Here is a 144,179-nt window from a genome sequence, read left to right on the forward strand (position 1 = left end):
CCCAGTAACCCCTACCAACTAGAAAGTTCTTCATTCTGAATTTCCATAATGCAAAGTTCTTGTTGTCTAACTTCTCTCCAACTATCTGAGTGATATTATCAGTCCCATGTGCATTAGCCATGATGAAATAGACTGTCTATCAGATGTTTAAGTACCTGCAAACCAATAAGTATGACTGACCAAGTTCAGTCCACAACGGTTTATAACAGTTTTCTACAACTAATTGCAGTAAAAAACCAGGGTATTTCAGCCCATTGATAACCCAAAAGAGTCCCAAAAAAAATGGTCTAACCCGTAGGTAAAACAATCAATACATATGCTATGTATTTGCTTCAGTTTAAACTCCTGCAATCTCACTGCCAGGTACCAAAGATCCAGTCTGAAAACTGTAGACTGTGAGTAACCAACAGCAATTTCAAGGCCAAAATCAATGTGTATACATGTCATACATGTCCCAAAAACTCCAGAGTATCTTCTAGTACATGTGGCAGTTCAAACATAACCATTGGAGCACAAAGTAGTGCATATCCTGCTGAGATATCGAGCTCCACTCGTGATACGCCAGGGTGACCGTTGTGTATTTATGTCACGGACTTGTCAGTTGCAGACGCGGTTGGTACACTGCCCATGAATAATAGCTACATGATAGCTATCCTTATCTACTCTAGTTTGTGGCTCAGTTAGTATGCCACCTTAGTTAGTTGAGTTTGGTTTGAGACCCATATAGAGGGTTCTTCTATTTCTTTGTACTTGAGTTCTTTTGGCTTACACAACTAAGAAGAGGAAAATTGTTTTCAGCCTCCACCCTTGTGTGTCTTCCCCCATTGTGCAAGCAAGAAAGCTTCAAGCGAGACTCCTTCCTTCTCTCCCACAATCTTGACATGGTATCAGAGCCTTGTTCGTGGTAAGGAGCTCAAGAAAGCAAGCCAAGCTCGCAGTGTTCTGGTAAGAGGAGAAGTGTTGCTTTCATTTTTTGTTTTGGGAGCAGATCTCTGCAGATAGCACAGCCGAAAAGTGCAAGAGTGCGTTGTCTCAGGTTGAGACGCCCTTCGCGGTGAAGCAAAAGGGCAGTATATGCTGCGGGATAGGGCTTTAGCCCTTGGCGACCTTGTTTTTTTTATTTGAGGCCATTTCGGGGCCTGTTTTGGAGGCGGAAGTTTTCTGCATGCACTCAGAAAAAAGCCCAGTTTTATGCTGTGCAGCCACTGTTCTACAGGTCGGTGAAAAGTTACTGTAGAAATTGCATCGTATGCTTATGCGCAGAGACATTGGGAGTTACAGAATCATCCCTGTTGCTTGTTGATGCAAAATCGTCACTAGGAAGTGACTGTGTGGTCAAATACCACTTTCGCTAGTTTTGCAGATTTTCCCTTGTGAGGGTGAAGCTGTGGTTTTTGCAGTGACAGAATTTTTTGCAATCTTCTGTAATGGCATCTGATTCTCTTTCACAGATTGTCACTGAAAAGCTTGACAAGAACAACTTCCAAGCATGGAAGTTTAGAATGACGAATTTCCTTATGGGAAAAGGATATTGGGAATTTGTTGCAGGAAATGAAGAAGAACCAGTTCTTCCTGATGTTCCCAATCAACAGCAAATGCAGGCATTTAAAGCATGGCATGAGAGAGCCAGGAAAGTTATGTATTGGCTGTCTATCAGCATTTCAGACTCTATGATTGTGCATATTCAGGATGCAAGTACGCCAAAGGAGGCATGGGATACTTTGTCAAAAATGTATAGCACAAATACGCAAGCCAGCGCCCATCAAAATATTGACGATAAATTTGAATACAGGCTATCCTCCAATGCTTTCCACTGCCACCGTTGCTATCTCTACACATCAACTGAAGCATTCACAATGCAGCTCAAGCAAGAGTTGCACAATGTGCAAAGAGAAAATATGAGCATCAACGACTACCACATGAAGGTGAAGAAGATTGCAGATGCACTTGCTTCCATTGGGTCACCAGTGGAAGATGATGATTTAGTTTCTGTGACCTTGAATGGTCTACGAAAGGATTATGCACAGTTTCGGACATCCATTTCAGTTCGGAAAGATTTCCTGATTTTGAGGAGCTGATTGCTCTTCTAATTTCTGAGGAGCAAAGAAATGGTGGTGCATCTTCTTCAGGAGGAACTTCAAAAGAAGCTGTCTTCTACTCAAATGCTGGAAGAGGTAGAGGAGGCCGATATGGAGGCCGTGGTAGAAATCAGAATATGCAGCAAACTCAAGAAAACCAGTCCTATGGAGGAGGACGTAGTAACTCTAGAGGCAAGGGGAGTCAAAGAGGTCGTGGTGGATGGCAAAGAGGCCAAAATACAAACAGTAATGTTGAATGCTACTATTGTGGTAAAATGGGTCATATGGCTAAAGACTGCTATAAAAAGCAGAATGACATCATGAATGGAAAACTGCAACAAGGGAATTATGCATCTTCTAGTAGACAGGATGATGACAGAAATGAGCACTTGTTTATGGTGCAGCACATGAACAATTCTGTGACAAGTGCAGAAGAAAGAAATGATGTATGGTATGTTGACTCAGGTGCATCAAACCACATGACAGGTCATGCAGAATGGATGGAGGATGCAAGAAAAATGGAAAAACCAGGATTTGTGGAAACTGGTGATGATACTGCACATCCTATTGTGCAGATTGGAAAATATCCTTTCTCTATGCAGGATGGGAAAAAGAAATACTTGTCCGATGTATTTCATGTCCCGAATATCACCAAGAATCTGGTTTCAGTTGGTCAAATGGTTGAGCAGGGCTTGCAGGTCTGATTTAATCCTCATGGATGCTTTGTTGAGGATATGAAAAATAAAGGTCGCTTGATAGCAAAAGGAAAGAAGAAGGGCAAAATGTTTACATTGGATGCAGACATGTCTGAATTGAGTGCAGCAATGTTTGCACATGGGACCGGTGTAGTTGCAGATATTGATATCTGGCATAAACGCATTGGTCATGTTAATGTACAGCGACTTAAATCAATGCAGGCCCAAAATATTGTTGCAGGTTTATCGAAATTCAAGGTTGCAGAAATGCATAAGGTATGTGAAGCCTGTCAATTTGGAAAACAGGCAAGGAAACCATTTCCTAGACATGTTCAAGAGAGTAAGAAGCCATTGGAATTAATCCACTCTGATGTGTGGACAACTAAAGCTGCATCTCTTGGAGGCTGTCATTATTTTGTCAGTTTTATTGATGACTATAGCAGAAAAGTTTGGGTGTATTTTATGAAAAAGAAAAGTGAAGTTTTTGGGCATTTCAAAACTCTTAAACCGATGGTTGAGAAAGAAACAGGCCTGCAGATAAAATGCCTAAGGTCAGATGGAGGGGGAGAGTACCTCTCAAATGAGTTTGCAAGGTTCCTGCAGGAGCATGGCATAAAGCAGCAATATTCATGCAGTCATACCCCACAACAAAATGGAATTGCAGAAAGATAAAATAGGCATATTGGAGAGGTATCTCGTGCCATGCTCAATGAAAAAGACTTGCCAGATTTTTATTGGGCTGAAGCAGTTGCTACAGCAGTCTACATAATGAACAGGACTCCCACTGCAGCAATACATGGAATCACTCTAGAGGAGAGGTATACTGGTAGGCAACCAAATATTTCTCATTTGAAAATTTTTGGTTGCATTGCCTATGTACATGTGCCAGATGAGTTGAGATCCAAGTTGGATCCAAAAGCTGAGAAGTGCATCTTTATTGGTTACTCTCTGCAAAAAAGGGTATAGATGCTATAACCCTTCTACTCGTAAATTTACAGTGAGCAGAGATGTTGTTTTTTATGAGATGAGTAGCTTGTATAAACCAGTAAATGTGATTGATGATGTAGATGCACAAAATGGTAATGCTGCACAGAATTCACAGCAGCAGTCACAAAATATTAGTGGACCTGGAGCGTCCTCTAGCAGTGGTTCACATTCTTCGCCATGGAAAGGCAGATTGAGATCAGGAGAATCTTCTCAAAGCAATGCAGATAGTGGTATGCAGGTATCACGAAAAGGAAAAGAGAAGGTTGATCAGCCCATGTTTGATGTGAATGCAGGTCACTCTTATGTGGATGGTGAATCCAGTGGCTCAGAACAAAGCATTGATGATGAGTTGGGTATTCCTTCTATTGTTACACCTGGAGTAAGGAAGACCAGGGATGTTTTGAGAGCACCTGGGAGTGAACCTACTTTGCGCAGGTCTACGAGAGCTAGGTATCCTGTGGATAGGCTGAAATATGATGGATTTACAGCCATTCACTATGCATATATGGTTAAAGTGATACAGGAACCAGAACCCACTTCTTTTGAGGAAGCCATGGGAAAAGAAAAATGGGAGAAAGCCATGGATGAAGAAATGGATGCCTTGGAAGCAAATGCTACATGGGAATTGGTACCTTTGCCTAAAGGTAAAAATGCAATTGGCTGTAAGTGGGTTTATAAGGTGAAGCACAATGCAGATGGTTCTGTGAATAGATCCAAGGCAAGATTAGTAGTCAAGGGGTATGCACAAACATATGGCATTGACTATGAAGAAACATTCAGTCCGGTTGCAAGGATGGCAACCGTAAGAGCAGTCATTGCTATGGCTGCATCAAAGGGATGGTCTTTACATCAGATGGATGTAAAGAATGCCTTCTTGCATGGTGATTTGCAAGAAGAGGTCTATATGGAGCAGCCACCAGGTTATGTGCATGCTGTTCATCCTGAGTTTGTTTGCAAGTTGAAGAAAGCCTTGTATGGCTTGAAGCAAGCACCTAGAGCATGGTCTGACAAGATAGGACAGTATCTTGTCACTATTGGCTTTCAAATTTCCAAGGCAGATTTCTCACTTTATGTGAGAGAAACAGAGAAATGTATTATGCTACTTGTCATTTATGTTGATGATTTGATTATGACAGGTGATAGTGATGAAGATATCCTTCATGTGAGAATGCTATCGAAGCAGAAGTTTGAAATGAAGGATTTGGGAGAGCTGCGTTATTTCTTGGGTATTGAGGTGATTAGATCACCAAGTGGGATACAGCTCTTGCAGAGGCAGTATGGATTGGACATGCTGTCCAAATATGGGATGACAGGCTGTAAGCCTATTTCAGTTCCTTTGGAGCAAAATGTGAAGCTGAGCACAGATGCAGGTGAGCTTCTAGAAGACCCTACTATGTACATACGCATAGTAGGAAGTTTGATTTATATGACTATTACCAGGCCAGATTTGAGCTATGCTGTTGGATTGGTAAGTCAGTTTATGCAAGCTCCAAGGAAACCACATTTGGGTCCGGCTAGACGCATACTCAGGTATGTGAAGTCCACATTGCAGTATGGACTATTTTATGAGACTGGGGTTCAGATACAGTTGCATGGATACACTGATGCTGATTGGGCTGGTAGTATTTCTGATAGACGATCTACCAGTGGATATGTGTTCTCTTTTGGGAGTGCTGCAGTCACTTGGAGCAGCAAGAAACAGCCTACAGCTGCCTTGTCGAGCACAGAAGCTGAGTACAGGGGTGCAGCAATGGCTGCATGTGAGGTAGCTTGGTTGCATAAGCTACTTTATGATATGCATCAGTCTACAGATGGGCCAGTTGTCATTTATTGTGACAACATGAGTAGTATACACTTGGCAAATAACCTAGTCTATCATGCTAGAACAAAGCACATTGAGGTGCATTATCACTATGTGCGAGAGAGGGTTTTACTAGGTCTTATTGATCTAGTTTATGTCAGCACAGAGGATCAGGTAGCTGACATATTCACGAAGGCATTGGGCGCAGAGAAGCTGCACAAGTTCAGAGACCTGCTTGGTGTGCAGGAATTGGGATTGAGCTCGAGGGGGAGTGTTGAGATATCGAGCTCCACTCGTGATACGCTAGGGTGACCATTGTGTATTTATGTCACCGACTTGTCAGTTGCAGATGCGGTTGGTACACTGCCCATGAATAATAGCTACATGATAGCTATCCTTATCTACTCTAGTTTGTGGCTCAGTTAGTATGCCACCTTAGTTAGTTGAGTTTGGTTTGAGACCCATATAGAGGGTTCTTCTATTTCTTTGTACTTGAGTTCTTTTGGCTTACACAACTAAGAAGAGGAAAACTATTTTCAGCCTCCACCCTTGTGTGTCTTCCCCCATTGTGCAAGCAAGAAAGCTTCAAGCGAGACTCCTTCCTTCTCTCCCACAATCTTGACATATCCAGCAAGTACAAGTAACATAAATCTACTCACAAATTACAAACAACCAATACTCTGGTAACAAGATGTATTTCAGCTCCAAAAATCTTCAAGACATGTCATACATTCACTTTGAAGTGATAGGTTCAATACATGAGCATTTGGGTAGGCATAGACAACCTGTCTTCATTAATCACTGTAAAGGAATACATGACTGTTCATAACCATGACTGTTCATAACCAGTCCAAGCACTGTCAAGGCAATTATTTCAGGTCCAGATTTGAGTATTCAACGGCATCCAATGCTTTCCACAATCCTCCATACATTCAGCATGCATATGTCAGTTCATATAGGTGATAGAAGCTCCAAAGTGACATGTATTGCTTCAACAAGATACAATGCTTGCTATTCACTGTGTATGAAAATTTCCAGCCATTAAAATATTTCCAGGCCTGAATATTTAGTCATAAAAAACCAGCTCCAACACATGAGAACATATACATACGGCCTCCAAGCAAATGTCTATGCGTTGTTGATGCTTTTGGGCATAACCAAGAGCTTCCGTAGCTCAATGATAATCAAATGCAAGCTGTCCTTTCACTTTCCCAATAGTTCAAGACTCTTTCACAGATCTGTGTACTCTGTTCCCAACTCATAACAGAGCTTCAGCACAAGCAATGGCTTCCTGTAGTCTTCAAGTACCTTCAAAAGGTGTAGACAAGCTCCATATCACTTAGTAAATGATGTAGTTGATAGTTTGCAGAGATCTGTGATCAACAATCCAGCAGGCGCAGTCACGCTAATTTCTAGATCTGGTTTGACAGCTGGTCCTCCTCATCATGAGGCTCAATGAGCACTTACATATGCTCAAAGATGCCCGCCAAGGCTCCCAGAAAGGCCTCAACCACTGTGATAAAGCACAGAGTCCAAATGAGCGAATGCATACCTTGACAGAGTAATGGCAGCCTGTTTTTTTTTTCAAAAAACCTTGTTCTGCAGCTTCTTCAAGTCTTCTTGACTCCCTCCTGCTCCAAGAAGTCCACTAAGTCCTACTCTGATACCATGTTCAAAGATGGGAGAGAGAGACAGGGAATACTCCATATCCATGAGCCTTCAGGCTCTCATTGTGTTTTCTTCATTATTCAAGAACTAACTGAGAAGCACACAATACAATGTAAAAGTAAACTAGACTAGGTGTAGACCTAACTGACTAACTCTAGTCAGGTCACTGACTAACACACACCCAACTTATTCAATGTAGTCACATGGAGACAGCTCTACACACACACTAGCTGTCACAGATGTCGGTCACTCATAAAGACGAACTAAAGTGAGCTTGACTTCTAACAAAGGTGGGGGCTGCAGGCGAAGGCGATGGGCCAGGCGATGGCGAGGGGAGGAAGAAGACAGAAGGCGAGGGCACCGTAGGAGGGAGGAGGTCGGGAAGCAGTAAGGAGGAGGAAGAAGACGGGGGGTGTGAGGGCCAGAGGGCGAAGAGGAAGAAGACGGGGGGATGTGAGGGCCAGCAAGGGTGAAGAGGCGTGGGATAGGGGTAGCGAGGAGGACCGTCGAGGAGCGCGAGGAGAAAGAGGAGGCCGTGGAGAAGGAGGCACACGAGGGGAGGAACGAACAGGTATGGTTTTTTTTTCGCTATCTTTTTTTTCTTCTTTTTTTCTTTTTTATGCTTTTGTTTTTGTTTTTGTGGGTGGGTGGGTTTTTTTTTGTTTAAATTTTTTGTTGTATTAGGATTGTTTTTCTTTTATTGTTTGTATTTTTGTTGTTTTTGTGTGTTGTGTTTGTTGGTTTTTTTCTTTTCTTTTCTTTTTTCTTGGTTAATTTTTTTGTTTGTGTGTTTTTTTTTGAGATTTTGGTATGGGTGTTAAAAATGAGCGCACCCCCGCACGTGCGCATGTGCGGGGTGAGAGTAAAAAAATTTGTATCGGCGGGAATCAGACGGGGCGGGGACGGCAACACGCAAGTCACAAACGCCACGAGGCGTCCCAAGGCACGTAAAACCAAAAACAGGCGCGTTCACGCGCGACACGAGAAACGCGGCCACACGGCAAAAAGGAAGAAAATTTAATAAATCCCATATGTCGGATCGAAAAACCGTAAAAAGAAAAAATGTGCCATGAGACGAGGGAAAAATGAAGGAAAAATGAGACACTAGTTTTGTGGAAAAATCAGGGTGTTCACATGGAAAAAATGCAAGAAACGGACTCAAAAACACATATGTGTTTTAATATCAGAAAATTCGTGCATCGAAACGAAGTGCAGAAAGAAGGAAGAATGTGCATAATAATATGTCCAACAACTTTATCAAGGCAAAACACAGTTTTGATCGAGATAGGATGCCTTCACATGGGAAAAACCCCCAAAAAAAAACGCAAGAATGAAGTCGAAAATTAATATGGGAAGAACTAATTGCCAGAACGAAGTGCGATAAATAGGAAAAATGTTTGGGGAAAGGGATTCACATGGCTGGCACATCAAACTTAGTTTAGGGGGGAATTAGGAGAGGTTCACATGGGAAAAACACAAAAAAGACACCCGAAAACACTCTGGAAAATTTAGTAACTAAAAATCCAACAGTTAAAAGAGGGGGGAGGAAAAATAAAAAAAGTGGAGGAAAGGCTGACGAGACACAGCTGTCAAATTAAACTGGAATTCCGATGAAAATAGGGCATGTTCACATGGAAAAATATGAAGAATAGGTACAAAAAGAGCCTGAAAACCCGCAAAAATTAATAACGGATGAACCGTGCATCGGAATGACAAGGAATAAAAAGGAAAAATGTCAAGGAAATGGGCAAGGCATGGCTGATACATCAGATCAGTGTTCACATAGAAAATCGTCCAATTTACGAGAAATTGCTTCAAAAATTAATAACGTTAGAATGGTCTATCGGAACATGGGTTGGTAAAAAGGAAAAATGGATAGTTTGAAGAAACGAATAGGGTTGTAAGGTTGGATGTGAGTCTCAGTGAACGTAGGGTACGTTCACATGGAAAAATTGCAAAACAAAGGATAAAGGCAAATGAACAGGGAACAGCCCTGAGGACCAGGTGAAACAGATCAGAGGAGTGCGAAAGGGACCCCATTAGGGTAAAATGAAGTCATGGCATAGATGCATGATCAGAACAGGGTATATGCATGGGGGTATGCAACATAGACGCGTAGGGATGCGTCCCCACAGTTAAAACCTTAACAGGAAGGGTAAACTGAACAACAAGGACCTAGTACCATACACCAAACCAACCACGAATGTACCCACACTTAATACATAATCGTCACTGAGAAACAGAAGGTGTAGGGTTAGAAAAACTTGGCCCATATTGCCGAGGAGTAATGTCGACTATCAAGGTTGCGTCTTGTATCGTTGTCAACTGCTACAGGAGGTACCAAGATGCCTTCACAGCACACGTCCTTCGTGGTAGGGACCATGCGACAGCACCCAAGGAGGTAGCTAGTTGAAGGAATCGCAGAAAATTTGTCAATGACAAGGGATATTACACTCAACTCACGATCACTCAAATGGAATGAAAGAGCAATCACTTGCCCCATTACTAACATCATTCGAGGTAATATTAATGGAAACCCAGATCTCACATCCGGTTTAGGAATCGACAAGGGGATAGTGCAAAGGGAGTATGCCAGGGTGCACAATTAATGGTGCATTAGTGTGTCCAACCCAGTCTAGCGCATAGGTGCAAGGAGGAAGGCCAAGGAGCCTTGCAGTGCAATGTACAAAATAGAGTGACGTGTCCTGTGCTGATGGCAGAGACCCATCCCGTGGGTGTATAGGAAAACAAAAACGTACCTGACTCTAATGGTCATAATGCTTGAAAGATACAGAGGGCAGTCCATTCTTGAAACCCATTGATGTAATCCTCACTGTCACTTGTGTAGAGGTTGTATGCCTTGTGCGCTTTTGATGGTGCAACTGTGCATCCCGCCCTGTGCCAGCATACAGTGCAAGAAGGAAGGACAGGGAGCCTTATGGTGCAATGCACAGTAACAAATCATGCATTGTGCATTGAGAGGCCCAACCCGTGTGAGCAACACTCCGTTCACACATCTCACCTCTCATTTGATTTGAAGGGAAAGACTGGTCACTCAGCCCACCCTCTATCTTACTCTCTAATAAATATAGAGGGCAACCCATACTCACGTCCCCATCCTGTTAGGATGAAAGCTCACATCACTCAAGGGGTTGGTGATGAAGATCATGTCGGCTGTGGTTGTCATCAGGATCTTGAAGATGAGGCATACCCAGGGAGGTAGCCAACAAGTCTTGTACTTTGATGATTTGTAAGAAAAATTGTTTGTTAAGAAGGACAGACTGACTAATATTGCAGAGACAGCGCACCAAGGGAGGTGGCTTCAAATTACTTGCTGGAAAGGTTTTACTAGTGAGTCAGCTATCCTAAACTACGGGGTGTTACCACCTTTTCCACAGTCAGCTTCCCGCCCAAGGGTGTTTCCACCTTTTCTTGAAACGAGGCCTGTTATGACAGAGAATTTCTTCCTTTTCTCCCATAACAGTTTTGTCTGTTTTGTTTTTCTTTTTCTTTTTCTTTTCTTTTTTTTTCGTTAATAAAGAGAATGGTAGAAATACCATGTGTCAGGACCAACCTCGCCACCATTGTTGGATCAGACAAGAAGAGAACAAGGTCGAATTGAGAAGTATCAGTGAGGAGCCAAAAGAATGAGACCGCCTCATAAGGAGAATCATAAGGGCTATTAGAAGCACGAAGAGAATAACAGTGTGACGCCCAAAAGGGAGAGGGTAGGTTGATTGTGATTGTCAAGTTCCCCAGAGAGGGAAGTACGTCTTCAGATGATAGCCATTGATCAGAAAAGGATCATCAGAGGCATCAACGGTCTGCACTTGAACAAAGCTGTTAGGATTGACAGCAAGTACCTTATATGGGCCCATCCATCGTTGTTGAAGCTTGCCAAGAAACTTGCCAAATCTCGAATCATAGGCCAAGACAAGATCACCTTCTTTAAACTCCTTGTGCTTGATGAAACTATCATAATAGGCCTTGCGTCACGCTTGAGTGGTTTCCATACACTATAGGGCTATATGTCGTATCTTATCCAAGCATTCCAAGTGCAGGATGTGGCATTGCAGTGACTCATCACCTCCCAAGCGTTCTTTAACTCCCACTTGCAAAGAGGAAAATTCTAGCTCAATAGGGAATACGGCTTTGGTACCATACACTAGTTGAAAAGGGGTCTGTCCTATAGCTGCCTTGTGGGAGGTTCTGTATGCCCAGAGGGCCTCTGTAAGTCAATCGCCCTAGTCGCAACAATGTGCGGCAATCGTTCTTGTCAAGATCGAGCAAAGGATGCGATTGGTGACTTCAACTTCGCCATTGGTTCTAGGGTAATAGGGAGTGAACTTGCGATGGCAGATCTTATACAGTTCCGTCAACTCCTCCATGATTTTGTTAAGGAAATGAGTACCTCTGTCACTTACCAGCTCGAGGGGACTATCAAAACGGGTGATAATATTCTCGTACATGAACAGGGTTATGATGTTACCATCGTCCCTCTTCAGAGCTTTAGCTTCACACCACTTTGTAACATAATCTGTACATACTAAGATGTATCTGTTCTGCCTCCATCTGGTGGGTGGATCAATGGAACCCACAAAATCAATCCCCCACTTCTCAAACGGCTTTAAGGGAAGAATAGGTTGCAGTGGCATGGCACTTGTTTTAGTGGGTTTTCCCATTCGCTGACAAGCATCACATATCTTATAGTAGTCATGTGCATCCTTGTGGAGGGTCGGCCACCAATATCTTGCTAACAGAGCCTTTCTAGCTGTCACTTCTCCTGGAAGTGTCCACCACATGGTTCGTCATGGCATGCTTTCAATACTATGCCAATTTCATCTCCTGTAACACATCTTTGCAACACTTCATCTTTGCCTCTCTTGTACAGTGCACCGCCTAGCAAAGTGTAGGGGGCTGATTCTAACAGAAGCTTCTTCTTCTCACGGCTTCAGATGCCATGAGAATACTGTTGAGTTGCCAAGAGGTTGTCTATGTCTACATACCAGGGAGTAACTATTTCAACTAGAAACAAGGAAGCATCATGAAGGTCTGGATCATCATGTTCCTCTTCTGTAGTTTGAGAGATCCATGATAGATGACCAGGTAGGATATGGGAACGGCCAGGCTTAGTAACCACTTCAAAATCAAACTCCTGGAATAGGAGCAACCATCTCATCAGATGTTCTTTAACATCTGCTTTGTTCATCAGGAAGGATAGCAGGGCTTCATGATCCACGTAGAACTTGAAATGCGTTGACAATAGATAGTGTTTAAACTTCTCTAGTGTAAACACCATTGCCAAGCACTCAAGCTCTATCACTGTGTAGTTCCGTTCCCTATTAGTGACCTTCCGGCTTGCATAATATATTGGTTGATCTAATTTAGAGGGGCCTTTTTGACATAGGACCGCACCTAGCCCTTCAACTAATGCATCTATGTGCACCTGAAACTCCTTCGTCCAGTCAGGGGGCTGCAAGATAGGTGCATGGATAAGACACTATTTTAGGGTATTAAAGGCTTCTTCACAATCATCGGTCCAAAGGAAATCTGCATCTTTCCTTAGGAGCTTGTGCAGAGGGGCTGCCTTGGTTGCAAAATGTGCAATGAATCTTCTGTAGTAGCCCACATGGCCAAGAAATCCTCTCAATTGCTTAAGGTTTGTTAGTTTGGTCAAGGCAGCAATCTTCTCAATCTTCACCGGGTCTGTTGCAATCCCTTGTGCCGAGACAATATGGCCCAAAAGAACTCCCGATGAGACGCAAAAGACACATTTGTCGGGGTTGAGAGAAATCCCATACTCTCGGCATCTATCAAAACATTACTCTAGGTGTCCCCAATGCTCACGAATTAAGCTATAGACACAAAAGTCATCAAGATACACGTCAATAAAATCATGCAAATGATTCTAGAAGGCAGCCATCATTACTCATTGGAAGGTGGCAAGAGCATTAAAGAGCCCAAACGGCATCACTCTATAGGCATAGGTCCCCCATTCTATGGTAAAGGTTATTTTTTATTGGTCCTTTTCTGCGATTTGGACTTGGTTATATCCGCTGAATCCATCCAAGAGGGAATAGAGCTCATGATCTGCCACTGTGTCCAACAATTGATCTATGAAAGGGATAGGAAAATGATCATTTTTTGTCTTTGAATTGAGCTTTCAAAAGTCTACACATATTTGAAGTTTCCCATGCTTCTTGGGTACCACCACAATGGGTGAAACCCATTCACTGTTAGCCACGGGATAAATGAACTCGGCTTCAAGAAGCTTCAATATTTCAGCCTTCACCAAAGTAGAATAATTAGGATTCATATGCCTTTGTCTTTGCCTTACAGGTTTGGCATCGGGCTCTAGGTCAATGTGATGTTGGCATACTGTGGGATCAATCCCCTTTAGATCTTTATATGACCAAGCACACACATCTAAGTTCTCCTTTAGTAGATCTCGCAGGACCACTAGTTCTTCTTCTAGAAGATTGAGACCCACTTTCAAGTGGCATTCGATACCATCAGTATCCAAGAATGTTACTCGCCTTTCACCTTTCACTTCGCGAATAAATGTCCCATGGATTGCTTCTAGATAGAGATCTGACTCTTTCAAGGAAGTAGTGTCCTCATCTGATGTTCCACTAGAACCAGTATCCTCCTTCTGAACAAATGACTCATTTGCTTGTTTAGATTACCGGAAGGATATCAGAGCTTTGTTTACTTCTGTGTGAGTGGTGTTTTCTTCTAAACTTAGGGATTCGTCTTCAGAGGATGCATCCAGGAATGTCACATAGCACGGACCTTCTAGAAGTCATGGCTCTGAGAGCTTTGGCTTCTGTTGAGACAAGGGGCATCATCATCATCTTTTCTCTGGACTAAACAGTCAGGGCGACAGGAGCCACTGGTGAACTTAATTTTTATGCCTTTAATCCATTGCTTATGCAGATTCTATATACTTTGTGGTCCATTAGCCAACCCAAATGGAACCATGGTCATTCCATCCAACACCTTGAGATCTTCGGCCTCTAAGGTCTCTGTAAGGACATCATCTGCTATCAGAGAAAATTCTTCATCTACACTTTCATAACATGCTTCGTTTTCTTCCTCATCATTTCCATCCTCTTCCTCTGGAGGCTCTGTCTCTACTTTTGTAGAGGCTCTGTAGGAGAAGAACTGATCTTCTGTCTCTGCATCTGCTTCTGTCTCTGGCTCTGCTTTGTATCTGCTCTGTCTTTGTTTTGTCTCTGTTATTGTCTCTGCTACTGCCATGTAACAGGGAGAACAGTACATCCATGCTTCTATTTCACTATCAGAGGTGATTTCAGAAGTTAATTCTAGTTGAGGCAGGAGGTATTCTCCCATGGACAAGGACTTTGCTTCCTTTGGCATTTGGCTTACAGTGCCCACTGTTAGGGACTGTGCCTCTGTTTTCTTGGGAAAGATGTGTTTAACAGCCTCTTCGTCTCCTGATGTACCATCTGTTACCTTGTTGGGGGAGTCAGTTATGACTTCAATCGATGTGGATCCATTGCCTTTTTGCGATCCATACAACTTCAACACCACTTTGTTGGGTCCTCTGCCTAAGATTAGGGTTCCTTTGAACCAGTCCGTCCTGGCTCTTGCTTCAAAAAGCCAAGGTCTTCCCAACAACTGAGGGTATGAGGTCCCATAAGAATTTGGTTTAACCACCAAATATGTCAGTCAATAGTCTCTTCCTACAAGGGTTGTTTTTACGTATGGGAGGATGCCCAACCATTTAATTCTATTTTGGTCTGCCAATCTGATAAGCCACTATGTAGATTGAATTCCTTGCAGCCCTAAGTCCTTCATTGTCATATGCGTCATTATGTTTACTGATGAGCCTCCATCAATCAATGCATCTAAAATAAATCATCCTTTTATCCATACACTAATCTCTGGGGTTGCAGGATCTAGGAAGGCATTAGCCACATCTACTTCCTTTACAGGCTCCAGGGCCTTGTTGGTCTTGGTCGTTGTTGAAGGAGCGATCCTTAGTCCACGTCTTCTTGTCAATATGCCTTTGAATTTCTTTCAGCAGCTGGGAGACAGCATCAGCAACTATTGGAATGTTAAGTTTGGTTTAAAAGTGTCTAGGTCTTTTACCAAGTCATAATCTTTGATAGGATCCACGGGCTTCTCCAACCTGCTGGGGAATGGGGCTACACCCATTTTCACCTTTCCTTTTTCTTCTAACAATGGTAACATCGGCACTTCCTCTGTTTCTGGAAGTGCTTCTGTATCATCTATCTCCTGGACCTCTGGTCCTATCTCTGGTCCTGTCTCTGTGACTCAATATGGCACTGCAATGCTCTGTACTGCACTGTTCTGTCCTATACTGCTCTGTCCCTCTGTTGACAAGTTGAACTTCATAGTCTTGGAGGGAAAGTTGTTCTCATTTTGAATAACGCGTTCCTTCTTCTTGGCATGCGTGATAGCTGCAACTTCCAATTCTACCAAATTGGATGTAGACTCTTGTGCCTTCTGTTGGCTACTATCAGTAGCATTGGCCTTTACAGGGGCTGGACTTGGACAGTCCTTTGCAGTGTAGCCTTCTCCTTTGCATCAGCTGCATAAGGGCTTATAATCCACAGATCGTCTAGGGTTTAGACAATCCGGGGAGATATGACCCTTTTCTCCACACCTGTAATATTCCACTTCTGATCTCTAACCACCGTCAGACTGTCGTCTGAAAGGTGAGAAGGATCGAAGCTTGCACGCGAGCTATGGCGGGAGAGCAAGAGCAAGAAAGAGAGAGACAAGAAATGGGAACTCCAACAGTCACAATGTGTGACCGGGCCTTCCTTTATTCAAACTGTCACTAAAAGAATAAAGAATAAAGTGACGTGACGGGCGCCCACCACCTGCAGTGTGCAGTGGCGGGTACTGTCAGTGTAGTAATACACGGGGCAGCACGGCGGAGGCGCCTTTACCCCCAACAACCTCCCACTTAAAGGCGAATCTGCCCTAGTGAGAGAGAAAAGAAAAAGAAAAGACAGTACAAATGTACATAGGTGAGGAAAGGTGACATCTCATCCAACGCCCATCAACCTCCTGAGGAAGGCAAAGCGCTCAGTAGTGAGGCTCTTCGTGAGCAAATCTGCAGGATTCTCGTCAGTGGAGATCTTGACAAGGTCAACAGACCTGTCCTCCACGACACCACGTATGAAGTGATACCTCACCTCAATGTGTTTCGTCTTCGCATGGAAGACCGGATTCTTAGCCAACTGAATGGCACTCATAGAATCCGAATGCAGTGTAGGTGTAGCATCAATCCCAAGGTCAGCAACTAGACGGCCTAACCATATGGCCTCCTTGCAAGCCTCAGTGGCTGCAACATACTCGGCCTCAGTGGTAGACAAAGCCGTACACTTCTGAACCCTAGACATCCAAGAGACAGCCCCTCCAGCATAGGTGAATACATAGCCAGAAGTGGACTTCCTACTATCTGCATGTCCTGCATAATCGGAGTCAGTGTACCCCACGACCCCTATATCCTGGCTGCCATAGCAAATACACATATCTGTTGTGCCCTTCAGGTACCTCATGATACCCTTCACGGCATCCCAATGTCTGCTGCCAGGTGTAGCCATATAGCGTGCCACAACACCAACTGCATGTGCAATATCTGGACTAGTGGCTATCATGGCATACATCAAACTGCCCACCGCTGATGCATAAGGGATCTTGGCCATCTCGGCCCTCTGCTCATCTGTCTGCGGACAATCGGCCTGTGATACCTTCACATAAGAAGGTAATGGACAGCCAATAGGCTTTACGTCCTGCATGCGGAAGCGCTCAAGGACTTTATGAATGTACTCCCGCTGTGAGAGATACAAAAGTCCCTGATGCCTATCGCGCTTAATGCGCATCCCAAGTATATGTGAGGCCTGTCCCAAATCCTTCATCTCAAAGCTCTTCTTTAGCTGAGATTTAAGAGCATCTAGCTCATCATGAGCTTTCCCTACTATCAGCATATCATCAACATAGAGTACCAAGATAAGCAAACTGCCATCACGGGCTTTCTTCGTGTAAAGACACGGATCCATAGCACTCCTGCTGTAGCCCTGTGACTGCATAAAGGCATCAAACTTATGATACCATTCCCTAGGTGCCTGCTTCAAGCCATACAAGCTCTTCTTCAACTTGCACACTAGGTGCTCCCTACCAGGTTCTGCAAAGCCCTTAGGCTGATCCATATAGATCTCATCATGCAAGTCCCCATGTAGAAAAGCCGTCTTGACATCCATCTGATATAGATCTAAGTCAAGCTGTGCAACCAAAGCCAAGACTAAGCGCAGGGTGGTCATCTTAACCACAGGAGAGAAGACCTCATCAAAGTCCACACCATGTTCCTGCTTAAAACCCTTTGCTACCAATCTAGCCTTGTATGCCGGCTTGGGGTGTCCAGGGGTACTTTTCAGCTTGTACACCCACTTGCATGGCAAAGCCTTCTTGCCCTTAGGCAAGGCAACCAAATCCCAAGTCTCATTCTTATGCAGGGAGTCTATCTCAGACTGCATAGCCCTCTCCCAGGAGTGACTGTCACCCCTGCGCATAGCCTCATCATAAGTGAAAGGCTCTCCTGCATCTGTAACCAAAACATAATGCATAGAGGGCTGAAATCTGTCACGTGGACGTCTATCTCTAGCAGACCGTCTCACCGCAGGCTCTGCTGCCTGTCTAACTATTTGTCCAATATCCTGGCCCTGTGGAGGAACTGCTGCAGGCTGTACTAGTGGCTGTGCTGGAGCTTTAGGCTCCTCCTGAAAGATCACTCTGCGGATCTCAACCACCTTCTCAGGCTGCCTGTGCATCTTGTCTTCATGGAAGACGACATCATGGCTGCGTACTATTTTCCGCGCCTGCGGATCCCATAGGCGATAGCCCATCTCTCCTGACTCACCATAGCCAAGGAATATGCATTTAATGCTCTTTGGATCCAATTTACTCCTCTTGTCCTTGGGCACATGGCAGAATGCCTCACATCCAAAGACACGGAGATGCGCATAAGAGGGTGGCTTACCAGCCCAAACTTCCTCTGCAACCTGGAAATCCAATCCACTGGAAGGCGATCGGTTTATGACATGCACTGATGTACTAACTGCCTCAGCCCAAAAACTCGGGGGTAGGCCTGCATGGCTAAGCATAGAGCGCACACGCTCTTGAATAGTCATGTTCATGCGCTCAGCCAAACCATTCTGGGGTGGGGTGTAAGGGGCGGTCAACTGACGCTTAATACCCCTGTCATCACAAAACTGCTCAAAAGCATGCGAGACATATTCTCCCCCATTATCTGTCCTAAGGCATTTCAGCCTATACCCAGTCTGGTTCTCAACAAGAGCAAGCCATCTCTGAAAAACTGCCAAGACATCGGACTTCTGCTTTATGGGATAAGCCCACACTTTCCTAGAAAAATCATCAATGAAGGTAACGAAGTACTTCGCGCCACCCATAGACATGCAAGGCATAGGCCCACAAACATCGGAATGCACTAATGCCAAGGGCTCACTCATGCGTGGCCTACCCGATTTCTTATGCGTAGACCTATTCTGCTTACCATAAAGACAATGATCACACGAGTCAAAACATGCATAATCCAAAGGCGGAAGATACTGCAAACCAGATAACATTTTCATTCCTTTCAAAGACATATGCCCCAAACGGGCATGCCAAAGTGATACATGTGGGATAGAGCCCACTGCCAAAACATGGTCTACAGAAGACCCAGATACAACAAGAGGATAGAGGCTGCCAGCCTTGGCGCCTCTAGCAAGCACAAGTCTGCCTTTGGTAATCTTCCAGGTAGAATCCCCAAAACAGACATGAAATCCTGCATCATCCAACTGTCCTGCAGACATAAGACTACGCGTAAGCGCAGGTACATGACGTACATCCCTGAGCAAAAAGGAACTGCCAGTGGAAAACTGCAACTGAATATCTCCACAGCCCACAATATCAAGAGACCTGTCATCTCCAAGTCTGACTGATCCAGATACAGTACGGTAAGAGTGAAACCACTCACGGTAAGGCGTCACATGGAAGGACGCACCTGAATCCAATAACCAGCACTGTGCATACATACTAGGTGTCTCAGTCAAGTGTGAAGCATCAGAAGAACTAGCTGCAAGTATAAACTCATCACCACCATCGGACTCTTCAGTCTGCGTGACATTAATTTCCTCAATCTTGACGTTGGACTTCGTAGGTACTATGCTGCGATCAGAGGACTTCTCCTGCACTTTATCTTTCCCCTTATCCTTGCGCTTCTCATTGCGCAACTCATGACACTGTGGTCTAATATGGCCCTTTTTTCCACAATGATGACAAGTGACATTTGCATTGCGTCCACGCGACTTACTACGCGACTTGCCACCACGAGATTTAGACCGACCCTTCTGCGAGTCACGGCCTTGGCCATTACCACGGTCATACCTGTCATTCCTGCCTCTAACTGTCAAAGCATGACTACCACGAGAGGCATCCAAGTTTTTGCGATTCACCTCTTCCTGAAGAAGAGCACTCTCAACATCTGCCAATTTTAGAGTAGCACTAGAGGCACAAAGAGCAGTACGGAATACATCCCATGACTCATTCAGAGTTCCAAGCAAGAAAAGAGGAGTTACTTCCTCTCCAAAGGTGATATCCTGCGAAGTCAGGTTCTTCAGTATAGCATGGAACTGGCTCAAGTGAGCAGACATAGTCGCATTATCCTTCATGCGCAGATCCATAAGCTGCTTCAACCAGTACATTTGACTCGCCGGACTTTTCTTATCATAAAGATTCTTGATCTTAGTCCATAGATCCCATGCACTCTGTGCTTCCTCAAATACATTATAATGTACCTGTTCAGTGAGAGACAATACAATCGTGGACTTGCATAGCTCATCAAGTTCAAGCCAGTCGTCAATGTCCATAGTTTCAAGCTGCTCCCCACTCAACCGAAGTGGCTTAATCTGAGATTTCTGCACCAAAACCTGCCATATTTGACTCTTCCAGTAAGAGTAGTTGGTACCATCCAACTTTGTAATGTTAAAGATGGCACTATCATGCGAAGATGACGCCATTATGCAGGCTGGAAATGCCCAAACAGTCCAAAATTGCTTGCTGTTTTACTGCAGAAACTGCCCAAAAATGACCAAAACGGGGTCCAAAGGGTGAGCAAAGTGTGCCAAAAGTTGCTGCCCACTTAGTACTAGATGCGGTACACCAAATCAGGATATTTCAGCATGAAAAGTACACCTCAGTCCACCAATAACTGCTTGCTATAATAAATTGCAGGTATGCAGTCTAGAGAGCAAACTGTCCCAAAATAGGATCCAATGTCAAGCAAACAATGCTAGGTCCAAAGCCGGCATGAAACCGACATAAGCAAGGCCAATGACAATGAAAAGAACATGAGCTCAACACCAAGCATGTCAAAATAACATCTGCCAGTGAAAGGCACACCCCCAGACACTCTAGGCAAAGTGTTCCTATAACTGCCAAAACCTGACACAAATAGGTATCTGCTCAAAGAGAAAGATCCAAATATGAGACTCAGCTCATAAGCATCCTGTGAACCAAGAGTACATCAATGCATATCCATAAAGATCGGAGTATGATCCCAAAGTCTCAATGTGTATGTAGCTGCTCAAGACATAAACTGCTCCAAATACATGTAAGTGCTCCAATAGCATGCAACTGTCAAAGGTCAAGAAAGCATGTAAAATGCTCCCACTAGCACCAAAGGCATACAAAGCGAGCTCAGAAGCTCAAACAACCCAAGAGAAAGCACCAGTGATAAGTGACCCTGTCAATGCATCAAGCGCATCCGAGAGAGCATGACATACATGAAGCACTGGTCGTATTAACCATGAAGCAATACGTAAGCCCAAATAAGCTCTCGGTCAACTCAATGACATCCAAATAGCAACCAAGATCAGTGATCAAGTAAGCCGGGAATGCTCAAATACATCCAAATCCAAGCTCCAAATGTCGGTATGGCATACACGAACCAAATAGCATATGTCACGAACCAAAGCATGTAATGCAAAAGCCTAACTGTCAAGCAGAGACATGAGGCATAGGCGGTCCACGAGCATGCCGAGTCGGTCCAAATGCCAGTGAAGACGGAGCTAATGCGAAGCTCAAAAGCATCCCATAATCTCATACATATGCTCCAAGTCGTCCCCAAATGTCAGAGATATCATGCCAAAGCTCAAAGCATACATCCGGTATCGGTAGGTAAGTGCCAAAGCATGTAAAGTACCTTCAGCCCACTGTTATTCCAGCATGTATTTACTGTTCTAAACAGTAGATTTCAGCCCCGAATTCAAGCCAAAATCATGGTCAAACCAAATGCATACATCCCCAATACATCCGGGTAGCAAGTAGACCGCATACGGGCATCAAACAAGGTAACCGGAGTAGAGTATAAGCATCAAATGCCAATGCCAAGTGTGGCTGCCCTGTTTCCAGCACTGTATAACAGTAAATAACAGTCCCAAATCAGCGAATATTTCAAGCCAAAATCATGGCATAATCATGTGCATACATTCCCAAGGCACTAGGCATCATGTAGACTGCATACGGGCATGAAATAGCACAACCGGAATGGAGTATAAGCAACAAATGCTAATGCCAATGGTGCTGCCCTACTTTCAGCCTGTTATGACAGTTTATGACAGTCCCAAATCTGAAGAAATCAGCCCCGAAAGATCAAGACCAATACCCAAAGCTTGAATGACATCAAACATGAAGTCTATAGCCCTCTTGATCAAGGTAGAGAGCAAGAAGCAATGGCCAAGTGTGGAGCTGAAGTAGATGAGTGCTCACAGCCTGGAAAAAATGATGCAATCTGCCCTGTTGGTGCTGAACTTGCTGTTGCTCCACATGGGCTGAAAAGGGGGTAATGGGGGGCTCAATGATGGCCAAAGGTAGGCACATACCAAGCCATGAAGGCCCAATGCAAAGGGGAGGGAAGATATTAGCTATGGAGCTCAAGAAGAGTGGCTGCCCTTTGTTCCTGCCCTGTTTCAATCTGAGAATACACTTAAATGCCTGCAAATGCTGAAGCAATACCTCAAGGGCAAGGCCCTGATGAAGCTCAAGAAGGCCAGGATGGAGCTCGGGAAGCCGGGGAGAGTCGGGAGCTCAAGAGGTCGGCTATGGCTGCCGAGATGGAGACCCAATGCGTGAAGCGAGTCGATGCGAAGGTCGGGAAGCACCGAGTCGAGCTCGAGCAAGAGAATGCCAAGCTCTGATACCAGTTGAAAGGTGAGAAGGATCGAAGCTTGCACGCGAGCTATGGCGGGAGAGCAAGAGCAAGAAAGAGAGAGACAACAAATGGGAACTCCAACAGTCACAATGTGTGACCGGGCCTTCCTTTATTCAAACTGTCACTAAAAGAATAAAGAATAAAGTGACGTGACGGGCGCCCGCCACCTGCAGTGTGCAGTGGCGGGTACTGTCAGTGTAGTAATACACGGGGCAGCATGGCGGAGGCGCCTTTACCCCCAACATCGTCCTCTGTAACTTTGAGAGGGGAATCTCCTTGGACCAAAATTAGAACCAAATTCCCTAGGATTTGGTCAAATATCCTGTGTTTTCATTTTGGATTCTAGCAAGTTGAATCTTGCATTTTCATCCTCTATCTTCGTTCATGCATCTCTTTTTTAGAGCAAATATCCTCTGTATGGTTCTTCCTCAAATCTATTCCTCCAGGAATGGTTGGTTTTTGGGTACATTCAGTGGCTAAATGTCCCGCTTGATGACACTTTCCGCACCATGTATTAGAGCACATCACATCTCTCCCAGCTCTCATAGGAGTGGATATATTGGTGGTATTCACCTTCAGCGTCTGTAGTTGCTCTATAATCACATCCATAAGCTCTTTCTTGATACTTGCAACTGAGTTGGATAAGTAGTCCTTCATATTTTCACCTCCTAAAGTACTTGTAGTAGGGTTTTGGGAAGCTTCTATAATTACTATATACACTGGTTGGGTTGATCCAGAGGGTCCTCTGTTCTGGTTCTAATTCAGAGCTCCTGTTGAGACTTGGGGTTGTTGATTCCAATTGGTAGGGTTCCACTATTGTTGAGTCGCCATTGGAGGAACTGTTTGAGGCCATTGTTGTTGTGGTTGAACCATCATTTAAGGCACTTTTGTCTGTGGTGACCACAGTGGATTAGGTGCATTATACTGTGGCGTTTTTCCATCTGGGGATAGGGGTAGGGAACTGTCCCTGGGACTGTATTCGGTGGGTATACCATTCCTGGCATGGGAAGAGGTAAGACTCCTCTTCCTAGATTCATTGACAACCTTGCTTCAACTTCATCATACAATCTTGCACCTTCCACTGCAGCTTGCAGATTGACTGGTCTTCTCAATTCCACAAACTTGCAAACTTCTAGTTGTAGGCCTCTGAGAAACACTCCTTTCTGGATACCTTTGTCCAAATGATGGTTAGTCCATCTCTTCAGGATGGATTCCATTCACGAGACATAAGCTTCTACTCTTTCTCCAGGGACTGACTTACGTTCATGAACTCCTCTCACATCCGCTCTTCAAAACCTTCACGTCTGAATTTAGCGAGGAATGCCAACTTTAGGTCATCCCGTGTACCAAAAGTTCATGATGCTTGTCTCTCATACCACTAAAACGCCGCGCCCTTGAAAGTGGCGGGGAATAGTGCTAACCAATGCTCAGGGGTTCTGGCATTGTTAGCCACACATGCTACCATAAACTCTGCTACATGAAGATCAGGGTCTTCATTGTACTCTCCCTTAAAAACTGGCAATGGGACTACATTTCCTGGCATGTAAGCAATATTTCCAGGGCAAATCTAACTAGGAAGGGAACCTTGAGTTGCCATGGGCACTTTTGTAAAGAGTGCTTTTAGGGCGTCAAAGGAGGCTTCTGTTGTGAGCTCGTTCTCAACCTTGATTCTTGCCTTCTCTCTTCTCACATACCTCTGGACTCATTCTAACGCTTGTCTCTTGATTGCATCATTCATCAGGGAGTTGCCTCCAACCAGTTGGTCTGTACTCAACAGAATAGTATCAAAGAGGGCTTTAGTCTCTAGGGGATTCTCTGGCCAACATCTCTTCTACTTCCTTCTTTTCAACATCTCTGAATTCGGCTTTCAAACCACTACAAAGGGGGAGATATTTTGTTCTGAAAGTATCAAAACTCATTCTTCTTAGGATCATTGTTGTGCCATTATAATAATGCCAACTTTAGAGGGTTTCAACAGTGTATGTTATGAAAAACACTCGGTCTACCAACTTCCAATGGGTGGCTAAAGAGGCTCTACATAAGGTTTACAGAGGGTTACAAAAGGTCACCAGAGAACATCAAATCCTGATAACTCATACTAAAACCATTCCAAACTATCAAAAACTATTCAATAAGCTTTAAAAGTATTTCAACCTTCATCAATCATCAATCCATGCTTCATACAAAAGAAAATCAGAACAAAACAAAAGCTATACAGAAAGTATCAAAACCTCAACAAAACCTATCGGAACATCACATAGCTTCATATTTCCACTAAGAATCATCATAAACTTCCAAAACATAATCAATGTCATCCAAAACACTCTCAAACACTTCCATTAACAACCATACATCACTCTAAATCCATCAAAAATCAATCATTCAGACCTCAAAAACAACAAAAATCAATCAAAAAATTCAGTAATTTTCCACTCTCAACAATTGCCCTAAATTCCCGAAATAAGAGGGCAAGAACCCCAAGTGTTGTTGAAACCATCCTTGAGTAGGAAAATGAGGTTGTCTTGATTGTAAATGGCACCGTACAGTTGAACCTTGATATAAGGATCTCTTGATCCCAGCCACACCCAGGGAAACTTTCATTGTCATAGTCTAGATGATCCTGCCAAGAAAGACCCTTTCCCTCAAAGACTGGTTGACTCCAAGGCCTTTGCATGTTCCATTGATGATGGCTTTGTGAATAGATACCAAATTTCAGTACTCCAAAAGACCAACCTTGCAGGAGCTAAAGTCATGGATGAAAGACCTCTAGCATCTAGAGATATTATCAAGGAAACCTCACCACTCATGGTAACTCTTGGCGATCACAAATCTCGAATATGCTTTAATATCATATCCAGTCCCACAAATCTAATCATCTTTGGGATGCCTTGGCTCAAGAAACACAACCCTGAAATTGATTGGGTTAAGCAAAAGATTACACATCGTGAAAATCAAGGAAAGTCGGTATATTTAGGAGCCAAAGCCTTTATGCACACAGCAAGGCAGGAACCGACCTACATGATATATCATATACCAGCAACTCAAGAATCTAGTAAGGATGAGTCAGTCAAGCTACCAAGCCAGTATCAAGAATTCCAAGATGTCTTTGAAAAAAAGAATGCATATCTCTTGCTCGAATACAGACTATATGATTGTGCTATACAACTCCATGAGGGGCCTCAACCACCTTTTGGACCCATCTACAAGCTATCCCCCCTGATGAACTAGTTGAACTACACATGAACATTGATGAGAACTTATCCAAGGGGTTCATTAGGCACTCAAAGTCTCCTCCTGGAGCCCCAATTATGTTTGTGAAGAAGAAAGACGGGTCACTTCTAATGTGTGTGGATTATCGACGACTCAACAAGATAACAGTCAAGAATCGATACCCTTTACCGTCAATATATCAAAGCTCTTGGAACACCTTGGAAAAGCCAAGATCTTCACAAAGATTGATCTACAATGGGCTTACAATCTTGAACAGATCAGAGAAGGAGAGTAATGGAAGACAGCCTTCTGCACAAGGTTGTCAAGATTGTGGGAGAGAAGGAAGGAGTCTCACTTGTAGCTTTCTTGCTTGCACAATGGGGGAATACACACAGAGGTGGAGACTAAAAACAGTTTTTCATCTTCTTAGTTGTGTAAGCCAAAAGAACTCTCATACAAAGAAATAGAAGAACCCTATATATGGGTCTTAAACCAAACTCAACTAACTAAGGTGGCATACTAACTGAGCCACGAACTCAAGTAGATAAGGATAGCTATCATGTAGCTATTATTCATGGGTGGTGTACCAACCGCGTCTGCAACTGACAAGTCGGTGACATAAATACACAATGGTCACCCTGGCATATCACGAGTGGAGCTCGATATCTCAACACTCCCCCTCGAGCTCAATCCCAATTCCTGCACACTAAGCATATCTCTGAACTTGCGCATCTTCTCTGCGCCCAATGCCTTCGTGAATATGTCAGCTACCTGATCCTCTATGCTCACATAAACTAGATCAATAAGACCTAGTAAAACCCTCTCTCGCACATAGTGATAATGCACCTCAATGTGCTTTGTTCTAGCATGATACACTGGGTTATTTGCCAAGTGTATACTACTCATGTTGTCACAATAAATGACAACTGCCCATCTGTAGACTGATGCATATCATAAAGTAGCTTATGCAACCAAGCTACCTCACATGCAGCCATTGCTGCACCCCTGTACTCAGCCTCTGTGCTCGACAAGGCAACTGTAGGTTGTTTCTTGCTGCTCCAAGTGACTGCAGCACTCCCAAAAGAGAACACATATCCACTCGTAGATCGTCTATCAGAAATACTACCAGCCCAATCAGCATCAGTGTATCCATGCAACTGTATCTGAACCCCAGTCTCATAAAATAGTCCATACTGCAATGTGGACTTCACATACCTGAGTATGCGTCTAGCCGCATCCAAATGTGGTTTCCTTGGGGCCTGCATAAACTGACTTACCAATCCAACAGCATAGCTCAAATCTGGCCTGGTAATAGTCATAAAAATCAAACTTCCTACTATGTGTCTGTACATAGTAGGGTCTTCTAGAAGCTCACATGCATCTGTGCTCAGCTTCACATTCTGCTCCAAAGGAACTGAAATAGGCTTACAGCCTGTCATCCCATATCTAGACAGCATGTCCAATCCATACTGCCTCTGCAAGAGCTGTATCCCACTTGGTGATCTAATCACCTCAATGCCCAAGAAATAATGCAGCTCTCCCAAATCCTTCATCTCAAACTTCTGCTTCAATAGCATTTTCACATGAAGGATATCTTCATCACTGTCACCTGTCATAATCAAATCATCAACATAAATGACAAGTAGCATAATACCTTTCTCTGTTTCTCTCACATAAAGTGAGAAATCTGCCTTGGAAATCTGAAAGCCAATAGTAACAAGATACTGTCCTATCTTGTCAGACCATGCTCTAGGTGCTTGCTTCAAGCCATAGAAGGCTTTCTTCAACCTGCAAACAAACTCAGGATGAACAGCATGCACATAACTTGGTGGCTGCTCCATATAGATCTCTTCTTGCAAATCACCATGCAAGAAGGCATTCTGTACATCCATCTGATGTAAAGACCATCCCTTTGATGCAGCCATAGCAATGACTGCTCTTACGGTTGCCATCCTTGCAACCGGACTGAATTTTTCTTCATAGTCAATGCCATATGTTTGTGCATACCCCTTGACTACTAATCTTGCCTTGTATCTGTTCACAGAACCATCTGCATTGTGCTTCACCTTATAAACCCACTTACAGTCAATTACATTTTTACCTTTAGGCAAAGGTACCAATTCCCATGTAGCATTTGCTTCCAAGGCATCCATTTCTTCATCCATGGCTTTCTCCCATTTTTCTTTTCCCATGGCTTCCTCAAAAGAAGTGGGTTATGGTTCCTGTATCACTTTGGCCATATATGCATAGTGAATGGCTGTAAATCCATCATATTTCAGCCTATCCACAGGATACCTAGCTCTCGTAGACCTGCGCAAAGTAGGTTCACTCCCAGGTGCTCTCAAAACATCCCTGGTCTTCCTTACTCCAGGTGTAACAATAGAAGGAATACCCAACTCATCATCAATGCTCTATTCTGAGCCACTGGATTCACCAACCACATAAGAGTGACCTGCATTCACATCAAACATGGGCTGATCAACCTTCTCTTTTCCTTTTCATGATACATGCACACCACTATCTACATTACTTTGAGAAGATTCTCCTGATCTCAATCTGCCTGTCCATCGCGAAGAATGTGAACCACTACTAGAGGACGCTCCAGGTCGACTAATATTTTGTGACTGCTGCTGTGAATTCTGTGCAGCATTACCATTTTGTGCATCTACATCATCAAACACATTTACTGGTTTATACCAGCTACTCATCTCATCAAAAACAACATCTCTGCTCACTGTAAACTTACGAGTAGAAGGGTTATAGCATCTATACCCTTTTTGTTGCAGAGAGTAACCAATAAAGATGCACTTCTCAGCTTTTGGATCCAACTTGGATCTCAACTCATCTGGCACATGTACATAGGCAATGCAACCAAAAAAATTTCAAATGAGAAATATCTAGTTTCCTACTAGTATACCTCTCCTCTGGAGCCATTCCATGTATTGCTGCAGAGTGAGTCCTGTTCATTATGTAGACTGTTGTAGCAACTGCTTCAGCCCAATAAAAATCTGGCAAGTCTTTTTCATTGAGCATGGCACGAGATACCTCTCCAATATGCATGTTTTTCCTTTTTGCAATTCCATTTTGTTGTGGGGTATCACTGCATGAATATTGCTGCTTTATGCCATGCTCCTGCAGGAACCTTGTAAACTCATTTGAGAGGTACTCTCCCCCTCCATCTGACCTTAGGCATTTTATTTACAGGCCTGTTTCTTTTTCAACCATAGCTTTAAGAGTTTTGAAATGCAAAAAGACTTCACTTTTCTTTTTCATAAAATACACCCAATTCAAACATGTCTGCATCCAATGTGCAAACATTGCTGCACTCAATCAGGAAATCTTTCACGGACGGAAATGGATGTTCGGAACTGTGCATAATCCTTTCCTAGACCATTCAAGGTCACAGAAACTAAATCATCATCTTCCACTGGCGACCCAATGGAAGCAAGTGCATCTACAATCTTCTTCACCTTCATGTGGTAGTCATTGATGCTCATATTTTCTCTTTGCACATTATGCAACTCTTGCTTGAGCTGCATTTTCCTGGCTTGCGTATTTGTGCTATATATTTTTGACAAAGTATCCCATGCCTCCTTTGGCGTACTTGCATCTTGAATATGCACAATCATAGAGTCTGAAATGCTGATAGACAGCCATTACAAAACTTTCCTAGCTCTCTCATGCCATGCTTTAAATGCATGCATTTGCTATTGATTGGGAACATCAGGAAGAACTGGTTCTTCTTCATTTCCTGCAACAAATTCCCAATATCCTTTTCCCATAAGGAAATTCGTCATTCTAAACTTCCATGGCTGGAAGTTGTTCTTGTCAAGCTTTTCAGTGACAATCTGTGAGAGAGAATCAGACGCCATTACAGAACACTGCAAAAAATTCTGTCACTGCAAAGAACACAGCTTCAGCCTCACAAAGGCAAATCTGCAAAACTAACGAAAGTGGTATTTGACCACACAGTCACTTCCTAGTGATGATTTTGCATCAAGAGGCAACAAGGATGATTTTGTAACTCCCAATGTCTCTGTGCACAGGCATAGGATGCAATTTCTACAGTAACTTTTCACCGACCTGTAGAACAGTGGCTGCACAGCATAAAACTGGGCTCTTTTCCTGAGTGCGTGCAAAAAACTTCCGCCTCCAAAACAGGCCCCGAAATGGCCTCAAATCCAAAAAAACAAGGTCGCCGAGGGCTAAAGCCCTTTCCCGCAGCATATACTGCCCTCTTGCTTCACCGCGAAGGGCATCTCAACCTGAGACAATGCACTCCCGCACTTTTCGGCTGTGCTACCTGCAGTGATCTGCTCCCAAAAACAGAAAATGAAAAGCAACACTGCTCCTCTTACTAGAACACTGCGAGCTTGGCTTACTTCCTTGAGCTCCTTACCACGAACAAGGCTCTGCTACCATGTCAAGATTGTGGGAGAGAAGGAAGGAGTCTCACTTGTAGCTTTCTTGCTTGCACAATGGGGGAATACACACAGAGGTGGAGGCTGAAAACAGTTTTTCCTCTTCTTAGTTGTGTAAGCCAAAAGAACTCTCATACAAAGAAATAGAAGAACCCTATATATGGGTCTTAAACCAAACTCAACTAACTAAGGTGGCATACTAACTGAGCCACGAACTAGAGTAGATAAGGATAGCTATCATGTAGCTATTATTCATGGGTGGTGTACCAACCGCGTCTGCAACTGACAAGTCGGTGACATAAATACACAATGGTCACCCTGGCGTATCACGAGTAGAGCTCGATATCTCAACAAAGGTATGGTCACTTCGAGTATGTTGTTATGCTATTTAATCGTCTCACCAATGCTCTTGCAATGTTTCAACATATGATGAATGATATCTTCTCAGAGCATCTAGATGATTTCATAGTTACATATTTGGATGATATCTTGATATTCTCAAAAGATCCAAAGGAGCATGAATACCATGTAAATTTAGGTCTGGAAAATCTCAGAGAAAAAGGACAATATGCAAAACTTGAGGTGTTTTTTCCATCAAACAGTAGTGGAATTCTTGGGTTACAATGAATCTTCATGGACCCCAAGAAGATCGAGACTATTCTTGACGAGCATCTACCCACATGTGTCCGCGATGTCCAATGTTTCCTCGGCTTTGCCAACTTCTACATGATATTTATCAAGGATTACTCAAAGATAGTCACACCACTCACTAGACTCATAGGAAACTCAAAGTTCTCATGGATCCCAAAAGTCAAGAAGGCCTTCCAAACCCTGAGGACCACTTTCACCACTGCCCCAATCCTAGTCCACCCAGATCCTACCAAGCCATTTTTCTTGGAGACTAATCCATCAAACTATACCTTAGGAGCCATCTTGTGCCAGCATGGAGATGATGGTCATATGCATCCAGTGGCATTCCACTCAAGGAAGTTTTCCATTCCAGAGATAAACCATGAGATCCATGACAAAGAATTCCTTGCTATTTTAGATGCATTTGATACTTGGTGTCATCATCTAGAGGGTGTATCCCATAAAGTTATCATCTATACAGATCACAAAACTCTAGTATACTTTATGACAACCCGCATCCTCAATTCAAGAAAATCCTGCTGAAGTAACTTCTTATCTAAGTTTGGCTTTGTCATCACCTATCGCCCCCCAGGATGCCAACAATGCCAATCAAATGATCTATCAAGAAGATCCTCTCTAGCACCTAAGAAGGGAGAAGAAGCTTTTGATCAACAACGAGTAATACTACTCAAGCTAGAGCACCTCCAGCTAGCAGCCATCTCCAGTTGTCACCAAGAGGACCATACCTTGATCTAGTTAATCCATGAAGCCATGCTACATGATGATTTGGCCACCAATGTCAAGCGAAAAAATAAAGAGGGCAAAGGATATGAAGTTTGTGAGTTTCAAGAAAATAATGGATTGTTATACTATAAGGATCTATTTTACATCCCTTCCAAGAAAGCCGAGACTCCCTATACTCCAACAATGCCATGACACCCCAGCAGCAAGACACTTCGAAGTTAATAAGACCTTAAATCTCATTTCAAGAGATTTTTGATGGCCCCAAATATGAAAAGAAGTTAAGGAATATATAAAATCATGTGATACGTGCAACAGGGCCAAGGCACCTCATCACAAACCACATGGTCTCATGCAGCAGCAGTTGCCCATTCTAGTGCAGCCATGGTCTTCTCTATCCATGGATTTGATAACCAATCTTTCCAAATCAGACAAATATGACTCTATTCTTGTTGTGGTAGATAGGTCCACAAAAATGGAACATTTCATCCCTACCACACCAAGACCATCATAGGCGCACCTACCACTAGACTCTTCCTCCGATACATTTTCAAATTACATGGACGCCCGAACGACATCATCGGCAATTGGGGTCCCCAATTCGTATCTAATTTTTGGAAGAGCCATTGCAGCCTCTTTAGAGTCCAAGTTATGTTATCTACAGTCAATCACCCACAAAAGACTCATGGTCAAACACAACGAGTAAATCAAGTCTTGGAACAATATCTCTCAGGCACCATCAACTACTATCAGAATGATTGGTTTGAGATCTTGCCCTTTGCATATTTTTCTTATAATAATAGTATCCATGCATCTACCAAGCAAACTCCTTCCTTGCAAACTATGGCTAGCATCCAACTTGGATAGATGTACATCTCTCCAATCAAGTAAAGAACTCAAGCAACAAATCCAAAAGGCTCAGAATCAATACAAGCACTATGCGGACTAGCATCGTCTCCAACATCCAGCATACAAAGTCGGTGATAAAGTATGGTTACTCAAGCATAACCTCTAGACAACAAGGACCTCCACCATGCTAGACCACCAGAGATATGGGCCTTTCACTATCGTAGCCCAGTTGCGACTCCAACTCTCCGATACCATGAAGATCCACCCAGCCTTCCATGTTTCCTTGTTGGAGCCATACCATAGCTTACCACTGAGGGGGGAGAGATCTAATCCCCCACTACTTGTCCAGATTGAAGATCATGAAGAATTTGAGGTCGAGCATGTCGTCTTAGAGTCCATGATCTCCCGAGATCGATTGGAATACCTTGTTCACTGAAAAGGATATCACATCAATGATCGCACTTGGGAACCTGTAGAATGTCTCTAAAGAGCACCTCTCAAAGTTAAAGAATTTCACAACATGAATCCAACGAGACTTGGACCAAATTACTAAGTTGCTCCTCCTAGAACTCGTCGCTAGAGGAGGGGGTGATGTCATGAACATGCCATGATCAAGTGTACAAATTAATTCTTGCTCATGCCATATGAATACACACCCCATGTGAATGCACCCTTAATATGACATCCTAAAGCCAACCATGCGAACCTACCCTTGCCATATCATCATAGAACTTTTAGAAGTGATGCCATGTCATTGCCTGCATCATTCCATGATGTCATCATGGAACATTCTAGAATATCTTTAGCTACCCTCCAACACCTATGAAAGGAGGGGCTCGCCATAGAGCTCCTCAGTCTTGCCAATGCCACTCTTGGGAGCTCAAGGAGTCTAAGACCTTCAAATAAGTAACTTCGAGTTTCAATTTTAGTTCTCGTCTAGTCATGGTATCTAGTCTTATCTTGTCTTCCATTATACTCAGGTTGTATTGTCACTTTGTAATCTCGTAGTATGAGATCTTGTCTAGTACTATCTTGTATCATGTTCATCCCCGTCAACGAAACTCTTGTAATTCCGATATCTTATATCCATACCTACGGTCCCGGGTTGTGGGACTTTTCATATTTTGTTAAGTTATCATTGTACCTTGTGCCCATAAATGGGATTATTTTGTAATCAAAATTCTTATAACAAATCTTACATCTAGTCTAGTCTCTCGAGCACAGTCTAGTGCTCCCATAACAGGGATTGGCTATAAGCATCTTGGCTAATTTTGACATGCGAAGAGAGCTCATATTGTTGACCTCAGAACCAACTAGAGGCAAAATGATTGATCACTTGAATGACATGGAATATGATAACCAAGAATTGAAAGATCTAGAAATGGTGCAACCGGAATCCAATGAGCCATGTGACATGCAACCTGAGTTACCTATTGAAACCACTATGGTAGTAGAGCCTCTCAAAATCATTGCACCTCCATCAAATTATATGGATTCACAAGATTTTAATGAACTAGAGGAGTGAACTACGATAGAATCTCAAGAACTACCACCGGACTGACATGGCATCTAAGGCCCAAGAGTGCTTTGATATAATACTACAAGTCCTTCACACTTCCACTCAGGAGATGCCAGAGTATCCAAAGGATCCAGTCAACTTGCAGGGGATAGAAGCACAAAGAGAAGATTTAAATGCCCCATTAAGACCTAACATGAGAAGTAGAAGAAGAAAGAGCTCGTCACTTTTTATTTCAATCTTTATGAGGATGCCAAATTCAAAAAGCCCTTACCACTTAGCATTGTACATAGGCTCATCAACTTGGGGGAGAACATAGCCAAGAAATAGCTAGGGAAATAAGATCACTTAGCATTGAAGGCAGTATGCAAGGCTTACAAGAAGAATCGAAAGGAATACAATGCTGAGAAACTACGAGAGACATGGAAGCTCCAACCAAAATGGAGATATCCTATGCTTGAAGCCGATGACATAGCCTACTGTGCCTTTTTCTACTCCAACTAAAGGGGAAATGTTCTCTATTGCCCTTATCCAAGAAGACATGAAAGTGACTATTATGTTGAGTAACATGGCAAATATGACTTTTCCAAAATTCCCAATGTGTGTTTTGCATGACAATAAAATCTACCACTTACGTGCAAGATCTGTAGCCCTCTTTCACCATTTCCTCAAACTATTCACAACATTCATAGTGACTTGCAGTTGTCTCCGCCTCATTGTCAAAGCTCTTACAACATCCACCAACTCCCTATGAGAATGGACTACCACCCTTGTTTTTTGACATCAACACAAGGATCGACTGTGTTGCCATGGCAAGACATTATCGTTGAGCTGGACAACAAGTTTGCCAAGTGTACACATCCCTTCTACCCAAAGTCACCCATTCAACTCTAAACATTTCTTAAGCCATATCTCATGAGCAAAGGGTATCTTTCACTCACCTTGCAACACTCCTCCAAAAGTGAATCCTTTAATCATTCATGATTGAAAGAAAGAGAAAAAAAAAAAGAGAGCAAAAGCTCCATAATTAGTTGGATGTGCTCATATTCCATTGCACCCGAGGGTCTTCAAATTAGGTGTATGCAATAGCTTTGATCGACTGGCTCCATCTATCTAAATTAGGTGCACGCAATAGCTTTGACCGACTGGCTCCATCTATCTAAATTAGGTGTGCGCAATAGCTTTGATCGACTGGCTCCATCTATCTAAATTAGGTGCGCACAATAGCTTTGATCGACTAGCTCCATCTATCTAACCCCCTAGCCCTTTCCTCACTACACAGTCTCAAGGCAGATCAATGGTAAGACACATTGGGCTTGCTTAGACGATCTATCACCCTGAGCATTGCACCACACAATAACTCTTCACTAATTGGGTCCTCAAGTATAGCATAACACTTCAAGCTTACCTCGAGTTCTACCAGTCTCTCAATTCCACTTGCACACCTACAAATATCTACACACATAAGTTAGATGTATCTCGTAGGGAAAGTACAAGTTGGCTGGCAAGACCTTCGTGAAAGACCATTTGAAAAACCATCAACATCAATAACCCCTGCAACCTCATCATTCCATGATTCATTACTCTTCTTCAACAGTGTCATTAGTAACCATGCAACTATCATATTTCATTAATGAGCCACATAATTCTTAACATCATCTACAAAATCACCAAGAGCTCACCTTCAATACATGTTCTTCATTAGCAAGCATACCACTCTTATCATCTATGCTTCTTTATCAACAGCTTTGATTTTTCTCGATCAAGAAAATTACTTCATCAAGACTATTCCCAACGCTCCACCTCCACCTTTGACATGGGTGACACAGGATTGACACCCGCAATGGAAAATAATATTAACAATATTTTTAAAAAGAAAAGTCAAAAGCACAAATACTAGATTAGCCAAAAGTGCAAGTATTGGATCTATCCGATTGTGGATTATTATTTTTAAAGTGCTTCAATGCTTAATTTTTTGTTATTGTATAATCTATTATACTTTATGGAAACATCATTATCATGTTTGTACTATTTTGTGAGAACCAAACTCATGTACACATTGTATCCATTACTGGTTATGTTTGATGCACACGCAATTGTAGTGTGAATTGCACACATGGATTTGTAACTAGAGTAGTGTAAACTAGAATAGTGAATTTATGAAAATGGGATGTCTCCCTAAAGAAGTCACACAACCTTATCCTAATCTTAGCCTATATAAGGTTAAAAAATCTCTATTGTATTTTTTTCTTTTGACACATCTATGCTACAAAAGATATATCGATAGAACCTTTTTACATATCCATGCTACAAAAGCTCTATCAGTGCAACTATTGAAACCTTCTATTCTCTTCAATTCTACCATCTTGCTCCCATTATTGAGAGTGTGTGAGAGGTGTGTTGAGCAAGAGAGTTTAAAAAACTCTATCAATGTACAACTATAGAAGCTTTCTATTCTCTTCGTCAATTCTGTCATCTTGCTTTCATTGTTGAGAGTAAGTATGTGTGAGGTTTATCGAGCGAGAAACTAAGAAAAGGTGAAGCTCTGGTCTTCTTGCTTTTCCTTTTCCTCTATTAGCTTATGGACTCATTAGTATACTTAGTATGGATGTAGAAGAGTGATAGGATCCAATTGTGTTTTTTGGGTCATGGAACCATCTTCGAGACTTTTAAGCTTTCGAACTACAACACAAAAAGGTAGTTCACTACACCTCACAGCTAGTCTTGTGTTCTTACTTTCTTAATATGGAGAAAATGATGTACGGTTAGTTATAAGTGTTGAGAGAATACAAGAGATCATTGCCGAAGTGAGTTACAACTTCTAAAACAATAGAATGCTCATTTAGCTCAATATAGATACTCCATGCTACTTGGACAAGACACATCCCTCATACTAGTCATCAAATCCCCATACCAACACCACTTTGACTAATTCCTAGTTGAGATTCTGAGACTCCGCACATCACTATTACTGGTTGGTACTACACAAAGGGGGGCGGTCATCAAATCCCCATACCAACACCACTTTGACTAATTCCTAGTTGAGATTCTGAGACTCCGCACATCACTATTACTGGTTGGTACTACACAAAGGGGGGCGTCAATCACAACTTACTAATTTCATTCAAACAATTGACCTCTCACCACCCACACAGAGGGGTGATGATCCATATAGCTAATGGGACCAGAGCAATATGCCACCCACAGATACAAGGGTACCAGACAAAGAGACTACGTCAAAGAGAGATGAGAGAGATCCGTCTACGACATGAACAGTTAAGCGTTTTAAAAAACCCAACCAAGAAAAAAAAAACTCAACTTGTGTGATTGTAGAGAAAGCTTTTGCTTAGAACAACTTGCAATGCTCAAAAAACTTCTGATCCTTTTGCATAACCATTGCTCCGTGGTAAAAGTCATATCAATATGCAAACAACAATCACAAGAATGGTAATGGGAGCTTTATTGCTTACATTGATCAAAAGCTCCCATTTCATCAATGCAGCCATTGAATAGCTCTCTGAACAAAAAAGCCTTTGATTAACTAAAAAGAGGCTATCATACCTCATACACCTAAAACACTATCAATGCATCAACCAATTTCACCTGCCCCATGCAAACGGACAGATAATAAAGCCACATTTTTAAAACAAAATATGGAAAGATATACCGAACGCAAACGGACAGATAATGGAGCCACATTTTTAAAACAAAATATGGAAAGATACCGAACACCCCTACATAACGAGTTCACTGAATACACAAATTAGCTTCCCACAAAAAAGCCTGGATTCCAAGAATAGGCTCCATCCAATGTCAGAAACATTTGTTGGTGACAGTAAGGCAATCAATGGCATCATTTCCACAGAGATGCCCCTCAAACAATGTGAGAAACATTTGTCAGTGACAGTAAGGCAATCAATGGTATCATTTCCACAGAGATGCCCCTCAACTTCATGCAGTATTGGCTCAAGTGAGCCAAGAGAATTTGACCATCTTTACTGCAATTTAGACCTCCTTTGATGCCTCTTTTTGAAATCCTTGATTTTGTAATCCAATGTATATCTGCTTTCTCTTCAAGATTAAGTTAGATCTGCTGAATGTTTCCACCTTTAAGAAAAAACCACCACTACACATGGCAAGTGTCCATTTGAAACATTGCAAGAGTTTTGGGTTGATTTCTGTGGACTCTTTTTCAACCCAAGGGGCTTCAAGAAGATAGTATATGAGCTTCACTATTACGTTTGAATGTCCGAGTTGAAAAATCAGACGGATCCCCTGAAAATGAAGGGCAAAGTAGAAAAAAAGATATGAATGCCTCCTTGTATGTTTTGTCTCACTAAACTTCACAGAAGTTTCAAGCTGCCAAGTAGAAAAAAAGATATGAATGCCTCCTTGTATGTTTTGTCACACTAAACTTCACAGAAGTTTCAAGCTGCCTGTAACCTCATCAACAATATCAGCTGGACCTGCCAAAATATAACTGGCAATGTAAATAACAGAAGTATGCTATTCATGAAGTCCAAAATCAGCTCACATCCAACTTAACAGAATGTTGGAGTATAAAGAGAACACACAACACTTCAGTGATGTGGAATGGCATACAGTCTAACATGCCACTAGAACATTGCCACATAAATCTCCAAACAGAGCAATCACTGCATGCATACTGTTTTTGTCTCCTTCCTCATGTCTTTGTTTAGTCAGAGAATCAGGTGATGTTCATTTTCTTATCAAGGAGTTTATTTGGGGGCCAAACATGTATCAACTGTTCCAAGATAAATAAGCAAAACAAAAGATGCAGTCCTGCATCAAATTCAGATTATTGAAATCACTACCTCACCAGCATCAACATCTAATAGAGGTACAAAGTGATTCAAAACAAGACTAGTTTCAAGTTCCAGGCTCACGTGTCTTTACTTAAAAATTAACTGTAAGGATAAGCTTAAATTTGAAATTACGTAACCAGCTCAGTTTAAAACTGCTTTGGATCTAAGGACAAACTCTCACGTACTAGCATAAACTTCCAGATATACAACATTTTCGTAAAGATTTAACTACATCAGTGCAAAGTGCTCTTAAGAATACCAACAGATTTGAGAAAAGCACTACTGCACAAGTAGAAGTCGCTCTTATCCCCAAATAATTTTAACACAGCAGTACAACAAACAATCATTTTGCGACAGAAGAAGCTCACCTAGCAAGCACAAAACTGTCCTTGAATCTGTAAATCACACAGAGTTGTTAGGTTTCCTAAATAAAAACTCCCACCTTTCCACTTTCCCTCCCTCATTTCCACCCTTAACTCAAGATTTAGTCTCCTAGCAAAAATAGCCATACAACCTTGATATCTTGCATACATCAATGTTATCTTAGCCTAGATATACACAATTCGGATATAAACTTGCAACTAGCCAGCATGCTCCATCTTCAGTAAGACTTAACAATGATCATTTACTATCATTATTCCCACATATGTAACGAGTTCAATTATAAGTGCATCCACACTAATCTCAATGCATAATTACAAGTCAAGCTACCACTGAGGGCCTAGTATAAGTGAAACCACATGCATCTCACTGCTAAAGCAGTCATTAAAGGTCTAACCATTTGATGTCTAAGACAAGTAATTAAAAAGAACCCCTATTACAAAAGCATATAGATGTAGAACGAGGTTGAACTTTGACAATTTCATCCCTGAATGTGGAAGCAATTTGGTCATGATTAATTCACTGCTCGACTTGTCTGACCTGCACTGAAGTCAACTTTTAGGACCAAGATTACAAATACATGACCTAAGGTAATTCTGTAATGAAGATTTTTGATAAACATAAGGAAGTTTTCTTATTCAGTACATCTATAACTATCCAAATCTAGTATTATGTGGAGAAATAAGTAACCGAAATATACTTCCATGGTCTATCAGGTATAATAAAAGCCTTAAAGGATCAACCGTGTTTACCATTGTTAGGTTAGGATTCAGCAGCATGTGCACACACTCACAGTGAACAAACAGCAAGAGAAGAGAGTGTTGGAATGTCACATCCACTATGTCAGAATGATCTGAAAGTACAATCCCTAAGGTACTAAGTTTAAAGTACCACACCCATTGACCGGTGTTCACACCAAGAAAAAACTATTCTCCAACTGGAAGGTAAAAAGTGCCGTGGATAAGGGAGCGTTCACACAATAACTAAGGAGGAACATGAGAAGTGAAATGAATGATGTGAACGTATATAGGGAATAGGCGGATCAATCCCCAAATGGTATCCAGCCTAGAGCCTTGCGAAAGGCTTCAAACTTCTCTCTAGAGAGAGCTTTTGTAAACACATCCGCCAAGTTGTCCTATGTAGGGATATAAACCAAGTCAATCTCCCCTACATGGAGCCTCTCTTCGACATAATGATAATGCACCTCAATGTGCTTAGTACGAGCATGGAAAACTAGATTCCTTGCAACTGCAATGGCACTCTAACAATCAGTGTAGATAAGAGTGGGTGATAGTTGTCCCACACTAGATTCCTTGCAACTGCAATGGCACTCTAACAATCAGTGTAGATAAGAGTGGGTGATAGTTGTCCCACACTAAGATCAACCAACGGGTGTCTGAGCCATACATATGCTAATGTAGCTGTAAATGCTTCCTTGTATTTAGCCTCACAACTAGATGTGGCCTTTGTAGATTGCTTCTTACTCAACCAAGAAATACATGAATCTCCAAGCATGAAACAATTACCACTAGTGGACACCCACGTGTCAAAACAACCAGCCCAATCACAGTCTATGAATGCATGCAAGCAAAGAGAAGTGCCTTTAAGACTAAGAAAAAGGCCTAACATCTAAGCGCCTTTGAGATAACGAAATACACATTTAACTACTTGCCAATGTGTAGTACCATGGCTATGCATAAAGCATGCCAACTAAGAAACCCCAAACAGAATATCCAGCTATGTATTACACAAGTACAATAGACACCCAACAACCTGCTGATAAAGAGAAGCATTAAATGGATCTCATGCACCCTCAAGTGTAAACTTGTATCCTGTCTCAACTAGAGTAGAGATAGGCTTGCAATCTTACATCTGAAAACGCTCTAGGAGTTGCCCAATGTACTTAGACTATTGCAAAATAATGCCCTCCTCAATTGTAGTAAACTGTATGCCAAGATAGTAGTGCAAGTGGCCAAGATCTGTCACATCAAAAGCATGCTGCAATTCAGCTTTGAAGGCTGGAATCTGTGTCTCATGAAGTCCAGTCAACAACATGTCATCCACATAAAGTATGAGAATCAATCATTGGAGATTGCTATGGGACTGTAAAGGATCAACAAAGCAAAGGCAAGGATTTCTTGCGCATTGCAATCGATGAGCAAGAGGGCTTGGGAGGCACTTCTATTTTGTAGTGGATGCTTAAGATGTCTGGAGAGACCCGACATTCTATGTCCATAAGCAAAACCCCAATTTTGAAGGATCCTTCTATGTTGAAAGGAGAGGCCTTTGCAACAGTGTTGGGAATAAAGGCCTCGTGCCTTTTAAATGTGCTCAGGTGTGAACACACCCTTAGCACTTATACTTACACATATATATCTATCTAAAAACCTAAAGGTACACTCATCATTGTACCTAAAAAACGCACTCACTCTCCTCTCTCTCTCTCTCTCTCTCTCTCTCTCTCTCTCTCTATGTGTGTGTGTGCGTGTAATGACAGTTTGTCTCAATCTCCATGCCTAACCAGTCCCTACAAATTGGTATCAGAGCGTAAGGTGCTGCAAACGATCGTCAGGCTAAGGCAGAAGACCAGCATGGTGACGAGATAGCTCAAAGGCAAGCAGGAGAGTCGCAGGCAGGCTCGTGTGCTGGAGAGAAAGTCGACAAGTGCAGGCCTGCAATATCGCAGCGTGGCAGACTAGCAACCAGCTGACAGGAGACCAGCACAGCTGACGGCGACTGCAACTGATGGGTGACTCCAGCGAACGGGATAGGGTAGCGGGCAGCAGTCGGCGGGACTGGGCAACGTCGGGGCAGCGGCCAGCACATGCCGAGCAGCAGCTGACGGGCGCGCTGCACAACGACCATGCGACGGGACTGGAGGTGCACTGCACGGCGGGACAAGTCCCATGTGTGGCGGGACGGTCAAACGGAGTCAACGGACCCCGTCACATCCTTCACAAAAAAAAGAGGAAAAATCTTTTCTTCTAAATCTCCTTTGAATTTGCCTCATCTCCTCTGGGTGTTCGCGCACAAGCACAGTGTGCAAATCTGTGCAAGTTTAGGCCCAGAAATTTGGGGCTTTTCCAAATAGAGTGCTATTGATGCAAAATTGAGGCATCTGTGTCAAGAATTGCAAACATTGTGCGCATTTGAATTGGCAATTTCGCCAAAATTATTGAAATTTTGCTCATCTGAGTGAAATTTCTCAACATTGGACCCATAAAATTTAGGGCTTTTCCCAAACTTGGAGAATGTGATGCAAGACAAGCAAATTTATCTCAAAAATTGCAAGAATTTGTGACATTTTGCCTCGGACATTTGGGGCTTTTAATGTACATGCACAAATTGGGCTGAAATTTACCCAATTTCTCAACATTGAGGCACATTGGACCCGACCCCGTGCAATTTGGGGCTTTAGCAGTTTGGGCAAAATTTGTGCAACATTTGATCATTTTATGTACATGCAGGTTGAAATCCACGCAATTTGGACATCAACACTTGGTAAAATTTTGGGCTTTTGCTGAAATTTGCTCTATTTTGGCAAAATTGGTCTGTTCTATGCATGATAGAGAAAATGCAGATGTGTGGGAGCACAAAATTTTGGGGCCTTTGAGTGTTCGTGTCAAATTTTATGTCCGTGGGTATATGTACAACAGAAATTGCAGCTGAAATTTTGGGATTTCTCATGTAATGTGATGCATATGCCCTTGGAACAGCTGTAATCAATTGGATAATGCTCAGATCACAAAAAAAGGGCAAGGGACGCAATAAATAACATGGCAAAGATGTTGAATGTCATCATTGTGGCAAGAAGGGTCACTTTAAACGTGATTGCTACAAATGGAAGAAAGAGAAAGGAAAAGGCAAGAAGACAGTTGATAGCAAGGAAGAGAATAAGAACAGTCAGCCTAAGAAGAGCAGTGTAAAAATTGAAGAGGTGAATGTAATCACTCATGACAGTGACAGTGGGAGTGACGTACTCTTTGTCTCTTCACACTTTGGTGCACATGCTTTACTTGCAGATACAAATGATGGCATACATACCTGGATTCTCAATTCAGGTGTTTCCTTTCATGTTACCCCTCATCATGAGTGGTTCTCCACCTATACAACGGGTCGACATGGTGTTGTCCATCTTGGGGACAACTATGCATGTGAGATTGCAAGTATTCACAGTGTGCAGTTACAGTTTGAGCATGGCTCTGTCTTTACACTTCAGCATGTACGACATGTACCTCAGCTCAACAAGAGCTTGATTAGCACAGGACAGCTAGATGATGATGGTTTTCATACCACCTTTGATGATGGAAAATGGAAGATTTGTAAGGGATCTAGGGTTATTGCCAAAGGTTGCAAGAGTGATACTTTGTATCCACTTCATGTATCTAGTGTGCATAACCATATTGTTGTCGTGACCGAGCAACCAAGCGTTTCTTTGTAGCAAGGCCGGTTTGGACACATGAGACAAACAGGAATGAAAGTGCTTTCTCATTTGGGTTACTTGCCTTGTCTTCGTTATGCTGATTTTGAGCATTGTGATCATTATATTTATGGCAAACATGCACAGATGTCTCACAAAAAATCTCTTTCTTTGAAATCTTCTCCTCTAGAGTTAGTGCATTCGGATGTATGTCAAATGCCAAGATTATCTTTAGGGGGAAAGAAATATTTTGTCACCTTTGTCGATGATGCTACACGGAAAGTATGGGTTTATCTTATTCGTAGCAAGGATGAAGTGCTGGACAAGTTTAAAAAATTATTGGCATTGGCTGAAAATCAGACACATAAGACACTTAAGTGTCTTCACTCTGATAATGGTGGGGAATATGTGTCCAAGGCCTTTCAGGCACTTTGTTACAGCAAAGGGATAAAGAGGGAGCTCACTACCCCTCATAATCCGCCCCAAAATGGAGTTGCAAAGCGTATGAATTGGACCATACAGGATAAGGTCCGTACGATGCTGTCTCATGCTGCATTACCCCATGGTTTTTGGGTAGAGGCTGTTATGACAACCGTTCACTTGATTAATCGGTCACCAAACAGGTTCTTTTTTTTTTTAGGGGGGGGGGGGGGGGGGGGGGGGTTAGGGAGTTTCCCAATAAGCATGGTCGGGAAAGCCACCTTCAATTGCTCATCTGAAAGTGTTTGGCTGCGAGGCTTTTAATTCAGCCTCTAGATTGCTACGTTTTGGTGACCAGCTTGCTGCCCTTCCACATTCAGCACTCTCTCAGCTCCAATTAGTTGTTACAACACTCAGAATACATCTCCAACGGATGCCACACCCCAACTACTCCCTCAGTGCACTCCCACGAGAGCCATGGGCTGTTGAACAGCTCTACCCTTGAGCATCTTGTACACTCTTTCCTTCATTTACAGGATTCAATCATTAACCTCAAAGCTATCTTTCTTCTCTATTTGAGTTTGTGTTTGCATTTTGCGTTTTGCGTTTCGTGTTTTGTGTTTTGTGTTTTTGTGTTAAGTTCTTTGTGTTTCAGTCGTGGTCATACACTCAATGTTTCTTGTAAATCCTAGCATATCTCCACATAGTATCAAGGCTAGTGTTCTTCTAGAGAGTTACCTAAGGCTATCATGGATTGCTAGGTTTATTCCTAATTACACTATACATCACGTGTTGATTTACACTGCCTCAAACCACTCCATCTTCGGATCCTCTAATGCTTTCTTGAGCTACTCCATCACTAGAGACTCTATTGAGACATTATGGTCTTGATTTAGAGAACAACTCTCTATCTACCAACCTCATCACCTTTCAATGGTGGTAGTGAAACACTAAGGAGGTTGAGAGGGGGTCTTTCCCACGGAGGTAGTGTAGTTTCTCCATCCCCTGGTATCCGTGTTCATCATCGATGGCTGACCATTGGTGTGGTGGATCCTAGATCTCCCCCTTAGTTAGTGCCTCATGGCATGTCTCACTAGTTCGGTCATTATCTCTCCCTAAGCTAGTTTCTTAGGCATCCTAAGTCATCCCTAAGGACCTTAGGTTAGTTTCCTTTAGGCTTAGTTATACCTTTTCAAGTCTTTTATTGCATACTCTTTTTTTTCATTTACTTCTGCTCCATCTCGCTCTTACAACATTTGAACTATCTCAATACTAACCTCCATTTTGGCAGATTCCAATCTTTTTTGCAAGGTTTTGTATTTCAATGCACGGCTAACATGCAGGTTTTGCGTCAGTCTGTCCTTGGTTGGAGACACGGAATACGCACCATTCAATGTGATTTCGTTTTCCTAGGAAAGTTACTCTTCTACCAGCATGGAGGTTTCCCCTCCCAAGCAGATTGTGCAATATCTCTCTTGATGCTATCACGGCGGTGACTTCTACTTGCTCTTCCAATCAACCTGCTTCATCCTCATCTTCATCTTCATCTATCATCATGGTTCACCACACCAAGTTTGACATCAAGCTCCTCTTCTTTCTTCAGCCTTGGCATCCAAGGTTAAGAGGAGGTTCCTACCCTTTCTTGGTATTCTACAAGATTCAGCACTTGTCTTTGACATCGAACTCCCTTTCCTGTTGTACCTCCCCTTTGCAACCACCTACCATCTGTTGTCAAGCCATCAACGATTGCAACCCATCACCATCCAACCCAAAGCGGTCTATTTCCAACCATCATGCTACTGTCTAGAGATCTCCATCTATTGCATCATCATAGCACCTAATCAGCCTGTGTTTTCAGCATCTGCTGCCAAGCAACAAGTTGCAGCCATCTCTCCCACCAGGTGATTGCTGTAGTACCTATATTTTGGCTGTCCAACAAGCCACCTACATCAACACACAACTCTCCTACTGTCGCCTACTAGTTCTCTACCACGGGTGATCAGTTCTCAACCTGTTCAAGTGGTACAAAATTGTGTTCACTAGATTTCAACCTCCAAACTACTGCATCTTGAGGACCAGCCTGCTGCCCTTCCAATTCAACAATCTCTCAACTCCAACTAGTGGTTACAACATTTGGGATCTGTCTCCGATGGACGTCACACTCCAACTACTCCCTCAGCCTAGGTCCCACAAGAGCCATCAGCTATTAGACAGCTCTACCCTTGAGTATCTTATACACTGTTTCCTTCATTTACAGCATTCATTCATTCACTTTAGAGTTATTTTTCTCCTCTATTTGTGTTTGTGTTTGTATTTTGCATTTTGCGCTTTTGTGTTTGTGCTTGAGTTCTCTGTGTTTCAAACATGGTCATACACTCAGTGTTGGGTTTAAGGGCCCTTCACTACACTTCCTGTGTATATATTGTACATGTGAACGCACCCTTACGGGTGTAAGTGTACCGTATCCTAAGTATAAATACATTCTTTTATTCTTTGTGTGTACCACATTGGTACACACCCTACTCACGTGTTTGCTTTCTTTGCACTTTCTACTGCTCCACACACAACACTCTTGCTGTGCATACCCCCTTCAAACTGGTATCAGAGCTTCAGTCAAGGCGTGCATGCTTCCCGAAGTCCGTGCAAGTCAGATTCAGCTCATTCGGTACGAGAAAATCATCAAGTCGTCACTTACTGGGTCAAGTGTGTGCTGGGAGACTACCAATCGACAAGCCAAAAACCCTAAAATTGGTACAAGTGTAGGTCATTTTTGCTCAGGCAAGCAAGCACACGTTTTTTAGCTGAGGCAAGCACAATAGCTAGCAGTACCTTCTAGAACAATGCGACAACTGTTGGGCCCTCATGTGGTGACGTGGAAGTCCTGCTATCAGTTCTCGATTGACATTCATTAAATCTCGAGCAATCTCTAGACACTACAACAGTCAGCCCTTTTGGGATTTTCTCTAATTTTGCACAATGAATGCTTGTGCAGTGACATTTAACCCAAAACTTACAGACATTGTACACATTGGCTTTAGAACATTCAAGGATTTTCATGTAGAAATTTTGCTCAGTTTAGTTGAATTCACTGACATTGGTGCACATTTGGACCCGAGAAATTTGAGGCTTTTGCATAATTTGTTAAATATTTGCAACATTTGCCCTTGTTTGGCACTCAGGAACCCATATGAATACAATTGGGACAGATTTGTTGGAGAAATTTTGGGACTATTCACATCAGCAATGTATTTTGTGCTAATTCATGCTTTGGCAATGAAATAACAATAGAGTCATTGTTGAGTGGGAGAAATTCTTATTTGGGATGTATCAAATGTTGTCAAAAGGCAGCTTCCTTTAGTACATGTATTGCTGAATGGTCATTGTGCAGTGAAAGAGTGGTATATACAGCACTTGGGTTGTTGCATATGGGCATTACGGTGATGTATTATTGAAGTGGGAGTTGTCTTTTATGCATACTTATCACACTTTGTGCATGTATATGCTGTAATCAGCCTATTTGGACTGAAATCGCAGCAAATTATCTACTTCTTAAGCACCTTTGGAAGTGCATTTTGTGTACTTGCTGTTATATTCAGCAACCTTACTATTGGCTGATAGTATTCAGCACTTACATTGCAGAAATTTATTGCTGGCAGTGCATCCACTTCTAACACAAAGAATCTTTTCGAGATTCCAAAATTTGATGGCGACAACTTTGATCTTTGGAAAGATCGTATGCAAGGTATCCTGTTTCTTAAGGATTGTGATAATGCTTTGGAACGAGAAACGCATGTTGCTTTGTCAGATGAGGAATGGGCTAAGATGAATAAGAAGGCTATTGCTTACATCAAAATGGCAGTCACATATGATATCTTGGTTGATATCAAGGGACTCTCCATTGCACGTGAAGTTTGGGTCAAACTCAAAGCTTCATATGAGAATACGACTTCTGTCAATCAAGTCCATCTCATGCACAAGTTGGTTAACTTGGAGCTTAATGAGTCCAAGCCTGCCTCAAAGCATTTGAATGAATTTACTAGAATTTTGAGTCAATTACAAGATGTAGACTTGCCACCTTTTGATCCCAAGTTGGAGGCTATCTTTTTGCTCATGACTTTACGAGATTCAGGGGAAGCATTGGTAGTCTCTTTGAGCAACAACCCCAACTTGACTTTTGATGGTGGTGTGCATGGTTCTATTCTCAATGAGGAGATTAGACAAAAGCAAGTGGGGGCAGCAGTGGATCAGCCTATAATGTGAGAGGAAGGACTGAAAAGAAGTCAAATGCTGCAAATAAACACAAAAACTGTAGGCCATCTCATGGGCTACACATTGATGCTCTTTGATCCATGATCTGGGCTCCTTAAACATTTAAACTGTCATTAAATGCAATTGTTGGCCCTAGAGTCCTAGCATTGAGTGACACTAGGGTTAGGGTTTATTTTAGGGTTTCCTATAATGGTTAAGCTGTTAGGGTTTCATATTTTATTATTTAAAGACACTTCCTGCCTCATTTTGCACAAGTGTCACATTATTCAATGTGATCACCAACAGCGTTGTACTCTTTCTCTCTCATTAATTCATTACTTCTCATTCGTAATCAAGTATTGTTGTGCATCAATTAATTCTTTCATTCTCATTCATTTTCCATTAAATTAATCGCATAATTACTCCACGCCTGGGCCAATAGTGGTATCAAAGTGAAGTTTCTTCATTGCTCTCACCATCCCTCGCAACCACTTTCCACGCAGCCATTGCCATTGAACGCCACACCTCGATCGGCTATTGCCTGAAGCCATTGCCATCCCACAGCTTCAATAAAACCTAATGAGTAGGGATTGACAGTCACACGTCACCGTTTCGGCCATTGTCACTGCCATTCAATCTCTTCTTTCTTCGTCAAACAATTCTGCCATCTGCAGTGTCTTGCTCTACCACGCTCCCATATGCTAATACCCCATACGTTCCTAGGCTTCCTGTAATTGTTTTTTGCACGTGCCATAGCTCCCCAACAATGCTACCTAGGCCAACAGCTGTAACATTGATCCGGTTGCTTCACAATCCTATCAATTGCAATCACTCTATAGACGTGTCTGCCGCCTTTACCCACCTGATCTACTAGTCGCTGCCTGTCAACACACGCCAACCCATCACCTAGGACATTGGTCGCACTGACTGTCCATCTCGACTGTCACTACCTACCCCTCCCGCGGACATGGACACGCCACCACATCACTGACATTTCGGATGCCTGTCTATTGTTGGCCGACAAGTTTTTTTTAATCGAAGGCATCCGACTCCACGACACCCTCAACATTTTAAAAATCGTTTTGAATAAAAGCAATCATTTATTTCCTTCATTTTTCAACCGACAAGCCATTGCTCACACCAACTACCACTCTCAAGTACAAATCGGACCAAATTTCGAGGTTTTTACCAAACTCATCCAATTTATTCTAAATTGCGTCAAAATTCAAGGATTCTCCATCAAATTCACAAAATTCAACACCGATTTGAGGAAATTGACGTGTTGTCATCAATAAATTTCAAGCAAATTGACCAAATTTCACTCCAATTTTATCACCAAATTTGGGGCTTTTTGAGAATTCGTCATTCTTCATCGACATTGAGGCAAAATTCATCATCAGGTGTGACATTCGACATCTTTCGAGTAAAAATTTTACAAAAATTATCAAATTTCTCTTCAATTTCCCGATAAAGTTTGGGGCTTTTCATCATTCAAGCCCAATTTCACCCCCAAGTTCTTCAACAAATTTGGGCTTTTTCTTAAATTCATCAATATTGAGGCTTGATTCACCTTCTAGCATACAGTTCGACAATACTTGGGTAAAAATTTTACCCAATTTCTTCAATCTCTTCATTTTTCAAGTAAATTTTGGGGCTTTTGCCCAATTCTACCACCGAGACACCCAAAATTTGGGCCTTTTGCCTCTTCATTTTTTTCGCCCTCGATGTGCTCCAAAATCATATTATTCGGCTGTTGGCCCTGTTTTTTTCCGACATTGAGGACAAATTTGATCATTTTGATGTATTATTGAGTGAATTTTCAGTATATTCTACTGTTGTCTGCATTATTCGAACATTTCCAGCCATTAATCCCTGATTTCAGCATATTGCTCCCACTAAGTAACTTCGAGTTCCAATTCTACTTCTTGTCTAGTCATGGTATCTAGTCTTGTCTTGTCTTCCGTTATACTCCTATTGTCATGTCACCTTGTGATCTCGTAGTACAAGATCTTGTCTAAAACTGTCTTGTATCTTGATCATCCCCGTCAAGGGAGATCTTGTAATTCCAATATCTTGTTTCCATACCTACGGTCCCGAGTTGTGGGATCCTTCATATCCTATCGAGTCCTGTTAGCTATACCTACGGTCCCGAGTTGTGGGATTTTCCATATCTTGTTAAGGTATCATTGTACCTTGTGCCCCTACGTAGGATTATCTTGTAATCAGAATTCTTGTAACAAATCTTGCATCTAGTCTAGTCTCTCGAGCACAATCTAGTGCTCCCATAACAATTTAGCAAGACTACTTTCTAGCCCTACTCAGCACCATGGAGGCGACCCTTGAAAGAATTGTGGCCTTCCTTCAAAACCTCCAACAACAAATTCGAGACTTAAATGATTGACAAGCACAACCTCAAATAGAACAACCTATACATCTAGGCCCTACGCTTCAAGAGATGCAAGACCACATCTGAGACTTGCAGAACAACAGAGAAAGTGATCAGATGATTCTGCGTGTTTATCAAACCCCACAAGAGAACCCAAGATCAAGATGCCAGAGAAATTCAATGGTGACCATTCGAAGTTCAAGGGATTCTTGTAACAAGAAAAACTCTCCGCATGCAACTAGATAGATATCCAGATGGTGCTTCCAAGGTGGGATTCATTGGGACTTTGCTTTGTGATCAAGCTTTATCATGGTTCACCCCAATCTTTGAAAAAAATATGCCAATACCTCATAACTATGAGGCATTTCTTTGCGAGCTCACTTCCACATTTGTAGATGTAGACACAGATCGAGTAGCAAAAACAAAACTTCGGAAGCTATAACAAGGTAATCGCTCTACCTTTGCTTATAGATCTGAATTTACGCAATTAATCTATAACCTCACTTGGCATAATGAGTATTTTATTAACCAATTCAAATGGGGTCTTTGAGATGACATCAAGGATCTCATGCTCACTGTCATGAGAACATGTATTTTTGAAACCTCACTTAGCATATGGATTAATTTTTAATTGCATGGTTAAGTAAATGTTGTAATGTGAGGTGTAACTAGAATTACAATAAATTTACAAGCCCGAGACCTAAGGAAATCACAGGATGTCAAAGGCAAAAGTTGTTATACGTTATGTCACATGCGGCACAAGTACTTGCTAGTATCTAGTGCCAATTGTGGGCCTAGGTCATTCATTTGGCCATAAGTGTCAGTTGGTGACACTAGAGAAGTGGCGTTTAATGGTACCTAACGCCAATCTGATGGTCAAAGATGGCGCAGAGACACTCAAGAATGGAAGTTGCCCGGCCAATTTACTTATTGGCTAGTCAGATTATTTTTCACGGCACCGAAATAATTATTAGATTAATTTTCAGTATTTAAAGACTGAAAATTAATATTTAATCATGGATAATGCTAGAAAAACCATTTGGGAAGGCTACCACTTGTCAAAAATGTTCATACAAGACTAAAAAACGTCTTTAGAGGCTGGAGAGAGGCATTTTTAGTGTATTCAGTCTGCAACAGAGAGAGCGGAGATGTTGCTTGTCTGATTTACAGCCATTGGAGGATCTTTTGAGGCAGCCAAGGGCAGGAGAAGACCAATCAACAGCAGGTGACAGCATCTACAAGCTGTTGAGACAGGGCAGCAACAGTAAATGACTAATTTTCTTCAGTTATTTGAAAAGAAAATCTGAATTTTCTCTCTCCTCAGCATTCTCTCTCATCTCCCAGCCTTGCTCCAAAGAATGTAGCATTAAGATCACCAGAGGCTCAGAACTTTCAGATTTCTCTATTGTTGTAAACCCTAATCTGCAGCATAAATTAGATTTTAGCAACAGCCTCCGAAAGCATGCTAAAATTGAAAGCTCCAAGACTTGGATTCAACAGGGCTGAAGCTGTTTTTAGCCTATTCAAGTGGAAGTACCAGCAAATAATTGAATTTGGAGCATTTTCCATATCCATCAAAGTGGGTAAAGGCCAATTGATTGCCCAAATCAAGGGGCAAATCAGATTAAAGACTTGCTGGTCATTTTGGACAGCAAGGGGAGTTGGAATACCGAAAGGGATTGGAAGAATTCCACTGTACATCAACTTCTTCTTCAATTAAGTTAAATAAATACCGAAAGGGGTGCCAATTTTGGGGCCAAAAGGGTGTTCAATGTCCAAGATTATATGGTAAAGTGTGCATTTCAGTTTTGTGAATTTGTTAATTGATTGTAAATAGTGCTTAATCAAGTTATTTACCACCCTGTCCGAGGAGGAAGGCCGGTTACACTCACTATGCCTTGAGACAAAAACACTCAACGATTATATCATGCAAGCTATCCAGTGTAATAATAGATTGTTCAAGACGAAGCAAAAAAAGCGAGAAGAATTAAAGCCTTGCCAATGGAACCCAATGCCAATCAAATAAATAATACCAAATTTCAGCCCTTGACCCCACAAGAAAAGCAAAGACGAAGAGAGAATCATCTATGCCTATATTGTGGAAACCCTGGACACATCACTCTAAATTGCCCAAATAAGAGGGCAAGAACCCCAAAGAGTTGCTGCAACCATCCTCGATTAAGAAAACGAGGATGTCCGGTTGTAAATGAGACCATACAACTGAACCTTGACATAAGAAAGGGTCTCTCGATCCCAACCACACGCATGGAAACTTTCAATGTCACAATCCAGATGATCCTGCCGAGAAGGACCCTTTCCCTTGAGCCTTGGTCGACTCCAAGGCCTCCGCATGTTTCATTGATAATGGCTTTGTCAATAGATATCAGATTCCAATACTCTAAAAGACCAATCCTGCACCAACTAAAGTCGTGGATGGAAGACCTCTAGCATCTGGAGATATTACCAACAAGGAAACCTGACCACTCATGGTAACTCTTCGCAATCACAAATCTCATGTATGCTTTAATGTCATATCAAATTCCACAAATCCAATCATCCTTAGGATACCTTGGCTAAAGAAACATAACCCAAAAATTGATTGGGTTAAGCAAAATATTACACGTTGTGAAAATCGAGGAAAGTTAGTATACCTAGGGGTCAAAGCCTTTATGCACACAGCAAGGCAAGAGCCAACCTACATGACATATCATATACCAACTCAAGAATCTAGTAAGGATGAGTCAGTCAAGCTACCAAGCAAGTATCAAGAATTCCAAGATGTCTTTGAATAAAATAATGTAGATCTCTTGCTTGAACACAGACCATATGATCGTGCTATAGAACTCCATGAGAGGGCTCAACCAGCTTTTGGACCCATATACAAGCTATCTCCTGATGAACTAGTTGAACTACGCAAAAATATCGATGAGAACTTAGCCAAGGGGTTCATTAGGCACTCCAAGTCTCCTATTGCTGGAGCCCCAATTCTGTTCATGATGAAAAAGACGAGTCACTTCGAATGTGTATGGATTATCGAGGACTCAACAAGATAACAGTCAAGAATCCATACCCTTTGCCGTTGATACCACAGCTCTTGGAACGCCTTGAAAAAGCCAAGATCTTCACAAAGATTGATCTATAAGGGGCTTACAATATTGTACGAATCACAAAAGAAAAAAATGAAAAACAGCCTTCCGCACAAGGTACTTCGAGTATGTTGTTAAGCCATTCGGTCTCACCAATGCTCCTGCAGTGTTTCAACATATGATGAATGATATCTTCCAAGAGCATCTAGACGATTTTGTCGTTATATACTTGGATGATATCTTGATATTCTAAAAGATCCAAAGGAGCATGAGCACCATGTAAAATTAGTTTTGGAAAAGCTCAGAGAAAAAGAACTATATGCAAAACTTGAGAAGTGTTTTTTCCATTAGACAGAACTCGAATTCTTAGGGTACAATGTCTCCCAAAGAGGAATCTTCATGGACCCCAATAAGATCAAGACTATTCTTGACTGGCAAACACCCACATGTGTCCGCAATATACAATGTTTCCCTATCGTTGCCAATTTCTACAAGATATTTATTAAGGATTACTCAAAGATAGTCACACCACTCACTAGACTCATAGGAATCACAAAGTTCTTATGAACCCTAGAAGCCAAGAAGGCCTTTCAAACCTTGAAGACCACTTTCACCACCATCCCAATCATAGTCCACCCTGATCCTACCAAGCCATTTTTCCTGGAGGCCGATGCATCAAACTATGCCTTAGGAGCCATCTTGTCCTAGCATGGAGATGATGGCCATATGCATCCAGTGGCATTCCACTCAAGGAAGTTCTGCCCTCCAGAGATAAACCATGAGATCTATGACAAAGAACTCCTTGTCATTGTAGATGTCTTTAATACTTCGCGTCATCATCTAGAGGGTGCAGCTCATAAAGTTATTGTCTATACAGATCACAAAAATCTAGAATACCTTATGACAACCCGCATCCTCAATCCAAGACAGGTCCCGCTAGAGTAACTTCTTATCTAGGTTGGACTTTATAATCACCTATCGCCCAAGACGCCAACAATTCCAATCACATGCTTTACCAAGAAGATCTTACCTGGCACCTAAGAAGAGAGAAGAAGCTTTTGATCAACAACAAGCAGTACTACTCAAGCCAAAGCACCTCTAGCTAGCACCCATCTCCAGTTGTCACCAAGACGACCCTACCTTGATCTGATTAATCCATAAAGCCCTGCCGCATGATGATTTGGCCAACAATATCAAGAGAAAAAATCGAGAGAAAAAAGGAAATGAAGTTTGTAAGTTTCACGAAACTAATGGATTGTTAACGCCATGACACCCAAGCTGTAGGACACTTTGGAGTTAATAAGACCTTAGAGCTTATTTCAAGAGATTTTTGGTGGCCCCAGATGTGTAAAGAAGTTAAGGAATATATAAAATCATGTGATACATGCAACAAGGCCAAGGTACCTTGTCACAAACCACATGGCCTCCTGCAACCCTTGCCCATTCCAACACGACCCTGGTCTTCAATGTCCATGGATTTCATAACAGTTCTTCCCGAATCAAACAAATATGTCTCTATTATTGTTGTGGTAGATAGGTTTACAAAAATGGCACATTTCATCCCTATACTACCAAGACCATCACAAGCGCAGCTACTGCTAGACCTTCCTTAGATACATTTTCGGATAACATGGAGTCCTAGACGACATCATCAGTGATCAGGATCCCCAATCCATATCTAGTTTTTGGAAGAGCCTTTGCAACCTCCTTAGAGTCCAAGTCACGTTATCCATAGTCAATCATCCACAGAAGACTGATAGTCAAACAGAACGGAAAAAAAAAAGTCTTGGAACAATATCTCTGCTCCACCACCAACTACCATCAGAATGATTGATTAGAGCTCTTGCCGTTTGCAGAGTTTGCTTATAATAATAGTATCCATGCATCTACGAAGCAAACTCCTTCCTTGCAAACTATGGCCAACATCCAAGGATAGATATGCATCTCTCCAATCAAGTAAAAAACCCTACCGCCCGAGATAAAGCTCAACACCTAGCAAATATATACCAAGAACTCAAGCAACAAATCCAAAAGGCCCAAAATCAATATAAGCACTATGTGGACCAACATCGTCTCCAACATCCAGCATACAAAGTCGGTGATAAAGTATGGTTACTCGGGCATAACCTCAAGACAACAAGGACCTCCATGAAGCTAGACCACCAAAGATTTGGGCCTTTCACTATCGTAGCCCAGTTGCTTACTGACTCCAACTCCCCAACACCATGAAGATCCACCCAGTCTTCCATGTTTCCTTGCTGGAGCCATACCATAGCTCACCACTGAGGGGGGAGAGATCTTATCCCCCACCACTTGTCCAGATTGAAAATCATGAAGAATTTGAGGTTAGGCATGTCTTAGACTCCAAGATCTCTGGAGACCGATTGGAATACATTGTTCAGTGGAAAGGATATCACATCAATGATTGCACTTGGAAACCTATAGAATATCTCTAAAGAGCACCTCTCAAAGTTAAAGAATTTCACAAGAGGAATCTAACGAGACTTGGACCAAACTACTAAGCCGCTCCTCCTAGAACTCGTTGCTAGAGGCGGGGGTGATGTCACGAACATGCCATGATCAAGTGTACGGATTAATTCTTGCTCATACCATATGAATCCACACCCCATGCAAACGCACCCTTAGCAAGATATCCTCAAGCCAACCATGCAAACCCACCCTTGCCATATCATCATAGAACCTTCCAAAAGTTATGCCATGTCATAATCTGCATCATCGATGATGTCATCATGGAACATTCTAGAAGATCTTTAGCCGCCCCCAATACCTATAAAAGGAGGGGCTCGCCATAGAGCTCCTCAGTCTTACCAATGCCAATCTTAGGAACTCAAGGAGTCTGAGACCTCCAAGAAAGTAACTTTTGAGTTTCAATTCTAGTTCTTGTCTAGTCTTCCATTATACTCCTATTGCATAGAAACACGGAACGGTTGTTTCGGCCTGTAGGAACAATTTAACGCGTTCCAAACCCTTGGAGGAGGTGAAACGGCCAAGGAACGTTCCCTGCCGTTCCCAAGGCCATTCCCTGTCGTTCCTTAGTTTGGTACGGCCATTCCAAGCTTGTTGACCAAAAATTTACATTTTTCCACGTCTTTTCTTTTGGCTTGTATCACACTCCTACCACATGTTTACCCATCTCCATCGCCTAATGTGCACACACTAATCTCTCTCTCTCTCTCTCTCTCTCTCTCTCTCTCTCTCTCTCTCTCTCTCTCATATTGAATATTCAAAGTGTTAAGACAATCCACAAGCCAATCAAGAGTCCATGCAAAGTTTAAATTTGATGCATTATAAACTCTTGCAAATCACAATCAAATTTCACCCTATTCTCAATTCCAAGGTAATCATCCATTTATATTGTCTAATTTCGAGGGAAACTAGAATAATTTGGGCAATTCAGAGCAATTCGGAGCTATGGGGATAATCGAGTCAATTTTGGGACATTCACGTCAATTTGGAGCATTGAGGGGTATTGGGGCAATTAGAGGGACATTCTTTGGGGCAACTTGGTCATGCAGGGCATATTTGGGGCACTTAAGACATGCCTCGTTCCCCCTGTTCCCGTTCCCCCACCTCGGACGTTTCCTCCGTTCCAGGGGCTCTCGTTCCCGTTCCTATTCTCCACTCCATGTAACTATGTCTTGTTGTCTTGTTACCTTGTAATCTCGTAGTACAAGATCTTGTCTAGTACCATCTTGTATCTTGTTCATCCCCGTCGACGCAGATCTTGTAATTTTGATATCTTGTATCCATACCTACGGTCCCGAGTTGTGGGATTCTTCATATTCTATCAAGTCCTCTTGGCTATATCTACAGTCCCGAGTTGTGGGACTTTCCATGTCAGGGGTTTCATCGTTCTCAAGTTGATCAATGCTTATACACCAAGAAGGCAACAGATGGTAGCCTTATTCTCTTGGTTTTGTATGTGGATGATATGCTAATTGCAAGCAAGGATGCTCATGCCTTGGACTTCCTTGAAGTAGAGTGTACACAATAGCTTTGATATGAAATATCTTGGTGAGGCCAATCACATTCTTGGCATGTGTATCCTCAGAGACAGATCAAAGGGTCTTCTTTATCTGTCACAACAGGAGTATGTCACGAAAGTTCTACAGCGATATGGAGAGGGGGGAGCCATTAGTGTACCATTGCCTCCATATATAAAACTTAGTGCAAATGACAGCCCTACATCAAATGATGGAAAGGTTGAAATGGCCAAGATACCCTACGCTTCAATTGTTGGTAGCTTGATGTATGCTATGGTTGCTACGCGTCATGACATTGCATTTGCGGTGGGAGTGGTTAGTAGATATATATGGCATATCCTGGCAAAAAGCATTGGGAAGCAGTGAAGGGTATCATGAGATACCTTAAGGGCACAAACGATTTGTGTATCTGTTTTGGTAAGCAAAAGTCATATGTTATTGGATTCACAAATGTAGACTATACTGGCCATCCTGATTGCAGAAAGTCTACTTCAGGATATGTGTTCATGTTCACAGAAGGAGCAGTCTCTTGGACATCTAGGCTGCAAAAGCGTGTCGCATTGTCTACTACAGAGGCAGAATATGTGGCTACTACGAAGGCATGCAAAGAGGCTTTATGGCTTTCACGTCTGGTGAGAGAGCTTGGTATTACAGAGGTTCCTATCCTCCACTGTGACAATCAAAGTGCTATCATGCTAGCACGGAATCCTGTCTTTCACGCAAAGACAAAGCACATATAAGTAAAGTATCACTTTATCAAGAATATACTTGACAGCAAAGGCATTGAGCTTGTCAAGGTAAATACAATTGATAACCCTGCAAACCTTCTCACGAAGGGTCTTCCAACCGAGCGGTTTGCTCATTGCCGCCAGATAATGGGGGTTGGATAGTATATGTGTCTTTCAGCTTTGTACATACATAGACTTAGCTGATTCTTTCCTCTACCTTCAGGCACATTGCCTTTAGGTGGGAGGTTGTTGGGAATAAAGCCTCACTATGCCTTTAACAATGATAGGGTGTGAACGCACCCTTATACTCTTGTACTTTATATATATTATTAGAACCTAAAAAGTGATACACTCATCTTTGTACCGAGCATCAAGTGTATCATGCTCACTCTCCTCTCTACTGCTCTCTACTCTCTGTGTGATATCCGACACATTCACCCTCAACTCACTCAATTCAAATCCGTCAAGTTCACTTTATGTGAGAAGATTTGGTGCATGTTGTCCACAACTAATCTCCCGCAATTGTTTTGGGGGGGAGGCACTTTAAACCACTGTGCATATTTGCAACCAATCTCCACATCATGCGCTTGATAGTGGCATCCCTAGTCTTTGGCTGTGAATGTCATGTACATGTACCTGCTGGTAGCAGAACCAAACTTGACATGAAATCCATCAGAGGCATCTTCATGGGTTATGGAGATGAAGGTGAAATGGCCCATGGGTTATAGAGTCTAGATTCCAAGCATGGAAAAGGTAATTCGCAACCGAGATGTGGTATTTAATGAATCAAAGCTGCTGAAAAATGCCACATCTAGTGATGTAGACAAGAAGAAAGTGAAATTTCAGCATGATCAACCACTTGAACAGCCATCAGCCATCACTGAAAATTCAGCCCCATTTTATGCTAGTTTTGATGATCAGCCTATCATTATTGAGCTAGATGACAATGGACAACAAAGGGATGTTGAAAATCAACTTGGGCAACATAATCAACATGCTGAAAATAAATTACATCAGCCTGAAAATGTAGTTCAGCAGCCAAATAATGAGGTTATTGGCATTCCTTTGGATGTAGACCCATTGCCCAAGAATACAGATCATTGGGTGAGAAGGCCTACACGTGTCAAAAGACCTATATAGAGGTTTGATCCTGAAAATGTAGTTCAGCAGCCAAATAATGAGGTTATTGGCAATCCTTTGGATGTAGACCCATTGCCCAAGAATACAGATCATTGAGTGAGAAGGTCTACACGTGTCAAAAGACCTATACAAAGGTTTGATCCCTCTTTGGACTGAATTTTACTCACACATGAGGGTGAGCCTGTCACATACAAAGATGCACAATCTTGTGAGTTAAAGAAAAAGTGGAAGCTAGCTATGCAAGAAGAAATGAAATCTTTGTATCAAAATGATACTTGGGATTTGGTCCCATTTCGCAAAGATACGAAAGCCATTCCTAACAAATGGGTCTATAAAATCAAGTGTGTAGATGGCAAACCCAAATACAAAGCCAAGCTTGTGGCTAAGGGTTATATACAGAAAGAGGGGATTGACTTTCAGGAAGTGTTTTCACCTGTTGTCAAGATGACCACTCTCTGTGTATTGTTTGCCATTATAGCATCTATGGATCTAGAGCTTGATCAGACGGATGTTAGAACTGCATTCCTGCATGGTGATTTACTTATTGCTAGTAAGCATAAGAGCCAAGTTAATGCATTGAAAAGACAGCTGAATTCAGCTTTCTACATGAAGGATTTGGGTGCAACTGAACACACTTTGGGCATGCGTGTAATGAGAGATAGAGAGCAGCAGCTCTTATTTCTCTCACAAGAAAAGTACATCAACAAAGTACTTGATAGGTTTTCTATGGCTGATTCTATGCCTCTTGGTGTACCATTACCACAGTACACTCAGCTTACCAAACCAGATTGCCCAAAAGATGATAAGGCAGCCACTACTATGAAGGGTGTTCCCTATGCGTCAGCTTGTGGGTCACTCATGTATGCTATGGTTGCCACTAGACTTGATATTGCTCATGCAGTAGGAGTCATGAGCAGATTTATGTCAAACCCTGGCAAAGCGCATTAGGAGGCAATGATGCATCTTCTGGTACCTTAAGGGCACACAAAGATGTATATGCTATGGAAAGGGTACATTAGATCTGCAAGGATATTGTGATGCAAACTGTTGAGATATCAAGCTCCACTCGTGATATGCCAGGGTGACCATTGTGCATTTATGTCACTGACTTGTTAGCTGTAGATGCGGTTGGTACACCGCCCATGAATAATAGCTAGATGACAGCTATCCTTATCTATTCTAATTCGTGGCTCAGTTAGTATGCCACCTTAGTTAGTTGAGTTTAGTTTGAGACCCATATATAGGGTTCTTCTATTTCTATGTGCTTGAGTTCTTTTTGGCTTACACAACTAAGAAGAGGAAAATTGTTTTCAGCCTCTATCTGTGTGTGTATTCCCCCATTGTGCAAGCAAGAAAGCTACAAGTGAGACTCCTTCCTTCTCTCCCACAATCTTGGCATGGTATCACAGCCTTGTTTGTGGTAAGGAGCTCAAGAAAGCAAACCAAGTTCGCGGTATTCTGGTAAGAGGACCAGTGTTGCTTTCATTTTTCTGTTTTGGGAGCAAGTCTCTGCAGGTAGCACAGCCGCAAAGTGCAAGAGTGCATTGTCTCAAATTGAGACACCCTTTGCGGTATAGCAAGAGGGCAGTATATGCTGCGGGATAGGGCTTTAGCCCTTGGTAGCTCTGTTTTTTTTATTCGAGGCCATTTCGGGGCCTATTTTGGAGGCGGAATTTTTCCGCACGCACTCAGGAAAAGGCCCTGTTTTATGCTGTGCGACCACTGTTCTACAGGTCCGTGAAAAGTTACTGTAAAAATTGCATCGTACGCATGTGCGCAGAGACATTGGGAGTTACAGAATCATCCTTGTTGCCTGTTGATGCAAAATCGTCACTAGGAAGTGACTGTGTGGTCAAATACCACTTTCGTCAGTTTTGCAGATTTGCCCTTGTGAGGCTGAAGCTGTGTTTTTTGCAGTGACAGAATTTTTTTGCAGTGTTCTGTAATGGCGTCTGATTCTCTTTCACAGATTGTCACTGAAAAGCTTAACAAGAACAACTTCCAAGCATAAAAGTTTAGAATGACGAATTTCCTTATGGGAAAAGGATATTGGGAATTCATTGCAGGCAATGAAGAAGAACCAGTTCTTCCTGATGTTCCCAATCAACAGCAAATGCAGGCATTTAAAAGATGGCACGAGAGAGCCAGAAAAGTTATGTACTGGCTGTCTATCAGTATTTCAGACTCTATGATTGTGCATATTCAAGATGCAAGTACGCCAAAGGAGGCATGGGATACTTTGTCAAAAATGTATACTACAAATACGCAAGCCAGGAAAATGCAGCTCAAGCAAGAGTTGCACAATGTGCAAAGAGAAAGTATGAGCATCAATGACTACCACATGAAGGTGAAAAAGATTGCAGATGCACTTGCTTCCATTGGGTCGCCAGTGGAAGATGATGATTTAGTTTCTGTGACCTTGAATGGTCTAGGAAAGGATTATGCACAGTTCCGAACATCCATTTCCATCCGTGAAAGATTTCCTGATTTTGAGGAGTCGATTGCTCTTCTAATTTCTAAGGAGCAGAGAAATGGTTGTGCATCTTCTTCAGGAGGAACTTCAAAAGAAACTGTCTTCTACTCAAATGCTGGAAGAGATAGAGGCAGAGGTAGAGGAGGCCGTGGTAGAAAATCAGAATATGCAGCAAACTCAAGAAAACTAGTCCTATGGAGGAGGACGTGGTAACTCTAGAGACAGGGGGAGCCAAAGAGGTCATTGTGGATGGCAAAGAGGCCAAAATGCAAACAGCAATGTTGAATGCTACTACTGTGGTAAAATGGGTCATATGGCTAAAGACTGCTATAAAAAGCAGAATGACATCATGAATGAAAAATTGCAACAAGGAAATTATGCATCTTCTAGTAGAGAGAGTAATGACAGAAATGAGCATTTGTTTATGGTGCAGCACATGACCAATTCTGTGACAAGTGCAGAAGAAAGCAATGATGTGTGGTATGTTGACTCAAGTGCATCAAACCACATGACAGATCATGCAGAATGGATGTAGGATACAAGGAAAGTGAAAAAACCAGGATTTGTGGAGACCGGTGATGATACTGTACATCCTATTGTGCAGATTGGAAAAATTCCTTTGTCTATGCAGGATGGGAAAAAAAAATACCTGTCGGATGTATTTCATGTCCCGAATATCACCAAGAACCTGGTTTCTGTTGGTCAAATGGTTGAGCAGGGCTTGCAGGTCAGATTTGATTCTCATGGATGCTTTGTTGAGAATATGAAAAATAAAGGTCACTTGATAGCAAAAGGAAATAAGAAGGGCAGAATGTTTACGTTGGATGCAGACATACCTGAATTGAGTGTAGCAATGTTTGAACACGAGACCGGTGTAGTTGCAGATATTGATATCTGGCATAAACGCATTAGTCATGTTAATGTACAACGACTTAAATCAATGCAAGCGCAAAATATTGTTGTAGGATTGCCTAAATTCAAGGTTACAGAAATACATAAGGTATGTGAAGCCTGTCAGTTTGGAAAACAGGCAAGAAGACCATTTCCTAGATATGTTCAAGAGAGTAAAAAGCCATTGAAATTGATCCACTCTGATGTGTGGACTACTAAAGCTGCATCTCTTGGAGGCTGTCATTATTTTGTCAACTTAATTGATGACTATAGCAGAAATGTTTGGGTGTATTTTATGAAAAAGGAAAGTGAAGTTTTTAGGCATTCCAAAACTCTTAAAGCTATGGTTGAAAATAAAACAGGCCTGCAAATAAAATGCCTAAGGTCAGATGGAGGGGAAGAGTACCTCTTAAATGAGTTTGCAAGGTTCCTGCAAGAGCATGGCATAAAGCAGCAATATTCATGCAGTCATACCCCACAACAAAATGGAATTGCAGAAAGAAAAAAGAGGCATATTAGAGAGGTATCTCGTGCCATGCTCAACGAAAAAGACTTACCAGATTTTTACTGGGCTGAAGCAGTTGCTACAGCAGTCTACATAATGAACAAGACTCCCACTGCAGCAATACATGGGATGACTCCAAAGGAGAGGTATACTAGTAGGAAACCAGATATTTCTCATTTGAAGATTTTTTGTTGCATTGCCTATATTCATGTGCCAGATGAGTTGAGATCCAAGTTGGATCAAAAACCTAAAAAGTGCATCTTTATTGTTTACTCTCTGCAGCAGAAAGGGTATAGATGTTATAACCCTTCTACTCGTAAGTTTACAGTGAGCAGAGATGTTTTTTATGAGATGAGTAGCTGGTATAAACCAATAAATGTGATTGATGATGTAGATGCATAAAATGGTAATGCTGCATAGAATTCACAGCAACAGTCACAAAATATTAGTGGACCTGGAGTGTCCTCTAGCAGTGGTTCACATTCTTCGCCATGGACAGGCAGATTGAGATCAAGATAATCTCCTCAAGACAATGCAGATAGTGGTATGCAGGTTTCACGAAAAGGAAAAGATAAGGTAGATCAGCCTATGTTTTATGTGAATGCAGGTCACTCTTATGTGGATGGTGAATCCAGTGGCTCAGAACAAAGCATTGATGATGAGTTGGGTATTACTTCTATTGTTACACCTGGAGTAAGGAAGACCAGGGATGTTTTGAGAGCACCTGGGAGTGAACCTACTTTGCGCAGGTCTACCAGAGCTAGGTATCCTGTGGATAGGCTGAAATATGATGGGTTTACAACCATTCACTATGCCTATATGGTCAAAGTGATACAGTAACCAGAACCCACTTCTTTTGAGCAAGCCATGGGAAAAGAAAAATGAAAGAAAGCCATGGATGAAGAAATGGATCCCTTGGAAGCAAATGCTACATGGGAATTGGTACCTTTGCCTAAAGATAAGAATGCAATTGGTTGTAAGTGGATTTATAAGGTGAAGCACAATACAGATGGTTCTGTGAACAGATACAATGCAAGATTAGTAGTCAAGTGATATGCGCAAACATATGGCATTGATTATGAAGAAACATTCAGTCTGGTTGCAAGGATGGCAACCGTAAGAGCAGTCATTGCTATGGCTGCATCAAAGGGATGGTCTTTACATCAGATGGATGTAAAGAATGCCGTCTTGCATGGTGATTTGCAAGAAGAGGTCTATATGGAGCAGCCACCAAGTTATGTGCATGTTGTTCATCCTGAGTTTGTTTACAGGTTGAAGAAAGCCTTGTATGGCTTGAAGCAAGCACCTAGAGCATGGTCTGACAAGATAGGACAGTATCTTATCACTATTGGCTTTCAGATTTCCGAGGCAAATTTCACACTTTATGTGAGAAAAACAAAGAAAGGTATTATGCTACTTGTCATTTATGTTGATGATTTGATTATGACAGGTGATAGTGATGAAGATATCCTTCATGTGAAAATGCTATTGAAGCAGAAGTTTGAGATGAAGGATTTGGGAGAGCTGTGTTATTTCTTGGGCATTGAGGTGATTAGATCACCAAGTGAGATACGGCTCTTGCAGAGACAGTATGGATTGGACATGCTGTCCAAATATGGGATGACAGGCTGTAAGCCTATTTCAATTCCTTTGGAGCAGAATGTGAAGCTGAGCGCAAATGCAGGTGAGCTTCTCGAAGACCCTACTATGTACAGACGCATAGTAGGAAGTTTGATTTATATGACTATTACCAAGCCAGATTTGAGCTATGCTGTTGGATTGGTAAGTCAGTTTATGCAGGCTCCAAGGAAACCGCATTTGAATGTGGCTAGACACATACTCAGGTATGTGAAGTCTACATTGCAATATGGACTATTTTATGAGACTGGGGTTCAGATACAATTGGATGGATGCACTGATGCTGATTGGGCTGGTAGTATTTCTGATAGACGATCTACCAGTGGATATGTGTTCTCTTTTGGAAGTGTTGCAGTCACTTGGAGCAGCAAGAAACAACCTACAGTTGCCTTGTCGAGTACAGAGGCTGAGTACAGGGGTGCAGCAATGGCTACATGTGAGATAGCTTGGTTGCATAAGCTACTTTATGATATGCATCAGCCTACAGATGGACCAGTTGTCATTTATTGTGACAATATGAGCAGTATACACTTGGCAAATAACCCAATCTATCATGCTAGAACAAAGCACATTGAGGTGCATTATCACTATGTGCGGGAGAGGGTTTTACTAGGTCTTATTGATCTAGTTTATGTTAGAACAGAGGATCAGGTAGCTGACATATTCACGAAGGCATTGGGTGCAGAGAAGCTGCGCAAGTTCAGAGACCTGCTTGGTGTGCAGAAATTGGGATTGAGCTCGAGGGGGAGTGTTGAGATATTGAGCTCCACTCGTGATATGCCAGGGTGACCGTTGTGCATTTATCTCACCGACTTGTTAGCTGTAGATGCGGTTGGTACACCGCCCATGAATAATAGCTAGATTACAGCTATCCTTATCTACTCTAGTTCGTGGCTCAGTTAGTATGCCACTTTAGTTAGTTGAGTTTGGTTTGAGACCCATATATAGGGTTCTTCTATTTCTTTGTATGTGAGTTCTTTCGGCTTACACAACTAAGAAGAGGAAAATTGTTTTCAGCCTCCACCTTTGTGTGTATTCTTCCATTGTGCAAGCAAGAAAGCTACAAGTGAGACTCCTTCCTTCTCTCCCACAATCTTGACACAAACATGGCAAGTGACTTGGATACTCTCAAGTCTACTAGCGGGTACATTTTCACCTTGACTCGTGGGGCAGTTTCATGGTGCTCTAGATTGCAAAAGATAGTAGCACTCTCTACTACTGAAGCTGAATATATTTCAGCCACTGATGCTTCGAAAGAAGCTATTTGGCTTGCCCGTTTGGTCAAGGATTTCGAGCTGCCCACCAAAACACCTATATTTGGATGTGATAGCCAAAGTGCTATTTGCCTAGCTAAGAATGACATGTTTCATGCATGTACCAAACATATTGATGTGCAGTACCACTTTATTAAAAAGGTTTTGAATGATGGTCTAGTCACACTGACAAAGATCAAAACACAGGATAACCTTGCCGATGTTCTCACTAAGAGCCTTGCAAAGGCTCAACATGAGCATTGCATTTGACTAGTGGGAGTTGGTTAAAGGTTCACTCCGAGCCTTTAAGTGGGAGATTGTTGGGTGTAAAGGCCCTTCGTTACACTTCCCGTGTATATATCTACTTGTACATGTGAACGCACTCTTATGGGTATAAGTGTATCATACCCTAAAGTATAAATACATTCTTTTATTCTTTGTGTGTACCACACTAGTACACACCCTACTCATGTTTTTGCTTTCTGCACTCTACTGTTACACACACACCACTCCTGCTGCGCATACCCCCTTCACTGGATGTTTCTTGCAAACCCTAACATATCTCCACAAGCAACAAGATGAAGACAAAAACACAACAGTCTCTAGGCACAAGCTACTAAAAATAGCAATGTAACTGCATGAAGATTATGGCAGCAGCTGATCACTAGCAATAGTGGGAGGTTGGGCAAAACCTGTAGCAGGAAGATCTAATGTAGATTGAGCTTGCATTGCAATAAACACAAGTTGTGTGATGCTCACAAAGAGGCTGGACAGCGGGGAGCAACAGTGGACAAGGCACGAGGGGCTGGTGATTAGGTGGCAGCAGTTGGACAGCCATTGGATATGGTTGAAACCAGGAAGACTAGGGACACGCTGAATGGTGGGCAGCCTATCTATGTATAGATGAGTGGATCCTCCCAAATTAGGTTGGCCTATGGGACACACACTCTCTAGGACTATGCACCGTTTAATGAAATTTAAGGTAATTTACATATTTTGGGGCTGTTTTAAAGAACTAATCAATTTGTAATGCATTTTTAGCTCAACAATAAATTCTTAAGGTACCATTTAGTACCGTATTTTATCATATTGTACAATATCATACCTTCTATACCTGACAACTATGCACCAAATCCAGCTGCTCCTAAGTGGCTGTTGGTGTCCCCAAAGCGTAGGTATCCATTTCCACTACTCAAAAAGCTGTTGTTGGCACTAGTTTTGAACAATCAAAAATCACCCATGGCCTATTTGATTACAACCTCCTGTTGAGAAATCACGTCTTCAGTTTCCTCACTTTAGTCAAGGTTTCACACTGACAGCCCCAAAAAGAACTAGTGCTCACATTTTGGTCATTTCGTCAGTGGGTGCCTACTCAGTGGTGCATCACCTAGACAACTTATGCTTGTAAATAGGCCATCACTTCATTCATTCTTCACCTCTTCTGTCATTCTTCACCCCACTTCTTTTGTCACTCCGACACTCTTTCCTCTCCACACCACTGTTGCCCATACCCCTACCGGAGGACATTGCAATTCATGGCCACCCTCTTCCTTCCACCTCTTCTCCTTCATGTGCCCTATTCTCTTCATCCTTCAAGCTGCGTTTGGAGGCTTATCTTAGCAATAGCCCCAGCTTAGCTTCAAGTTATGTTAGCAATCGCAATTGTCATGCCTTGTGATCTCCGGATTTTTCTAAGATTTTCTAGTATTTTACTAGCATTAAATGCTGGTCAACCAAATCCAAATTTTAGCCCCAAACTTCAAGCCGACCAAATTTGGGGGTATTTGGCTATTTATAGCCTTCCACACTCAATTGGCAGATTCATTCATTCATCTTCCTCATTCCTTGGCAGGTGCACATGCTAACTCCATCATCTTCCTCCGTCTCGCATTTCTTCACAGCTTCTTTACTAATGACAATATGGCACGGCAAGGTTTCTCACAGTCATTGTCTTTTGTGAATGTGTGGAGACAGCACCTCATCTTTTTATTTTTTTACTCAATCACTAGCCAAAATGGAGATACTATTGTGACCACTGACACCACAGATGACTGCTAGTCATGTACAAGTCTTGCGAAGGACACCTCTGGCTGATACAACTCAGCCACAACATCATCAATTATGTCATTTCTTGCAATGGCCTATGGTATGTATGGCCTACTAAAAACACCTTTACCTTTAATTCAGCATTGAGAACTCACAGTCATGTTCGTTGCGCCTTTTCCAAGGAGATTGACAAATGTTTTCGTCCATCATGCCACATGCAGCTGGTCCATGGCTTAGGGTCATTCACACAACTTCAGACTTCTATATAGGTTCATACATGGCCATGCATCCAAAATCAGTGTTAAGGATGGGGCTTAAAGGAGTTTCATTTCCCTTCTCGTAGCCATGTGGGCATTTCTTAGCTTTTGGTATCATTTGCATGACTTTCCCATGTTGGTCAAATGGCCCAATTGTACATTCAACTATGAGGACTGATACAAAAACCAAACAAACAGCCAAAAAACCCATAAAACAAGGGCAACCACAGTACGCGTGAGCTTTTTGTGTGGAAACACTCCTCATTAGACTTGTAACTAGTCATAATAAAGCAAAGCCTTTACTTACGCTAACGAAGCTTGGGTCCAAAATGTACAAATTGAATATTGGATCTTGATTTACTAACCAAATTCCCATTGTTCCTAAATATATTAAGTGTACCTCACACGTGCAAACGGCCTAATGTGCCTACTGTCTGCAATGTTTGGTCATCCATGTCCAGCCTATCACACACTTCTCACATGTTGATTGTCTTGACCCATGTGCCAGCAGTGATTCCCACCAGCCTCATCATCTACACCTTGTACTTTTGGCACTCTATTTGACCCTTAACACTTTTTGGTCATGCCCTTTGGTTCTGGTCACTCGTTTAGCCATGCCCTTTTCTTGGTCAATCCAAGATCATTTGCCTAGGCTGTGTTCACACGCCTTATTGTAGTACTTCTACAAGGCCATCCTTCGGTTGCCTGTCATTCAACCAGTTATGTTCTGTGCCAGGCATCTCTGACCATATTTTAATACACCATTATGTGCCTCCATGCTATGCATGTATTACCCCAGCCTGTCCCCCGACCCCAATCCACCTGCCACATGTTCAAATGGGTTGCAGTGCCACAAGGGCCACATTATCATACTCGATGCAGCAGGTGCCCAACTATGACAGCACTAATGACTGACTCTCTCCCACACTGCAGCTCAATGATCTGACAACAGATCGAATGCAGCAAGAGCCAGACTATCACACCAGTATTGGCAAGCCATCAATGCTCCTATTGCACCAAGGGTACAACACTCTACTGTTCATGATATACTGAAAAGTTATGGATTAGCAGGTCTCAGCCTTGCTTGTGATACTCAATATTGGCCAATGGCCCTACATCATAATCATACTTGTCGAAGAAGGGGGGCCCACAAGAGAATTTTTCAGTCCCAATGCTGTATTATAACTGTTGGCATTAGAACTACCCCCACAGCTGAAAGGGTCACATCTGGTAACCCAATATAAAAGCCCCTATGTAGCTTCATTTGCTATTAAGACAGAGATTGGCCATCCTTGCCTACGTTTTAGCTACATACAGTACCAACCCCATTAATTTGTCCAAGCACATTCCGGTTATGTGAAATTCAACACAGCATCCCATAAAAATCTGTTAAATGGTGCCAACTACCACTCTTTCTGAGCTAACTCAGCACTCTATTTTGCATTCTCAGTCTGATGTAAATAAACACTGCATTTCACATTCTCAGTCTGACATAAATGGACACTTTCTTCACAAAAGAATGGTCCTCTTACTTGGAGCAATTTGTGTTCTTCCTGCATCTATTGTGATGTGAGTTGCTAACTTCAAGCTGTTGGCTTTTGCCTACAAAAAAAGATAGCTCATTAGATCAAAGAATTTTCAACTAAGTCAAATATGTGCATATTCATTCTTAAGCCCAATCAACCATAACAACAAACTTCCTGTACCTTGGTGTTCTAATTTCTAACTAAAAAGGGCCCTTTGTAAGATTGTTTTACAGCTATATATATGTTTTAGCAGCAACAATATTTGAATGTCAAAAGAAAGTGCTTTCTAGTTTCAACCTACGGATATTCTTCACCTTATCACATAAGAGTAGAATATCTGAAAACAGTGAGATTGATTAGAAACTTTGCACATCACATTAACTGTGACAGCAGACATCCTGAACCAGCTTTACTGGAAACATATGCGTACAATGTGCAAAGTTAGACCAGTTAGCATTCATCACAAATTGCATTTCCCTTCCAACCTTGCAGCATCAGAATTCAGAATTTATTCCATACTTGTGTGTTTTTCTAATTGAAACTACAGCACACAAGTTTCTATCTATTACCAATGAATTTCAGTGAGTCAGCCTCCAAATCTGAAGTCATTCATATGCATGGCTGTTGCTACTACTAGCTTTCAAAAAGCATTAGCCTTTCTAATGTATGCTTAAATGAAGGAGAATACAGAATACAGAGTGCAGGAACAGAGCTCTCCAGGATTGCCAAATGTCAATAGGTTTTATAGTTGAAGACAATGGTTCGTAACATATGTTGCTGGAAGCAGATAATTAAGCACCTCGATCTCATGTTCTTAGAATAGTATAGTTATTATGAGTTGTTTTCCTGAGATTTTTCTCTTGTATGTTATCAATTAGGTATGATATCAAAAGTGTTCTGACTTTCATGGCCTTGTCATTGTTGATACTCTATAACAAGTCCATATACTGAAACAAAAACGTTTATTTCATTGCCATAACTCAAGTGGAAGGTAAACTGAACCTGAGGGAAAACAAAATTTACCTGGATTAGCAGCATTTCATCTTCGCTTTCGACCTTGGTTACCACTTTCACTTGACCACACATTTCCCATCTTCATGCATGCAGGTTTTGAGGCAGCATATCAATAACATTTATTACAGATCAAGGTAACAAGTTGACTCAGGGTACTGCAAGGACATGCTTTTTACACCTAGTTATGAAGACAAATGGAAACAAAATAAAATTTTGCCAATTCTGTTCTCAGTTTGTACCTTTGAAGAGCTTGTGGTGCCCTAAAGAACACCTTCTTGTAGAGACCAAGGGTTGCATGACTGCAGGAGAAAAGCAACTTGAAACTTAACGGTAATTCCACAACAGCATTAAAGAAGACAACTATCAATGTTAATCAAAATTAGAACTGAGAACTAGAATAGAAAAGATAATCATTGGAAAATGTATGATACAAATCACCTCAACTACTGAGATCAGATTGCAAAGGAGTCAAGATTTGCCTGAGGGGTGCAAACAACGCTAAATTGACCTGGTTGTGCCAGAGCACTTTACTGAATGCAAGGAGGTAGAGGAGGGGGTTCACACTCATACAGACTCTTACACATGCTACAGAATGTCCACACAAAAGAAATATAAACTCAATACAACAAATATGGGGTGTGAGTGTGTGTGTGCATGTGTGCGTGCATGCACACGCACGTGTGTGTCTCTCAAAGAGAGCCTCACAACTCAGAAGTGGATGGTGAATACTGAAAGTGTGAAGGCAGAATATGTACACAGGAGTTGATCCGGGTTTTTTACAATCCGGATTATTACCACAAAATTTTGGCCAAAGCCCCTATCAAGAGCCTACCATATCACTCTGGGTTTACTCTTCAAGCACTAGGTATGCTACATTGCTTCTCGATTATGATAACTCTAGCAAATGGGAGGAACAAGTTCTTAGAAGGCATGTCAATGTAAAGGGTCAAAGGGATGGTTATCTTAGTGAAGATGAAAATGGATTACACCTAGGAGTTGAGTGAATGCATAAATTTTTTCAAAGGACTAGCCTCCAACTACACATGGGCCCCGTCTGCATCACTAAGATTTGGAATCTATCACCATCATTAGAGGACACCTCACCCTTGCACACAAGTCAATATCCACATCATGGTGTCATTTGGATCTTGCACAAAAGCTTACAAGCATGGACCCCTTTTGTCACATGCTTATATGTATTTATATACATATGGGATACTAAAGTCAAAGCAGCTTTTGGAAGCCTTTTTTATAATCTCAATAACTCCCAAGAAAAAGCTAATTTCAAGAAAATTCCCGCGAGGGCCGATCGGTTTCGACCTGGTCTACAAAGTTGCAGAAGAAACTTTTTTCAAATTCCTCACGGATTTGAAGTTACGAAGGCGCAGACTGCTAGCTACATGCAATTTTCTTCTCTCTTTCACCACACCAACTTTCCACTCTATCCTTCTTGTAAATATATTATAATAATGTGCTTTGGCCACCCACCTCTTGTAATCTAGCTCCATTTATCTATTTTGTCTACCACCACCCTTGGCTTCTTGCATGATGACCAAGGTGGGGACTTGTCCCATCCACTATGCTCCATATTTTCAAAGATGCCATACATCATCTAGGATTATGTTAATCAAGAAGATTAGCTTAATCTAATCCCTCATGGAGGCTATATAAAAAGCCCATAGAGAATGGAGGGGGAAGAAGGAAGAGGGGAGGAGGAGAATGACAAGTCCATGAGAGCATTCTAGAATACCCTCATCTCTTTGAGGGAAGCTATGAGTGAGTTCTTTTATTATGTAGCATAATGGCAAGCTTCCTCTACCTCTTCTCCTATTATCTCCCTCTCTTCTCATCTTCTCATTCCATGTAGCATAATGGCAAGCTTCTTCTATCTCTTCTCCTCTTGTCTCCCTCTCCTCTCATCTCTCTCTCTTATATTCCAATATGGTGTCTAGTACATGTATTCTCTCTTGTAAATTTGTGTCTTGGTTCTCTTGATTCTCTGAGAAAAGAGAAGAAGAAGAATGACAAGTCCATGAGAGCATTCTAGAATACCCTCATCTCTTTGAGGGAAGCTATGAGTGAGTTCTTTTATTGTGTAGCATAATGGCAAGCTTCCTCTACCTCTTCTCCTATTATCTCCATCTCTTCTCATCTTCTCATTCCATGTAGCATAATGGCAAGCTTCTTCTACCTCTTCTCCTCTTGTCTCCCTCTCCTCTCATCTCTCTCTCTTATATTCCAATATGGTGTCTAGCACATATATTCTCTCTTGTAAATTTGTGTCTTGGCTTTCTTGATTCTCTTTGAGAATAGGGATGTCCTAGCCCATCCTCTCTTTGGCTAGGTGGTGCCCCTCTTTAGTTCTCTTAGTGAGGATTGGAGGTTGGATGGGTAAGAGGCAACCCGTTCATCATTTCAGCCCTCATTTTTTGTGCCCCCGCTGAGGAGTTCTCAAGCTATGCTCTACAACTTCCATGAAGAAAGAAACATCTAAGGAGTTGTCCTCTTCTTCAACGAGTGTTTGTCAAGAAATCACTAAGGAGGAATCTTCATCAAACCCTATTCAAGGGATTCGCCGCTCAAGAGTACCGCAATGGTCTCCAAAAGAAGCTCAAGAGAAGAAGGATCTTTATCGACAAACGGCACGTATGCGGGTAAAGCAAGTTAATTACACACATCCTTCTTTGCTTCATGAGAAATCTTGCTCTCATCAAGTCTCTACGTCAAGGCATTGTGTTGAGTGCTTGGTGTCTAGTGTAAAGACACTCCCTACGGAGCTTCGTCTTCAAGTGGTGAAGGCGCTTTCAAATTCGGGGATTAACAAGTTTTTGGAGGGTGAGTTACACATCAATGGTGTGCGGTATTGGCGAGAGGCTACATATGGTGATGCGCTTCAACTACTACTAGCAAGAAGACTCAAAGTAATTGAAAAGATAGCTATCGAAGCCTATGAACTTTACAAGGCTGATGATGGTCACACAAAAGCTACGCTAATTAGTGGTGAGCAAATCCTTCGCATCTCTCGAATGGTGGGATCTAAGAGGCCATAGCTTCAACGACACGCTTCATGAAAGTTTGTAGTGTAAATTTGTAGTTAATGCATAAATGACTACTCCTACTTTCTACAACTTTCAATCGGTTCAAAACATTCGGGTGGATGTGTGCATTAGTAGAAAGATATATTTTCAGCAAAGGTTGGTCTTCTATTTTGGAGCTGAGAGGTTGAGAGAGATCTTGTTGTCTCCTGATCCCATAATACTCCCTATTTTGGATTATAACATCTCATTTAATGTGCACATATTCATTCTACTCTAAGTGTATCCCATGAACCATAGGGACTTGTACGGACCTATCCGTCCACTTGCTAGACAAACCGTGCATATAATCGTTAGCACAAAGATCAGGTTTCAAAATATTATAAGGTGCTTATTGGGCCCTCGTCGTCTTGCTGAGATTAATGCATCTGTAAATCCATTTATTCTACCCTTAATAAGATATGACTTGGGCCTAGACGTGTTCATCTTTATTTTGTATTGAGCTAGATCAACATCTTCCTATCATGGCTTTTCCAAGTTTTTTTGGGCACAAAGGGGAGAAATCTCTGGACTTTTTGGATGACTTAGAAATGGCCTTTCTAGTCACAGGCCGGGATGATGAAGCAACCAAAGTACGGGCCTTCCCTTTAGTTCTAAAGGGTGATGCTCGAGTGTGGTATCAAGCTCTCCCAGAGGCTACAAGGGGTAATTGGGAGAATCTCAAGACCGCATTCATGCACAAGTACCAAGATACAGAGCCACCTGAAGATATTTGGAGACAACTCTTAGATCTTCGCCAAACCATAGCAGGGGAGTACCAAACCTATGAAGGCAAGTTTATAAAATTGTGGGATAAATGGACAACATCTTTAGCCGAGGGAGAAAGAGTACCGGATTGCCTTAAGAAAGATTGTTTTCTAGCCGGACTCCATCCTCTACTAAGGGAGAAGGTCAAAGGAAAGTTTCCCACATCCTATGAAGAATCAGTCACTTATGCGAGAGAGAAAGATAGAAAATTGAAGTATCAAGCCCAGTTAAAGGGGGGAGTTGAGCCCATACAGGTTTTACCAACCATGCAAAGGCCTAGAGAAATAGCAGAGGCCCCACCTGAACCAGAGATACCACAGCAAGAGCTCCTACAACGCATTACTAATCAACTCGAAAGCCTTTCATTAAATTTGGTGCAAGGAGTGCGACCCCCTCCCCTCATAAATGAAGGCAATCGAGGTCCAAGAAGACAAGAAAGAGAGTATGTTTGCTATAATTGTGGGGAGACTGGCCATGGTATGTACTTTTGCCCTCATCCTAGGCGTTTTCCAGGAAATGGGTTCCAACCAAGAAGGAGGGGACAACAAGTGACACCACCTAGGGAAAGGTTTGTTCCACCGAATCCAAGGCCTCCACCACCGGTTCAAGTTCTCCAGCATCCTCGACCACTTGCAGAGGTGCCGCCCTTGCCTGTTCAACCGCCAGAGAATCATGATGTTAGGATAATTAGTTTAGATGAGAGTGATGTCAAAGAAAATGACAAAGTAGTAGAGGTTGAAGCAATGCCGGTGAAGAAAGCCCGGAGAATTGAGAAGATGGAGCCTACACCACAAAAGGAGGTTGAAAATATGGAAGAGGAGGCAGAGTCATCAGTGGCTGCAAAGACACGCAACAGTAAAAAGAGGAGGGCTCGCTCACGCCGACACATTGAGCCAGATGATTTTCCCTTGGGTAAAGGTACTAGAGCTTATGATTTGCTTGCTGATGTGAGGAATCAAGGGCCAAAAATTTCATGGCCACAATTACTACATCTATCTCCAACAGTGCGGCGACAATGGTCAAAGATGGTAAGCATTAGGCCCATGAAGAATAGACATGTGAATGCAATCCAGGCTAGAAAGATGAAAGATATTGTACCTCTAGTGGAAGCCGAAATCAATGGGCAGAGAGTGTCAAAGACATATGTGGATGGAGGTGCAGAGATTTGTGTCATGACGGAAAAGTTGATGCATCGTTTGGGATTAGAGGTAAATGAAACTACTAAATTTGGGGCCAAAATGGCTAACAATGTGGTAGTAAATTGTTTGGGAGTTATAAAGAAAGTCAAGGTAAAGGTGTGTGGAGTGCAACTGGAGCTTGACATGTATGTGATGCCAGTGAAGGGGGATGGCTATCCGCTCATTCTTGGGCGACCATGGCTAATGGGAATGAAAGCCAGACAAGATTGGGAGACAGGGGCTTTAGAGCTCAGGCCACAAAAGGGGCTGCATAAAAAATGGAAGAGCACTATCTACAACATGAAGGAGGGCCGACAGGAGGATCTTGTGTTAGAAACCACCGCTGATGAATGGAGTTCCAGCGAGGGTTGGTCATCTATGACAGAGGGAGAGTCTTCTAATGAGGAGGAAGAAAGCTCTCTAGAAGTGATGGGGATTACATTAAAAGGGCCTTCTGGTAGTGAAATTCCGCAGCAGCTTCCAAAGGTCGAGAAGGAGGGGTTAGAAAAAATGTTGGCTAAGGATCTATCAGTTGAGGAGAAGGCAGCCTACATGGAAGTGGTGATAAAACACTCTGCACTTTTTATTTCTGATTATGAACACATCACAGGTGTGACAGCAGTACAACATCACATTAATCTAAAAGAGGGAGCACGGCCAGTGGTGCAGCGACTACGACGATTGAGAGTAGTTCAACAAAACGCTCTACTCACTGAGGTGCAACGACTTTTAAAGGCAGGCTTTATCTATCCAATAGGGGATTCAGAGTGGGTTTCACCTGTGGTGGTGATACCCAAGAAGAATGGAAAATGGAGGATTTGTGTGGATTACAAGCCGCTAAATGCCGCAACTAAGAGAGATCACTTTCCTCTTCCCTTTCAGGATGAAATACTTAACGAGGTGGCCGGGCATGAGAGATACACTGTTTGTGATGGGTATTCAGGTTATTTCCAGATCCGAATAGCTGAGGAGGATCAACAGAAGACCACCTTCATTACACCTTGGGGTTGTTTTGCTTACAAAGTAATGCCATTTGGATTAATAAATGCCCCAGCTACCTTCCAGCGATTCATGAATTATGTCTTCCAGCCATATTTTGGGAAATCCATCAGGGTCTTTATTGATGATTTTTGTATTTATAGTTCTAAGGCTCTACATTTAGGGAAGGTGGATGAAGCTTTCAACCGACTCGCACAAATGGGGGGGCAGTTAAACCATGAGAAGTGTCGCATTGGCGAAAGCAGTGTAACTTTGTTAGGGCATGTCGTAAGTGAGAGGGGCATTGAAGCTGATCCAAACAAAGTTAAGGCCCTATTGGCAGTGCCATCACCATCTTCTGTGAAGCAACTAACCTCTTTCATTCAGAAGGTGCGATATATGGGGCGGTTCATTCATCTCCTCTCCCAATTAATATTTCCACTGCAACAGTTAACCCACTCTGAGGAACTCCTGTGGAGTGACGAAAGCGAAAGGTGCTTTCACGAGGTGAAGAAGGCTCTTAGCACCCTTCCTATAATTTTACAGCCTTGTTGGGATCAAGAGTTTTTTGTCAACCCGAGTTTTGGGGAAGATGCTCTAGGGGCAGCACTAATACAAAAGGATGCTAAAACTGGCCTAATGAGACCAGTTTACTTTTCTAGTAGAGTAATGACAGCATCAGAACGAGGGTACAAGATGGTCGAGGTAATGGTTTTATCTCTAATGTTTGCTGTAAGGAAGTTTCGTCCTTATCTTCTCCCTAGGCCATTCACAGTGATCACGACAGAAGAGCATTTTCCCTATGCCTTACAGCACATGGATGTTTCAGCTAGAATCGCTAAGTGGGTGATACAACTCCAAGAGTTTGACTACACCTTCAAAGTGGAGGATTCTACTCGAGCTTGCCTAGCTGATTTGTTGACCCATAGATGCCATCAAAAGAAGGAAAATGAGAAGGGAAAGGTAAAAGAGGAGACACCTCCTCTTGAGGAGCCGCCACGGGTGGAGAATGCCCATGCCCTCTACTTTGATGGAGCCTACAAGCGTATTAAAGACAGAGCGGCAGCATGAATAGTGGTGTTCAGTCCCATAGGTGACAAACTTTATGGAGAAGGTATCAGCTTGGAGGATGTCCATTCTAACAATGAGGCAGAATATCAAGCCTTGCTTTTAGGTTTGAAGTGGTGTCTCTCACATGGTATCACTCGGCTTAATGTTTTTGGGGATTCTATGCTCATTGTTAAGCAAATGAAAGGAATCTGGGCTTGTAAAAATGATAACTTAGCAGTGAAAATGAGGGAAGCTAAAACTCTCATGAGAAAGCTATAGAAAGCCCAAATCTATTTTGTGCCAAGGCGCACAAATGGTGACGCAGATGCTCTAGCAGCTGAAAAATTGAAAGAGGCAATGGTGGGCATCATTGCCGTAAAGCTTCCCTTGTTTCAAGGAAAGTTTCAACTACAAGATGTGCTTTATTTTCTCGAGCAAGGTGAGGCACCTACACATATGAGTAAAAGTGAGAAAAGGTGGCTAGCTACTAAGGCCACTAAATACCGCTTGATAAATGATGTGTTGTATTGCAAAGGAAAGGATGCAGTGCTTAGAAGGGTGCCAACAGCAAAGGAGATTATAGATGTGATTAAGAGCTGCCATGAAGGGGTTTGTGGTGGACATTTTGCTCAAGAAATAACCAGCAGAAAGATTCTCCAAGCCGGTTTTGTGTGGCCTAGTCTACATCGAGATGTGCAACATTGGTGCCGCACTTGTGACGATTGCCAAAAGGCCGGACCAAGGAAGCTAGTGCATGAGGAACAAAATCCCATAACTACATATGGCCCATTTGAGAAATGGGGGATTGATGCAATAGGGCCACTCCCACGAACTCAATCTGGCAAGGAATACATCATAATGGGAGTGGACTACATGACGAGGTGGGCAGAGGCTTCAGCAACTAGTAGGATCACAGCCCAAGAAGTGGGAAAATTTGTGTTTGAAAATATTTGTTGCAGGTTTGGCACACCTTTGGAAATTATCTCTGATCGGGGTCCTGGTTTTAGGGTGAACCTAGTAGGGGAGCTAATGGAAAGGCTAAAAATCAAGCACAGGCATTCTACTCCCTACTATCCACAGTGTAATGGTTTGGTCGAAAAAGTAAATGGGCTAATTTGTAAGATAATTACCAAGCAGGTACACATGCACCCCAAGCACTGGGATAAAAAATTGAGTGCAGCTCTTTGGGCCTACAGGACTTCATTTAGAACCTCGCTTGGCTATACTCCATTTCACCTCGTCTATGGCCAAGAAGCTTTGCTTCCTATAGAGGTGGAACTGGCCAGTTTGCGTGTTTTAGTAGCCAGTCAAGAGAAGAATCAAGATAAGAAGTTAGAGGAAAGGATCTTGGATCTAGAGAGGCTGGAGTTAGATAGAGAAGCAGCAGTCCAACACTATTCCATGCAGGCTGAAGAGAGGAGGAAGACCTTTAATAAGAAGCTGGCTAGCAAACACATAAGGGAAGGATCACTTGTGCTACGCTATGATAACCGCTTCGATAACAGAAAGGATGCTAAACTTGTGTTCAAGTGGGAAGGGCCATTCATGGTCATAAGGAGATATCCAAATGGCAGCTATAAGCTAGGTGACATGGATGGGAAGGTTCACAAGACAAGGGTAAATGGATGGCGATTGAAGCCTTATTTTCAAAGAAATATGAACACTTTGGAGCAGTCATTCAATGAAGAGCCACCAATGAGGAAGTGCAGTCCTCCTTGCTCTATTGGACCATCATTATCAAGCTAGAGGCATGAATACCTCTAGCCTAAGGGGAGGGCTAATGATCCGGGTTTTTTACAACCCGGATTATTACCACAAAATTTTGGCCAAAGCCCCTATCAAGAGCCTACCATATCACTCTGGGTTTACTCTTCAAGCACTAGGTATGCTACATTGCTTCTCGATTATGATAACTCTAGCAAATGGGAGGAACAAGTTCTTAGAAGGCATGTCAATGTAAAGGGTCAAAGGGATGGTTATCTTAGTGAAGATGAAAATGGATTACACCTAGGAGTTGAGTGAATGCATAGATTTTTTCAAAGGACTAGCCTCCAACTACACATGGGCCCCGTCTGCATCACTAAGATTTGGAATCTATCACCATCATTAGAGGACACCTCACCCTTGCACACAAGTCAATATCCACATCATGGTGTCATTTGGATCTTGCACAAAAGCTTACAAGCATGGACCCCTTTTGTCACATGCTTATATGTATTTATATACATATGGGATACTAAAGTCAAAGCAGCTTTTGGAAGCCTTTTTTATAATCTCAATAACTCCCAAGAAAAAGCTAATTTCAAGAAAATTCCCGCGAAGGCCGATCGGTTTCGACCTGGTCTACAAAGTTGCAGAAGAAACTTTTTTCAAATTCCTCACGGATTTGAAGTTACGAAGGCGCAGACTGCTAGCTACATGCAATTTTCTTCTCTCTTTCACCACACCAACTTTCCACTCTATCCTTCTTGTAAATATATTATAATAATGTGCTTTGGCCACCCACCTCTTGTAATCTAGCTCCATTTATCTATTTTGTCTACCACCACCCTTGGCTTCTTGCATGATGACCAAGGTGGGGACTTGTCCCATCCACTATGCTCCATATTTTCAAAGATGCCATACATCATCTAGGATTATGTTAATCAAGAAGATTAGCTTAATCTAATCCCTCATGGAGGCTATATAAAGAGCCCATAGAGAATGGAGGGGGAAGAAGGAAGAGGGGAGGAGGAGAATGACAAGTCCATGAGAGCATTCTAGAATACCCTCATCTCTTTGAGGGAAGCTATGAGTGAGTTCTTTTATTATGTAGCATAATGGCAAGCTTCCTCTACCTCTTCTCCTATTATCTCCCTCTCTTCTCATCTTCTCATTCCATGTAGCATAATGGCAAGCTTCTTCTATCTCTTCTCCTCTTGTCTCCCTCTCCTCTCATCTCTCTCTCTTATATTCCAATATGGTGTCTAGTACATGTATTCTCTCTTGTAAATTTGTGTCTTGGTTCTCTTGATTCTCTGAGAAAAGAGAAGAAGAAGAATGACAAGTCCATGAGAGCATTCTAGAATACCCTCATCTCTTTGAGGGAAGCTATGAGTGAGTTCTTTTATTGTGTAGCATAATGGCAAGCTTCCTCTACCTCTTCTCCTATTATCTCCATCTCTTCTCATCTTCTCATTCCATGTAGCATAATGGCAAGCTTCTTCTACCTCTTCTCCTCTTGTCTCCCTCTCCTCTCATCTCTCTCTCTTATATTCCAATATGGTGTCTAGCACATATATTCTCTCTTGTAAATTTGTGTCTTGGCTTTCTTGATTCTCTTTGAGAATAGGGATGTCCTAGCCCATCCTCTCTTTGGCTAGGTGGTGCCCCTCTTTAGTTCTCTTAGTGAGGATTGGAGGTTGGATGGGTAAGAGGCAACCCGTTCATCATTTCAGCCCTCATTTTTTGTGCCCCCGCTGAGGAGTTCTCAAGCTATGCTCTACAACTTCCATGAAGAAAGAAACATCTAAGGAGTTGTCCTCTTCTTCAACGAGTGTTTGTCAAGAAATCACTAAGGAGGAATCTTCATCAAACCCTATTCAAGGGATTCGCCGCTCAAGAGTACCGCAATGGTCTCCAAAAGAAGCTCAAGAGAAGAAGGATCTTTATCGACAAACGGCACGTATGCGGGTAAAGCAAGTTAATTACACACATCCTTCTTTGCTTCATGAGAAATCTTGCTCTCATCAAGTCTCTACGTCAAGGCATTGTGTTGAGTGCTTGGTGTCTAGTGTAAAGACACTCCCTACGGAGCTTCGTCTTCAAGTGGTGAAGGCGCTTTCAAATTCGGGGATTAACAAGTTTTTGGAGGGTGAGTTACACATCAATGGTGTGCGGTATTGGCGAGAGGCTACATATGGTGATGCGCTTCAACTACTACTAGCAAGAAGACTCAAAGTAATTGAAAAGATAGCTATCGAAGCCTATGAACTTTACAAGGCTGATGATGGTCACACAAAAGCTACGCTAATTAGTGGTGAGCAAATCCTTCGCATCTCTCGAATGGTGGGATCTAAGAGGCCATAGCTTCAACGACACGCTTCATGAAAGTTTGTAGTGTAAATTTGTAGTTAATGCATAAATGACTACTCCTACTTTCTACAACTTTCAATCGGTTCAAAACATTCGGGTGGATGTGTGCATTAGTAGAAAGATATATTTTCAGCAAAGGTTGGTCTTCTATTTTGGAGCTGAGAGGTTGAGAGAGATCTTGTTGTCTCCTGATCCCATAATACTCCCTATTTTGGATTATAACATCTCATTTAATGTGCACATATTCATTCTACTCTAAGTGTATCCCATGAACCATAGGGACTTGTACGGACCTATCCGTCCACTTGCTAGACAAACCGTGCATATAATCGTTAGCACAAAGATCAGGTTTCAAAATATTATAAGGTGCTTATTGGGCCCTCGTCGTCTTGCTGAGATTAATGCATCTGTAAATCCATTTATTCTACCCTTAATAAGATATGACTTGGGCCTAGACGTGTTCATCTTTATTTTGTATTGAGCTAGATCAACATCTTCCTATCATGGCTTTTCCAAGTTTTTTTGGGCACAAAGGGGAGAAATCTCTGGACTTTTTGGATGACTTAGAAATGGCCTTTCTAGTCACAGGCCGGGATGATGAAGCAACCAAAGTACGGGCCTTCCCTTTAGTTCTAAAGGGTGATGCTCGAGTGTGGTATCAAGCTCTCCCAGAGGCTACAAGGGGTAATTGGGAGAATCTCAAGACCGCATTCATGCACAAGTACCAAGATACAGAGCCACCTGAAGATATTTGGAGACAACTCTTAGATCTTCGCCAAACCATAGCAGGGGAGTACCAAACCTATGAAGGCAAGTTTATAAAATTGTGGGATAAATGGACAACATCTTTAGCCGAGGGAGAAAGAGTACCGGATTGCCTTAAGAAAGATTGTTTTCTAGCCGGACTCCATCCTCTACTAAGGGAGAAGGTCAAAGGAAAGTTTCCCACATCCTATGAAGAATCAGTCACTTATGCGAGAGAGAAAGATAGAAAATTGAAGTATCAAGCCCAGTTAAAGGGGGGAGTTGAGCCCATACAGGTTTTACCAACCATGCAAAGGCCTAGAGAAATAGCAGAGGCCCCACCTGAACCAGAGATACCACAGCAAGAGCTCCTACAACGCATTACTAATCAACTCGAAAGCCTTTCATTAAATTTGGTGCAAGGAGTGCGACCCCCTCCCCTCATAAATGAAGGCAATCGAGGTCCAAGAAGACAAGAAAGAGAGTATGTTTGCTATAATTGTGGGGAGACTGGCCATGGTATGTACTTTTGCCCTCATCCTAGGCGTTTTCCAGGAAATGGGTTCCAACCAAGAAGGAGGGGACAACAAGTGACACCACCTAGGGAAAGGTTTGTTCCACCGAATCCAAGGCCTCCACCACCGGTTCAAGTTCTCTAGCATCCTCGACCACTTGCAGAGGTGCCGCCCTTGCCTGTTCAACCGCCAGAGAATCATGATGTTAGGATAATTAGTTTAGATGAGAGTGATGTCAAAGAAAATGACAAAGTAGTAGAGGTTGAAGCAATGCCGGTGAAGAAAGCCCGGAGAATTGAGAAGATGGAGCCTACACCACAAAAGGAGGTTGAAAATATGGAAGAGGAGGCAGAGTCATCAGTGGCTGCAAAGACACGCAACAGTAAAAAGAGGAGGGCTCGCTCACGCCGACACATTGAGCCAGATGATTTTCCCTTGGGTAAAGGTACTAGAGCTTATGATTTGCTTGCTGATGTGAGGAATCAAGGGCCAAAAATTTCATGGCCACAATTACTACATCTATCTCCAACAGTGCGGCGACAATGGTCAAAGATGGTAAGCATTAGGCCCATGAAGAATAGACATGTGAATGCAATCCAGGCTAGAAAGATGAAAGATATTGTACCTCTAGTGGAAGCCGAAATCAATGGGCAGAGAGTGTCAAAGACATATGTGGATGGAGGTGCAGAGATTTGTGTCATGACGGAAAAGTTGATGCATCGTTTGGGATTAGAGGTAAATGAAACTACTAAATTTGGGGCCAAAATGGCTAACAATGTGGTAGTAAATTGTTTGGGAGTTATAAAGAAAGTCAAGGTAAAGGTGTGTGGAGTGCAACTGGAGCTTGACATGTATGTGATGCCAGTGAAGGGGGATGGCTATCCGCTCATTCTTGGGCGACCATGGCTAATGGGAATGAAAGCCAGACAAGATTGGGAGACAGGGGCTTTAGAGCTCAGGCCACAAAAGGGGCTGCATAAAAAATGGAAGAGCACTATCTACAACATGAAGGAGGGCCGACAGGAGGATCTTGTGTTAGAAACCACCGCTGATGAATGGAGTTCCAGCGAGGGTTGGTCATCTATGACAGAGGGAGAGTCTTCTAATGAGGAGGAAGAAAGCTCTCTAGAAGTGATGGGGATTACATTAAAAGGGCCTTCTGGTAGTGAAATTCCGCAGCAGCTTCCAAAGGTCGAGAAGGAGGGGTTAGAAAAAATGTTGGCTAAGGATCTATCAGTTGAGGAGAAGGCAGCCTACATGGAAGTGGTGATAAAACACTCTGCACTTTTTATTTCTGATTATGAACACATCACAGGTGTGACAGCAGTACAACATCACATTAATCTAAAAGAGGGAGCACGGCCAGTGGTGCAGCGACTACGACGATTGAGAGTAGTTCAACAAAACGCTCTACTCACTGAGGTGCAACGACTTTTAAAGGCAGGCTTTATCTATCCAATAGGGGATTCAGAGTGGGTTTCACCTGTGGTGGTGATACCCAAGAAGAATGGAAAATGGAGGATTTGTGTGGATTACAAGCCGCTAAATGCCGCAACTAAGAGAGATCACTTTCCTCTTCCCTTTCAGGATGAAATACTTAACGAGGTGGCCGGGCATGAGAGATACACTGTTTGTGATGGGTATTCAGGTTATTTCCAGATCCGAATAGCTGAGGAGGATCAACAGAAGACCACCTTCATTACACCTTGGGGTTGTTTTGCTTACAAAGTAATGCCATTTGGATTAATAAATGCCCCAGCTACCTTCCAGCGATTCATGAATTATGTCTTCCAGCCATATTTTGGGAAATCCATCAGGGTCTTTATTGATGATTTTTGTATTTATAGTTCTAAGGCTCTACATTTAGGGAAGGTGGATGAAGCTTTCAACCGACTCGCACAAATGGGGGGGCAGTTAAACCATGAGAAGTGTCGCATTGGCGAAAGCAGTGTAACTTTGTTAGGGCATGTCGTAAGTGAGAGGGGCATTGAAGCTGATCCAAACAAAGTTAAGGCCCTATTGGCAGTGCCATCACCATCTTCTGTGAAGCAACTAACCTCTTTCATTCAGAAGGTGCGATATATGGGGCGGTTCATTCATCTCCTCTCCCAATTAATATTTCCACTGCAACAGTTAACCCACTCTGAGGAACTCCTGTGGAGTGACGAAAGCGAAAGGTGCTTTCACGAGGTGAAGAAGGCTCTTAGCACCCTTCCTATAATTTTACAGCCTTGTTGGGATCAAGAGTTTTTTGTCAACCCGAGTTTTGGGGAAGATGCTCTAGGGGCAGCACTAATACAAAAGGATGCTAAAACTGGCCTAATGAGACCAGTTTACTTTTCTAGTAGAGTAATGACAGCATCAGAACGAGGGTACAAGATGGTCGAGGTAATGGTTTTATCTCTAATGTTTGCTGTAAGGAAGTTTCGTCCTTATCTTCTCCCTAGGCCATTCACAGTGATCACGACAGAAGAGCATTTTCCCTATGCCTTACAGCACATGGATGTTTCAGCTAGAATCGCTAAGTGGGTGATACAACTCCAAGAGTTTGACTACACCTTCAAAGTGGAGGATTCTACTCGAGCTTGCCTAGCTGATTTGTTGACCCATAGATGCCATCAAAAGAAGGAAAATGAGAAGGGAAAGGTAAAAGAGGAGACACCTCCTCTTGAGGAGCCGCCACGGGTGGAGAATGCCCATGCCCTCTACTTTGATGGAGCCTACAAGCGTATTAAAGACAGAGCGGCAGCATGAATAGTGGTGTTCAGTCCCATAGGTGACAAACTTTATGGAGAAGGTATCAGCTTGGAGGATGTCCATTCTAACAATGAGGCAGAATATCAAGCCTTGCTTTTAGGTTTGAAGTGGTGTCTCTCACATGGTATCACTCGGCTTAATGTTTTTGGGGATTCTATGCTCATTGTTAAGCAAATGAAAGGAATCTGGGCTTGTAAAAATGATAACTTAGCAGTGAAAATGAGGGAAGCTAAAACTCTCATGAGAAAGCTATAGAAAGCCCAAATCTATTTTGTGCCAAGGCGCACAAATGGTGACGCAGATGCTCTAGCAGCTGAAAAATTGAAAGAGGCAATGGTGGGCATCATTGCCGTAAAGCTTCCCTTGTTTCAAGGAAAGTTTCAACTACAAGATGTGCTTTATTTTCTCGAGCAAGGTGAGGCACCTACACATATGAGTAAAAGTGAGAAAAGGTGGCTAGCTACTAAGGCCACTAAATACCGCTTGATAAATGATGTGTTGTATTGCAAAGGAAAGGATGCAGTGCTTAGAAGGGTGCCAACAGCAAAGGAGATTATAGATGTGATTAAGAGCTGCCATGAAGGGGTTTGTGGTGGACATTTTGCTCAAGAAATAACCAGCAGAAAGATTCTCCAAGCCGGTTTTGTGTGGCCTAGTCTACATCGAGATGTGCAACATTGGTGCCGCACTTGTGACGATTGCCAAAAGGCCGGACCAAGGAAGCTAGTGCATGAGGAACAAAATCCCATAACTACATATGGCCCATTTGAGAAATGGGGGATTGATGCAATAGGGCCACTCCCACGAACTCAATCTGGCAAGGAATACATCATAATGGGAGTGGACTACATGACGAGGTGGGCAGAGGCTTCAGCAACTAGTAGGATCACAGCCCAAGAAGTAGGAAAATTTGTGTTTGAAAATATTTGTTGCAGGTTTGGCACACCTTTGGAAATTATCTCTGATCGGGGTCCTGGTTTTAGGGTGAACCTAGTAGGGGAGCTAATGGAAAGGCTAAAAATCAAGCACAGGCATTCTACTCCCTACTATCCACAGTGTAATGGTTTGGTCGAAAAAGTAAATGGGCTAATTTGTAAGATAATTACCAAGCAGGTACACATGCACCCCAAGCACTGGGATAAAAAATTGAGTGCAGCTCTTTGGGCCTACAGGACTTCATTTAGAACCTCGCTTGGCTATACTCCATTTCACCTCGTCTATGGCCAAGAAGCTTTGCTTCCTATAGAGGTGGAACTGGCCAGTTTGCGTGTTTTAGTAGCCAGTCAAGAGAAGAATCAAGATAAGAAGTTAGAGGAAAGGATCTTGGATCTAGAGAGGCTGGAGTTAGATAGAGAAGCAGCAGTCCAACACTATTCCATGCAGGCTGAAGAGAGGAGGAAGACCTTTAATAAGAAGCTGGCTAGCAAACACATAAGGGAAGGATCACTTGTGCTACGCTATGATAACCGCTTCGATAACAGAAAGGATGCTAAACTTGTGTTCAAGTGGGAAGGGCCATTCATGGTCATAAGGAGATATCCAAATGGCAGCTATAAGCTAGGTGACATGGATGGGAAGGTTCACAAGACAAGGGTAAATGGATGGCGATTGAAGCCTTATTTTCAAAGAAATATGAACACTTTGGAGCAGTCATTCAATGAAGAGCCACCAATGAGGGGGTGCAGTCCTCCTTGCTCTATTGGACCATCATTATCAAGCTAGAGGCATGAATACCTCTAGCCTAAGGGGAGGGCTAATGATCCGGGTTTTTTACAACCCGGATTATTACCACAAAATTTTGGCCAAAGCCCCTATCAAGAGCCTACCATATCACTCTGGGTTTACTCTTCAAGCACTAGGTATGCTACATTGCTTCTCGATTATGATAACTCTAGCAAATGGGAGGAACAAGTTCTTAGAAGGCATGTCAATGTAAAGGGTCAAAGGGATGGTTATCTTAGTGAAGATGAAAATGGATTACACCTAGGAGTTGAGTGAATGCATAGATTTTTTCAAAGGACTAGCCTCCAACTACACATGGGCCCCGTCTGCATCACTAAGATTTGGAATCTATCACCATCATTAGAGGACACCTCACCCTTGCACACAAGTCAATATCCACATCATGGTGTCATTTGGATCTTGCACAAAAGCTTACAAGCATGGACCCCTTTTGTCACATGCTTATATGTATTTATATACATATGGGATACTAAAGTCAAAGCAGCTTTTGGAAGCCTTTTTTATAATCTCAATAACTCCCAAGAAAAAGCTAATTTCAAGAAAATTCCCGCGAAGGCCGATCGGTTTCGACCTGGTCTACAAAGTTGCAGAAGAAACTTTTTTCAAATTCCTCACGGATTTGAAGTTACGAAGGCGCAGACTGCTAGCTACATGCAATTTTCTTCTCTCTTTCACCACACCAACTTTCCACTCTATCCTTCTTGTAAATATATTATAATAATGTGCTTTGGCCACCCACCTCTTGTAATCTAGCTCCATTTATCTATTTTGTCTACCACCACCCTTGGCTTCTTGCATGATGACCAAGGTGGGGACTTGTCCCATCCACTATGCTCCATATTTTCAAAGATGCCATACATCATCTAGGATTATGTTAATCAAGAAGATTAGCTTAATCTAATCCCTCATGGAGGCTATATAAAGAGCCCATAGAGAATGGAGGGGGAAGAAGGAAGAGGGGAGGAGGAGAATGACAAGTCCATGAGAGCATTCTAGAATACCCTCATCTCTTTGAGGGAAGCTATGAGTGAGTTCTTTTATTATGTAGCATAATGGCAAGCTTCCTCTACCTCTTCTCCTATTATCTCCCTCTCTTCTCATCTTCTCATTCCATGTAGCATAATGGCAAGCTTCTTCTATCTCTTCTCCTCTTGTCTCCCTCTCCTCTCATCTCTCTCTCTTATATTCCAATATGGTGTCTAGTACATGTATTCTCTCTTGTAAATTTGTGTCTTGGTTCTCTTGATTCTCTGAGAAAAGAGAAGAAGAAGAATGACAAGTCCATGAGAGCATTCTAGAATACCCTCATCTCTTTGAGGGAAGCTATGAGTGAGTTCTTTTATTGTGTAGCATAATCGCAAGCTTCCTCTACCTCTTCTCCTATTATCTCCATCTCTTCTCATCTTCTCATTCCATGTAGCATAATGGCAAGCTTCTTCTACCTCTTCTCCTCTTGTCTCCCTCTCCTCTCATCTCTCTCTCTTATATTCCAATATGGTGTCTAGCACATATATTCTCTCTTGTAAATTTGTGTCTTGGCTTTCTTGATTCTCTTTGAGAATAGGGATGTCCTAGCCCATCCTCTCTTTGGCTAGGTGGTGCCCCTCTTTAGTTCTCTTAGTGAGGATTGGAGGTTGGATGGGTAAGAGGCAACCCGTTCATCATTTCAGCCCTCAGAGTGTGGCAATCTCTCTCAAAGAACCTCACACATGCTGTGTCTTGCACGCACTAATTGCTGAACCACACAACTGAAAGCCATATATACAGGATACCCGGAATCAGGTCAGACCAGAATGGACCAACCTGGTGCATACAACAAAACACTAATAATAATAAATAACTGTGCTACAAAAATAACTGGCCACCCTGCCCATAAACAACTGTATAGGAGCTGATCAGCCTCTAACATCTTCTCTCAGAACCTGAATGTGTCATGAGACTGAGGGATATGGAATGCAGATGAAGCACAGCTGGGCCACCAAAGGACTATGATAAGGGTGGGGAGGCAACTTCACTAAATCCTCTAAGATTCAGAAGGCGACCACTTTCTTGAGTGGAAATGCATTGCAATGGTGGTCCACACTCTTAATGCAAGGTAGAGCACCGTCGTAGTAACAAGAAACAACTATCCTAGGCCCCCGGAATGCAGAAACACCATCCCAGACAAATGTGCTGAAGGGGATGCCGAAATGGGACAGGGGACATCCCAACTTTTGGAGACGTTTTGTGATCAGCTCCTCTTAACACTGCATGTGAACTTGTACTTCATGTAGTATGCGTTGTGCTTGGATGTACTCTAGCAGATAGAACTCTCTCTCTCTCTCTCTCTCTCTCTCTCTCTCTCTCTGCGTGATTATCATATTATCATGTAGATCTAGACATAATTTTGTTTTTCTTCTCTGATGAGAGATGATGATATAGTTGTATTGGTTATGGTCTCATAGGCCATCTTGGCATTCTAGAGATGTTAATAGATCTTTCTTTCTTGCCTCTCTCTCTCTCTCTCTCTCTCTCTCTCTCTCTCTCTCTATGGCTCCTCCCTCATGTTCTACTAATAACAAACTTCACGACCCTGATTACTTCACCTGAAGTGCTGATATGAAAGCCTAGTTTGTGCAAAAGCGATTGTGGTATGTGGTTTCTAAAGCTATTTGAAGGGGAGAGTGCACAATGGAAGTGCGAGCAGCAATGTTGAGAGTAAGAGATAGTGAACACAAAGATAGGTGTACCAGATTGTGATGGTACACAAAGAATAAAGAATGTATTTATATATTAGGGTACAATAAGGGTGTGCTCACACCCATATAACTTTATACACAGAGACAAAAGGGACTTTACATCCAACAACCTCCCACTTAAAGGGTCGAAGTGGTACCTTTAAGCTAACCAACTCCCACTAATCGGATGCAATGCTCATGCTAAGCCTTTGCAAGACTCTTAGTGAGAACATCTACAAGATTATCTTGGGTTTTGACCTTAGTCAATGTGACAAGGCCATCATCCAAGACCTGTCAAATGAAGTGGCACTGAACATCTATGTGTTTGGTAAGTGCATGGAACATGCCATTCTTAGCCAGACATAGTGCACCTTGGCTATCACAACCAAGCACTCGAGTACGTGAAGAAAGACCAAAATCCTTAGCAAATCCATATACAATTTTAGCAGCTTGTGGCCTTTTTTAAACCCCTAAAAAGGCTCAAGTATGGTCTATCCAATAATCTCTCTCCTATTTCAAGTTTGCAAACTCAAACACATGCATGCGATAAAAATGATGTGAAACTTTACTGCACTGCTTGAGATATCTGCTCAGCATGGAGCTACCAGTAAGCATGTGATATGTGATATCAATAGACTGGACACCTGCCACTAACAGAAATCAGAAAAAGCAGAGACACTAAGATGGATTGAAAGCAACAACGAAAATCTTCTGTATACTTCAGCCTTGCCTGCATTGTGCAGCAATCTTGCCCTTGCCCATTTTCAAGTCATTGCGTACAACTAGTACCTGCACATGATTAGCCACCATTTTACTTCAAGCCCTCCATCCTGAAAATAAAACGGAACACAACACTGGTAATTGTGCACAATATGTGGTACTTTTGCCACAAAATTAGGTGAGAATATGCGATGACCGATCACATGAAAAAGAATTCTACATCAGCGTTCAGCTTGCGTTTCAGCGCATGGAGTAAAGGTTCCCTGTGCTGTTTTCGAGACAAGTAGGCAGCATGTCTCTATCAGTTTTAATAGGCACTACTGTATCTAATTATCATCAGCTCAGAAGTTTCTAATCAATCATTTGAAGTACAATGACGTACAAACGGAGATGGACTGACCATTTTGAAATCCTCCATGATTTCTGCCATGCGATCAACGTCATGCCGTTCTTTTTTGCCATGGTACTTGACGCCAGAGCTGGAGGGAGAAGAAGATGGAGAAGGAGAAACGCGCTCTTTTCTGAAGAAAAACGAGCCTCGCTTGCCGATGAAGTACCCGATGGCGAGGCAGCCAGTGCCGAAAACAACGAGGTGCAACCACGAGAGATCCATCGCCATGAATCTCCTTGCCTGCCTTCCTTTTGCTCTCCTTCTCCTCCTTTCCTTCCCCCTTCTATCTCTCTTCAACGACGCCTGCTTTTCCTCCTTCTTCTCTATCTTTCATTGCCGCTGGCCACCATCAGCTCAGAGCTCGACAGACTAAGAAGGTATCATTTGCTTCTCTAGGCGGAAAGCATTATTTGTGACAAGCCTAATGATTGTGACACAGTAAACGGTCAATTGTTGTAGTTTGGCCTTGCACAAACTTTAGGCGTCTTTCTTCCTTCTTTAGTACTAAGTAGCCATACCTGCATTTATTTAGGCAATCACAAGTGGCGGTCACATGGTAGTGTGTTGCTTGCATGCATGCACTCTAATAGGCGCCACACTAAGTCTCCACATTTGCATAGTAACAATGGAGGTGATGAAGGTGAAAGGAAGGTTTTGAAGGAAACATACGATGGTATGGAGATCGACTGTGGTCATGATGTGGGACCATCAAGAAGGAACTATTGAAGAACCTATTAGAAATCAATGAGAAGAGATGGAATGAGCTAAGCCCAAACAAGAAAATCATATGCACCCATGTAATCTTCTCCCTCCTAAAGCTCAAGGGTTGCTTTGCTCTATATTTTGTGTGTGTTTATATATATTTTATGGGATGCGTCCCTAACAAGATGGAGTTTGAATGCTAATTTGAGTTCACCTTCCATTGGAGCCTCTCTACACGGATAAAGGTTTTTTTTTTTAACATGCTCAACTTTTCCATAGAGAGGGAGTTTGTGCTAGGCAATAAGGTTGGCTTCAATGCAACCTAGTGCACACAATCCCTTGAATTGCAAACTTCGACCTGAAAGCGGTACTCTTGCAAAATGTCTAGTGTGGATGCAATTTTCCCTCTCTCGTTTACTAGCTAGAGGGGGAGGTTAGTGCATTGGTTGAAGTTTTTGATCGAGTCCTCCATGTCCCTCCCAATGGACTAGGAGCAATGTGTGCTTAGAAACATACCTACATCCTCTATGATCAATGAAAGGAGGTGTTGAAGGTGTTGGAGCTATTAGGGGGGCAAGTTTGTGCCTTCCCACATGATATAAGTGTAGGTCATGTGGGCATTTTGCTAAGGCTTGCCCCAATCATCATGCAAAGCCTAAAGCGAACAGCAAGGAGAAGAGCTTGAATGAAGCTGTGGCAACGAATATGAACCAAGCAACCCCATCACCTTAGGCTATCATCCCACCCCAACAATCATCCAAAAGGAATATGCAAAGCCACTTGTGTCTAGAACTTTGTTTCAAGATGCACATCCAATCGACAATAATAATAGCAAACTCCATGGCAAGTATGCTCCCAAATCTATACAAAACAGCAATGATCTGGCTCCCAAGGGTAAGGAAAATGTCATGCATTTGCAAGTTGATAGAGTGATAATTCAAAGCCTTATGTGGAGCAAATGGCTTGGATACAGTTATTGGAGAGGAAAATTTGTGCCTTCTTGGGAGGTATTTATGATATTGATATTAATGGTTAATAGGTCGATAAGGAAATTGAAAGATCTAACATGGAATGTGAAAGGTATTTTTAATGAAGAGTGGAAGTTGAGGTGCTTTAGACTATTCAAAAGGCGCAAATCCAAGATCATTATGTTGTAGGTAGTTAAGACTTGCAAACAATGAAGATAATGTGATAGACCCTAAAAGGCTATGACTATTTTCTTAATGCCAAAATCCATGGGAGAGGCAACACAATCATTCTTACTAGGTTTGAGTTGAAGGCCAAAGTTGTATGGTCCAATGGGCATGGCTCAATAATTGTTATTTACTTTAGCTAAGATGGGGAGGTAGTAATGGCAGTCTATGTTTATGTATCAAATTCATTAGATCTTTTCTTGAGCAAAAGATCAGCGTGTGTCCCAATATGCTCACATGCGACTATAACATGGCACTGCATGGAAGTGACTACATGATTGAGGCTAAGAGGAAAGCTTGCGAGTCCTTTACCATGCACCATCATCTTGTAGATGTTGCCATGGTAGTAGAAGAGGGCCCCTCTCCTTTCACTTGGCACAACAAGCAATATGGTCCCGCTTGCGCCCCCAGTATAAAAGGGCCCTCCCTCAAACTTAACTACACCTTTCTATTTGAAAAGGCATATTACATGGTGATCAATTGAATCTAAACGAAGATTGCCACATCGATTGTGAGCACAGAGGTCAATTGGCAAAGGTACATGGAGAAGGTGAACAAGTTATCTCAATTGCATGCACAAGGAATAAGGTAGGAGACCAAAGACCACTACCAATTCAGCGTCCCTAGCTAAAGGTGATGTTCTTTACACCTTTGCTCTCCATTTTGATGATTTGATCTTGTTGAGGTTGGTGTCCAAATCGAATGTTGTACGCTCGCGTAGTGAATGCCGGAAGGTCCCCAAGAACAATAGAACTCTACTTTTTGCACAAATTACAAGGTAAAAAGCATGAACAACAAGAGCAAGAGACCAATTGGGTGCAATCTCCCCCCATGCCTTGTGTGAGCGCTCCACAAAGCATGTATTTTATGTATTATTCATCTTCAAGCTCAAATAATAGCCCAAATTACAAAATAGCAAGCTTTTAGCTTTTGAGTTTGCTTTAACACAAAATAGGAATGAAGCTAATGGACGGTGCCCAAAGAGTCTGGCACACCCAATACAATGTCCAAATAGAAATAACATAATCGTGCGCCCATGTGCATACAAAATAATAATAAATATCCGACGCCTCAATAAATAGGCGTGACAAAATATAGGCACCATGCCTAAGGTATGCACCTATCAAAATATAATCCATAAATTGAATACTCGCTATCCTTCAATGCTTTTCTCCACCACTGCTGCTATCTCTACACATCAACTGAAGCATTCACAATCGTTAGTAAAATAATACAATTAAACCGACAAAAGTGAATACCTAGCAGTCTTCAGCTACATAAATAAATCAACTGGTTAGAAATAAATCCTAACCTTAATTTATTACGACTACGCACTCTAAACTCATAAACGTTTATTAATTTAATATACATTTTGCGGAATCACCCATGTACACACTAAATTAATGAAACGCCCGAAAAGGACAAGCGTCCCCATCAACTTCTCGCACAAAGAATCCACTTTGTGTATGAGCCCCGGTCATCAAAGTTTACAGAATCCACCGTAAAACCTCACGGAATCCACCGTGAAATATACCTCCTGGCATCATACCCCCAGGGTGGGATATCAATTGACCTCAATTACTATTAGCTCAATGTGGAGCTAACAGAGTAGGGAAAGCATTTAAGTCTCTAGCGTGCATCCATTGTGCTTCCTCTACAGGATGGTTCTTAAATTTAACTAGATATCTAGAATATCTTCGGCCAGTTCTAGTGGTCATAAAGTCAGTGTCTATGATAGCTTCATGTTCAAGTATTTTAGTCTGTTCCTCTAACAAAGGTGGGTTTTCATAAACAAGATGTACAGGTAATTGGCCTCTAAATGGTCTTAATAAACTAATATGAAATGTGTTGTGAATTTGCCAGTGAGGTGGTAATTCTAACTTGAATGCATTGTCATTTATTTTATGAATGATTCTAAATGGTCCATAGAATCTAGGGGCTAATTTGACAACTGGATGTCTATCTACACTTTGAAGTCTACGTTTTTCTATTCTCAACCAAACATAGTCATCAACTTTGAAATTCATTGCTTGTTTTTTCTTATTAGCTTGTTTGGTATATGATTACTGGGCTTTGGCAATCATGTCTTTTACCTCATTAAAAATAGTATTATGCATACTAGCAATATCATCAGCACTCTGAATTCTATTTGACAAAGATGCAACAGGTGTAGATAATCTATATCCATAAATCACTTCAAACGGTGCTTTCTTTGTAGATGTGTGTGGTGTATTGTTATATGCAAACTGTAATAAATGCAAATGTGTGTCCCATGTCTGAGGTTTAGAAATAGTATATGCACGTAAGAGATCTAGAATAGTGCTATTAGTGGCTTCTGTTTGTCCATTAGTTTCAGGATGAAATGCAGATGAGAAATCAATCTTTGTGCCTAGGTTAGCAAACAGAGTAATCCAAAAGTTGTTACAAAATCTAGAATCAAGATCTGAAATAATAACTTTTGGCAATCCATGGTTAGTAAAAACAATTTTCAAGAACAATTGTGCTACTTGTGATGCTGTTAAAGTTTTCTTACATGGAATGAAATATACTTGTTTACTAAATCTATCTACTACTGTCCATATCATATCATGGTTAGATTTAGTATTAGGTAAACCAGTAATGAAATCCATAGAAATTTGTTCCCAAGGTTTAGATGGAATAGACAAAGGCATAAGTAATCCATATTGTTTACCATGATGTCTCTTAACTCTTTGACAAATCAAACATTCAGAAACAAAGTTAGATACATCAGTGTCCATATGCGGCCAATAAAAATCTTCGGTTAATGTACGTAAAGTAGATATGATACCTCTATGACCTTGATATGGGGGACAATGGATCTCATTCAAAACAAAGATCGGAATGGAATTGTATCACACAATCTCTTTTCATAAAACATAAATCCATCATTATATGACAATGAATCAATAGGAATCAAGTTATTTTGAACTAATTTATTCCAGTCAGCATGAAAAGTAATATCCTGATGATAAGTATCTTTCATAGCAATCAAAGAATCAAAAGATATAACAGAAATATTATGAATGGCAGGTCTTCTACTTAATGCATCAGCCACTACATTTTCTTTACCGGGTTGATATTGAATGATAGGATGAAAACTTGAATAAAGGATGCCCATTTGATATGTCGGTCAAAGATTTGGGGTTGGCTAAGTAAATGTCTAATACTTTGCTCATCGGTCTTAATCATAAATTTTGAACCCATTAAGTAGTGTTTCCACTGTCTTAATGCTTATACAACAGCTAATAGTTCTTTGTCATATGTGGAATATTTTAGTTCAGAGGGTTTCAGCTTACAACTAGAATAGGCTATAGGATGATTATCCTGCATAAGTACAGCTCCTATTCCTGATCCACTAGCATCGGTCACTACTAGAAAGAATGGTCTATTAAAATCAGGCAACTGTAGGACAGGGGCATGGGTTAAGGCATGTTTCAATAAGTCAAAGGATTTCTCTTGATTTTCAGACCAATGATAGAGAATTGCTTTCTTCAGAAGTTTGGTTAATGGTAAAGCAAGTAATGAAAAATTATGTACAAACTTTCTATAGAAACTAGCAAGACCAAGGAATGAGCGTAACTCATGCACGTTTTTAGGTACATGCCAATTCAATATTGCATCTATTTTCTTAGGATCAACTTTAATTCCATTAGATGATACAATATGACCTAAATACTCAATTTCTGTTTTAAAGAATTCACTCTTTTCAGGATTTGCATACAGTTGATTATCTTTTAGTAACTGAAAAACCAATGACAAATGCTCATAATGTTCTTTCTCATTTTGACTAAACACCAAAATATTATCAAAGAAGACAATTACACAATATTGATATTTTAAAAATATACGATTCATCATTCTACTAAACGTAGCAGGTGCATTAGTCAATCCAAATGGCATCACTAAAAATTCATAATGACCAAACTATGTCCTAAATGCAGTCTTGAATATGTCTGACTTATCTAGTCTCACCTAATGATAACCAGACTTAAGGTCTATTTTACTAAATATAGCAGATCATTGTAGTTTGTCCATAAGGTCATCAACTCTAGGAATGGGATACCTATTCTTTACAGTGGTCTTATTTAAAGCTTGATAGTCAATGCACATACGATATGTATTATTCTTTTTCTTAACTAACAGAACAGGTGCACCGAATGGAGAACTACTAGGTCTAATCAATCCTCTATTTAGTAATTCCTCAACTTGACTCTGAATTTCTTTTTGCTCTATCTGGTTATGCCTATATGGTGCTTTACAAGGTGATTGTGTACCAGGAATCAAATCTATTTTATGGTCTTCTGGACATGAAGGAGGTAAACCAGGTGGTAGGTCTTCGGCAAAACAGCCCTTAAAATGTGCAAGAAATTCTTTATGCCTAGGGTGCATATGATTTTCTTTTACTTGCAATTCATTCACCCAAATGAGATAGGATTTACTACTCTTGCGTAATGCACGTTTAGCTTGTGGAGCCCCAAGAGGAACACCAAGGAAAAGGGAATTCTCTTGCAAGAAAGTCTATCTTGTAACATCAACAAGCTTGTTTATTATGTTTCATATGATCACAATGAAGAAAAAAAACACCAGGCACAACAAATCTTCATGCAACATCATGTAGATCTCCCACGGATTTGATAGAATCAACCATATTCTTCAATATCTTCACAAAATCCATCAATAGAACAAAGAAAGCAAAGGAATACACCATCTTTGAATGGAAATACATCACATAGTATTCATCTTCAATATCTTCATAGTCTTCTCTCTCAATCTCTCATATACAATCACTCTGTTTCAGTAGAATTGGCTATCTCCGACTCTCTCTCTCTCTCTCTCCATCAATAATACATCATATCCTCACTACAATCTCTCAAAATCACTCTCAATAATCCTTCTTAGGTCGTGGATACCCCTCCCAAGAGGTATGTCTGATATGAAGAGTCATCAGAGCCACTACAGTGTCTTTTCATAGCTCACTACTGTCACTTCACTCTAGTCTTCACTTGAGTCTTCAGCAGCTACTTCTTTCACTTCTTTCAGCTCTTTTGCACTTGTATTCACCTCTTTCCAAGGCTAGAAAACTTTCCCAAGCTACACTCTCATCCATCAGAACACATACAGAAGCATACAGAACAGTACCAGAACAGCTACAGTACAGAACAGAACAGAGACAGAGGCTCTACAGAAGACCTTCAGAAGGTTACAGAAGGTCATCAAAACCATATAACTCATACTCAAACCATTCCATACTCGCACAAACCATTCAATAAACTTTCACAAGATCTCAATCTTCATCAATCAATACTCCCTCCCTCCTTACAAAAGACAATCGGAACAAAACAGACCAAAACAGAACAAAATAGAAGGTATACAGAACCAATCAGAATCTATCAGAACATCACAGAACCACATATCTCCACTAATAAACATCATGAACTTCCAAAACACAATCAATATCATCCAAAACACTCTCAAACCACTTCCAAACCAATCAATCATCTCATAAAATCAACCATTTAGCTCTCAAAAACAACAAAAATCAGCCAAAAAACAAGTCATTTCAACACTCAACATATCCCCACACTTAATAAGGAAGCGTCCTTGCGACCCAGGAAAAAGGGAATACAAGTTCAGGTAAAAAAATGCAACTTTAATCTGTAATATCTTTTCAAAAAGAATCCATCCACCACGACCCCAACTTATAACCTGTATCTGATATAAAAATACAAAGAAAGGAAAACCCCTTATACATTAACACTTCTTATCAAACTAAAAATCACAACAAACTTGTAAAGGATATAAGAGTTTTCTTATTCTTCATCAAAATCAGCTTCAACTTTGCAACCACGATCTCAACACCACAATTCTCCAAAATGTAGCTCGCACGAAATCCAATCCAATAGGAAACCACCGCGTTCGTTTTACATAAATGAACTCACAACACAAACACTACACACAACACAACCATATGAATGACTCCTCCAAAAAGAGAGATTTTCATTAAAAAGCATCCACCATACATTGGAAAGGTATCAATGAAGATGATCCCTCTTGAAAGATTGATGTTGTCGGAAACGATCCATAGACAAGGATTCATCTACAAAGGTTTTAGGAGGATTTTGAAAAAACTGAAGACAGCACATCCTTTCCAACAGGACCAGGTATCTACTAGGCAAACAAAGGGCATGAAAATACAATATATCCAGCTGTGGGAATCAATGCTCACATTGACATTCATGCACAACTTTGGAATAGGCTTGGAATCATTATGAGAGTGCATATGCATATACGCTAGGTACCAAGCAAAGTGAGCAGTTAATCTCACTGAAGGATCTGCAGACTGTGAATACTGCTGAGCAAAATGAACATAGTTCTGATAAGCTTGACTGGCAGCTGTCCATTCTCCTGGAATTACTGGCCAATTGATCTGAGGTCTTGTAAGGGAATCATCCGAACTCCATCCCCTTCTTCTAGAAATCTGATTATCAAACCCGTCACAATCACTAACCAACTGAGGTGGTTGAGATATAGAAGTGTGAGGAGAGGGTAGTGGAATAAGGAAAAGTGGATGAAGTGAGGGATATGCAAAATCATAAAAGGAAGAAAAGGTTAAAGAAGGAGTGGCAGAAATTTGGAGGGAATCACTAAGGAAGGGTGTTAACTGATAAATAGGAAATGTGGAGGGTACATGAATGGATGGAGAAGGACAGGGTGGAGAAGGGGAAAATACCCTATCCTCAATAAAGGAGTAGTATGTAAAAATGGGAATTTGAGGGAAAGATGAAGGTTGGAAAAGAAGGGGTAAAATAGTGGTGGAATTAGATTGACAAAGGGAAAGATACAGAGCATATCGATGAGCCATTTGTTGGTAATAGAGGAGGGTAGGAATAGAATGTCCTAAAAGAGATCGTCTATGATAGGCATCAAAGAAGGTAGAATCAAACGGATTATGTTTTGAAAGATAGGCTAAGAGATCCATCCTCAGTTGATTAGTACTCTGGGCAGAGGTAGGAGCTGCGTTTTGTCATTGATTCAGAACCACAGAATCAATCATGAGATGCCATGAATTATCATGACAATCAGCCACTTTGGAGGAATAACTCAGGAACATGTCAGCTATGCACAACTCCAAATGGTTGACATACAAAACAGCTTGTAGAACCACATCCCCCACATACCATGCCATGTCCACCTCATCTGGAATTAACAAGTCTCCTTGTAGATACATGTATGACATCAACATGGTATCTGGCGTGACAAAATCTTCAAACACCATCCTTACTACCTCTGTCAGCAACTCAGCAGACCAAGCCCCACTCCATCCATCCTCTAGAAGAGGTAAATCCATTGTGAAAAGCTTCATATAGAAGACCAACTTTTGTAAGTGGTAGTGGACAAAGAAAGAATGGTCTGGTGGAACATATTCCTGAAACTGCTCAAATGTAGACCATAACAAGTCCATTCTGGATTGCAATCTTTCTACTTTATCTTGAAATAGAGGATACAAAGTAGCCTATCTTTGAAGAGCAGCCAAGTCCTACGATGAAAGAGAAGGAATCAAGGGAACATTAGGGCTTGGAGGAACAGACCGTGACTTGGCCAGTTGATCTGTCAACTGCTTGATTTGGGAGGCTTGGGATACCACTGTGTCATTAGCAGTCTGTAAAGCTGAAAGTTTGTCATCTAAGAGAGTTTGGAACTCCTGCGCTTCTCTGGACATCCTCTCCTTCTCCTCTGAAAGGCTAGTAACCTGGGATTGAGTCTTTAGTAACTGGAGCTTCAAAGAAGAGATCTCATCGCTTTGGGTGGCAACCAGTTGGTTTGTTGTTCCATCTGCTTAAACAAATCTGCTAGGGTATCCTTAGCAGAGGCTAACTCGGATGTTGCCTTATGCAATTGGTCCTTAGACTGCATGAGCTCTTCATAAAAGGACGCGTACAGCTGTTGAACACAGGCTGTTACTGACAATTCAATGGAACTTTGAATATCTTTACAGAGGAAAGGAATTGCATCTCCTGAGACTAGACTGTTCAGTGAGGGAACTGATATGTCTAATGATCCTTCTCGATGTGCTCTGAACAGGTTATTACAAGTGAGATACCCAGGGAGATCACTGCCAGAGGTAGCAGGAATGGGCACTGAAGGAAGTACTAAAGAAGCTTTATCCGCGACCCGCTTCAAGCGTTTGCGCTGGATGACCAGGGGAGGCGGAGAATCATCATCCTCTATGTCAATGGGTTCTGACTCATCTGAAGCTGGAGAAGGAGGTACTGGATCTGATTGAGGAGGTGGAGGCACAGTCTTCTATAAACTTGAATAGGTCAAGAAGGCAGACAAATATGATCCATAGGTGACATTGGTAACATTACCCCTGGTGACTTTGACGAAATGTTGATCCATTTTAGTGAGGAGGTAAGTGCTCCAATCAATAGCAACTCCTTTCAACACCATCCTGGAAGTTGTAAAAACTCTTTGGACAAGTACTGGGATGGCGTTTTGGCAGGCATAAACCTGTCCTGGAGAAACTGACAGACCATCTTCCATATGGGATCAGTGATCATGGAAAAGGAAACTCCTGAAGAGTTGATCACCTTCTTAACATCCAACATTTCCCTTGTGTGCTTTTGTAACAGCCTTAGAATCTCTTCATTAGAGAAAAGCTGACGAGTGGTAACAAAATGTTCACCTTTGGAGGGAAGAGACAGAGCCTTCCCTAGGCCTCGAGGTTTCAAAGTCATAGAAATATCCTGGACTAGTCCTGTCTTCTTGCTGTAGGAGGCTAGAAACTCATCACATAACGATGGATCTTCGGGAAGCAATGGAAAAGAAGTAGCCACAAAAGCAACAAGTCCCGCCTTCGTGAGAGGCTCAAAAGTGAGTAGGGAAGAGTAATCCCTACTAACTAATGGGACGTACTGGATAGGGGGAGGAGCATGAGAAGGCGCCATTCAGATGGTTACACACACACCACAAACACAGACAATCAAGGAGAATGCCTGCAAAGCAACAGACAAAAAACCAAGGATAAGAGAACAACCAAAACAATAAAACGTGACTCGACCAACTAACCCCAAGCAAACCACAGCCAAGAAAAAATTCGACATGACCTTGAGACATATACGACTGAAAGCTTCATGCTATGCATCAGACAAACACCCAGAACCCCGTATCAGGCAATAAAAGAAAAAACTACACACCGTACCCTTAACCATAACAAAGACACTAAACCAAAACATCACCACAACCTACACACATCAAGACCACATCGTGGATAAATTAGTGTTTGACCATGGAAATAATTCTAATTACTGCGCATACCCATCCCACGAAACGGGTTCGTTAAAAAGGGAAATTTAAGTGTAGTGAGGGGGAATTAATTTAACGAAGGGTTTATTTTAAGAAATTATTAAGAATGGGTGAATTTTTATTAAGTGATAAACCTTAGCAAGAAAACGGCAATTTCTTCTTATAAATTTAATTACCAATTATTAGGTGAAAGCGGTGCTTTAATTCGAATCCCGGACTGCAACACCCAGACTGGGTCTCTAAATGCAAGTTCATTGATTACAAATTAAGATGATGTGGAGCGCTTTTTTGCCAGCGCGTGCTCTTGTGACGACTGGTTCATTTTAATTAAAAATATTAAAGTTCCTCTTTAGCGCACGTAGCGCATGCTAAGTGAACGGTGAGTTTATTTTAATTAAAAAAATTTGTGTGTTTAGCGCGAATGCGCGTGGAAACTGTGGATGAATAAATATGTCATTTTAACAAATAATTTGTGATTAAAGAAAAAATGAAAATAAATAAAGCACATAAAATAAATACCTGGAAGGGGTGTGTATGTAATGCCCTAAATGCACACGGAAGAGTCCCCCAAAAGGAGTGAATCCAGTAAAAGAAAAGTAAAGACCACTGACGAAACAACAAAGACAACACCTTAGTGGGTTAGTTGATTGTTATTAGTTTTTAGTATTATATGACGAGTTATTAGTATGCTTTGTGTTTGTGTTGTTGTTTTGTTTTTTTTTTAATTTTTAAATTTGGTTTTGTTGTGTTTTGTTTTTGTTTTTTTCTGTGTTTTTTTTAAAAAAAATATGGATTCCATGTATGAAAATATTTTAAAGTGAAAAATGAATTTTAAAATGAAAAATGAATGGAAAAATGTCAAAGGGGGTGAATTGAAAATTTTAGAATTTTTTTGGGTATCTTTTACTAATTTTAAATGATTTTTTTATATTTTTTGGTAATTTTGGGATAAATTGAAAAATATGGAATTTTCAGAAATTTTGGGGTTGGAAATTGCCAACTGACAAATTTTCAAAAATGTGCAAAAAGCGAAGGGAATTTTTAGAAATTTTTTTGAAATTTTTTGGAGTGGAAATTAATTTATAAATTAATTAAATCAGTTAAATCAGGAAAATCAGCTTAGTTTGGTAAGTGAGGTCAAATTAAGTCAGCTAAGTCAGACTAAGTCAAGTCGGGTTAGTCAAGGGGGATTAGGTTAGTTTGGGTTAGTCTAGGTTAGTTAGGTTAGGCTAAGGCAAATCTAACTAATCTAGGGTTAGTTTAGGAGAGTGGAGACTAACCTGAGGTAGGTTAGTGAACTAACTAGAGTTAGGTTAGGAGACCCAAGTCTAGTTAGGTTAGGGTGAGGGTTAACCTAAGGAGGGTTAGGTTAGCCAAATTAAGGTTAGATTAACCAATTTAAGGTTAGATTAACTAATTGAAGGTTAGTTTAACGAATTGAAGGTTAGTTTAACTAATTTAAGGTTAGTTTAACTAACCTATGATTGCAGTTAGGGAGGAGAAGGAGGGGGAGGAGGAGGAGGAGGTAGGAGGAAAGGGCGGCGGCGGCGTCTGGCGACGGCGGCTTCTAGCGATCGGTGGTGTCTGCGGAACCAGACGAACGTGGCGGTTGCGGGTGACGGCGAAGAACCAGGCGGCCGAGGCGGTGCTGCTTTTGCGACGTGGCGGCGAGGAGCAAGAGGCGAAGGGTGTGGCGGCTGGAGACCAGGTGGCGAGGGCAGGAGGGAGAGGAAGGAGGGGAAGGAGAGGGGAGGAAGGAGGAGAGAAGGAGGAGAGGTGGCGAAGGAGGAGGAAATGGGAAGGAAGGAGGAGGTATGTAGGGATGATGCTGCAGGTGGTGGCCTTTTGCGGGCGGAGTAGGAGACGACGAAGGAGATGAGGTAGTAGTAGGGTCGTGAGAAGAAGCTGTTCCAGTTTGTGGGGAGGGTGGCGATGGTTGAGGCGATGGAGGTGGGAGAAGGTGGTGGGAGTAGAAGGGAGGGCGCGATGGAGGAAGAAGGAGGGGCAACAGGTGGGGGAGATGGGGGGGAGGGTCGGGGAGAGAGAAAGAGGGGTAGGAGAGAGAAAGAGGGGAGATGAAGAAGAAGAGAGAGAGAGAAAAGAGAGAGAGAGGGGGATGGTGGTTGAGATTGGGCGGGGGGAGAGGGTGTCCGTTGGGGGGATGGGTGGGGTCCATGGGCGGGGTGCCCAAGGGGTGGGAAGGGGGGTAGGGGAGGAAGATGGGCAAGGGGCCCAAAGGGGGAAAATGGGCGGGGGGTTCCATAAAGGAGAGGCGTACCCCCCGTCCCGCGTGTGTGCGCGGGGCGGGGGTAAAAAAATTTGCCGTGATGGGAGTGAAAGGGCGCTTGGATGCGGGGACGGAGCATGCGGACACGATCGGGGAGCGTTAAAACGCGTAAAATTGAAAAAGGGCGCGTTCACGCGCGGGACGGAGAGCGTAAAAACTCATAAAAATAAAGAAAAATTAATAACTCCCAATCCGGACGTCAAAACGAAATGACGTAAAAATAAAAAGTGGACAGGACGACAGGAGGAAGACAGGAAAAATATGCAATGGAGGTTCCGGGGGGCGTAAGGGGCGGTCACGTGCAAAAAACACAAAAAACGGATCCAAAAATGCAATTAAAAATTAATATCAAAAGATCCGTGTATCAGAACGAGGTGCAAAAAAAAGGAAAACTATGCAGAAAGATGTGCCCGACAATCCTATCACATCAAAACATAATTCTGATGGAGATAAGATGTGTTCACGTGGGAAAAACAAAACAAAAAACCCAAAAATGGGATCGGAAATTAATATTGGACAAACCGGTCACCGGAAGGACATGTAGTAAGAAGGAAAAATGTCTGCAGGAAGGGATGGCATAGGGTTGTCACATTAAACCACAGTTCCGGTGGAAGTAGGAGGGGTTCACATGCGAAAGACATAAAAAATACACCAAAAAACTCATTGAAAAATTAATAATAATAAATCTGAAAGTCGAAAGAGGAGGGAGGAAAAAGAAAAAAGGTAGGGGAAGACATGGGGGACACGACTGTAAAATCAAATTGGAATTCCGATGCAAACAGGGCAGGTTTACATGGAAAAATGTCAAAAAGACGCACGAAAAAGTCTTAAAAAACTCGAAGAATTAATATTGGACAAACCATGTATCGGAATGACTCGGATGAAAAAGGAAAAAAGTGGTTGGTAGGGCTATGACATCAGATCACGGTTCCGAAGCAAGAAAAGCGCGGTCACATGAAAAACTGGCTAATTTGCGAAAAATGCTTCAAAAATTAATAACTCAAAAACCGTGTATCGGAACAGGGGTAGGTAAAAAGGAAAAATTGTCAGTTCAAAGGGAGGAATAGGTCTATAAGGTTGGATTTGGACTTTGGTGAACGTAGGATGCAATCTCATAGCAGGACCTCAAAATTAGGGAATGAAGGAAAACTACAAGGGAACAGCCCCAAGGGTGGGTGGAAAATGAACGATCGGGTGGTAAGGGACCCCACTAGGGTAACAGCAAGGCATGGTATACATGCATGAGCAGGTTAAGGCATATGCAGAGGGGTATGCAATGTAGACGCGCAGGGACGCGTCCCCACACTTAAAACCTTAACAGATAGGGTTAACCAAGCAGCAGGGGCCTAGGACCACGCCACAGACCATCCACTAACGTCTCCACACCTAAAACATAAACGTCACTGAGAAACAAAAGTTGTAGGGTTAGAAAACTTGGCCCATCTTGTTTTGAGGATCACGGTTGATTGTCGATGGCACATCCGGTGTCGTTGTCAGCTGCTGGAGGTACCAAGGCATCTTTTCGGCACACGTTCGGTATCAGCACCCAGGGAGGTAGCTGATGGAAGGAATCACAAGAAATTTATCGATGATGAGGAATATTGCACTCAACTCACAATCACTCATAAGGAATGAAGAACAGTCACTCACCCCATGACTAATATCACTCGAGGAAGAATGACGGAAACCCATATCTCGTACCCGGTTAGGAATCAACAGGGGAATGGTGTAGTGGAAGTATGCCAGGGTGCATAGTTGATGGTGCATTAGTGCGTCCAACCCGTCTGGCATAAGTGCAAGGAGGAAGGTAAGGGAGCCTTACAGTGCAGTGTACAGAACAGGGGGATGTGTCTTGTGATGACGGTAAAGACCCATCCCGTGGGTGCATAAGGAAACGGAAACATACCTGACTCCAAGTGTCGTAACGTCCCTCAATCTCACCTCTCGGTAATTGATTGAAGAAACTCGAGTCACACTCAGCCCACCCTCTGTCTCACGCTCTGTTGATAGATACAGGAGGGCAACCATATCTTGAAACCCGTTGATGTAATCCTCACGGTCACTTGTGCAAGGGTTGTATGCCTTGTGCGCATTGGATGGTGCAACTGTGCATCCCGCCCTGTGCCAGTATACGGTGCGAGAAGGAAGGCCACGGAGCCTTATGGTACAGTGCACATAAATAAATTGTGCTTTGTGCATTGAGAGGCCCATCCCGTGCGTGCAACACTTCATTCACACTACTCACCTCTCATTTGATTTGAAGGGAAAAGACTGGTCACTCGGCCCACCCTATGTCTCACTCTCTGTTGATCGATACAAAGGGCAACCCATACACGTCCCCATCCAGTTAGGATGAAAGCTCACATCACTCAATTTTTTGTCGATGAAGATCACGTCATCAGTTGTGGAAGAGGCGGACCCAGGGAGGTAGCCATCAAATCGAACATTGTGTTGGATAGGACATGTCGTCTGCTAGAGGACAGTTAGACACTCTGTAGAGAGACCCAGGACACAGCGTACCAAGGGAGGTAGCTTCGGAACTGGATCTTGGGGATATCAATTAATGAATCCACTTTTTGGACTGCTGGGTATTACCACCTTTTCCACAGCCAGCTTCTCGCCTAAGGGTGGGTGCCACCTTTTCTTGGAACGAGGCCTGCTATGACAGGGAAGTTCTTCCTTTTCTCTCATAACAGTTTTGTTTTGTTTTTTTTTTCTCTCTTTTGTTTTTTTTTCTCATATTCCCGAGGGTGTTTCCACCTTTTCTCAAAGAATAGGTCGGCATGACAGGGATCTAAGTCATTTTCTCCCATGACCGATATGTATATTTTTTCTTTTTCTTTTTTTTTTCTTTTTTTTTCTTCTCTTCGAATTAAACAAGGGAATGGTAGAAAGACCATGTATCAAGACCAATCTCGCCACTGTCGCTGGTGGAAAATAGAGGATAAGAGATCAAGGCTGGAAGGTAGGGTGGAGGGGACAGAGGGTTGTGTCCACCTCATCAGGAGTGATTGAAGAACGGCTATCAGAAGTAGCATCATAAGAAGTAGAGTGCCGCGCCAACGAGGGAAAGGATCAAGTGATCGTAATTGTCAAGATCCCCAAGGAGGGAAGTACTTCTTCATGTGATATCCATTGATTAAAAAGGGATCATCAGAGGCATCAACGGTCTGCACTTGGACAGAGCCATTAGGGTTGACGGCACGTACCTTATATGGGCCCATCCACCATTGTTGGAGCTTGCCAGGAAACTTGCCAAATCGTGAATCATAGGCTAGGACCAAATCACCTTCTTTGAACTCCTTGTGCTTGATGAAGCTGTCATGGTAAGCTTTACGTTGAGCTTGCGTGGCTTCCATGCACTGTGGAGCCATCCTACGAATTTCATCCAAACATTCTAGGTGCAGGAGACGACGTTGCAGTGAATCATCGTCCCCCAAACGCTCTTTGATAGCCACTCTCAAAGATGGTAATTCCAGTTCAACAGGGAAAACAGCTTCTGTACCATACACCAGCTGGAAAGGTGTCTGTCCTGTTGCTGATTTATGGGAGGTTCTGTACGCCCAGAGGGCCTCTGTAAGTCGATCATCCCAATCACGACGATGTGCGATAATCGTTCTTGTCAGAATCGAGCAGAGGATGCGATTCGTAACTTCGACTTGGCCGTTGGCTCTGGGGTAATAAGGAGGTGACTTGCGATGGCGGATCTTATACAACTCTGTCAACTCTTCCATGACTTTGTTAAGGAAATGAGTACCTCTGTCACTTATCAACTCTAAGGGACTGCCAAAACGGGTGATGATATTCTCATACATGAACAGGGCCACGATGTTACCATCGTCCCGCTTTAGGGCTTTAGCTTCACACCACTTTGTGACATAATCCGTACATATGAGGATGTATCGGTTCTGTTTCCTTCTGGTAGGAGGATCGATTGGACCTACGAAGTCGATGCCCCACTTCTCGAAAGGCTTCAAGGGAAGAATATGCTGCAGTGGCATGGCACTTGTCTTCGTGGGTTTCCCCATTCTCTGACAAGCATCACATCTTTTACAGTAATCATAGGCATCCTTATGAATGGTAGGCCACCAGTAATCTCCTAGCAGAGCCTTCCTGCTGTGGCTTCTCCTGCAAAGTGACCTCCACATGGCTCGTCATGGCAAGCCTTCAGAACAATCCCAATCTCATCTCCTGCAACACATGTTTGGAGCATTTCATCTTTGCCTTTCTTGTACAGTGCACCACCTAGCAGGGTGTAGGGGGCTGATTCTAGCATAAGCTTCTTCCTTTCCCGACTAGAAATACCAGGAGGATACTGTTGGGTTGCCAGTAGATTGGCAATGTCCGCATACCAGGGAGTTACAGTTTCTACCAAGAATAGGGAAGCATCAGGGAGGTCTGGATTATCTTGCTCCTCGTCGGCAGTTTGTGGGATACGGGACAGATGATCAGCCAAAACATGGGAACGACCAGGCTTAGTAATCACCTCAAAGTCGAACTCCTGAAATAGAAGGAGCCATCTCATCATTCGTCCTTTCACATCTGCTTTGTTCATCAGGAAGGATAAGGCCTCATGATCCACATAAAATTAAAAGTGGGTAGATAGGAGGTAGTGGCGAAACTTCTCTAGGGCAAACACCATTGCCAAACACTCCAGCTCTGTCACTGTATAGTTCCGTTCCCTATCAGTGACTTTTTGGCTTGCATAATAGATCGGTTGATCCAGCTTCGAGGAGCCCTTCTGGCAAAGGACAGCACCTAAGCCTTCAATAGATGTATCAGCGTGTACATGGAACTCTTTCGTCCAATCAGGAGGTTGCAGAATGGGTGCCTCAATTAGACACTGCTTCAGAGTGTTGAAGGCTTTGTCACATTCTTCTGTCCAAGTAAACTCTACATCTTTCCTCAGAAGCTTGTGTAAGGAGGTTTGTTGAGATATCGAGCTTCACTCGTGATACGCCAGGGTGACCGTTGTGTATTTATGTCACCGACTTGTCAGTTGCAGATACGGTTGGTACACCGCCCCTGAATAATAGCTACATGATAGCTATCCTTATCTACTCTTGTTCGTGGCTCAGTTAGTATGCCACCTTAGTTAGTTGAGTTTGGTTTGAGACCCATATCTAGGGTTCTTCTATTTCTTTGTACTTGAGTTCTTTTGGCTTCCACAACGAAGAAAAGGAAAACTGTTTTCAGCCTCCACCCTTGTGTGTATTCCCCCATTGTGCAAGCAAGAAAGCTACAAGTGAGACTCCTTCCTTCTCTCCCACAATCTTGACATGGTATCAGAGCCTTGTTCGTGGTAAGGAGCTCAAGAAAGCAAGCCAAGCTCGCGGTGTTCTGGTAAGAGGAGCAGTGTTGCTTTCATTTTCTGTTATGGGAGCAGATCTCTGCAGGTAGCACAGCCGGAAAGTGCAGGAGTGCATTGTCTCAGGTTGAGACGCCCTTCGCGGTGAAGCAAGAGGGCAGTATATGCTACGGGATATCCTTCAAAAAAACAGGCCCCGAAATGGCGACATTGTTTTTTTTATTTGAGGCCATTTCGGGGCCTGTTTTGGAGGTGGAAGTTTTCTGCACACACTCAGAAAAAGGCCCAGTTTTATGCTGTGCAGCGTTCTGTAATGGCATCTGATTCTCTTTCACAGATTGTCACTGAAAAGCTTGACAAGAACAACTTCCAAGCATGGAAGTTTAGAATGACGAATTTCCTTATGGGAAAAGGATATTGGGAATTTCTTGCAGGAAATGAAGAAGAACCAGTTCTTCCTGATGTTCCCAATCAACAGCAAATGCAGGCATTTAAAACATGGCATGAGAGAGCCATGAAAGTTATGTACTAGCTGTCTATCAGCATTTCAGACTCTATGATTGTGCATATTCAGGATGCAAGTACGCCAAAGGAGGCATGGGATACTTTGTCAAAAATGTATAGCACAAATAAGCAAGCCATGAAAATGCAGCTCAAGCAAGAGTTGCATAATGTGCAAAGAGAAAATATGAGCATCAATGACTACCACATGAAGGTGAAGAAGATTGCAGATGCACTTGTTTCCATCGGGTCGCCAGTGGAAGATGATGATTTAGTTTCTGTGACCTTGAATGGTCTAGGAAAGGATTATGCACAGTTTCGGACATCCATTTCAGTTCGTGAAAGATTTCCTGATTTTGAGGAGCTGATTGCTCTTCTAATTTCTGAGGAGCAAAGAAATGGTGGTGCATCTTCTTCAGGAGGAACTTCAAAAGAAGCTGTCTTCTACTCAAATGCTGGAAGAGTCTACTAGAGGCAGAGGTAGAGGAGGCCGATTTGGAGGCCGTGGTAGAAATCAGAATATGCAGCAAACTCAAGAAAACCAGTCCTATGGAGGAGACGTGGTAACTCTAGAGGCAGGGGGAGCCAAAGAGGTCGTGGTGGATGGCAAAGAGGTCAAAATGCAAACAGTAATGTTGAATGCTACTACTGTGGTAAAATGGGTCATATGGCTAAAGACTGCTATAAAAGCAGAATGACATCATGAATGGAAAACTGCAACAAGAGAATTATGCATCTTCTAGCAGACAGGGTGATGATATAAATGAGCATTTGTTCATGGTGCAGCACATGAACAATTCTGTGACAAGTGCAGAAGAAAGCAATGATGTATGGTATGTTGACTCAGGTGCATCAAACCACATGAAAGGTCATGCAGAATGGATGGAGGATGCAAGGAAAATGGAAAAACCAGGATTTGTGGAGACTGGTGATGATACTGCATATCCTATTGTGCAGATTGGAAAAATTCCCTTGTCTATGCAGGATGGGAAAAAGAAATACCTGTCGGATGTATTTCATGTCCCGAATATCACCAAGAATCTGGTTTCTGTCGGTCAAATGGTTGAGCAGGGCTTGTAGGTCAGATTTAATCCTCATGGATGCTTTGTTGAGGATATGAAAAATAAAGGTCGCTTGATAGCAAAAGGAAAGAAGAAGGGCAGAATGTTTACGTTGGATGCAGACATGTCTGAATTGAGTGCAGCAATGTTTGCACATGGGACCGGTGTAGTTGCAGATATTGATATCTGGCATAAACGCATTGGTCATGTTAATATACAGCGACTTAAATCAATGCCAGCCCAAAATATTGTTGCTGGATTGCCAAAATTCAAGGTTGCAGAAATGCATAAGGTATGTGAAGCCTGTCAATTTGGAAAACAGGCAAGGAAACCATTTCCTAGACATGTTCAAGAGAGTGAGAAGCCATTGGAATTAATCCACTCTGATGTGTGGACTACTAAAGCTGCATCTCTTGGAGGCTGTCATTATTTTGTCACTTTTATTGATGACTATAATAGAAAAGTTTGGGTGTATTTTATGAAAAAGAAAAGTGAAGTTTTTGGGTATTTCAAAACCCTTAAAGCTATGGCTGAAAAAGGAACAGGTCTGCAAATAAAATGCCTAAGGTCAGATGGAGGGGGAGAGTACCTCTCAAATGAGTTTGCAAAGTTCTTGCAGGAGCATGGCATAAAGCAACAATATTCATGCAGTTATACCCCACAACAAAATGGAATTGCAGAAAGGAAAAACATGCATATTGGAGAGGTATCTCGTGCCATGCTCAATGAAAAAGACTTGCTAGATTTTTATTGGGCTGAAGCAGTTGCTACAGTTGTCTATATAATGAACAGGACTCCCACTGCAGCAATACATGGGATGACTCCAGAGGAGAGGTATACTGGTAGGAAACCAGATATTTCTCATTTGAAAATTTTTGGTTGCATTGCCTATGTACATGTGCCAGATGAGTTGAGATCCAAGTTGGATCCAAAAGCTGAGAAGTGCATCTTTATTGGTTACTCTCTGCAGCAAAAATGGTATAGATGCTATAACCCTTCTACTCGTAAGTTTACAGTGAGCAGAGATGTTGTTTTTGATGAGATGAGTAGCTGGTATAAACCAGTAAATGTGATTGATGATGTAGATGCACAAAATGGTAATGCTGCACAGAATTCACAGCAGCAGTCACAAAATATTAGTGGACCTGGAGCGTCCTCTAGCAGTGGTTTACATTCTTCGCCATGGACAGGCAGATTGAGATCAGGAGAATCTTCTCAAAGTAATGCAGATAGTGGTATGCAGGTATCACGAAAAGGAAAAGAGAAGGTTGATCAGCCCATGTTTGATGTGAATGCAGGTCACTCTTATGTGGATGGTGAATCCAGTGGCTCAGAACAGAGCATTGATGATGAGTTGGGTATTCCTTCTATTGTTACACCTGGAGTAAGGAAGACCAGGGATGTTTTGAGAGCACCTGGGAGTGAACCTACTTTGCGCAGGTCTACGAGAGCTAGGTATCCTGTGGATAGGCTGAAATATGATGGATTTACAGCCATTCACTATGCATATATGGTCAAAGTGATACAGGAACCAAAACCCACATCTTTTGAGTAAGCCATGGGAAAAGAAAAATGGGAGAAAGCCATGGATGAAGAAATGGATGCCTTGGAAACAAATGCTACATGGGAGTTTGTACCTTTGCCTAAAGGTAAGAATGCAATTGGCTGTAAGTGGGTTTATAAGGTGAAGCACAATGCAGATGGTTCTGTGAACAGATACAAGGCAAGATTAGTAGTCAAGGGGTATGCACAAACATATGGCATTGACTATGAAGAAACATTCAGTCCAGTTGCAAGGATGACAACTGTAAGAGCAGTCATTGCTATGGCTGCATCAAAGGGATGGTCTTTACATCAGATGGATGTAAAGAATGCCTTCTTGCATGGTGATTTGCAAGAAGAGGTCTATATGGAGCAGCCACCAGGTTATGTGCATGCTGTTCATCCTAAGTTTGTTTACAAGCTGAAGAAAGCCTTGTATGGCTTGAAGCAAGCACCTAGAGCATGGTCTGACAAGATAGGATAGTATCTTGTCACTATTGGCTTTCAGATTTCCAAGGCAGATTTCTCACTTTATGTGAGAAAAACAAAGAAAGGTATTATGCTACTTGTCATTTATGTTGATGATTTGATTATGACAGGTGACAGTGATGAAGATATCCTTCAAGTGAAAATGCTATTGAAGTAGAAGTTTGAGATGAAGGATTTGGGAGAGCTGTGTTATTTCTTGGGCATTGAGGTGATTAGATCACCAAGTGGGATACAGCTCTTGCAGAGGCAGTATGGATTGGACATGCTGTCCAAATATGGGATGACAGGCTGTAAGCCTATTTCAGTTCCTTTGGAGCAGAATGTGAAGCTGAGCACAGATGCAGGTGAGCTTCTAGAAGACCCTACTATGTACAGACGCATAGTAGGAAGTTTGATTTATATGACTATTACTAGGCCAGATTTGAGCTATGTTGTTGGATTGGTAAGTCAGTTTATGCAGGCTCCAAGGAAACCACATTTGGATGCGGCTAGACGCATACTCAGGTATGTGAAGTCCACATTGCAGTATGGACTATTTTATGAGACTGGGGTTCAGATACAGTTGCATGGATACACTGATGCTGATTGGGCTGGTAGTATTTCTGATAGACGATCTACGAGTGGATATGTGTTCTCTTTTGGGAGTGCTGCAGTCACTTGGAGCAGCAAGAAACAGCCTACAGTTGCCTTGTCGAGTACAGAGGCTGAGTACAGGGATGCAGCAATGGCTGCATGTGAGGTAGCTTGGTTGCATAAGCTACTTTATGATATGCATCAGTCTACAGATGGGCCAGTTGTCATTTATTGTGACAATATGAGTAGTATACACTTGGCAAATAACCCAGTCTATCATGCTAGAACAAAGCACATTGAGGTGCATTATCACTATGTGCGAGAGAGGGTTTTACTAGGTCTTATTGATCTAGTTTATGTCAGCACAGAGGATCAGGTAGCTGACATATTCACGAAGGCATTGGGCGCAGAGAAGCTGCGCAAGTTCAGAGACCTGCTTTGTGTGCAGGAATTGGGATTGAGCTCGAGGGGGAGTGTTGAGATATCGAGCTCCACTTGTGATACGCCAGGGTGACCGTTGTGTATTTATGTCACCGACTTGTCAGTTGTAGATGCGGTTGGTACACCGCCCCTGAATAATAGCTACATGATAGCTATCCTTATCTACTCTAGTTCGTGGCTCAGTTAGTATGCCACCTTAGTTAGTTGAGTTTGGTTTGAGACCCATATCTAGGGTTCTTCTATTTCTTTGTACTTGAGTTCTTTTGGCTTCCACAACGAAGAAGAGGAAAACTGTTTTCAGCCTCCACCCTTGTGTGTATTCTCCCATTGTGCAAGCAAGAAAGCTAGAAGTGAGACTCCTTCCTTCTCTCCCATAATCTTGACAAGGTTGCCTTTGTTGCAAAATGAGCTATGAACCTTCTGTAGTAACCCACATGGCCTAGAAATCCCCTCAACTGTTTGAGGTTGGTGGGTGCGGTCAGAGCTGCGATTTTTTCGATCTTTGCAGGGTTTCGTTGATATCCCTTGTGCAGAGACAATGTGGCCCAATAGAACTCCAGAAGAGACCCCAAAGATACATTTGTCGGGATTGAGGGAGATCCCATACTCCCGGCATCGGTCAAAGCATTGTTCCAGGTGTCCCCAGTGTTCACAGATCAAACTATAGACACAGAAGTCATCCAAATATACCTCAATAAAGTCGTGCAGATGATTTTGAAATGCGGCCATCATGACTCGCTGGAAAGTAGCAGGGGCATTGCAGAGCCCAAATGGCATCACTCGGTAAGCGTAGGTCCCCCATTCTGTGGTGAAGATTGTTTTGGATTGGTCCTCTTCTGCTATCTGCACTTGGTTGTATCCGGTTGAATCCATCCAGAAGGGAGTAAAGCTCATGTCCTGCCACTGTGTCCAACAGTTGGTATGTGAAAGGGATAGGAAAGTGATCCTTCTTCGTCTTGGAATTCAACTTGGAGAAATCCACACATATTCGCAATTTGCCATTCTTCTTGGGTACAACCACGATGGGTGAGACCCATTCACTATTTGCCACTGGATAAATGAACTCGGCTTCCAGAAGCTTCAGTAGCTCTACTTTCACCAATGTGGAATAATTCGGGTTCATTCGCCTCTGTCGTTGCTGTACTGGCTTGGCATCAGGCTCCAAGTCAATATGATGCTGACATATTGTGGGATCAATCCCTTTTAGGTCTTTGTAGGACCACGCAAACACGTCCAAATTTTCTTTCAACAAGTACAACGTTGACAACTCCTCTTCCGGGAGGCTATTACCCACCTTCAAGTGGTGTTCAGTGCCTTCTGCATCCACAAAGGTTAACTGCCTTTCACCTTCTACTTTACGAAAGAAGGTCCCACGGACTGCTTCTGGATACAAATCCGACTCCTTCAAAGGAGTGGTATCCTCTTCTGATGTCCCACTAGAACCAACTTCTTCTTTTGGTGGAGACTTAGGTTGCTCCTTAAGATGTTGAAATGGGATTAGAGCCGTTTCGGATTTGGTTTTAAAATTAATTACCTCTTGGCTTGAAGACTCCTCTTCTGAAGATGACACATCCAAGAACGTCACATAACAGGGACCCTCTGATTTCTGTTGGGTTTGTGGGACTGGTGCTTGTTGGCACGGTGCATCATCATCATCTTTCTTTGGAAAGGATAGGGGAGGACGGCATGAGCCACTGCTGAAAGACGGCTTGTTCTTCTTAACCCATGTCTTATAAAGATTTTGCATATGAGAAGATCCATTTACCAGACCAAATGGTACCATCACCATTCTGTCCCATAGCATGAACTCGTCTGCTTCTGATGCTTCTGAAACTTCTTCTCCAAATGTATACTCTTTGGGTGGAATAGACTCTTCTACCTCACTTTCATAACCTTCTTCATCCATATCATATTCATCCTCTTCTGTCTCTATCTCTGTTTCTGTCTCTGCTTCTGGCTCTGCTTCTGTCTCTGCTTCTGTCTCTGTAGGAGCTCTGTAATAGAAGAACAGATTCTCTGTTTCCTCTTCTGCCTCTGTCTCTGTCTCTGCTATGGCCATGTAATAGGGAGAGCAGTACATCCATGCTTCTATCTCACTGTCAGAAGTGATTTCGAAAATCGTTCCTGGTTCAGGCAGGAAGTATTCACCCATTGATAATGGCTTTGCATCTTTTGGAAGTCGGCTTACAGTATCCACTGTTAAGGAACGTGCCACTGTTTTCTTGGCAAGGATCTGTTTAACAGCATCTTTGTCTGCTGATGTTCCATCTGTAGCCTCATTAGGGGAGTCAGAAGATAATTCCAAGGAGGTGAATCCATGTCCTTTTTGAGAACCATATAGCTTCAGCACCACTTTATTGGGTCCTCTACCCAAGGTCAAGGTTCCTTTGAACCAATCCGTCCTTGCTCTGGCTTCAAAAAGCCATGGTCTACCCAATAACAGAGGGTAGGCTGTACCATAAGAGTTTGGCTTCACCACCAGATAGGTTAGCCAATAATCTTTTCCAGCCACTGTAGTCTTCACATATGGGAGAATACCCAAAGGCTTGATTCTACTCTGATCCGCCAGTCTGATGAGCCATTAGGTGGGTTGCACACCTTGTAGGCCTAGATTCTTCATTGTCACATCCGTCGTAATGTTCACTGATGATCCTCCATCAATCAGTGCATTTGCAATGAAGCAGCCTTCTATCCACACGCCAGTCTCTGGGGTACCCAGATCTAGGAAGGTGTTAGCTACGTCCACTTCTTTGATAGGCTCTGGAGCTTTATTGGACTTTGTTGCTGTTGAGGGAGCAATCCTTAATCCACGTCTTCTTGTCAGTATACTTTTGAACCTTTTTCGGCAACTGGGAGACAATATCAATAATTGTCGAAATGTAAGGTTTGGTTTAAAGGTATCTAGATCTCTGACCAGATCGTATTCCTTAATAGGATCCACTGGCTTCTCTAACCGGTTAGGGAATGGGGCAACACCCATTTTCATTTTCCCTCTTTTTTCCAATAGAGGAATCATGGGAACCTCTTCTGTCACTTGTGGCACATCCTCTTCTGTCTCCTGGACCTCTGGTCCTGTCTCTGTAACTCTCTGTGGCACTGTAGTGCTCTGTATGGCACTGTCAGGCTCTGTTATGTTCTGTTCTTCTGGTGGAAGATTGAACTTCACTATTCTAGCAGGAGGGTTATTTTCTTTCTGGATAGGTGGTTCCTTCTTCTTTGCACGTGTGATGGCAGCAACTTCCAATTCCACTAAATTGGAGGTAGGCTCTTGGGCCTTGGCCGGACTATCAGTAGCACTGTTTTTCACTGGGGCTGGGCTTGGACAGCCTTTTGCAGTGTGGCCTTCTCCTTTGCATCAACTGCATAAGGGCTTGTAACCCACTGGCCTTCTGGGATTTGGACAATTTGGTGAGATGTGTCCCTTTTCTCCACATCTATAACACTCCACTTCTGTCCTCTGACCACCGCCAGACTGTCTTCCTCTGTAACTTTGGGAAGGAAATCTTCTGGGTCCGAAATTAGGACCAAACTCTCTAGGCTTGGGTCCAATATCCTGTGTTGTCATTTTGGATTCCAGCAAGTTAAATCTTGCGTCTTCTTCCTTCCTCCTCCTATCATGCATCTCCTTCAGAGAGCAAATGTCCTCTGTATGGTTCTTCCGCAAACAGTAGGAACAGAAGGCTCCAGGAATGGTTGGTTTTCGTGTACATTCAGTGGTTAAATGGCGTGCTTGATGATACTTACCACACCAAGTATTTGACCGCATCACATCTCTTCCTGCTCCTGCAACGTTGGATATGCTAGCGGTATTCACTTTCAGTGTCTGTAGCTGCTCTGTAATTACATCCATCAACTCCTTTTTGATGTTTGCAACTGAGTTGGATAAGTAATCCTTCAAGCTTTCTCCTCCAGAGGTACTAGCAGGAGGGTTTTGAGGAGTCTCTCTAATCACTGCATAAACCTGTTGGGCTAGTACAGAGGGGTCTCTGTTCTGGTTCTGATTCAGAGCTCCTGTTTGAACTATTGGTTGTTGGCTCCAGTGGTTAGGGTTCCACTGTTGCTGTTGATTTGGCATTGAGGAAATTGGTTGGGACCATTGTTGTTGTGGTTGAACCAACATTTGAGGCATTGATTGTGGCCACTGTGGATTTGGTGCACTGTACTGTGATACTGAGGGCATCTGTTGGTAGGGGTAGGGGACAGTCCCTGGGACTGCATTTGGTGGATACATCATTCCTAGCATCAGAGGAGGTAGGACTCCTCTTCCTGTATTCATCGCTAATCTAGCTTCCACTTCATCATACAGTCTTGTACCTTCTGTTGCAGCTTGCAGTGTGGCTGGTCTTTGCAGCTCCACAAACTTACGGACTTCTGGTTGTAATCCTCTGAGAAACACCCCCTTCTGAATGCCATCATCTAGATTATGGTTAGTCCATCTCTTCAGGATGGATTCCATTCGTGAGACATACGCTTCCACTCTTTCTCCAGAAGACTGACTTAGGTTCATAAATTCCTCTCGCATCCGCTCTTCAAAACCTTCACGCTTGAATTTAGTGAGGAAGGCCAACTTCAGGTCGTCCCATGTGCCAAAAGTTCCTGCTGCTTGTCTCTCATACCACTGAAACGCCGCGTCCTTGAAAGTGGCGGGGAATATTGCCAACCAATGCTCAGGGGTTCTGGCATTGTTAGCCACACATGCTACCATAAACTCTACTACATGAAGATCGGGGTCTTCATTGTACTCTTCCTTAAAAACTGGCAATGGGACTACATTCGCTAGCCTGTCATCAATATTTCCAGGATGGATCTGGCTTGGGAGTGGACCTCCAGCAGGAGGAGGAAGGGCTTGATGTGCCATTGGGACTTCTGTAAAGAGTTTCGCAAGGGCGTCAAAGGCGGCTTCTGCTGCAAGCTCGTTCTCAGCCTTGATTTTTGCTTTCTCTCTTCTCACGTACCTCTGGACTCGTTCTAACGCTTGCCTCTTTATTGCGTCATTCATCAGGGGTGTGGCTCCACTATGTTGTTAGTGCTCCACAAAGGGTTAACAGAACGCTTCAATCTCTAGAGGACTCTCTTGCCAACATTTCTTCTACTTCTTTGTTTTCAACATCCCTGAATTCTGCTTTCATTCCACTGCACAGAGGAAGGTATTCGGTTCTGAAGGTGTCAAAATGCATACGTCTGAGCATTGTGGTGGTGCCATCATCATAGTAATGCCAGATTTTGATGGTTTCAACAGTGTATGTTGTGAAAAACACTCTGTCTACCAACTTCCAGTGGGTTGCCAATTGAACAAACAAAAGATTATTAGTACACCAAGCATCCCATGTATCTTGCTGTTGAGCATCCACGAACAAATTCCAACTCTTTTCCTTCTTGTCTTTGTGAACCTCTACAGACCAAGACTCCTGAAGCTTCTTCACAATCTCCCACTTGATGTTGTCTGGAAACTTCTCAATGAATGCCAAATCTTCCATGGATGGTCATTCTCTCTGTTTCTGCTCTTCAGTTTATTCCCAAATAGTTTGCCACCAAGATGCAAGTTTCTGTTGCTTCAACAGGAAGAGGAAACTGTCCACCACATAGAGCATGCATCATGATGGTGATGTGTTTTCGCCATTGTGAGATGAACTTCTTGTGGAAAGTGGCTTTGATTATGAGAAATTCCAACTCTTCAGTGGAAGAAGGAACTTTACAAACATCCATTGAATTCTTCTCTTCTTGGCAATGCCATTTCCTTCATTTTCAGCCTCTTCTGGTGCTTGTTGATGGCAAGTTTCCCCGGCTGCGCACCAAAAACATGGAGCCCCAAGAGGAACACCAAGGAAAAGGGAATTCTCTTGCAAGAAAGTCTATCTTGTAACATCAACAAGCTTGTTTTTTATGTTTCATATGATCACAATGAAGAAAAAAAACACCAGGCACAACAAATCTTCATGCAGCATCATGTAGATCTCCCACGGATTTGATAGAATCAACCATATTCTTCAATATCTTCACAAAATCCATCAATAGAACAAAGAAAGCAAAGGAATACACCATCTTTGAATGGAAATACATCACATAGTATTCATCTTCAATATCTTCATAGTCTTCTCTCTCAATCTCTCATATACAATCACTCTGTTTCAGTAGAATTGGCTATCTCTGACTCTCTCTCTCTCTCTCCATCAATAATACATCATATCCTCACTACAATCTCTCAAAATCACTCTCAATAATCCTTCTTAGGTCGTGGATACCCCTCCCAAGAGGTATGTCTGATATGAAGAGTCACCAGAGCCACAACAATGTCTTTTCATAGCTCACTACTGTCACTTCACTCTAGTCTTCACTTGAGTCTTCAGCAGCTACTTCTTTCACTTCTTTCAGCTCTTTTGCACTTGTATTCACCTCTTTCCAAGGCTAGAAAACTTTCCCAAGCTACACTCTCATCCATCAGAACACATACAGAAGCATAAAGAACAGTACCAGAACAGCTACAGTACAGAACAGAACAGAGACAGAGGCTCTACAGAAGACCTTCAGAAGGTTACAGAAGGTCATCAAAACCATATAACTCATACTCAAACCATTCCATACTCGCACAAACCATTCAATAAACTTTCACAAGATCTCAATCTTCATCAATCAATACTCCCTCCCTCCTTACAGAAGACAATCGGAACAAAACAGACCAAAACATAACAAAATAGAAGGTATACAGAACCAATCAGAATCTATCAGAACATCACAGAACCACATATCTCCACTGATAAACATCATGAACTTCCAAAACACAATCAATATCATCCAAAACACTCTCAAACCACTTCCAAACCAATCAATCATCTCATAAAATCAACCATTCAGCTCTCAAAAACAACAAAAATCAGTCAAAAAACAAGTCATTTCAACACTCAACAGCTTGAGTATGCGAAAGCAGTGGAAAAGCATTAGATGCATCCATACCATATAATGTAATATGTTTTCCTTGAAAATTAATATTCATTGAATGTGTGGAATAGTCTATATCTGGGTTATGCTGGTGACGCCAAGGCATACCTAAAATAATATCACTCGACTGTAATGGAACAACTAGAAAATTTCTTCTTTCTGTGTATTGACCAATTTGAATCTCTAAGTCATGCACTTCCTGTGTATCATTATACCTAGTGCCTAAGAATGCTGCTTTAATACGATAATGCGTAGGTACACTCTGTAACTTCAATTCTTTTACTAACTTTGCTGAAATAAAATCATGAGTACTACCGTCATCATGCAAAATAATCTTTTCCTTTCCATGTACCAAACATTTCGTAGTCAATAAAGAATGTGGAGTTGGCATACCTGGTAAAGTATCCGAAGGAGTAGTAATGTCGTCCTCATCTTCCGTGAAATCAGGCATATCTTCATGTTCTTCATCGTCCATTGCTCCAAGGTAGTTGATATGGGCAAGTGGCTTCTTCGAATGGCAATTTGCTGCTAGATGTCCAAGCTGGTGGCATTTATAGCATACTATTCGCTTGGCTTTGGTTACATTGTTTGCAATGGCAGGAAGTCTAGGGACATTAGGATTTGGTTGTGGAATAGGCTTGGGGTTTTGATTGACATTGGATGGTAATGCGGGTGGTTTTGCCCAATTCTTACGGAAAGATGGTGAAGTGAAACGACATGTATTAAATCTTCTAAAATTGGAATTGAATTTCTTAGATCCATAATTACCATTGGCTTGGAATTGCTGTGGAAGTTTGTCTCTACCTCGCAGCTTGTTTTCAGTGTCGTGAGCTAGTGAAATTGCGTCTTCAAGAGTAGCAGGCTTGAACATGTTAACTTCAGCGCAGTAATGCCCAAGGAGTCCAGACATATACTTGCGCTTGTGTGTCGTTTCAGGTACGTCTTCAAGCATGTGTAGCTGGAGTAATGCATTCCAAAAACGCTCTGTATATTGAGGAATAGGCTCATGATCCCGTTGTTGAAGAAGATCCCATTGCTTAATGGCTTTCTCATGAAATTGTGGAGGAAGGAAATTCTGCATGAACTTCTTCTTGAAATTCTCCCAGGTAGCGGGACAATCTATACTCTTGCGTACTACAGTCCACCAAAGAGATGCTCTGTCCACTAAATGATTAGTGACACACTTGATTTTATCTTTTTCTGCATAGGTTTCCTCATGGAAATAGTCATCAAACTGACTAATGAATGCAAGAACAGTTTTTCCTTCTCGTATGCCATTGAAAGTATGGAATTTGAAACTTCTTTTACTTATCTTTGATTCCTTGTGGATGGTTTGAGCTTCAAGAGTTGCGTCAATGGTACGTTGGATAAGATCTTCAAATTGAGGTTCTTCTTTGTCAGTAGACGATCTTTGTAAATTTGCCAGTTGAACTTGCAATGCTTACCTAGCTCTTCATTCTTCTTCCAATTGCATCATGATTAAGTCCAGCTTTTGCTCCATTGTAGGTTCAGGTAGGTCGTCTTCAGCCATTAACTCGTCCATATGTGGTTCCGTCATCCTGCAAAACTCAAATACATTTCTCACTCAAAATCAAGTTAGCGGGATGAGCGTAGCTCAAGTTCGGGAATACAAGGCTTATGTATTTTTGGGTGTGGCTTTCACAAGCTTCGGAAAATTTACGTTTTATCCTTCTTCGTATGCTGGAATTGCTTCAGCAAACCTGTGTATGGGTAGAGTACCTTCCAATGAACAACTTTGCAGTTCGGAGTTTCTGCGCAGGAACAGCTCTTCTATGAGTTTTGGACAGAAGTCAGTTTTGACTCCAGTTGACTTGTCTGACTTACAGAGTACTAGACTAATGTGACTTACAGAGTTTGTAGACTTGCAGTACTTGCTTGCTTTGTCGGATTTGCAGAACTTTGACTTGTTAGAACTTGCTGAACTTGACTGGTTGTGTGTGACTTGAAGTTTGGGATGACTTGACTGATTAGAGCTTGTGTGATTAAGCTTGATAGCTTAATGCTACTATCAACAACGAAATTCATGGGGCGGGGGGCGTTTTCCGTCGCTGTAATTTTCGGGATGCTGCCGCCGTTTGTTGACGATTTGAATTGCTTAAATCTAACTAAGCTTTCAATTAAGCTTTTGACTTAAGCTTTTATGCTTGTGAAGATATGGAGCTTACTGTAACTTAGAAAATAAAACGACTTGATGTAGGAGAGTTGGAAGTGGTCCTCCGCCTCTGTAGACCGGTCCTTCACTATCCGATGATAGAAACAAGGGTTCTTGATCACGAGAAATCTGCTTGTATCGACGGTTCACGACGAGATTAACCGTAGAGCCCGATCGTTTCAGGAGCTCCGCCTTCGCACGAGATGGGTACCGATTGGAAGCTCTTAATCTTAGCTTCGCTCTGATACCACTGATGCGCAAATCGGATGCTGTACGCTCGCGTAGTGAATGCCGGAAGGTCCCCAATAACAATATAACTCTACTTTTTGCACAAATTACAAGGTAAAAAGCATGAATGACAAGAGCAAGAGACCAATTGGGTGCAATCTCCCCCCATGCCTTGTGTGAGCGCTCCACAAAGCATGTATTTTATGTATTATTCATCTTCAAGCTTAAATAATAGCCCAAATTACAAAATATCAAGCTTTTAGCTTTTGAGTTTGCTTTAACACAAAATAGGAATAAAGCTAATGGACGGTGCTCAAAGAGTCTGGCATGCCCAATACAATGTCCAAATAGAAATAACATAATCGTGCGCCCATGCGCATACAAAATAATAATAAATATCCGACGCCTCAATAAATAGGCGTGACAAAATATAGGCACCATGCCTAAGGTATGCGCCCATCAAAATATAATCCATAAATCGAATACTCGCTATCCTTCAATGCTTTCCTCCGCCATTGCTGCTATCTCTACACATCAACTGAAGCATTCACAATCGTTAGTAAAATAATACAATTAAACCAACAAAAGTGAATACCTAGTAGTCTTCAGCTACATAAATAAATCAAATGGTTAGAAATAAATCCTAACCTTAATTTATTACGAGTGCGCACTCTAAACTCACAAACGTTTATTAATTTAATATGCATTTTGCGGAATCACCCATGTACACACTAAATTAATGAAACGCCCGAAAAGGACAGGCGTCCCCATCAACTTCTCGCATAAAGAATCCACTTTGTGTATGAGCCCCAGTCATCAAAGTTTACGGAATCCACCGTAAAATCTCACGGAATCCACCCTGGCATGGAATCCACCGTGAAATATGCCTCCTGGCATCAGAGGTTGCTCAAAGGCCTTGAACAATTTTACAAAAGTAAGAACAAACCAATGCTAAGGTGATCAAAGCATAGTTGGGTGCAAAGTGGTAGATCAAGGAAGAATCCCTCAACCAAAACATTGTATCAATGAAGCATAGACAAAAGAGGGATAATGTGGTCTACTTCATCGACAAATGTGGTACCATGCACACTGAGGATGTTGCCATTGCCGCAACATTGTATGCTCAACTAAATAGAATAGTCGGTATCTCCTTTGAAATCAACCCTTGTAGGATCAATGGATGTTGAGGTATATTGCGATCAGGGTGACTCTGATGTTGAAAAAGCCCTTTATAGAGATGAGCTAGAATTTATCATTAACAAAATGAAGAAGAAAAAATGTCATGGCCTTGATTGCTATCCTGTAGAGTTCCTTCAGGTCTTTTGGAAGGAGGCCATTGATGACTTATATCAACTCTTAAACTAGTTCCAATGCAAAGTAGAAATATCTCTTAATTTGAGTATCATTTTGATCATGCCTTCATAAACATTAAGAGGTGCCAATACTCAAGTGATTGGCACCCCTTGACCATGTTGAATATTGCTTACAAAATCATGGCCAAGGCCCTTGCATGGCACATCAAGTTCCTCCATCTAAAGCTTTTACATCCCCTACAATATGGCTCTACCACAAAGTTGCATATATGAGACCTAATCTTGAATGTGGTCATCGGTCTTAGTTATGTCATGCTATAAGATAAAGATGCATTCCCATCAACATGGATTTTTATAAGGCTTATGACCACATCTCTTAGCAGTTCTTACTCACGGTGCTTGAAGTTCTTGGGTTTGGAGGATTTTGTAGCATAGTTTGGTCATTGTTCCACCAATGCTCTAGCAAAGATTTCAATAAATGGAGTTGTATGTACAAGGTTCACTCTCATTGCTCAGTTTGGCAAGGGTGTCTACTCATTCATTTGCTCTATGTAATCGTTATAGGGTCACTATTGATGAGAACTCTCTACAACAAGGTGGAGGAGGGCTTAATTACAAGGATTTACCTCCTTAATCGGCAAGTATTTGTCTTTCTAATGTTTGCAAATGATAAAAATAATATAATAGAAGCTAAGGAGAAGTTATTGGACACACTAATGGAAGCTTGTGAGAATTATTCAATAGCATTTGGATCCTTGATCGGTCCTAGCAAAATCAAAGTGTTATAATTGAGAGGAAGCAATGTTGGGATCCAAAGTCAATGAAATGTGTGTGTGTGTGTGTGAGGAGTTTTTGGTGAGTACTCGATTACCTTGATTCTCCATTATCTTCACTTATATATGATTGTACAAGGGGTGCCCACCTTGGCTTTGGCCATTGGCCTTTTGCACCAACAACCTCCCACTTAACGGCCAATGCACCTTTAAGGGAGAATAAAATAGTGAATATACTATCCAATACCCATCACCACTTTATAGTGTGCTACAGAGAGCTTAGAAGACAAACTCTTCATGAGAAGATCTACAAGGTTATCATCTATATGAATCTTAACAAGCTCAATTTGTTTGTCCTCAACCCCCCCCCCCGATGAAGTGATACTTCACCTCAACGTGCTTTATCTTTGCATCAAATATAGGATTTTGTGCCAATGGGATGCCAATTTAACTATCACAATGCAAAGTGGATAGCTCTCTTGCAATACCCAAATCTCCCATAAGACAAGTAAGCCATATAGCTTCCTTACATGCCTTGGTATCTACAACACACTTTGCCTCATTAGTAGATTGCATCTCCTATGAATATGAAGACAAAACCTGTCATAAACTTCCTAGAGTCCATATTTCATGATAAATCTACATCTGCATACCCAATGATAGATGCATCCCCCTTTTGCTCATCCAAATTAGGGCTATCCTCTTGGCTAAGTTTCAAATATGGAGACAATGGAGCCTTCTTCCTCTCCATATTGAAATACTCAAGTGCCTTCCCAATGTACTTCCTTTGAGACATATAGGGAATCTTATTGTCTCTCTCTCTCATAATCTCCATGCCAAAAATATGCCTTGCATTCCCTAAATCCTTCATATCAAAAGTTTCATGCAACCTTTTCTTCAATGCATCCACATCCATGAGTGACTTCCCAACAATAAGCATGTTACCAACATGGAGTATCAATATCATAAGGCTACCATCCATAGCCTTCCATACATATAAGCAAATCAATCTCACTCCTAGTGTATCCTTGAGGTCTCATGAAAGTATTAAACTTATCATACCTCTCTCTAGGGGGCTAGTTTACTCCATATAAGCTCTTATAGCACTTGTATACCAACAATTATTGCATTAAACAACAAAGCCCTCTACTTGTTGCATATAGATATCCTTGACATGCAAATTCCCATGAAATAAAGCTATCTTAATATCCATCCACACAATCTCCATATCTTCATTGGCAACCAATACAATGACCATATAAAGAGTGGTCATCTTTATTATTGGTGAGAATATCTCATCAAACTTTATACCCTTCTCTTATAGTAGCTTTATACAGGGAGATGGCAAGCATATGTTCAAAGTCAAGGGTCAATGGGGCGAGCTTTTCCCCAATGATTCTATAAAGGTTTGGGCACGCATAAGCATAAGGGTGCAGTAAGCCACACCTTTGAACATGCTTAATCTCATTGCCATTGAGGCTCAATTTCTAGAAACTACCCACAAAGGATAAGATCATCAAATTTCATATATATACTTTTTGTGCTCCTTTTGTGGGAGAAAAAAATGAAAGGTAGAGCTCGAGTGGAAGCACACAAGTAGAAGTAAGAGCAGAGCAAGAGCTCTAGTAGATGGAGTAAGAGAGCAAGAGAGAGAGAGACACCATATGTGGAAACTCCAACAGTCACAATATGTGACTAGCTTTCTCTTATTCAATAGTCACTCAAAGAATAAAAAATAAAGTGATAGTGATGGCCACCTACAGTGTACATGTATGCGGTCCTGGTGTGTGTAGTAAATACAAGGTGGTGTATGCACATGCACCTTTACCCTAAACAATCTCCCACTTAGGCAAATGTGCCTCAAGTGAGAAGAGAACAAGAAAAGGTACAGAGTACAACAAGATGAGAAATTGACATCATCTCATCCTATACCCATCATCTTCCTAAGGAAGGCAAAACATTCCACTGAGAAACTTTTAGTGAGTAGATCTACATGATTCTCGTTAGTCAAGATCTTGACAAACTCAACAAACGTGTCCTCTACCACCTCCCTAATGAAGTGATCGTGCATCTCAATGTGCTTTGTCTTCATATGGAAGATTGGCTAGCTAAATAGCACTCATAAAATCTGAATGTAGTGTAAGAGTAACAATAATACCAAGGTTTGGCCTAGCCATATCACCTTCTTGCAAGCCTCGGTAGCTGTAATATACTTTGCCTCAGTAGTGGTAGACAAGGTCATGCATTTTTTACGTCCCGGACATCTAAGAAACATCATCTCTAGCAAAAATGACCACGTCCTTAATGAAGTGATAGTGCATCTCAATGGAAGATTGGCCAACTGAATAACACTCATAGAATTTGAATGTAGTGTAAGAGTAACAATAATACCAAGGTCTGGAGGCCTAGCCATATCACCTTCTTGCAAGTCTCGGTAGTTGCAATATACTTTGCCTCAGTAGTAGACAAGGTCATGCATTTTTGCACCCTGGACATCTAAGAAATACCACCTCTAGCAAAAATGAAGATATACCTAGAGGTGGACTTCCTACTATCTGCATGTCTTGCATAGTGAGAGTCAATGTAACCCATGACTATAGTACCTTGGTCACCACAAGAAATGCACATATCTATAGTGCCTATCATGTATCTCATGATGCCATTCACAGCATCCCAATGTCATCGGCCAACTGTAGCCATATAATGCGCCACAATTCCCACAGCAAATGCTATGTTAGGGCAAGTGGCTATCATGGCATACATCAAGCTACCCACTCTGGATGCATAAGGGATCTTGGCCATCTCAACCTTCTGCTCATCTGACTAGGGACAATTAGCCTGTGAGATTGACCTTCACATGGAAAGGTAAAGGACATCCAATAGGCTTAACATCTTGGATATGGAATCACTCAAGCATCTTTTGTATGTACACTTGCTATGATAGGTAAAGAAGCCCCTTAGAGCGATCACATGTGATACACATACCAATAATATATAATGCCCAACCCATGTCCTTCATCCAAGAAAGTTAAAGAGCCAAAGGTCAAGCATGTGATTCACTTGTACTCAACAAGGGGTGCATCTTAGCAGGAGTTTATCTAGGAAGAAAAAATGCAAGAGGCCATAGAAACTGAGGACAAGATTTGCAAGAGGAAAATCACTTTGCTTAACCCTATTAATTATGAGATGATAGGTAAAGTGTATGGCCAAATGGTTGTCAATGTTTCTTACAAATATAGATCCATATAATTGTGAATATATCCTTGTAAATGCATAAAAGTATCGAACTTATGGTACCATTCCCTAGGTGCCAGCTTAAGGCCATAAAGGCTCCTTCTCAACTTGCACACTAGGTGTTTTTGTTAGCTTACTTATGCTAGTTATGTCAGTTTGTCATCTCCTAGTTGTGAGTGAGCTCTTGTCAGAGTCTGATGGAGACATAGGAGCTATTGTAGTTTAGGTGTGTTTTCTTTATTTGTCAGCTTCTTGTTTGCATTTCTAGGCCAATTATTGCTTTCCACAGTTTGCCTATATGTGCCAGAAATTGTCATTGTCATCTAGGATTTTTTTAGGGCCACCCCTACTTTTTCTGATATTTTTCCTTTAGTGACTAGTATTAAATGCTAATCAGCCAGCATTTATGGCTCCTATAGGAGCAGGTCGGTCAGCTTTCTACGAATTTGGCTATTTAGAGCCACCCTCCTCACTTGGCAAACACATACTCTTTAGTATTTAGTCTTTCCTTTGTAAGTGCACACTTTGACTCTCCGTACTTGGTGCTACTATCGTGATCTGGTACCCTCATTGATGCTTTGGGGTACATGTAGGGACTAATTGGTCCATCATCATCGTATCAACATTATTCTTCAGTCAGTGCAATATTCTTCCTTCATCCTCTCCTTCCTCTCTCTCTCTCTCTCTCTCTCTCTCTCTACTTCTCTATGTGTTTATGTTTCTCTTCTATTGCATACTCTCACATGGTATCATCGCCTAAGTGAGGATACAATCTAGAGATTTATTGTAGAAGAGTAGGTTTTTATTGTGGAGGAGCAACCCAGATCTTCAAAACATAGATTTTCAGCATGCGGCTACTACGTTTACATCTTGTATATGTACTCTAGAGGATGAGGTGACTTTATCCAGTTGTTAGGTGGCCCCAACTTTATGCATTTTGCAGGTGACCTCTCCTTGATGTAGGCGACATCATCTTGCTACAGGCAATAGCTTCCTACGTATAGGCAATAGGTTTCTACTGTAACAACCGCTTTTTGTGCAGGCAACAGCTTCCTGGTGACATGCGACAATTATTCCTTTGATAAATGTTTCTGGGTGATTGCAAGATTGAAGATGACTTGCTCATTTAAAAGCTTTGATGACTTAGAGGAGGAGCTTCTATCCAGACACTCTTCTAAGCAAATATGTAATTATCACGATTATAGTCTGTGAGAGGAGTCCCCCATTCGCACTTATCTCCCTTCTATTCATCTTTCATAGAAGGATCCATCCTAGTGAAGATGCCATCCTTGATTTCCTCGATGCAGGTGTATATCTTATCTTCATTATCCAAAGAAGACAAACTTGATGGTTTGAACTATTTGTTGTGATCGTGTAAGGTGGAGTGTATACTCGCCACCTTTGATATTTGGGGTCTTGTTTTAAATTTCATCCCCCATCCTAAAGAAGGTCTGGTAGATGGGACTTCTACAAACTGACTCAACTCTTGAGCATGATCTTTTCTCTTTATGAGTTTCCAGGATTTTGTCCTTGTGTATGTTCAATGGGGCAAAAAGCTTCTGTCTTTGCAGACATTTTCCAACAAGATTTCCCTCTTGAGAAGAAGTTGTGGATGCTCAGTCTTGATGATTCCTCCTCTATGAAGGAGCACATCATGAAGATGGAGGACATGAGAGGTGAGCTTGCCTCTCTTGGTCAGATGATATCCTTTGAAGACATGGCTATGATTATTTTGACTTAGCTACCATCTCCTCAATTCAATGTCTTCTACACCAGCCTTATCACATCAAGGACTCTCGAGGAGACACTCTTATGGGAGGAGCTTTCACCACTTGTCATGAAGCATAACGAGCAACTCAGAGAGGTTGGGACCAGTGGTTGTAGCTCCACCAAGGCATTTACTTATGAGAAGAAGGAGAAGAAGCCTAAGTTTTCACAATGTGGGAAGGGCACTCATCCTAAAGAGAAGCGCTAGCAAAAGTACCCCCATTTGAAGCCAAAGGAGAAGGATTCGAAGGATTTGAAGGTTGCCTTGGTTACAAAGAGTCTGTCTTTGTGCATCCTTCCTTCCCTTTTCCATAAAGCCCTTAGGTTGCTACATATAGATATCCTCATGTAGGTCCCCATATAGAAAATTTGTTTTTATATCCATCTGATAAAGATGTAGATATGAATATGCAACCAAGGCCAAAGTCAATCGTAGGGTAGTCATCTTGACTATAGGAGAAAAGGCTTCGCGTCAAAGTCAACACCATACTTTTGCTTAAAACCCTTAGCAACCAATATGGCCTTATATGTTGGCTTGGGGTGTCTAAGGGTACTCTTCAACTTGTATACCCACTTGCATGGCAATGCATGTTTCCCAATGGGCAAAGGAACAAATCCCATGTATGGTTCTGCAGTGAATCAAACTCAGACTACATGACCCTCTCCCACCAAGACACCTCTATGCATGCTTCTCATTAAGTAAGAGGCTCACCGAAATATGTCAACATAACATAATCCATGGAGGGTGCAAATCGATCAAGCAGACATCTAAACCATTTCAAAACAAGGTGTGGGACCTGTACATCTTGTCCAACTTCATGATCATGGGGTAAGGCCTTTGTAGGTATACCACGGTGTTGTTGCCACAAACACCTCTATAGGAAGCAGTAGTGACTGTGAGCCCTCCTTGGTTTTCACTCTATGTGTGATTTCCTATACCCAGTGGGTGGTGAACCTTCACATGTGCGACATTATGAGAGTGTAGACTTGGGATATAACTTTGTTGTATTGTTTCTTTCCTTGAATAATGTAAGAGTATACCTTGCTCTCACATATTGTGTTACCTTTCTATGTTGTGTCGAGTGAGTGATGGAGTGCAGGTGCATTACACTTGGTATTAGAGCAACTCTTCCTTAGAGTTAAGGAGTGCTCACAGAAGCAAGAGAGAATATCCATCGCCTCAAGATCATGTCATGATGACCCACATTGCGACGGCCCACGTTGTGTCGCCCCATGTCATGTTGACCCCTGTCACGATGCCTCTTGACACAACGACCCCAACACAAGTCACCATCTAAAGACATGACGTGGCTTCCCCCCATGGCACAACTACCATCAAAGGCGAAATGCGGCTTTTCCATAGTGACAACACCAAGATCGAGGTGTGGCCCCCCACAACAACATGGAGGACAAAGGAGAGAATGCACCCATCTTTTGTGGTTAAAGAGAGGAAGAAGAGCTGAAGTCAAGATTGGAGAGAAGCTCAGGAAGAAAAAGTAGTCGGATTAGAGAGGGAGTTGGAGGGCATGTGAGGCTTATTAGACTCAATTTGGAAGAATATGCAAATGAAGGAAGAACAAGAGGAAAAGAGAAGAAAATTTGAAGAGGAGCAAGGGTACAAGGAGTGGCTGATACAACAACAGGAGGAAGAGAAGAGACGTAAACTATAAGAGGAGATGGATAGATTGGCAGATAGGTTAGCTAGGGAGGAAACATCTAGGAGAGCTCAAGATACAAAAAAGGACAATGAGAAGGAATCGGAAGTAGGAAATAAAAAGCAGGACAAGAAGAAAGACAAAAGGCAAAGCAATAAGGATGAAGAGGAGAGTGAAAATTCAGAAGATGATTATAGCAAATTTAGGATGCCTCAAGCCACCAAGTACAAGGGAGAGAGAGATGGGATGATTTTGAAGAAATGGATTTCAGAGCTAGATAGATACTTGAAGTATGCTAGAACCACTAAATATAGGAAGGGAGAAGTAGTAGCCATCTATTTGGAGGAGGACGCTGCTAGTTGGTACCTAGAACAAAAGGAAGGACACACTATCTTCTCTCATGGGACAGACTACAAGAGGAACTCAAAGATTACTTCATCTCGAAGATGAAAAAATTCAAAGTTAGAGATGAGTGGAGAAATCTCAAACAAGCATAAGGGAAGATGAAGGAGTATGTTATCAAGTATAGATAGTTGATGTTGCAACTATCAAACATGGACATAGATACAAAGTTGCATGGATTCTTATTCGGCATGCAAGAATGGGCCAGGAGAGATGTGGAAAGACAAGAATCAACAAGTCTGGTAGAGAGGCCATGTAGATGCCTCAAAGATTAGTAGACTTAGAAGGGAGGAGGATAGCCCAAGTGAGTCAAGTTAGATTTAATAGCAACCTCACCACCAATTCTTGGACCTCAATACCCAACACCCAAAGAGGCCCCATCTCAGAGATTCAGAGTCGAATTTCAAGAGGATCCTAGCCATTTTGCAATCTGCCTTGGTACCAAAGGGGAGCATTGGAAGGTGGGGAAACAACTAATACAAACCAACTTTTAGTACATCTTATGAAATTTTAGGATAAAACACATCATGGTGGAGACTCCAAGCCTCCACCACAGATGTTAGATGTTTTAAGTGCGAGGGACCACACTATCAAAATAGATGCCCCATGGAAGACACAGCTTGAACAAGTGGATCTAGGGTGTCATCCACAAGCACTTATGGAGGAGAGGAGCCACAATCATCACGTATTCAGGCTATCCCTAGTGGAAGTGAAGAAAGCCTAGATCACCCAAGAGTGGGGACAATTAGTGCATGCCCCCAATGCATGAGGGCTCGGATAGCAACAGTACGACACTTATACCTTAAGGGAAGAGTTAGTGAAAGGGATCAAGCAATCATGATAGATGCTGCCACTCACAATTGTATCACACCAGAATGTGTAGCAAAACATGGGCTAAAATTGTTTAAGGCCCTAGAAGGATTAACAATGACTTTTGCACAAGGAGAAGTAAAGGAACTAAAGCAAGTATTTGCACTACATGTGAAAGTTGGAAATGGAAGGTTGGGCTTAATTTTCTAGTAATACCCATGGATGACTTTGAAGTCATTTTGGGTTTGGAGTTCTGTGACAAGTATGTGATCGCAATGTTTGGAAAAAGAGTTAATGAGATGTTGTTGGATATGCAAGGAGAGGGCGTAAGAGTGCCATGAAAGGATGCAACTCCTAAGCAAGACGCCAATCAAAGTGTAGATGAAGGAGAAAGTCTTGAGTCTCTTACTAAGCTGCAAAGTTAAGACCTAGTAAACCAAGAGCTCTAGTTCAAGTAACATTGTTGGAGGGGTTTTTGTCAAAAGGTCATATCCACCGGGGATTAGAGATAGAAGGAAGTAGAGATAGGAGATGGAAGAGAAGAAAAAGAATAGACAAGAGAGGTAAACACGATAAAGGAAAAAGCACATTGAATCGAATCAATATGTATTGACAAAACCTAAAATCCCTTGTCTAGCACTACTCAAAAGCAATCTCCAAGCATTAGATCTCCTGGAGCTCCCTCGTAGACAAAAAAACGTGCATGTAAAAAAACAGTTTCTTCTCTATTGCTCGGAACTCAAATCCGATGGCTTCGTTGGCTCTGAAAGGGGGATAAAACGCCAAAACACCCGGTCAGGATCTTCTAGATCACTCCTTCTTCCTCTCTCAATTCAAAGTGCTGTTTATTGCATGTCAACTACGATCGTGATGCTATCGGAGGGGTTTTTGTCGAAAGGTCGCATCCACCAGGGATCAGAGGTAGAAGGAACTAGAGATAGGAGATGGAAGAGAAGAAAAATAATAGACAAAAGGTAAACACAATAAAGACAAAGCACAATGAATTGAATCAATATGTATTTACAGAACTTGAAATCCTTTGTTTGGCACTACTCAAAAGCAACCCCCAAGCATTAGATCTCCTGGAGCTCCTTCGTAGACTAAAAACATGGATCAAAATAACAACTTTCTCTTTGCTGATCGAAACCCAAATCTGATGGCTTCGTTGGCTTTTGAAGGGGGTAAAATTGTAAGACACTTGCTCAGGGATCTCCTAGATCACTTCTTCTTCTTCTTCTTCCAGTTCAAAGTGTAGTTTTCAGCTTGTCAACAGTGATCGCGATGCGCACGATTTCGCCCATCTATATTTTTTAATGAAAAATCCAATAACTGGCTGAAAAAGCAACTTGCTTTTTGCATGCCATCCTAATCTAGAAAATTTTTTGACTTTTTAAAAATTTTACAATAAATAATATCAAAATAGGCTAAAATTATCCAAAAATCTAGTATTTTTGGATAATCCATGCCATGGACACTAATGACTCAGATCGATCACATTGACTCTCTACATTAATAAGAAAGTCGGATGATGATGCACTCCAGAGTTTTTCACACCGTGTCTGTGTAGTGGCACAACATCCATCCCCTTGGAATTTGCACATCCTCTGGTGTGTGCCAAAATCCTAGTTGTCATCAGATTTTGAGTCCTCCTCATCCTCTATAACCATATCCTTTGCTCCTTCATCTTCCATATCTTCTTGGCTACCCCTTGTATCATGGCCACTATTTTCTTCCAATTCTTACAACTCATAAGCATTAGATTCCCGCCTCTTGAATAATTTGATTCTTTTCCTTGCTATATTGGAAGTTTTATGGCTGTCCCATCTAGCTCATTTAATGCATAAGTAGTATTATCAAACACCTATCTTACCACATAGGGTCCAAACCATCTTTTGGAAACTTTATGCATGGCACTATGCTGATTTTCTAATCTGCTATCATAAACCAATACCCAATCCTCATCTTATATGGTTCTTGGCCTCAATCTATGTCTTTTGTCAAACCGTTTCTTGTCATATATCCTGGCTACCCTTAACTTTGCAATTGCTGCCTCTAGGTCTTCTTTCGACAAAAGATCTCTTCTAAGAGAAAAGTACACATGGCATTTGTTCTCTTAGTACGTAGAGCTCTCCCTTCCACTTGATTAGTCAAGTCTTCACGAGCGAGCACAAAATATCTCATTTGCCAAAGACCGTAGTTAAATCCACCACCCACTTAAAATGAAGAGACAATGGATATGTGGGCTGCAATCCATCTTGATGTCTTACAGATGAATACATTTGACATGTCATACATGTTTCCACAAAGTGAGAAACATCCTTATACATACCCTACCACCAATATCTTTCTTTGGTCTTTGCAAAAGTACCCCAAACACCTCTATGGCTAGCCCACAAGCTTTCATGAAATTCTTGCATAACATTTACTTGTGAATCTATGTCACCCAAAACTCACAATGCAAACTGTGTTTCCTTTTAGCATGTTTCCATAAGTATCCATCTTTTAAGAAAAACCCATAGACTTTCCTCTTGATCTTCTTAAACTTCTCATCTGACATTCATCTCTCTTTGTTAATATACTGAGATATTGACAAATTCTCAGCCACTCTCCTGCATGTTTGTCTTCCAGAAACACTTCTACACAAGATGCAAAACATCTAAAGTGTCTTTTCTTTGTTGTTTAAGCTTCTGTTTTAATGCTGTAGCAACACCTTGCATTGCTAAATTCACTCTTATAACATCATTTTCAGCCGTAAGAAAGTCATCTTCTTCCTCCTCATCCATCATCCCATCTTCATTCTCATAGCGTGCCTAAGATAACATGTTTGCCATTGGGTTATCTCTTCTTGCAATATGCCAAAATTTAGGGTTCAAATATTTGATGTATACAATCCACCAGAGCATAGCAATGTTCGGGGTAGCACAACTAGTAACCATACCCAATATTGGCAAACAATCAGTCTCAATGACTACATGAGCACCCATAAAATACTCCTTATCACATTTAAAGGTTTTCACAATTCCCCATAATTATCTTTTTACCTGTGGATACCTTCTCTCTCATTCAGTCAATAATTTAGCACCAAAGCGTATTGCATATCTTTGCCCTTCCTCATCATCTTGCCCAATTGCCCATCCAATCCCAATTGGGCTTGTATCAACAGTAATAATGATAGGCTTTCCATGTGAATAGTCAGCCTTTCTCAATGTAGGAGTAGATTTCAAGAGTTGCTTCAATTTCCTCATTGCTTTCTGATGCTTAATTTCCCAATGAAATCATTGACCTTTCCTTAGAAGCTGATATAGAGCATCAGTGACACGTGCAAAGTGAGGAATCCATATCAAATAGAACACACATGCACTCAAGAATCTCCGCACCTCTGATACATTCATGCATGCATTTTGCATTCTATCAATCCCATCTATTTTTGCTAGTCATGGTCTTTGCCCATAGGCCCCACACATATGCCCAACAATCAAAACCTCTTCAAATCCAAAGACAGACTTTTGTCCAGAAAGAGTTAAATGGACCTCTTCTAGACACGTCAAAATCCTCTCACAATCCACAATATGGTCTACAACAAATTGTCTGCATCCATGAGCATTCATCTCTTCATTCATTTCATCCACTGCACACCCTTTGATTGGAACATCATCTAAGAAGAGCATTATCAATTGTGGTATAAAGTCCATGAGTACCCTATTCATAGCATTTGTCATGTGTGCCACTGAGTTTGTTGCACCCTATGGGAGAGTACACATTCATACTAACCCCAAGGGAGTCTTCATGGTTGTGATATCCCTACTTTCAATTACAAGTTGAAACTAATCATACCCAGAGTAAAGATCACCCAAATAATAAATCGCTCTACCTGTAAAAGCCTTTGCAAATTCATCAACCACAGGACCTGCACCCACATTTCTTATGGTCACTTTATTGACCGGTTGCATGTCTTGAATAAATCTCAAAGTCCCATTCTTTTTGGGCACAATAAACCAACAATTTGAGTATGGGGCTGAAGAGGGCTCCAAGATCTTCATGTGAATCTTTTCATTTAGCAAATCCATCAGCTTTGGCAAATAAGCTTTAGTCACTGGAATAGGCCTCAAGTTCCATGGTACATGTTGTAGAGTAAATATTGCCATAGGAGAGACAACATTTGGATCCACACAACCTATTTCAGTTGGCTGAAATGCAAATGCATTTCCATGCCTAGCCAACATTTGCATAAAGTAGTCTCTTTCACCAAGCAAAAGAAACCCTTCTGCACCAACTTTCAATTCCTGTAATGTTTCAGATGTAAACTGATGACCTATATCTTTAGGATCTCGTAAGCTTGGTTGCCTTGACACTTTTTCATATAGACCCTTACTTTTTGGTGGAAGTGGCAAAGAAATTGGTTTCACCTTTTTGTCAACTGTCTTATACTTTGTCTCCATAATTGCTTCAGCCCATTGTAATCCTTTCTGTTGAGCAAACAATCTTATAACATCATACATGCCCAAAGAACATACTTACAACACTCTATTTTTAGCCTCATTTTCTGCATGTATAGTTGCTGAAATTTCAGCCATAGTGTCATTAATATTCAGCCCATAAAAGATGCTTGAAATGCCTTCATTGTTAGCTAACAGTCCCAATGCTTTCAATTCCTTAGTAGTCCATTTCATAGATATATATTCAGCCTTGCACATAGCTTTCATAGACTTAAACCAACATGAACTGTTTACTATAAACCGAGAATAACCAATAGTAAATACATGCTTCATTCCATCAAGAGGTGAGTACATCCTGTGAACAACACTACTGTAGCCCCGCATTACAATCAATGCTTAATGAAAATCTAGGTCTTTGAATTCCCTTGCATTTGGAGCCAAAGGAGACTCTCGAAGTGTATCTCGATTTCTAGGATGATTAACACAAATAGTAAGAAATTGGACCACTTTCCTCCCATCCTTGCTTCTAACTCTTGCATAAGTAGAACCATCATCAAGCACCTTTGTTTCCATATGCACTCCTGTAATATAGGGTTGTCCCAAAATCACTGCTTATGAGGAATTATCTTGCACAAAGAAGTGTTGCTCTTCTTGCACATCACCAATTGTCACTTTTACATTAGGACATGCATCATAAAGCTCTCTCGAAGAATTATTTGCAGCCCTCATACACCAACCACGATTAGTGTCCACATGCCATGCACCATTCTCATACAATCCACGCTCAATGACATTTATTTCAGACCCATGGTCAAGTAAAGCAATACAAGGAGTTTCACGTTCCCCTATTTTCACTACCTTTTTAGTGGTAGCCCTGGCCCAATGATTTCTTGTGTAGTGACTTCAAGGAATAAATTGTAGAGTCTCTTCCCCATATTGTTGCATTTGCCTTACTCCACCATGCATATTGCTATGAGATAATGCATTTTCAGCCACTTTTTCTCTTTTTCACATGCTGTCCACTGATTAGTAGCATCCTGCATAGATAATCGACTACTTACTTCATGCTCTTATTCAGGCTGAATACCCAACAAACTAGTTTCCTCTTCAAATTGCAGCAATGCACTAGTGGTATCACCAAGAAATTGACGTTTCCTCTTAATTATGTCAATGATCTTGTCATGAAATTCTCGCTTGGCGATGCCAAGCAACTCTCCCAAGGTGAATTCCACCTGACTGTTTAGGATCCGTTCTTTAAGAACCTTCTTAAGATCTCTGGCTGTCTCAATATCAGACTGCAACTTATATTCTGGCTGCTTGCTCTTCTTTTTGCCCTCTTGTTTGTTATCTTGTTTTTGCTCCTGATTGACCTCTTCCATAACATGCTTGGGAGGTGCTTGATTTGTAGATTTAGGCTAATCCACACTTCTTCTTGTCACTCTTTTGGATGTCCCTGCATTATCTTCACCTCTCTTTCATTTTTCTTCCACAAGTACATCCGTGTTTTGCACCTTTGCTAAATATGCATACACTGAATATGCATCTACTGGTGATTCCCAATCAGTTATGTCACGAATGTCTTGCCCTGCATGAGACATTTCACTATCAGTAACTTTTCTCTTTTCAGCTGTATGCAAAGCATGTGTCCATATTGTAGCCTTTGGACCAACCATCACTTGTGGCCATGCATTCTATCCAACTGTAGACCAAAAGTAGAAGCATTATGACCACATAAGCATTTTGGACAGCCAAGTCTTCCAATAACTTATGCATACCTCCCTTTCCAAAATTCAAAGCAAGAGGCAACCCTGTTTCTTGTGCATGGGGAATATTAAGTGCAGCCATAGGATTAGCCATATAAGTGGTTGGCTTATTGAATACATCAATTGTTTTGCCCGTAATGGTGGGTAAGCTAGATACATGCAATCTTTATCTTCTTCTTTGCTTTTTCACCAATGTGATAACAGTTTCCTTGACATGCCTCCACTTTGTTTTAAGACCTGTCTTTGTAGTTTGATCCTCTAGCAAATCATCAAGCTTTTCTTGAAGCTCAAGATCTACTGCTTGTAGAAACAATTCTATTTTCTGACTTGCAAGAGCTTGTTTTTCTGCAAGATCTAACTGCTCAAATTGACTTTCAAATTCTCTTAACAATTATGTAGCCACAAGACCCTTATTGGGTTGTAAAACCCACTCTTGAAAAGTTTTGTGCATAATCAAACTGGTGTCTTCAATGTAAAAATCTTCCTTGAGTGTCTTCTTGAAAGCTATCTAGGCAGCATCCTGCATGTATAATTCAGTAATTTGTGCTTTCAGTTCATGTACAATAACACGTACAAAATACCGGCTCCATTCAAGTTGAGCCACCCCAACCTAGAAGGGGTTAGTAAACCTTTCAAAGCAATTGAATTCCATATTTTGAGCATAGGTATGTATATATGCAGATACATTCCTGCCATTGAACAACTTCATCTCACGCTCAACTGCTTACAGAGCATTCATCACCACAATTTTCTGTTTGAGCAGAAGCCTGCATCACCTGTTGTTGTTGTTGTACCTACATAATAATACTCATATTCTACACTAGTTGTTGCAAAACATCATTGGAAATTGTGCTTGAAGTTTCTCTCATCTTGTCTTTCCTTCTGATGACCTTTCACGTCAGGTTCACTAATGTCAGAGGGATTTTTGTCGAAAGATTGTATCCACCGGGATCAGAGATAGAAGAAAGTAGAGATAGGAGATGGAAGAGAAGAAAAAGAATAGACAAGAGGTAAACACGATAAAGAAAAAAGCACAATGAATCGAATCAATATGTATTGGTAGAACATGAAATCCCTTATTTGGCATATCTCAAAAGCAATCTCCAAGCATTAGATCTCCTAGAGCTCCCTCGTAGACAAAAAAATATGCATTAAAAAACAGCTTCTTCTCTGCTACTCGGGACCCAAATTTGATGGCTCCCTTGGCTCCAAAAGGGGGGTAGAACTCTAGGACACCTAGTCAGATCACTCCTTCTTCCTCTCTTAGTTCAAAGTGTTGTTTACTACCTATTAATTGCGATCGCGATGTGTTGATTTTGCCAATCTTTCTTTTTCATGAAAAATTTAAAACTAGCTAAAAAAGCAACTTGTTTTTTGCATGCCACCCTATTTTAGAAGTTTTCCTAGGTTTTTAGGACATTTACAATAAGTAAGATCCAAAATATCAAAAATAGGCTAAAATTGTTCAAAAATTTAGTATTTTTGGACCATCCATGCCGCACAGACACTAGCACCAATGACTCAGATGACATTGACTCTCTAGATCAATAAGAAAGTCAGATGATGATGCACTCCAGAGTTTTTCACACTATGTCTGTGTAGTAGCACGACAACGTCACAACAAGTCACAAATATTAGACCTCGTATCATGACATGCGGTGTTAAATAGGTGGAAAAATCAATTAAGCAAGGAGATATGGTGTACTTATGTATGATCAGACGTGTGGAGCATGAGGTCACCATGGATTCTAAATTACAAGTTGGCAACAAGCAAGTGAAAATGATACTTAAGGAGTATGCTTATGTATGATCAGATGTGTGGAGCATGAGGTCACCATGGATTCTAAATTACAAGTTGGCAACAAGCAAGTGAAAATGATACTTAAGGAGTATGCATATGTGATGCTAGTGGAATTGCCCAAATGCTTACCTCCCAAAAGAGAGGTAGAGCAGAAGATTGAGCTAATCCCAAGGGCACTCCAACCAGTCAGAGCCCCATATCGCATGAATCACATCGAACTAATGGATTTGAAGAAGCAATTGCATGAATTGTAAGAGCAAGGATTTATTTGACCAAGCAAGTCCCCATTTGGTGCCCCAGTGTTATTTGCCAAGAAGAAGGACGGGGAACTCAGATTGTTTGTAGACTATAGGGCTCTTAACAAGATCACCATCAAGAACAAATATCCCATGCCCTTAGTTGAGGACTTATTAGATAGACTCCATGGAGCAAAATACTTCAACCACATACATCTTAGGTCAAGTTACTCACCAAATCTGTATAGCTAAATAAGCTATTCCCAAAATAGCTTTTCATACTAGATATGGAAACTTCAAGTGGCTAGTCCTAGGTTTGGATTGAGTAATGGGCCGTGAGTAATGGGCCGGCCACGTTTTGTGGCTTAATGTATGGAGTATTTTGACTAGAGATCGATGTGTTCATCATTATTTACATAGATGATCTCCTAGTCTTTAGCAAAACCTTAGATGAGCACAAGAAACATTTAAGATTAGTCTTTGAGAAGATGAGGCAACACAAACTATATGCAAAACCCAAAAAATGTGAGTTTGCAGCAGTGAAGGAGTTAGAATTCCTAGGGTTCATCATAGGCGAGGAAGGCATTAAAGTAGACCCCAAGAAAATCACAAGAGTGAAGAAGTGGCCAGTACTAAAGATTGCTAGAGAAGTTTGAGAATTCCTAGGATTCATTGTAAGATTTGTAAAGGATTACATCACTATAACAACCCCACTATTCCACCTATCAAAAGGTGAAGGAAATTCCACATGGAGTGAGTAACAAGCTACATTTGAGTTGATGGAAGAGTGTATGAGTCAAACCCCCATACTCAGAGTGCCAGGTCTTACCAAGCCCTTCAAAATCTCCATAGATGCATTGAATTACGGCATTGGGGAAGTGTTGATGCAAGATAAGCACCCCATAGCTTATGAATCTAAGAAGTTTATAGACAGAGAAACTATGTGGAGTACACATGAGAAGGAGGTGTTAGCAATAATACATTACCTTAGAAAGTGAAAGTACTATGTATAAGACAAACACACAATCTTGTTCATAGACAACATCTCACTCAAATGCTTTCAGTCCTAGCCCAAGTTGTCTGCCAAACAAGCCAAATGGCTCGACTTCTTGGCAGAATTCAACTTGAAAATCGAAACAAGCTTGAGTCCACAAACAAAATAACAGATGCACTAAGTCACAAGGCCGATTTGAAAGCAGTGAGTGTGGCCAATAGCAACTTCCTCGAGTTACTGAATGAGGCTTTAGAACATGACCAAGAAATGCACAAAATCATAGAAGAAGTGCAAGTTGGGAGGATGCCACATGGCACAATGAGTCAATAAGTATTACCCTTAGATTGCCGAGGATAGCAATCCATTGTGTGGGGATGAGTGTAAGGGATTTGTAGCTATATCATGGCATTGCTACCAGA

The 144,179-nt window shown here is 41.9% G+C and overlaps 1 protein-coding gene across 2 annotated transcripts; it reads right to left on the reverse strand.

Annotated features, from left to right (window-relative positions):
- Positions 1-37,580: 37,580 nt before the first annotated feature.
- LOC148013005 (Peptidyl-tRNA hydrolase II (PTH2) family protein) lies at positions 37,581-92,292 on the reverse strand. 2 transcript variants are annotated; one of them, XM_087668094.1, is made up of 7 exons: positions 91,825-92,292; positions 91,494-91,534; positions 71,346-71,405; positions 71,116-71,185; positions 70,099-70,168; positions 39,059-39,085; positions 37,581-38,330 (listed from the first exon to the last, which is right to left on the reverse strand). In XM_087668094.1, exons 1-7 carry the CDS (start codon positions 92,041-92,043, stop codon positions 38,281-38,283), a joined length of 537 nt encoding a protein of 178 aa, XP_087524220.1. In that variant the 5' UTR covers positions 92,044-92,292; the 3' UTR covers positions 37,581-38,280. The 2 variants fall into 2 exon arrangements, with proteins under 2 accessions (XP_087524220.1, XP_087524219.1); XM_087668093.1 differs by lacking the exon at positions 91,494-91,534 and adding an exon at positions 91,435-91,493 and having other exon boundaries at positions 91,825-92,289.
- Between the last annotated feature and the right edge of the window lie 51,887 nt (positions 92,293-144,179).

This window comes from Lygodium microphyllum, chromosome 26, assembly GCF_053477565.2.
Source record: "Lygodium microphyllum isolate KBCC chromosome 26, Lygodium_microphyllum_v1.1.10, whole genome shotgun sequence".
Lineage (NCBI taxonomy): Eukaryota > Viridiplantae > Streptophyta > Polypodiopsida > Schizaeales > Lygodiaceae > Lygodium > Lygodium microphyllum.

What these genes read in the sequence shown, in the direction of transcription:
- LOC148013005 (XM_087668093.1), bottom strand. Translation starts at nt 92,043, where the DNA reads ATGGCGATGGATCTCTCGTGGTTGCACCTCGTTGTTTTCGGCACTGGC. An exon ending in TCATGGAGGATTTCAAAATG is followed by an intron (nt 91,494 to 91,824) that starts GTCAGTCCATCT and finishes AATCATGTGCAG; the next exon opens with GTACTAGTTGTACGCAATGA. An exon ending in GCACCACAAGCTCTTCAAAG is followed by an intron (nt 71,186 to 71,345) that starts GTACAAACTGAG and finishes GCATGCATGAAG; the next exon opens with ATGGGAAATGTGTGGTCAAG.